The sequence below is a fragment of the Rutidosis leptorrhynchoides genome, chromosome 4 (assembly GCF_046630445.1).
Source record: "Rutidosis leptorrhynchoides isolate AG116_Rl617_1_P2 chromosome 4, CSIRO_AGI_Rlap_v1, whole genome shotgun sequence".
NCBI classification, from domain to species: Eukaryota; Viridiplantae; Streptophyta; class Magnoliopsida; order Asterales; family Asteraceae; genus Rutidosis; species Rutidosis leptorrhynchoides.
In genome coordinates, this window is record NC_092336.1 from 489,928,214 (window position 1) to 490,072,392 (window position 144,179).

Here is a 144,179-nt window from a genome sequence, read left to right on the forward strand (position 1 = left end):
ATAATAATAATAATAATACTAATCAGCTAGAAAAATAAAAAAAATCAAAAAAAATCAAAAGATAAAGAAAGAGAACTTACAAATATTTTTCTTAGGGTTTAGAGAGAATTTCTAGAGATTTTTATAAAAAAATGAAGGGAGGGGTTTTGTATTTATAGGGTAGAAATACTTGGAGAATAAGTTACTAGTTTTAATTAATTAATTTAAATAATCAACTATATTCCATATATAAAATATATGGACGATTTTTTATATAAAAATACATATTTTATAAATATAATAATTATCTTATAGAACTTTGTAGAATTTTTTTGTATTTTTATTTATTTCTTTTTTTTTGTTAATCATTTAACTGAAAATAATATATAAATATATACAAATTTTTGGATTTTATATATATTAATTAAAAAATTATATTTTTTAATCATTTAATTACTTTAGTAACCTTCATGTTTTATATTTTATAAAAATGTCACATTTTATTTTATAATATATGAATTATTAACTATAGTTATTATTACATATACTTTAATTAATTATGTTGTACAAATTTTAAATTCTTGTAATTATTAATCAAAGTTATTATATATTAATATAACTTTAATTATCATATTTGAGGTTGACTAAAAATTAATATTTGATCAACGTTGTATCTAAGCAGAGTTAATAATTATTAACTACATTATTAATAAGCAGATAGAAACCCTAGGGTATAATAGTTATTTCAAGAATGGAAAAATTAGGGTTGTCATACTCTCCCACATTCCTATACTTCGTATCGAACCATCTCCTCAACACCTTGTTTTGGTCTCTAATTAGAATCGTACCCCCTTATAATCCACGTAGTTGAATTTATTCATCTCTTTAGCCTTACAGCCCTCTATATTAATCCACAATTGTCTAGCTATAAGGGTCACAAAAACACCACCCACCGTTCCCTTTTACCTTTGTTCCCGTGTTTTTCAAATAGAAAATTGGCTGGTATGTGTGGGATGTGAACATGGGCCTTGTTGTCTATTCGGTCGGTAAGCCAAATGTCCAAAAAAGACATTTTTTCGATGCCATGATAACGGTAATTCACCGTATTAGCAACAAAGCGGGCTATGACCAGAAGTTGTATGGTCCTCAAGGTATTGGCCACGGTCTTGCCCAGGCTAAATCGCCCGATGCTAATTTGGTGCCAAACGCCGGTATAGTCAAATTGTCTATGGTCGGTGGAGGGAATTTCGTACTCACTAAGATAGGCCCAAAGGATGTCAGTACAGTTCCTAAATTCACGGTAGATCCCTAAGGCCTTAATGAATTGCAGCATGCTCATGTTTCGGGATTGTCCCGCAAGGTAGAAGTGCATGTAAGATGGGCAATCAATTGAGTCTACCTTAAAGTTGACCCTTAAGGTAGATGTGAACTCTAAGGATGGGACAATGTAAACTGGCTCATTTAGGATAAAAAGTGAGATCCAAGGGCTAAGTTCTAAACCTTTGTAATCAGCCTTAAATAGGTCTTCACACTCCTCACGCATACCCGCTTTATCCAAGAGTGACCAATTGATTTCCTTGCCGGGAAGAATTTGTGACGACCCGGAAATTTCTAACCAAATTTAAACTTAATCTTTATATGGTTTTGACACAATAAGCAAAGTTTGATAGGTTGAGTCTCAAAAATTTTGAATTGTTTTCTTGCATTCATTTACCTTCGACCATTCTCGACGATTCACGAACAATTGTGTGTAAATAAATATGTAAATATATATAGATATAATTATAAATATAAGTGTATATATATTAATTTGATTTAATAAAATATAATTTAATCATTAGAATTAAAAACATAAAATAGCATACAGAAGAATTAAGTTGCTATTAAAATTAACATATATATGTATATATGAAATATATACTTAATTATTGATTATACGTATACTGTTACATATTAAAATGTATAATATTCAATATATGTTATTATATAATAAGTAATTAAAAAGTATTACCTAAATAATAATATATAAGATTTATAAATTTAAATTTAATTACAAAGCAAAAATATAGTTGTTATAATTATTACTTACATTATTATTATGTCAATATTAGTATTATTATTATTAATATTATAATTATAAGTAATAAAATTCTAATAACTTTAAGGTTACCAAAATAAAGATTTTTTTTTTAGAAATGATTAAAGTTATATATTAGTTATGATTTAAATAAATTATCAGTATTATTATTTTCAAAAATTATGATTTTATATCATTAATATTGAAATCATTCTTATTAGTATTATTTGGATTACTAATATTATTATTATTATTAATTCTTTTATTATTATTGTTAGTATTTATATTAATTATAATGCTAATAACTGTATTATTATTATTATTAATAATATGGTCATAATTATTACTTATTAATATTAATTATAATATATAAAATAAAAATGCAAGAATATATATTTCCTATCTCTATCAAATGTTACTCTCCTGTCTGTGATACAGGTTGATTCCAATCAAAACAAAACAAAATTTGTTAGATATCAAAGTTATAAAATGTACGAATCTATTTCATGTAACTATCACACTGTATTTGATTTGCAAAATTCGTACAAATCACAATTTAATCAAAAGAACAATCCAAGAATCTGTTAGCCATCTCTATCTGTTCTTCTCAGGAAGGATTCTTTCTGTCGACCAAATTGTCACTACAATCCAATCTAAATTAATACTTGTTACAAGTATCAATCACTCAATTCCTCTATATACTTCCCTACTGCTTCTATTCAAGAATCAAAAATAGATATTAAGCGTAAATATTGTTATATGTCTCCATCTGCTTTAATTTACCTTGCTGTCTTCTTCCTGGCGAATATTTTTGTCAAAATCTCAATCTTCTTTTATTTTTGTTGATATCTCTTCGGAATGATTCTTCATGTTGACACATTTCTCCTTATATATGATATGCACATATGTTGCATTAGAGACAGAGAGAGAGAGAGAGAGAGAGAGAGAGAGAGAGAGAGAGATCACCACAAAATACGAGCGTCACTACTCAACAACCACACCTTCGGTTCTCTTGATCAACCATGACCTTTGAATACCATCGAGACCCCTTCTATTCTTCATGATCACCACCACCATCGTACCATCTAAACTCACCTTTGCTAATTACTTCAACCCAATAAACCAATAATCAAACAACCACACCACCATGAGTCACCTTATTCGACCACCCCTTCCCCGCTATTCATGTTCGCAGCTATTATTGCTGCTATTTAATTGCCATGCTGTTGAAAACACTCATGTCCATCACTAAACTTACCTTTGTTGCTGCTGCTACGCTGCTATATTATGTTTCTTTTAACTGTCAATAAACACCATATTTCTTTTCACGAACACTTCTGGTTGCAGCCTTGTGATAACTGCATTCCTTTTCTTCCAAACTCATACAGCAAACTAGATAAATAATTGGTGATATTAAAAACCTAATAAAAGCAAAGGGGAGTGCTTCTTTCTTTTTCTTTTCTGTTATAGCCGACATTACATAATCAAATTGACCCCACAACAATCAAGCTTGGATCTATCTCGTAACTATATTATATATTTTTTTTCCTGTCGACAGTCACCACAACTTGGGCTATCATGTGTCTTTAATAGTGGCTTATTGATATTGGGTTACTAGATCATTTGTTGTTGGGCTGCTTTGTCAAGCCAAACCCACGAACAACTTACTGTTATATTTTATTTGTTATTCGGTTCATATGTTAATGAAGATACATATGATAATTCACGAATAATGCATGATGATAAAGATTGTGATACTAACAATGATAATTAGTGATTTAAGTGATGATGATGGATATGATACATGAATGATGAGATGAAGGTGATGATGGTGCAGTGAATATAGCAAAAAAAAAAAATTAATTAGATGATGATGATTGTGATGCTTAAATAATAGGGTTGATGAATCAAGATATTATGAGACGATATAATATCAAGATGATAGATGATATTAGGATCCTGATAATTATGATGAATTGAATGATTTCAATGATGATGATGAACCAAAGGCCATCGTGAGTTGCTGTTACTGTACGATTGTCTGCTGCTATGCTGTTCCCTTCTATGTTAGATCGACTGAAACAAAAAAACCAGAACCCTAGCTGTTTTCCTAAACACGTAACCAGTGGACGATTCATGTAGGATTCGTTTTGGGCCACCATGTCTATCAAAATTATGTTGGGTCATAAAGATAACAAAAACGATTTCTTGGATGCCCTATCTCAATTTTTTTTACTTGGGCCGAGTTGATTTTATATAGTGGGCCGTGTTCTATATTGCTTGGGCCGTAATCATTATTGGGCTGTGACCCAATTGGGATAATGATCGAGTTGAAGCTAACAGACGAATTGGTTATATAATTCTAAGTACGGGAATAATATAGAAGGTATCGAGTAGAGGAACGGATTAGGTTGTTATAGGGTTAGCGGGACGTCGCGGGTTCAAACCCGGACTTGGGCATTTTTTTTTAGGGAATACTTCTTTGAGGTAGTTTACTTATTACTCATTATTATTATTACTCATTATTATTATTATTATTATTATTATTATTATTATAATTATAATAATAATAATAATAATAATAATAATAATTATTATTATTATTATTATTATTATTATTATTATTATTATTATTACTATTATCATTATTATTACAATTATATTATTATCATCATTATTATTTTTACTACTAGTATCATTAAAATATCTATTAAAACTATAATTATTATTAAACATACCATTATTAATAAAAATATTATTTTTGCTAAAACTATCATTTTAACTTTATCATTATTAGTAAAACAATCAATTTTTTATTTACTATTATTACTATCATTATTATTATTATTATCTTTAATCTAGTATTACTACAATTATTAATTTTGCAAAACAAAGGGTATATATATATATATATATATATATATATAAATAAAATATATTTATCACATAAAGTATACTAATATTACATAAAATTATGTTTTAACTAATATTATTGATTTTTGATATAACATTAATTAAATATTAAAGTATCATAAGGTATTATAAGTATTAATAAAATTATATATAAGAATATGTTTTAATATATAATATGAATGATATAGGTTCGTGATGTAGTGCCCCGACCAAATCCATATGGACGAGAACATTACATATGATTACATCGCGAGGTATTGACCTCTATATGATACATTTTTACAAACATTGCATTCGTTTTTAAAAGGCAATCTTTCATTTCATCGAAAGTTGACGGGTATGTATACCATTTCATAATATCCAAACTATAAATGACCTAATCTGTACTTAATAATAATCTCTAATGAACTTCAACGACTCGAATGCAATGTCTTTTGAAATATGTCACAAATGACTCCAAGTAATATCCTTAAAATGAGCTAATGCACAGCGAAAGATTTCTTTCAAACCTGAGAATAAACATGCTTTAAAGTGTCAACCAAAAGGTTGGTGAGTTCATAAGTTTATCATAAAACATTAAAATTCATCATTTTAATAGACTACAAGATTTAAATGATGCATGGTACAAATGGGCCCGAATCCTATACCCACCTATAATGTACATGCGATATCTTTTAAATACAGTACACCTTTCTCGTGTAAGAAATCATCTTTCATAAATCTTAGTAACCTTACATATATCTCGTGCACAAAAATAACATACACATAACCTGTGTATAAAATCATTCTCTCGATACATAACATTCATATCAATTGGTGGCAATTATCATGTCCATATAATTAAATTGTGGCAATTATCATGTCCACATAATTCAATGGTGGCAATTATTATGTCCACATAACTCAACAATAATTCGCAGAACTTCTGTCTGCATAATAATGCATTCGAGGAATGTTTTGCTTGCGTTATATCACGTCAAACATTTATAAAAGCATTTCATATATTCTCAGTTCAAAATATATTTCAAAAAACATTTAATAAAGCAGTTGTAAAAACAGAGCATGTATTCTAAGTCCCAAAAATGTAAAGAGTAAAAGGGAGCAAATGAACTCACCTAATGTATTTTGTAGTAAAAATACATATGACTATATTGAACAACTGAACAATGCGGGGTTGGTCTCGGATTCACGAATGAAAGGACCCGTTCATATACATTATAAACGATTCACAATAGTTGATTACATCGTGAGGTATTTGACCTCTATATGATACATTTTACAAACATTGCAATCGTTTTTAAAAGACAAACTTTCTTTACAACGAAAATTGATAGTATGCACACCATTTCATAATACATCCAACTATAATTGACTTAATAATAATCTTGATGAACTCAATGACTTGAATGCAACGTCTTTCAAAATATGCCATGAATGACTCCAAGTAATTTCCTTAAAATGAGCTAATGCACAGTGGAAGATTTCTTTAATACCTGAGTATAAACATGCTTTAAAGTGTCAACCAAAAGGTTGGTGAGTTCATAGGTTTATCATAACAATCATTTCAATATATTAATAGACCACAAGATTTCCGTTTATAAATATATGTACACTCGCAAGTGTATAAAAGTATTCTATAAGTTGTAGGCACCCGGTAACAAGCCTTAACGTTCATGTTTTACCCTCTGAAGTACACTAGATCAGGTGTGTTTAAAATAACCTTGAAGTACTAAAGCATCCCATAGTCAGGATGGGGTTTGTCAGGCCCAATAGATCTATCTTTAGGATTCGTGCCTACCGTACATAGACAAGTAGTTTAATGTTACCAAGCTAAGCGTATATTTCTGGTTTAAACCCACGTAAAATTAGTTTTAGTACTTGTGCCTATTTCGTAAAACATTTATAAAAACAGCGCATGTATTCTCAGTCCCAAAAATATATATAAAAGGGAGCAAATGAAACTCACAATACTGTATTTTGTAGTAAAAATACATATGACGTCATTGAACAAGTGCAATGTTGGCCTTGGATTCACGAACGTATCAATATTGAGATTCAATATTGCAGGAAAAGTACGTAGACGCAACGGAGATGATAAACACTAGTTTGACTCACGAGCAATACTCCCGAACCATACCCATAACCTCCATAGCTTTAACCCATAATTTCCTTAGCTCTATCCCGCTCGAAAAACAATTTCGAAATCACTCGGACAGCACTCCGTCATAATATTTTATGTATACTTATAATATCTTGAAATAATACGGAGTAAATATATATATGTAAATCGATTGAGAGAGTTTAGAGAAAATATTTTCAAGTTTCTATCAAATAATGAAACCTATTGAATTCTATTTATAATAGATTTTTGAATTATTAAAGTGAATTATTAAAGTGAATTATTAAAGTGTGAATTATTAATGTATGAATTATTAAAGTATGAATTATTAAAGTGAATTATTAAAGTATGAATTATTAAAGTGAATTATTAAAGTATGAATTATTAAAGTGAATTATTAAAGTATGAATTATTAAAGTTAAGGTAAAGTAAAAATAAAGTAAAGGTAAAGTTTAAGTATAGTAAAAGTATAAAACTATGTACGTATAATACGCGTATAAATATATATAATATTAATTTAAATCGTTATATATATTTAATAAAATAAAATATAAATATCGTTATATATATTTAATAAAATAAAATATAAATATCGTTATCTTTATCATACTGGTTAAGTAATGAGTTGTTAAAAGTGGTTCTAGATATTTATAAAAGTTATATACGTTTTAATAATAAAGTTCTTTTTAAACTGAAAACGTTTTTGTACGTTTGAAACTAAATCAAATAAATATGATAATTTTGTTTTCCAAAACTAAATATATTTAAGAAGCATTTTGTTTAAAGGTTAAAATAATGGAAATCGTTATATCATAAAACGTTTTAGAAAAGTAAAATCATATATTTTCATAATAGGTTTTAAGTTTTTAAATTACAGTCTGTTGGTGAAGCATGCGATAAAGTTCAAAAGTTAAATAAACGTATGAAATAATCTTAATGAAAAATGTCGAGTTACTTAACTTGTCGATATCCAACATCTAAGTTATTTACACTCCACGTTCTTACTTATAAATCACTTTACCATTTTCCGAATGTCGTCAAAAAGAATAGATTTCTTAAATTACAGTGGACCTTATAACATAGACCCGTAATCATATCACAATGTATCTGATAAATCAATCATTTAATATTATCTTCTAATTCCATCGATAAACATATTGAAACAAATACGTTCATGTAAAGTATTATACGTTTAATACTTTATTAATATTTTTAAGTTATAATATATATATATATATATATATATATATATATATATATATATATATATATATATATATATATATATATATATATATATATATATATATACATATATATACATATTTATTTATATATAACGGTTCGTGAATCGTCGAAATTTGGTCGAGGTTATAATGAATGTATGAACACAATTTAAAATTCTTGAGATTTAACTTAACAAACTTTGCTTATCGTGTCGGAATAATATAAAGATAAAGTTTAAATTTGGTCAAAAATTTCCGGATCGTCACAGTACCTACCCGTTAAAGAAATTTCATCCCGAAATTTGAGTAAGGTCGTCATGGTTAACCATAAAACTGTTTTCATGACGAATATGTGTTGATAAATAGAGTTTCATCATTACTGAGTAATGTAGATAAAAGGATTCGATTATGTGAAGCATACGAGGGTAGCTGTCACAACAGTTTGAGATAGAAATTTAACTTTTGACGTAGTCACGGTGGATTTCTGGAATTCAAGGGATTTAAAGAAATCTTTAAAATATGAATAAAATTTGATTCTTCGGAGATTAAGGAATAGGATCTTCTTTGATTAAATGCGATAATCTGTTTTGATTGCTCTGTCGGATATTTCATTATAAATCCACCCTCTTTATTTCCTTTATATTTTGGAGTTCCATCCTTTTGTTTTCTTTTCTCGACTTTAAGTCAGCGAATAATGGTTTAGAATTCGTAAGTATGGAGTTTCGAATGAACATGACTAATGTTCTAAGGAAGAAATTGTAATAGCACGATCTTCATTGGTTAATTACCAGAATTCAAGAGAAAAGACAGAATTATCAAGAAATTATGTTCTTGATATGTTTAGAGATTAGATAGAATGTAAGAGTCGCGGAACATGGCACATGATGACGTTATGGTCTGTGAATCACCATGTTTCATTAGAAACTCAGCATGACTTACTGTAATATAATCACGTTGATCAAGTGTCATTATATTATACTAACTCATGCTTCAGTTCCCAACACTACTTCGAAAACATTCATACTTCAAACTCAAAGATTTTAGATTTTAGAAACTAAATAGTTTCCTTTATGATATAACACTGATATCGCGAAGAGATAAATGATTTCGGACAAGAATACTTATGAAAATATCCTCAAAAATATCGAAGATATTTATGATGATATTTTTGGAATTTCTAAGATCGAAGGTTGATGAAGAAATATTTTCCGCAAGATTTTAACATGACTTCGAAGCAGGATATTCTCTAAAGATTTCATCGGATCCAGAATTACCTGGATTCTTTGAATATAGGGTTTGGTCCTTGTATTTGTCCTTGGTCTCCTTCATGGTTAGCTCAATCTGTTTTTCAGTACCAAATTTTTTATCGAGCGTTCCCAACATTCCATTCTTTATTATCAAACTTTTGACCGTTTAGACCATCTACAATTTTGTTGTTTCCTCTGCATTTAATGCTACCATATCTGGGTTATCGGTTATCAATCCGAGGTGGTTTCAAGAGAATTGTGTTTTTAAATGATTAAACGTTGATGGTAATATGGTGGAATATAAAAGGTTCCCCGGTAACAATAAAGAGCACGCATATATATATCAAAATTATGATATGGTTGTTTCGAACGAAAAGTCGAAGTTGATTTGCTAGAGCTGTGACAAAATTTGCTACTTTGAAAAGGAATTGCAAAGTGATTTTCGGTAATAACAACGCCCAGGGAGCTAGCACAGATACGTGTTAAAAGTTTACTCAGGTTCCGAGTGTTTTCAGGTGCATAACTATATGCATCGATCTTTTCTTCCGTAGATGAAGTGCGGTTAGTTTATCCTCTCGATTGAGGTGTTTTCAAGAATCATGAAAGATTTGAATGCAGATTGTAATCATCAAGATACAAATGAAGTTTAGGATGAAATCAAGTGGCAAACTTGAAGAATTGTTTAGTTTCATATGTTATAATCAAAATTTTAATTCATTTTAATTGTCCAATGTTATTAGTCCACAGTCGATAGTCCACAATTAACAGTCCAATAATTCATATATAGTTTAATATATAATATTCGAATTAATTAATACGTATCGTGACCCGTATACATGTCTCAGACTCGATCACAACTCAAAGTATATATATTATTGTAGAGTCAACCTCAACCCTGTATAGCTAACTCCAGCATTACTGCATATAGAGTGTCTATGGTTATTCCAAATAATATATATATATATATATATATATATATATATATATATATATATATATATATATATATATATATATATATATATATATATATATGCGTCGATATGATATGTCAAAACCTTGTATACGTGTCTCGATATTTAAAGTGCGTAAAAATAAATAACAGAAATTAAATGACGATAAATAAAATTGCAAGAATATAAATTGCGATAAATAAAATGTAATCAGTTAGCTAGGAACAGTTAGCTAGGAACAGTTAGCGTAGATTCTTAACAAAATTTCTCATAGTTAATTTATTTGTTTCTAACAAATTTTATTTTGTCCAATGTTTTCTTCATTATGCCACTTGTTGGATTCTGATAGGTCAAAATCCAAATATAAAATTGGATGAAAATGATTATTCTGCGGTGAACGGATACGTATATCGGTGGTTGTAAGTAGGATAGTAAATGACTGTTGAATCAGATTCGAAGAATGTACAATGTAACTTATTAATGTGAAATATAAATATTCCTCATGTATTACCTACCCGTTAAAATATTTTCACCATTAACAGTTTGTACGAAAGAATTTTTAATTACAATCTTTATGAAAAAAAAAATATATATACCTATATATTTTTTTCGGATGTAATCGTGGATTTAATGAGTCAATATGATATTAAACTCATTTGATTTACCGTTAGAACAAGAATATATAATCTCTAAAACATTAGAGATTACATAATCGCTATGTCGAATGAAAATAAATGATGTAGAACGTCATGTAGAATGATGATTATACTCGAGGTACAGAATGAGATGTCGAAGCTGGTGATGCGAATGTTGTTGTTGGTGGTACTAGTGCTGTTGGTGCTGAGGCTGGTGATGTTACTGGTGTTGGTGATACTACAGGTGCTTGCAAATTGTGTACCGTGCTCTCTAAAGTTAACACTCGAGCTCTGAGTTCTTTAACTTCTTCTACTAACCCTGGTTGGTTATCGGTGTGAGGTAAAGGTCGGATATCTTCTCTAGTTCCGTTAATGGTAGTCTCAAGACAAAGAATTCTTGCAAAAAGGGTATAAACGGTGTTGCGAACGAGTTCGCCGGTTAGCGGGTCAAGTACTCCAAGGTTAGGTGGTAGATTTGGTTCATGATATGGAGTACCTTCTTCCCTTCTCCATAGGGTGAGTATGTCAAGAACCCACCCCCATTTTCTCCAGTAATCACGGTAGTTGATTGGTTGGTGTGCTCCTGTCACGCTGTCTTCGGAGTCAGAGGAACTTGGTCGATTCGTAGAGGCCATCTTAAGCGATCACAGAAAAGATTTTTGGTATGAAGAGTTTAGTGACAGAAATTGATAGTTGGATGGTATTCTCAATGCATAATGTGCATAGATATATATAGTACCAGGATCTCTTAAATTACGGAGAAATTTACGACAGATATCAGGCAAGGTCTACAGTAACAGATACACTAAGATATGAATTTTGTCTATACACTTATTCATGCAATCAATGCTGTAAAGGTGTCTAGACTAAGAATAATGAGCAGGTAATTTCCTAAAGATGATAAGCAGATGATTTCCGACAAAAATGATAAGCGAGACTTTTGACATGCAGACACGGTCGAAGTCCGGACTCACTAATGCATCCTAACGACTATCAGTTAGACACACTAATGCAGACCTGGTTCGCTAAGACCACCGTTCTGATACCAACTGAAAGGACCCGTTCATATACATTATAAACGATTCAGAATAGTTGATTACATCTCGAGGTATTTGACCTCTATATGATACATTTTACAAACATTGCAATCGTTTTTAAAAGACAAACTTTCTTTACAATGAAAATTGACGGTATGCACACCATTTCATAATACATCCAACTATAATTGACTTAATAATAATCTTGATGAACTCAATGACTTGAATGCAACGTCTTTCAAAATATGCCATGAATGACTCCAAGTAATTTCCTTAAAATGAGCTAATGCACAGCGAAAGATTTCTTTAATACCTGAGAATAAACATGCTTTAAAGTGTCAACCAAAAGGTTGGTGAGTTCATAGGTTTATCATAACAATCATTTCAATATATTAATAGACCACAAGATTTCCGTTTATAAATATATGTACACTCGCAAGCGTATAAAAGTATTCTATAAGTTGTAGGCACCCGGTAACAAGCCTTAACGTTCATGTTTTACCCTCTGAAGTACACCAGATCAGGTGTGTTTAAAATAACCTCAAAGTACTAAAGCATCCCATAGTCAGGATGGGGTTTGTCAGGCCCAATAGATCTATCTTTAGGATTCGCGCCTACCGTACATAGACAAGTAGTTTAATGTTACCAAGCTAAGGGTATATTTCTGGTTTAAACCCACGTAGAATTAGTTTTAGTACTTGTGCCTATTTCATAAAACATTTATAAAAACAGCGCATGTATTCTCAGTCCCAAAAATATATATAAAAGGGAGCAAATGAAACTCACAATACTGTATTTTGTAGTAAAAATACATATGACATCATTGACCAAGTGCAATGTTGGCCTTGGATTCACGAACGTATCAATATTGAGATTCAATATTGCAGGAAAAGTACGTAGACGCAACGGAGATGATAAACACTAGTTTGACTCACGAGCAATACTCCCGAACCATACCCATAACCTCCATAGCTTTAACCCATAATTTCCTTAGCTCTATCTCGCTCGAAAAACAATTTCGAAATCACTCGGACAGCACTCCTTCATAATATTTTATGTATACTTATAATATCTTGAAATAATACGGAGTAAATATATATATGTAAATCGATTGAGAGAGTTTAGAGAAAATATTTTCAAGTTTCTATCAAATAATGAAACCTATTAAATTCTATTTATAATAGATTTTTGAATTATTAAAGTGAATTATTAAAGTATGAATTATTAAAGTGAATTATTAAAGTATGAATTATTAAAGTATGAATTATTAAAGTGAATTATTAAAGTATGAATTATTAAAGTGAATTATTAAAGTATGAATTATTAAAGTGAATTATTAAAGTATGAATTATTAAAGTTAAGGTAAAGTAAAAATAAAGTAAAGGTAAAGTTTAAGTATAGTAAAAGTATAAAACTATGTACGTATAATACGCGTATAAATATATATAATATTAATTTAAATCGTTATATATATTTAATAAAATAAAATATAAATATCGTTATATATATTTAATAAAATAAAATATAAATATCGTTATCTTTATCATACTGGTTAAGTAATGAGTTGTTAAAAGTGGTTCTAGATATTTATAAAAGTTATATACGTTTTAATAATAAAGTTCTTTTTAAACTGAAAACGTTTTTGTACGTTTGAAACTAAATCAAATAAATATGATACTTTTGTTTTCCAAAACTAAATATATTTAAGAAGCATTTTGTTTAAAGGTTAAAATAATGGAAATCGTTATATCATAAAACGTTTTAGAAAAGTAAAATCATATATTTTCATAATAGGTTTTAAGTTTTTAAATTACAGTCTGTTGGTGAAGCATGCGATAAAGTTCAAAGGTTAAATAAACGTATGAAATAATTTTAATGAAAAATGTCGAGTTACTTAACTTTTTGATATCCAACATCTAAGTTATTTACACTCTACGTTCTTACTTATAAATCACTTTACCATTTTCCGAATGTCGTCAAAAAGAATAGATTTCGTAAATCACATTGGACCTTATAACATAGACCCGTAATCATATCACAATGTATCTGATAAATCAATCATTTGATGTTATCTTCTAATTCCATCGATAAACATATTGAAACAAATACGTTCATGTAAAGTATTATACGTTTAATACTTTATTAATATTTTTAAGTAATAATATGTATATATATATACATATATATACATATTTATTTATATATAATGGTTCGTGAATCGTCGAAATTTGGTCGAGGTTATAATGAATGTATGAACACAATTTAAAATTCTTGAGATTTAACTTAACAAACTTTGCTTATCGTGTCGGAATAATATAAAGATAAAGTTTAAATTTGGTCAGAAATTTCTGGATCGTCACAACGAACCTATATCATTGGTATATATATTAATACATATACAGGAATTCACATAATTTCCTTCATTATTATGTGTTTGTAGTTTATATAATTTATATTAAATTCCATTTAAAAAAAATATATACATATATTATATCTTAAAGTATATGTTATATTTACTTATTTTATATATATTTAAAATGGTTAAAATCTATACATTTAGTTATATTAATATATTCATATATATATATATACAAAATTGTTTAGGGTTATATTTATAAATTAATAGTTTGTTAAATGTAAATTTTTATATATAAAGAAAAATATTAATAGGTTTATTATATATAGTTACGTGAAATAGTAATATAATTATAGTATATGTAATAAGTATATTTTAAAAGAAATATAATGATAGTTTTGATATTATTTGGTTACTAATACACATAATAATAACTTTATCAATAATGGTAATAATAATAACAATAAATATTATTTTTAATGATGCTTATGTTAATATTGATAATAATAATACTAATAACTAATAAAATGATACTAATACTAATATTTAAGGAAAATAATAATAAATTTTATTATTTTCAAACTATTGATAATAATAACAATAACGTTCCTAATTATGTTAATAATAATAATAGTTATATTTAGTAACAATCATAATAATTTTACTTTTAATTATTCTAATAAACATATTACTAGTATTAATAATAATAACAACTAATAATAACAATAATTGATAATAATAATAATAATAATAATAATAATAATAATAATAATAATAATAATAATAATACAAATAATAATAATAGTAAATATAAAGGGTTACAACCTTTGATGAGAAGTCCAAAAAAAAGAATGCTGCTGCCAGGACTCGAACCCACGACCTCTCGATAACCCGCTCACACCCTTAACCACTCCTCTGACCTCACTTATCTGATTTAATTCTTTCCTGAATCTAATTAACCTTTATATTTCGGTCTCAATTTCTCCTTCATCATAATCGTAATTATCATCATACAGTTTATGATCGTTTGTTAAGTTTCAATGGAATGGGATACTGGATCACAGATAGCAGGCCCAATTAATCAGTCCATGAAGCAATTTCTTTTAAATCATGAATGGCCCAACTGAGTCATGAAACCGATTCAAAACAGTTGGTTGGCCCAAGAAAGTTTACGGTTTATAACTCACAAAGCAATCACGCACCAACACTCTTTATTGATTATAGGGCACCCGTACAGCCTGTCATCATCATCCTCAATTTATTGTTTCACCTTTATTATCCTAATTATTTATAACCTTTTCACTCATTCTATCGATATCTCCAATAATACTGTATTTCTTCTTCTTGCTTCCTTATTACTGTTTTCAGTAGAAAAGTAACTGTAGTGATGGTGGTGGTTCTTCCGGCTGAAACAGAAAAGATAGAGAGATTGAGGGGTGGTGGTTTGATCGAAAAAGAAAAAGAGAAGAAGAGGAGAAGGCTTGGTGGCGGGTTGTTGTATATGGGTTTGTTTGTTTGTCCAACAAACAGAAAATAGTGAAAGAGATGCAGTAGATAACAAGGTTTCGATGGTGGTGAGGAACCGTACTTGGTGGTTACCGGTTTGTTGAGGAGGTGGCATTTAAAACAGCAATTATCAGGTGGTGTTTTGGGTTGTTGTTTGAAACAGAAATCAGAAACGCACAATTGTAGTAGCAACAAAAGAGAAGGGAAAACATGGCGGTTTTGGATGGTTGAAACAATAAACAAAACAATTATAAGTAGGTGATGCTTGGCTTTTGCCTGGCTGAACCAGAAACAGGAAGTACGCAGTAGCTGTAAAGATAATGAAAAGGGTTCGTGGCATTTTAAAATAGTAAACAGAAGTAGCAATGATGGTTGTATTCGACTAAAAAGAAAATAGTACATTAGAGGTGTTGGGTTAAATCACGATAGCAAGGAAAATATTGTAGGTTTGTGGGTTTTATTAAGGTCCTTTGGTTCGTAACAAAACAGATGTAGTAAACCATGGTGAGTTTACAATTGTGGATCGTAGTAGGTTGTGGCGGTGGTTTGTAGGATTACAAGTACTCCGTATGAAATGAGGGTTTGTGGTGGGTGTTTTCAAGGGTGATCGGTGACAGGCGGTTTATGGTGGTGGCGGCTGAAGTGATGGTGATAATGCAAGAGCAAGGTAGTTAGATAGATGGTTTCCTGTGTCCCATTGTTATCTATTTTATGTATGTATATCTATATATCGATAGATTAGAATTAGATAGTTTATGCTAAACCAAAAATAGTGATAAGTCACTAATCTACTTTAACTCACGGGATGGAAGTTGATTTCCTGTATCCAAGTTGTTAGTTTTTTGTCTAATTGCTACCGACATGTTCTAGGTCCCATTTTAATATAATTAAAAGCAATGTGTAATGGACTATCTATATCTATAAATATAATTATGTAATCATGAATCTATCTTAATCATTATTAATAATATAGTACTACCAAAAGAAAGAGTTAAAAACGTGTAAGATAAGAAGTATCAAAACGAATGTGATTGAAAAATAATTTGTAAACGAGAACCGTAATTAGCGGTATTGATTTTTATCACAACTAGACTCTTAGACCCCTTTTACCATTCATATTACCCTATTAAATTATTATATATATTACTTTTTCTTCTATTCTATTCTATGGAGTATACAAATTAATACATAACTATAAAGTATTTATTTTGCGTTAATTTGGTGCGAATGAATAAGAAGCAAAACGTACCAAGATTTCAGAAAACCAAAGATCTCAAAGTATCAATTTAATTTATTTGACCGCGTATTTATTGATTGCTATAATCTCACCCACTATTATCCTAGTTATGAACCAACATTATTATTTAATTATTATTATTTATTATTTATAGATTTTGTAAATAAACTATACGGGTTATTAACATATCCTACTATAACGTTTTCATTCCCTAAAACAAGAAAATAGAATTTAATCGTATCATTTAAATTTTCGGTTGATAATTTCGTCCCTGGAATCAATAAAAAAATTTAACTAACATTATAATTTTAACTCTTTTTCAGATCACCGATTATTTTTAAAATCATATAAGTTCGTATTAAATTTGCTTAATATACATTAAATGGCAATTGAGCGTTACTGTCGTTTACTAAATAAATTCAAAATCTCAGATACATATATTTAATATACTTTAGTTATATATATAAGTATGTTTTAAATAATAATTATCATAATATCATATTTCATTTTATTTTTCATAATTAATTTCAACAACAACAACATTTAATATTTCAAATTATACATCCAATTATTATTTATATATATACACACATGTCTATTTACAAATTGTTGTTCGTGAATCGTCGAGCATAGTCAAAGGGTAATTGATTACATGAATATAGATTTCAAAACTTTCGAGACTCAACGTTACAGATTTTGCTTATCGTGTCGGAACATATAAAGATTAAAGTTTAAATTTGATTGAAAATTTCCGGGTCATCACAGTACCTACCCGTTAAAGAAATTTCGTCCCCGAAATTTGATAGAGGTCGTCATGGATAACAGTAGGAATGTTTTTATGACACATATGAGTTGATAAATAGAGTTTTATCATCATTGAGTAATATGGGTAAAATCATTTGATTTTGTGAAGAGTACGAGTGAAGCTATCACCAAAGAGTGAAATGAGTAGGTATAGATTCGTCATATCTTTTGACGTAGATATGATTGATTTCCAAGTTCAAGAGATTTGGAGAAAATCTTCATAATAAGATTTGATTCTTCGGTAATCAAGGAAATTAGGATCCACTTTAAATGCGACCATCTGTTTTGATTTCTCTGCCAAATATTTTACTATAAATCTACCCTCTCCATTTCCTTATAACTCACACCTTCTATTCTTTCTTCTTCAATTCATACTTTAAAGTATTCGTCAATATGCTCCATCCAGTTCTGATTCCTGATATACTCCTAACTTTCATACCTGTTATTCTTCTTTTTCATCTACCGCCGGAGAAAGTTATTTTCCTTCTACCATTACCTTGGGGTTATAGTATTTTTCATTCTCCCGTGTCTTTATATTGCTATACGCATTGATATACAAGGTTTGAAATTTTGGGGTTGTTATCGGGCTTAATACTCTTCATTATATTTCGGAGCTTCATGCTTTCGTTTTCTCTTCCCGACTTCGAGTCAAGCGAATAATGGTCCAGAATTTCTAGATATGAAATTCGGAATGAACATAGTTAATGTTCTATGAAGGAAATCGTAATGGCACGATCTTGATTGGTCAAATTATCAGTATATCCCGGAAAAGACCGAATTATCAAGAAAATATTTTCTTGATATGTTTAGAGATTAAATAGAATATATGAGTCTGTGACATGGCACATGATGATGGTACTGTGAATCATCACATTCCATTAAAAACTCAGCATGAATTACTGTAATATAATCACGTTGATCAAGTGTCATTATATTATACTAACTCATGCTTCAGTTCCCAACACTACTTCAAAAACATTCATAATTTAAATTCAAAGATTTATAGAATATAGAAACTAAAACAGTTTCCTTTTATGATATAATACGGATAGCGCAGAGAGATAATTAATATCGAACGAGAATATTTATGAAGATATCTTCAGAAATATTGAGGATATTTACAATGAAAGATATGATAATATCTTGGAATGTTAGAACCATATTGTGATGAAGATATTCATTCACGATGATTTAGAGCGGTTAAGGAGTAAGGTATTCACTAAAAATTTCATCAGAAACAGAATCATCAGGATTCTTTAAATACAGGGTTTGGTCCTTGTATTTGTCCTTGGTCTCCTTCATGTTTGCTCGATTCATTTTTCACAACTCAGAGATCTGATTCGTAAGCTAGAGTGCTTTTCAAAATTTCAGAATGAAAGTTCATAATTCTATGAGATAAATGTTATATGTATACATATAACTGTTGATGTAGAAATGCTATGAGATTCAAAATACTGATTGCTGATTTCCTGTAATTGGTATGGCAATTCTCGTTATAAGATACGGATACGTATATGATAGGGTTTTAATGAACAAATATAATGGTTCTTCGGAGAGACTTAAGCCAATGAGTAATGAAGTTGCTGGTAAGTTTACTGCTAATGTGGTGGAATATAAACGGTTCTCCTGTAACGATGACGAAAGGTAAACTTATACATCAAGGTTATAATAAGGCTAATACGGATGAAAGTCCAAGTTGGTTTGCTGGAGCTGTGACAAAATTGGCTAATTTGGAAAAGAATTGCAATGTTATTTACGGTAATAACAATGCCAAAGGAGTTAGCACAGATATGTGGTTAACGTTTACTCAAGTTTCAAGTGTTTTCAGGTGCATAATTATATGCATAAATCTTTCCTTCCGTAGATGAGATGCAGTTGGTTCATCCTCTCGATTGAGGTGTTTTCAAGAATCATGAAAGGTTTGAACGCAGATAGTAATTGTCAAGATACAAATGAGGTTTAAGATGAAATCAAGTGGCAAACTTGAAGTATTGTTTAGTTTCATATGTTATAATCAATATTTTAATTCATTTGAATTGTCCACTGTTGGTAGTCCTCAGTTGATTAGTCCACAGTTAGCTAGGAACAGTTAGCTAGGATTTTGTTAGCGTGGGTTCTTAACAAAATTTCTCATGGTTAATTTATTTGTTTCTAACAAATTTTATTCCGTCAAATGTTTTCTTCATTATGCCACTTGTTGGATTCTGATAGATCAAAATCCAAATATGAAATTTGAATGGAAATGGTTATTCTGTGGTGAACGGATTCATATGTCTGTGGATGTAAGTAGGATAGGAAATGACTGCTGAATCAGATTTGAAGAATGTACATTGTAACTTATTAATGTGAAATCTTAAGTATTCTTCGGGTATTACCTACCCGTTAAAATATTTTCATCATTAACAGTTTGTACGAAAGAATTTTTAATCACAATCTTTATGAAAATATATATACATATATATTCTTTTTAGATGTAATCATGGATTTAATGAGTCAATATAATATTAGACTCATTTGATTTTCAATTTGAGCTAGAATAAGTAATCTCTAAAACTATTAGGAACCACATATTTTTCGCAGAATATTAATGAAGTTATGGATCAATACTTCATCGTTAATTATTTGGATCCACATATTCTTCGCAGAATATTAATGAAGTTATGGTTCAATACTTCATCGTTAATTACTGTTGGTACTACTTGGTATCTATGGTGCATATGATGTTGGTGCTCGTGGAACAGATTGTGATGTTCAGGTGTGAAATGCGGATGTTGCTGTTGGTGATGGTGGTACTGTGGATGTTGCTGGAGCTGGTAAGTTTTGCACCATATTCTCCACATTGATCACTCGAGCGCTAAGTTCGTTGACTTCTTATATTATTCCGGGATGATTGTTGGTCGGACGAGCGAATGAATAAGGTTTAGAATTTTAGATAGAATATAATCATGGTGAGATATTCGGGTAATGAGAGTGAAAACGGTGTTTCGGATTGGTTCACCGGTGAGTGCTTCAGGTTCATCACCAAGAGGGGAATGTGGTGGATGGAAAGGATCGCCTTCTTTGCGTCTCCATCGGTTAAGTCGTCTACGAACCCATCAGATGAATTGAGGATGGCTGATTGATTGATTTATTCTGGTGACGCTGCTTTCGAAGCTGGAGTGGGACTCCATATCGGAATCCGAGGGACTTGATCTAGTGGTGAGTTCCATTGCGTACGGTTAAATAAAGGATTTTTCGATATGAAATGATTTTCGGATATCGGATGATATTCTAATTACCTAGAATACCTATACATAGTACAAAAGATCCTGTAGATTACGAAAGGAATTAAGGAAATGTGTCAGATAAGATTTAATGTGATAGGATGTGTATTTGTCTCTACACCATCTATGCAATAATTACATTAAGACGTGTCGAGACTGAAAATGATAAGTAGATATTTTTCGACAAATGGGAGTAAGCAAAAAATTTTGACATGCAGACCAGGTTCAAGTCCAGACTTATTAACATAACCTAACAACTACTAGATCGAAGTCCAGACTTCACTAATGCATCCTAACAACTAACTGTTAGACACACTAATGCAGACTCACTAATGCATCCTAACAACTACCTGTTAAACACACTAATGCAGACTCACTAATGCATCCTAACAACTACCTGTTAGACATACTAATGCAGACCTGGTTCGCTAAGACCACCGCTCTGATACCACCTGTAGTGCCCCGACCAAATCCATATGGACAAGAACATTACATATGATTACATCGCGAGGTATTGACCTCTATATGATACATTTTACAAACATTGCATTCGTTTTTAAAAGGCAATCTTTCATTTCATCGAAAGTTGACAGGTATGCATACCATTTCATAATATCCAAACTATAAATGACCTAATCTATCATTTACTTAATAATAATCTCTAATGAACTTCAATGACTCGAATGCAATGTCTTTTGAAATATGTCATGAATGACTCCAAGTAATATCCTTAAAATGAGCTAATGCACAATGGAAGATTTCTTTCAAACCTGAGAATAAACATGCTTTAAAGTGTCAACCAAAAGGTTGGTGAGTTCATAAGTTTATCATAAAACATTAAAATTCATCATTTTGATAGAGCACACGATTTAAATGATGCATGGTACAAATGGGCCCGAATCCTATACCCACCTGTAATGTACATGCGATATCTTTTAAATACAGTACACCTTTCTCGTGTACGAAATCATCTTTCATAAATCTTAGTAACCGTACACATATCTCGTGCACAAAAATAACATACACATAACCTGTGTATAAAATCATTCTCTCGATACATAACATTCATATCAATTGGTGGCAATTATCGTGTCCACATAATTCAATGGTGGCAATTATCATGTCCACATAATTCAATGGTGGCAATTATTATGTCCACATAATTCAACAATAATCCGCAGAACTTCTGTCTGCATAATAATTCATTCGAGGAATGTTTTGCTTGCGTCATATCACGTCAAACATTTATAAAAGCATTTCATATATTCTCAGTTCAAAATATATTTTAAAAAAATTTAATAAAGCAGTTGTAAAAATAGCGCATGTATTCTCAGTCTCAAAAATGTAAAGAGTAAAAGGGAGCAAATGAACTCACCTAATGTATTTTGTAGTAAAAATACATATGACTATATTGAACAACTGAACAATGCAGGGTTGGTCTCGGATTCACGAACCTATATCATTGGTATATATATATTAATACATATACAGGAATTCACATAATTTCCTTCATTATTTATGTGTTTGTAGTTTATATAATTTATATTAAATTCTGTTTAAAAAAAATATATACATATATTATATCTTAAAGTATATGTTATATTTACTTATTTTATATATATTTAAAATGGTTAAAATCTATACATTTAGTTATATTAATATATTATATATATATATATATATACATAATTTTTTAGGGTTATATTTATAAATTAATAGTTGGTTAAATGTAAATTTTTATATATAAAGAAAAATATTAATAGGTTTATAATATATAGTTACATGAAATACTAATATAATTATAGTATATGTAATAAGTATATTTTAAAAGAAATATAATGATAGTTTTGATATTATTTGGTTACTAATACACATAATAATAACTTTATCAATAATGGTAATAATAATAACAATAAATATTATTTTTAATAATGCTTATGTTAATATTGATAATAATAATACTAATAACTAATAAAATGATACTAATACTAATATTTAAGGAAAATAATAATAAATTTTATTATTTTCAAACTATTGATAATAATAACAATAACGTTCCTAATTATGTTAATAATAATAATAGTTATATTTAGTAACAATCATAATAATTTTACTTTTAATTATTCTAATAAACATATTACTAGTATTAATAATAATAACAACTAATAATAACAATAATTGATAATAATAATAATAATAATAATAATAATAATAATAATAATAATAATAATACAAATAATAATAATAGTAAATATAAAGGGTTACAACCTTTGATGAGAAGTCCAGAAAAAAGAACGCTGCTGCCAGGACTCGAACCCACGACCTCTCGATAACCTGCTCACACCCTTAACCACTCCTCTGACCTCACTTATCTAATTTAATTCTTTCCTGAATCTAATTAACCTTTATATTTCGGTCTCAATTTCTCCTTCATCATAATCGTAATTATCATCATACAGTTTATGATCATTTGTTAAATTTCAACGGAATGGGAAACTGGATCACAGACAGCAGGCCCAATTAATCAGTCCATGAAGCAATTTCTTTTAAATCATGAATGGCCCAACTGAGTCATGAAACCGATCCAAAACAGTTGGTTGGCCCAAGAAGGTTTACGGTTTATAACTCACAAAGAAATTACGCACCAACACTCTTTATCGATTGTAGGGCACCCGTACAGCCTGTCATCATCATCCTTAATTTATTGTTTCACCTTTATTATCCTAATTATTTATAACCTTTTCACTCATTCTATCGATATCTCCACTAATACTGTATTTCTTCTTCTTGCTTCCTTATTACTGTTTTCAGTAGAAAATTAACTACAGTGATGGTGGCGGTTCTTCTAGCTGAAACAGAAAAGATAGAGAGATTGAGGGGTGGTGGTTTGATTGAAAAAGAAAAAGGGAAGAAGAGGAGAAGGCTTGGTGGCGGGTTGTTGTATATGGGTTTGTTTGTATGTCCAACGAACAGAAAATAGTGAAAGAGATGCAGTAGATAACAAGGTTTCGATGGTGGTGAGGAACCGTACTTGGTGGTTACCGGTTTGTTGAGGAGGTGGCATTTAAAACAGTGATTATCAGGTGGTGTTTTGGGTTGTTGTTTGAAACAGAAATCAGAAATGCACAATTGTAGTAGCAACAAAAGAGAAGGGAAAACATGGCGGTTTTGGATGGTTGAAACAATAAACAAAACAATTATAAGTAGGTGATGCTTGGCTTTTGTCGGGCTGAACCAGTAACAGGAAGTACGCAGTAGCTGTAAAGATAATGGAAAGGGTTCGTGGTGTTTTAAAATAGTAAACAGAAGTAGCAATGATGGTTGTATTCGACTAAAAAGAAAATAGTACATTAGAGGTGTTGGGTTAAATCACGATAGCAAGGAAAATATTGTAGGTTTGTGGGTTTTATTAGGGTCCTTTGGTTCGTAACAAAACAGATGTAGTAAACCATGGTGAGTTTACAATTGTGGATCGTAGTAGGTTGTGGCGGTGGTTTGTAGGATTACAAGTACTCCGTATGAAATGAGGGTTTGTGGTGGGTGTTTTCAAGGGTGATCGGTGACAGGCGGTTTATGGTGGTAGCGGCTGAAGTGATGGTGATAATACAAGAGAAAGGTAGTTAGATAGATGGTTTCCTGTGTCCCATTGTTATCTATTTTATGTATGTATATCTATATATCGATAGATTAGAATTAGATAGTTTATGCTAAACCAAAAATAGTGATAAGTCACAAATCTACTTTAACTCACGGGATGGAAGTTGATTTCCTGTATCCAAGTTGTTAGTTGTTTGCCTAATTGCTACCGACATGTTCTAGGTCCCATTTTAATATAATTAAAAGCAATGTGTAATGGACTATCTATATCTATAAATATAATTATGTAATCATGAATCTATCTTAATCATTATTAATAATATAGTACTACCAAAAGAAAGAGTTAAAAACGTGTAAGATAAGAAGTATCAAAACGAATGTAATTGAAAAATAATTTGTAAACGACAACCGTAATTAGCGGTATTGATTTTTATCACAACTAGACTCTTAGACCCTTTTACCATTCATATTACCCTATTAAATTATTATTTATATTACTTTTTCTTCTATTCTATTCTATGGAGTATACAAATTAATACATAACTATAAAGTATTTATTTTGCATTAATTTGGTGCGAATGAATAAGAAGCAAAACGTACCAAGATTTCAGAAAACCAAAGATCTCAAAGTATCAATTTAATTTATTTGACCGCGTATTTATTGATTGCTATAATCTCACCCACTATTATCCTAGTTATAAACCAACATTATTATTTAATAATTATTATTTATTATTTATAGATTTTGTAAATAAACTATACGGGTTATTAACATATCCTACTATAATGTTTTCATTCCCTAAAACAAGAAAATAGAATTTAATCGTATCATTTAAATTTTTGGTTGATAATTTCGTCCCTGGAATCAATAAAAAAAATTAACTAACATTATAATTTTAACTCTTTTTCGGATCACTGATTATTTTTAAAATCATATAAGTTCGTATTAAATTTGCTTAATATCCATTAAATGGCAATTGAGCATTACAGTAGTTTACTAAATAAATTCGAAATCTCAGATACATATATTTAATATACTTTATTTATATATATAAGTATGTTTTAAATAATAATTATCATAATATCATATTTCATTTTATTTTTCATAATTAATTTCAACAACAACAACATTTAATATTTCAAATTATACATCCAATTATTATTTATATATATACACACATGTCTATTTACAAATAGTTATTCGTGAATCATCGAGCATAGTCAAAGGGTAATTGATTACATGAATATAGATTTCAAAACTTTCGAGACTCAACGTTACAGATTTTGCTTATCGTGTCGCAACATATAAAGATTAAAGTTTAAATTTGATCGGAAATTTCCGGGTCATCACATGTGAATCCGAGGCCAACCCTGCATTGTTCAGTATCGTCGTATGCATATTTTTACTACGAAATATCGTGTTGTGAGTTCATTTGATTCCCTTTTACTCTTTACATTTTTGGGACTGAGAATACATGCGCTATTTTTACAACTACTTTATTAAATGCTTTTGAAATATATTTTTGAACTGCGAATGCATGAAATGCTTTTATAAATGTTTGACGAGATAGACACAAGCAAAACATTCCTCGAATAAATTATTATGCAGACAGAAGTTCTGTGGATTATTATTGAATTATGTGGACGTGATAATTACCACCAATTGATGAATATATTTTCCCCTGATTATTATTGCTTGGTAACCTAAGAATTAGAATCGGGTATGGCCCTAATTCACGCGAATCCTAAAGGTAGCTACCGGGTTTAACACCCCCACCCAGAATGTTCACTAGACGGAAGAGCTAGTGGGCGTGGTGTTTAGTACTTCGAAGTTTATTTATTATATAGAAGAGATGTTCTGTTTTGGGGATATTATTGATGCGCATTATATGTTAAGGTCGGTTACCAAGCCAAGTTATGAAAGTAAAGTGAATGTTATGTATCGAGAGAATGATTTTATACACAGGTTATGTGTATGATATTTTGTACACGAGATATGTGTACGGTTACTAAGATTTATGAAAAATGGTTTCGTACACGAGAAAGGTGTACTGTATTTAAAAGATGTCGCATGTACATTACAGGTGGGTATAGGATTCGGGCCCATTTGTACCATGCAGCATTTAAATCTTGTGGTCTATCAAAATGATGAATTTTATTGTTTATGATTAAACCTATGAACTCACCAACCTTTTGGTTGATACTTGAAAGCATGTTTATTCTCAGGTATGAAAGAAATCTTCCGCTGTGCATTTGCTCATTTTAAAGATATTACTTGGAGTCGTTCATGGCATATAGAGGTCAATTCATCGCGATGGTACCAGATGTTATTGTATTCGTTCAGGTGGATTTGGACGGGGTATAACAGAATTCATCCCTAAGCCTGAGTTCGAGGCCCGGTCTATAACACTCAATCATTAAAATTTATTGTAACCAAGGGTCCGATGAAAGTTTTTTTATATCATCTGGGATCATCGTCTCTTCTTCTTCTTCTTCTTCATGTTGTTCTTGAAGTGGTACTTGTTGCTTTCCCCTAACCTTTACCCCGGTTATCTTTTGTCATTTCGTTCCACTTCCAGTTACACCGTGTGTTCTTTGGGTATCCTTGGTCTACAAAACAAGACAAACAAGAAAAACATTGTGTAGAGGTATAGGTTAGCATATAAACAATTTGCATTCTAGCTTCAATCATCATCACCAAGTTGATTCCAATAATTCAAAACAAGTTTCATCATGAAAATCATGTGACTAGATTTCATACATGACTAACACAATTGCAATTAAGCATGGTAAAGCATGAAATCAAACAAGGATAATCCACATGGCACAATCTCAAATTCTTCAAAAAGTTACAACATTTAGCTCATGCAATCAAACGTCAAATCATATGTAATATCACAGGCTAATCATGCATTATCATCAACCCTTAAGCTTCACCCAGTCAAACAGGGTCAACTTGAACCAATTGCAAAAAGTCAACCCTAGTCAAAGTCTTATTCGTTCAAAATTTGGCTAAGACAAAGAGCATTAATCAAATTATCACAATTCTTCATGTTATAACATCCATAGGCTGCAAACAAGTACAACATCACTAATCACATGCTTAGATTGGTCAAACCAAGTCAAACCTTATACTTATGAACCTTAATTTGCAATTTTAATTCATAAAAGCATGAAAGATGGATTCAAAGCAAGATAATCATGGCAACCTCTCAATTAAGCATCAATAACATCAATTATCACTCCAATTTGGCTCAGAATCAAAACCCCCCAAATTGGGATGAACCCTAGAATTTCAAAGTCAAAATCGATGTAAATAATCATGCAAATCATGTTAATAAACATCAATGTAACCTAGATTCATCAATAATTTGACCATTAACATCATTAATCAAGCACAATCAACAAATCAAGCATAAAGAGAAAATTAGCAAAAATCACAAGAATCATGTTAAAGATTGAATTTAAGTGACGGATTCTTACTTTTCCCATGTTAATGATTAAAGATATGCAAGAAAATTGAAGAAATTTGAACTTTGATAGTGATTAGGGTTTTAGAAACGCAGCTATTAGAGAGAATATATTAGTTATGGGTGAAAAAGTGAAGTGTTTGGACGTGCAGAAAGTTTAAGTACACAGGTCCAGGAGCGCCGCTTTTAATTCAAAAGCGCCATTCCTGGAAAACAAAAGCGTCGCTTTTTGAGACAAAAGCGTCGCTCTTTCCTATTGTTTATTTTTGGTCCAAATCACAATCAAAAGTGTTGCTTTTGAAACAGGAGCGCCGCTTCTTAAAAGCAAAAGCGCCGCTTTTTAAAAGCAAAAGCACCGCTTCTAGATTAAAAGCGCCGCTTTTATACCTGAATGCAGTTTTTTCTTCAGTTTTAAGTCCATTTTGACTCGCTCACAAACTATATTTAGTATTTTTCCAGTTTACCCATGTGCATGAAATGCAACTACATGCAAATGCAACTAACAAAAGGAATATCATACAATCCTTTGAACTAAGGGAAACATTTTCATGGCAACCATCATCTAGCTTTAAAACTAACCAATCGTTTGTTACTTTAGCTTCATTAATTAACTCCTTGAGTTTGACTTTTTCATGTTTTGACAAGTTCGAAACTAGGCGTTTTCTCAAATGTTCATCCTTTTTGGATGAAGCCCGATGTACCCTCCCATACAATTTCCTCATGGACTTATCAATAACGTCAAATTGATCTTTGGGTTTACTTGGGGTTTTTTTGTCAATTCCCCGCCACATTTATTTGATGAACCAACTTGTTTTGTGCTTGTGATGCATTGCACACTAGCAACAATTTGTGGTGTGGTCAAGGGTGTTGATGACGATTTAACATATTTGCTTCGTATGCTCATGCATTTGCCCTTGTCTCTAAGAGTTAATTTCCCAGTTCTAAAGTCAAAGAAAGAATACGCGGTTGCCAAGAATGGCCTTTGATGTGCGAGCGGAGGTGTACGAAATACTATTATTATTATTATTATTACGAAATACGACAAAATATGATACAAGTTTTATTTATTTATTTACAAGTGGGATATACCTAAACTCTGCTACAACACTATAGGCAGTGTACCTAATCGTAGAGTAGTATAGTTTTTAGTAAGTCCGGTTCGTTCCACAGGGAGCTGGCTTATTTTACACTATATTTTTATATAACTATATTTGTACAAAATATATATAATAATATATAATAATATATAAAAGGGGGATTTACCGTTTAATGATCGGTTTATCAATTTTATATTTTTAAGCGTAAAGATAAATGACAATAATTAAAGTGCGTAAAATAAATAACGATATTTAAATGACGATATATAAAATTGCGTTAAGAAATGAAATAAAATAATTATGCTTATTTAAACTTCCGTAATCATGATGTTTGACGTTTTGATTTTAATTTATTACCCTGGGTTAATTGTCCTTTATCCTGGATTTATTTGAAACCTATCTGGTTTTTGCCCATAATAGTTCATCGGTCATAATTATAAAATGCTCATCAAATTAACCTTATACCCGAAGTCAAATATTCCAACTAATTAGGGATTTAAACTGTAACAAGGTTTTAATACTTTGTTAATAATTACACCAGGTTATCGACTGCGTGTAATCCAAGGTTTTAATACTTTGTTAACAATTACACCAATTACCCTTGTATGTATTCCACCCCTGTTTTAATGAGTCCATTGACTATTAATCCATCCCCGTCTCCAGTCAAATGAACAATTATTAGTATTTATAAATATCCCGTCCATCGTACCCGATCGAACGTATGTGGCTATTTATAAATACGTTAAATTGTAAATCTCTATATTAATCAAATATAAATTCCATTAATAGCCCATAGTCTAATTTCCACAAGTGTCGGTCTTTTGTCCAAACCCTAATTATGGTCCAAAGTCCAATAACCCCGTCTAAATAATTAGTCCAACATTACAATTACTTCGGCTCAAATAAGCATAATAATAACTTAAATACAAGATATTAATTTAAAAAGGAAGAACATAGCTTACAGTGGTTATTTATCGCGTAGCGTTACACGGACAGAACTCCGACTTTAAAACCCGTAAAATAACCTTTACATTACTCAAACTAATCTAATATAAAACTAAACTATTATATATATATATATATATATATATATATATATATATATATATATATATATATATATTACAGAGGGAGAGTAATATTGAAAGAGGTGTACTAAACTCGTCGAATTTCTGGCCAATTTATAGCACTTTTCTGTTGAGGTGTAGGCTTCAGTATTTAAGCCCAATAAATTGGCCTGGAGTTTACTTGGTGACCAAGTCAGGGTCTGGCCAACCCTAATTGTTTGGCCGTTTTTTATACGGTGTCCTAAGTCTATATATAGTCTCTCAATTGTACATGTATTGTAACACCCTCCAAATTAATAATAAAATCTCTAGTTCCAAAGTGGATGTAGGTTTCACCTAGAAACCGAACCACTATAATTCTCGTGTTCTTTTATTCTGTGTTTATATTTTTGGTTATTGCTTGTTTGTGATTACTAGTCGATTAGGGTTCTACTCTGATAGAAGGCAGGTTCTAGCCTTAACAATTGGCATCTAGAGCTTCAGGTTTAAACCCCAGCTAATCACAGCAGCCTTTTGCAGCTAGTCACACCTACTGTCGGACCCTAGCTGCTGCTATTAAGGTGCAGCCGTCACCTAGCTGTTGCTATTATAGATCCAGTCGCTGCTGCTGTTGTTGCTATTTTTTTTACAGATCAGATTGCAGGTGCTAAACCTTAGCCGCCACCAGACTCTGCTGATCAACCCTAGCTGCCACCAGACTCTGTAGATTAACCCTAGCCACCACCAAACTCTGCTGTTACAGATCCAGATCAACCCTAGCCGCCATCAGACTCTACTGTTACAAATCATATTGATGTTGTCCTCAGATCCAATTTTTTTTTTTACAATGGCAAAAGAAGGAAGGATCAAAATCGACAAGTTTGATGGGCAAGATTTTGGGTGGTGGAAGATGCAGGTTGAAGATTTGTTATGTCAGCAGGATCTAATCGATGCCTTAAATGAGAATAAACCAGAAGGAATGAAAGACGACGAGTGGAAAACACTTGACAGGAAAGCCCTAGCAGTTGTCAGACTCACGTTGACAAAAAGTGTTGCCTTTAACATTGTGAATGAAACCATGACACATGGTTTGATGAAGACCTTAGAAAATATGTATGAGAAGCCGTCTGCTTCTAACAAGGTGTTTTTGATCAGACAGTTAGTGAACACTAGGTTGAAAGAAGGTGCTTCAGTAACAAATCATGTTAATAACTTCAATAATATTATCTCTCAGTTACTGTCAGTTGATATCAAGTTCGATGATGAAGTCAAAGCTCTTCTATTATTATCTTCGTTACCTGAAAGCTGGTCAGGTTCAGTCACAGCTATCAGTGGATCCACAGAGTCCTCAAAGCTCAAGTTTGAGAGCATTTGTGATTTTATTCTTGGAGAAGATATAAGAAGAAAAAGCTCAGGAGAACCATCAGAAAACTTGCTGAGCACAGAAGAGAGGGGTAGGAGAAAAGGCAGAAATAACACCACCAGGGGCAGGTCAAAGTCAAGAAGGAGGAGTGTGTCAAGAACAAGGAATGATATTAAATGTTGGAATTGTCAGGAGACTGGGCACTTCCGAAACCAGTGCACTAAGCCAGTAACATCATCAAACCCAAAGGAAGTTAATGTTGCATTTGCAACAGATGATTATGATAATGTCCTTGTTTGCTGCATTGAGAATACAATTGATGCGTGGGTTATGGATTCAGGAGCATCGTTTCATGCTAATCCAAGTCCGCATTTGATGAAGAATCTACGAACAGGTAATCTTGGTAAAGTTCATTTGGCTAATGATCATTGTCTTGACATTACAGGGATTGGAGACTTAGAGCGGAAGACCTCTTTGGGCACTAATTGGACCTTGGAAAATGTCCGAGTTATTCCTGGCCTAAAGAAGAAACTAATCTCTGTTGGACAACTTGATGATCAAGGATATAGTGTGCTATTTGGTGAAGGTCAGTGGAAAGTAATAAATGGGAACTTAGTAATAGCCAAGGGTAAGAAGAGAGGCACTCTTTATATGGTAGAAGTTCCAGCTAATGAAGTAAATGCAGTTTCCAATTATCGTAGCTTAACCAGTCAGTAGCACCAATGTTTAGGTCACATGAGTGACAGAGGAATGAAAATGCTAGTGTCTAATTGTAAAATTCCTGGTCTAAAGAGAGTTGAATTGGACTTTTTCGAGTCATGTGTTCTAGGAAAGAAGAAGAAGGTCACCTTTGCAAAAGCAGGCAGAACTTTAAAGGCTTAGAAGTTGGAGCTAGTACACACGGATGTATTCGGGCCTACTCCTGTTTCTTCATTGGGAGGAGCACGCTATTATGTTACTTTCATCGATGATTCAACACGCAAGGTATGGGTTTACTCTCTTAAAAATAAATCTGATGTATTTAAAGCTTTTAAGAAATGGAAATCTGCTGTTGAATTATCTTGTGATTTGAAGGTAAAATGCTTGAAGTCAGATAATAGAGGAGAATACATCAACACCGAATTCGTTAACTATTGTGCTAATCATGGCATTCGGATGATCAAGACGGTTCCAGGTACTCCACAATAAAACGGAGTTGCAGAAAGAATGAATCGTACTTTAAATGAGAGAGCACGTAGCATGAGACTTAATTGTAGGCTACCAAAGACTCTATAGGCTGATGCAGTAAGCACTGCTGCTTATTTGATCAACCGTTCTCCATCAGCTCAGCTTGATTTCAAAATACCCGAAGAAGAATGGAGAGGTAAAGCAATCAGTTATGAGCATCTAAAAATCTTTGAGTGCAGTGCATATGATATTAATAAAGATGGTGACAAACTTGATGCAAAAGCAAAGAAGTACGTGTTCATTGGTTATGGGGGAGATTGCATGGGTTACAGGTGAAATGTCCCGTTCATATTGATTATAAACGTTCCATATTAATTGATTTCGTCGCGAGGTTTTGACCTCTATATGAGACGTTTTTCAAAGACTGCATTCATTTTTAAAACAACCATAACCTTTATTTTATCTATAAAGGTTTAAAAAGCATTACGTAGATTATCAAATAATGATAATCTAAAATATATCGTTTACACACGACCATTACATAATGGTTTACAATAAGAATATATTACATCAAAAATAAGTTTCTTGAATGCAATTTTTACATAATATCATACAAGCAAGAACTCCAAATCTTGTCCTTATTTTAGTATGCAACAGCGGAAGCTCTTAATAATCACCTGAGAATAAACATGCTTAAAACGACAACAAAAATGTTGGTGAGTTATAGGTTTAACCTATATATTATTAAATCATAATAATAGACCACAATATTTCATATTTCAATATACATCCCATACATAGAGATAAAATTCATTCATATGGTGAACACCTGGTAACCAACATTAACAAGATGAATATATAAGAATATCCCCATCATTCCGGGACACCCTTCGGATATGATATAAATTTCGAAGTACTAAAGCATCCGGTACTTTGGATGGGGTTTGTTAGGCCTAATAGATCTATCTTTAGGATTCGCGTCAATTAGGGTGTCTGTTCCCTAATTCTTAGATTACCAGACTTAATAAAAAGGGGCATATTCGATTTTGATAATTCAACCATAGAATGTAGTTTCACGTACTTGTGTCTATTTTGTAAATCATTTATAAAACCTGCATGTAGTTTCACGTAGCTAAAATGAATAGTTTTTACCAATTTTGTTTTGCTCGCCATTTCTTCGTTTCTAATACGTTTTGAGTGATTTAAGCGGCCACGGTTTCGTATTGAACTTGACTTTATGAAACTAAATAGAAAAGGTATAGATTTATATTCGGAAATACAAGTTACAAGTCGTTTTTGAAAGAGGTAGTCATTTCCGTCGAAAGAACGATATCTTGATGACTGTTTTGAAAAACATACTTTCACTTTGAGTTTAACCATGATTTTTGGATATGGTTTCATGTTCATAAGAAAAATCATTTTACCAGAAGTATAGCTTTTAAATCAAAGTTTTTCATAGTTTTTAATTATCCAAACCAAAATAGCCCCCGGTTGTAACTACGACGGCGTAAATCCGGTTTTATGGTGTTTATCGTGTTTCCGGGTTTTAAATCATTAAGTTAGCATATCATATAGATATAGATCATGTGTATAGTTGATTTTAAAAGTGTAGTTAGAAGGATTAACTTTATTTGCGAACAAGTTTAGAATTAACTAAACTATGTTCTAGTGATTACTAGTTTACCACTTCGAATATGATAGCTTTTTATGTATGAATCGAATGATGTTATGAACATCATTACTACCTTAATTTCCTTGGATAAACCTACTGGAAAAGAGAAAAATGGATCTAGCTTCAACGGATCCTTGGATGGCTCGAAGTTCTTGAAGCAGAATCATGACACGAAAACAAGTTCAAGTAAGATCATCACTTGAAATAAGATTGTTATAGTTATAGAAATTGAACCAAAGTTTGAATATGATTATTACCTTGTATTAGAATGATAACCTACTATAAGAAACAAAGATTTCTTAAGGTTGGATGATAACCTTACAAGATTGGAAGTGAGCTAGCAAACTTGAAAGTATTCTTGATTTTATGAAACAAGAACTTGTAGAATTTATGAAGAACACTTAGAACTTGAAGATAGAACTTGAGAGAGATCAATTAGATGAAGAAAATTGAAGAATGAAAGGGTTGTAGATGTTTTTGGTCGTTGGTGTATGGATTAGATATAAAGGATATGTAATTTTGTTTTCATGTAAATAAGTCATGAATGATTACTCATATTTTTGTAATTTTATGAGATATTTCATGCTAGTTTCCAAATGATGGTTCCTATATGTGTTAGGTGACTCACATGGGCTGCTAAGAGCTGATCATTGGAGTGTATATACCAATAGTACATACATCTAAAAGCTGTGTATTGTACGAGTATGAATACGGGTGCATACGAGTAGAATTGTTGATGAAACTGAACGAGGATGTAATTGTAAGCATTTTTGTTAAGTAGAAGTATTTTGATAAGTGTCTTGAAGACTTTCAAAAGTGTATGAATACATATTAAAACACTACATGTATATATATTTTAACTGAGTCGTTAAGTCATCGTTAGTCATTACATGTAAGTGTTGTTTTGAAACCTTTAGGTTAACGATCTTGTTAAATGTTGTTAACCCAATGTTTATAATATCAAATGAGATTTTAAATTATTATATTATCATGATATTATGATATATTAATATATCTTAATATGATATATACATTTAAATGTCGTTACAACGATAATCGTTACATATATGTCTCGTTTCGAAATCCTTAAGTTAGTAGTCTTGTTTTTACTTATGTAGTTCATTGTTAATACATTTAATGATATATTTAATTATCATATTATCATGTTATATATAATATAACAATGTATTAATATGATTCATATATATTTAGTAAGACGTGGTTATAACGATAATCCTTATATGTATCGTTTCGAGTTTCATACGTCAATAGTCTCCTTTTTAAGTATATAACTTATTGTTACAATTTTTAATGAGATACTTGATGATCATTATATCATTTTAAACATATATATTTATTCATTTATGTATCATCATGTCATATACAACTTATAGCGTTCGTGAATCATTGGTCAAACTGGGTAATCAGACGTTTACAAAATTTCCGTTTCAATTAACCAAGTCTTAACAAGTTTGATTGCTTAACATGTTGGAAATATTTAATCATGTAAATATAGTTTTCATTAAACATATAATCATAGAAAGGTTCGGAAAAGTTCGGGTCACTACAGTACCTACCCGTTAAATAAATTTCGTCCCGAAATTTTAAGCGATTGGAGGTGTTGGCTCATCTTCTGGAAATAAGTGCGGGTATGAAAGGACCCGTCCTTATCCACCTGGACAAAGTCATCAACATTTGGTTCCATTGCGATGATCGACTCCAAGTAATGTCCTTAGTATGAGCTAATGCACAGCGGAAGACTTATTTCATACCTGAGAATAACATGCTTTAAAACGTCAACATAAAGTTGGTGAGATATAGGTTTGATGCTAGCAGCGTTATAACTATGGACCACAAGATTTCATATATTTAAACATAATACACTCGCAAGTGTATGTAAAAGTAGTTGAGCACTTGGTAACCATACTTACATAATACACTCGCAAGTGTATGTAAAAGTAGTTGAGCACTTGGTAACCATACTTAACATTTAAATCATCGCAGCATATTCTTAAATAATCGCTACACCGTACCAAGTGTAGTATACAGAAACGAAGTACTGTGCAACCGTTGAAAACTGGTCGTCCAGCCCGGTTGGGGTTGTCAGGCCCGATAGATCTATCAACAGGATTCGCGTTTACATTCCATGTAAATATTAGCTACCAAGTATAAAGAAATATGCCATGGTACAACTCAACATAAAATTTATTTTTGATCACTTGTGTCCATAACGTAAATCATAAAATACATGTATTCTCATCCCAAAATATTTAGAGTTTAAAAGGGACTATATACTCACCATACTGTATTTTGTAGTAAAAATACATATAACACCATTGATCAATTATAAGGTTGGCCTCGGATTCACGAACCTATATCGTATATATATATACACATATTAACACATATAATCATAACCGAATAAATTTATGTATTATTAGTAGTGATATAAATTGTATCCTTTGTTAAAATAATTTCTTATTAAAGTAGTTTAATAATATTTATTATTTATGAAAATAATAACTTACATTAGGGTTTCTGAAATATATAGCTATATATTAATTGATATACTTATATTTAATCTTAGTTAGTATCATTTTAATAATAAAAATATAGTGATACAAAATATTAATGTTATTGTAAAAAAAATCTATTTGTAATAATACTAATAAAAATGAAAAATTATAATGATAATACTAATACTAATAATAATAATGATAATGTAATGATAATGATAATGATAATAATAATAATAATAATAATAATAATAATAATAATAATAATAATAATAATAATAATAATAATAATAATAATAATAATAATAATAATAATCATAATCATAATCATAATCATAATCATAATCATAATAATTATAATAATAAGCTACCTGATTAAGGGTTCTCAAAAAAAATGTTGCTGCACACGCCCAGGTTTGGGATCGAACCCATGACCCTCTGTTAACACAACCCACACCTAAACCAACCAGTCCACTTTACTTTTCTGTTTTATTACACATTTAAATCCTATTAACCTGTTTTCTGTTACATCTTCTTCTTCTTCGATAATGAATCAAACAGAGACTAACACCCTTATCACAACAAAGCTTTGAATCAAGTTTTAAGATTTGTAAATTAAAAGGAAAGATTTTCTAGTCGAATTATCTCAACAAATTTACAAAATAAATAAAGGTACAAAATGCTCCTGATGCCGTTCGAAGATAAAAAAAAAAATATTGATATCGAATTTTAGGACGTTTCACATAATATTTACAACATGAAAGATGTTGTAAATCCTTATTAGAAACTTTTCAAATCAACAATTATTCCAAAAACATCAATACAAATTCGAATTTCACCAAAATAACTTCGATTGACTTTTTGATATAAAACTTTGACTTCAAAATTAACCATCAATTTAATGAATTTATGCTCGAAATTTCTCAGAGAGTTTAAATAAATTAGTTCTAACATCACCACATTAATAGATTTTTAAAACTCAAACTAATTTGATTCATGGATCAATCGAGGACGCGAACAGAAGTACGTATGGGGTTCTTGCCCTTTTTTGTTTAATTTAAACAAATGAAAGAAAGTAATAAAATTTAATATCTATATTGGAAAAAATGAATGAATCTGTTTATCTGTATTATAAGTGATTCTTTAGATATAGATGGAGATGGGATCCACAAATGTCACGAGTGTAATAGAAGGGAAGAAAGAAAAAAAAATGGGATCTGATTAATAATCTGATTCGCATACATTATGTCTTTTTATTTAATTTATATTATTATTATTATTATATTTAATTAATACTAATAATTAATTTAGTAATAAAAATATCAATAATAATATTAACAGTAATAATAATAATATTAATAATAGTAATATCAAAATAATACTAATAATAAAAAAAAATTTATATTTCTATTAGTTATAATAATGATGATTTTAATAATGATAATCGAAATTTTAGTAATTATAACACATTAATCGTATCAAATTTTATATCTAAATATTTTATATAGGAATATTAATAATACATATCTTAATATTAATATTAACATTAATATTGATTTTTTTAATAACAATGAGGTAATAATATTAGTATATAACTATATTTTTAACTTGTATTATATATATTATTATTACAATTTATTGATCTTGTAATATTTAATAATTTCATGATATATATAACAGCCTATTTTGAATATTCAATATCTATTTACACATAATTTTTCGTGAATCATCAGGCATGGTCAAGTGGTAATTGATTACCTAAATATAGATTTCAATCTTTCTAGACTCAACACTACAGATTTTGCTTAGCGTGTCGGAAACATATAAAGATTAAGGTTTAAATTTGGTCGGAAATTTCCCGGTCATTACAGTACCTACCCGTTAAAGAAATTTCGTCCCCGAAATTTGATAGAGGTCGTCATGGATAACAATAGAAATGTTTTCATGTCACATATGAGGTAATAATGGAGTTTTATCATTTGAAAGATATAAATAAAATGATTCGATCATGTGAAGCGTACAAGTGAAGCTATCACAAAAGAGTGAAATGAGTAAATATATATTCGTTTCAACCGATGACGTAATTACCATTGATTTCCGGGATTTAAAGAAAATCTTACGTAATAAGATTTGGTTCTTCGGCGATCAGAATCTTCTTTGATTTAATGCGGCAATCTGTTTCGAATTCTCTGTCGGACATTTCACTATAAATCCACCTCCTTACTTTCCTTACTTCCATACCTCACATCTTTTATTCTTTCTCCTTCAATTCATACCTTAAAGTATTCTTTAAAATGCTCCATCCCGTTCTGATTCTTGTTATACTTCTAACTTTCATATCTTTCATTCTTCATTTTCATCTGCCGCCAGAAGAATCTATTCACTTCTATGATTTCCTTGGAATTATAATGTTTTTAATTCTCCCGTGTCTTTATGTTGCAATACGTATTGATATACACGGTTTGTAATTTCTGGGTGATTGTTGGGTTTTATATCTTCCTTTATACTTCGATGTTCCTGCTCCTGTCTTCGATATTCATTGTCATTCACAGTTAATGCTCTCTCCTATTTGCTGCGCTTTTTACTCTAATTTCTATTTTTTGAGCTTTATTCTTTCGTTTCCTCTTCCCGTCCTCGAGTCAAGCGAATATTGGTCCGGAATTCGTAGGTATGAAATTTGGAATGAACATAGCTGATGCTCTTAGAAAGAAATGGTAATAGCATGATTTCGACTTGTTAAATTACCAGAATATCCTGGAAAAGACCGAATCATCAAGAAATATTTTCTTGATATTTTTAGAATTTAGATAGAATGTAAGAGCCATGTAACATGGCACCTGATGATGGTACTGTGAATCATCACATTCCATTAGAAACTCAACATGACTTACTGTAATATAATGATGTTGATCAAGTGTCATTATATTATACTAATTCATGTATCAGTTCCCAACACTACTTCAAAACATTCATATTTGAATTTTTCAGAATTTAGAACTTAACACAGTTTTTTTTATGTTGTATTGCAGATATTTGAAGAGATAACTGATCTCAGATAAGATTAGGTGTGAAAGTATCTCCAAAAATATGGAGTATATGTATGATGAAAGATACGAAGATATCTCATAATATCTAAGATAAGGTGATGATGAAGAATATCATCTGGAAAGGTTTAGAATAAGGAGTAGGGTTCTTACTAACGGTTTCATTAGGCACTGAATCATTTGGATCCTTTGAAGTCAAAATTATTCTTTGTGATTTATCTACGGTTTCCTTCATAATTTCGCATAATCCGCTTTTCGATACTAAATTTTCTATTGAGTGTTTCCAATACTCCATTCTTTATCATCAACTTTTGGCCATTAAGACTATCTACAACATGCTGCTTCGTCAGCATTCTCAAGGTTAACGGATCTGGGTCATCGGTTATCAAATCGAGGTGATTTCAGAAGAATTGTGTTTTTAGATGATTAAACGCTGATGATAACATGATGGAATATGAAAGGTTCCCCGGTAACGATGAGGAAAGCCAATAGTATATATCAAAGTTATAATAACACTTTTCGAATGAAAGGTCGAAGTTGTTCTGCTGGAGCTGTGACAAAATTGGCTACTTCGAAAAGGAATCGTAAGGTTGTTTTTGCTAATAAATGATAAAGGACTCAACACGGTTACGTGTTAAACTATGAATTTGAGTTCGAGAGTTTTTCAGATGCATAAATCTTTTCTTCCGTAGATGAAGTGCGGCTGATTCATCCTTCCGATCGAGGTGTTTTCAAAAATCATGAAAGATTTGAACGCGGATTGTAATCGTCAAGATACGAATGAGGTTTAAGATGAAATTAAGTGGCAAAATTGAAGAATTATTTAGTTTCATATGTTATAATCAGTATTTTAATTTATTTTAATTGTCCAATATTATTCGTCCACAGTCGATAGTCCACATTTAACAGTCCAATAGTTCATATATAGTTTAATATATAACATTCAAATTAATTAATACGTATCGTGACCCGTGTACCGGTCTCAGTATTGATCACAACTCAAACTATATATATATTTTGGAATCAACCTCAACCTTGTATAGCTAACTCCGTCATTTGCATATAGAGTGTCTATGGTTGTTCCAAGATAAATATATAGATGGGTCAATATGATATGTCGAAACCTTGTATACGTGTCCCGTTATTTAAAGTGCGTAAAATAAATACAGAAATTAAATGACGATAAATAAAATTGCGAGAATGTAAATTGCGATAATTAAATTGCGATAAATAAAATGTAACCAGTTAGCTAGGAACGGTTAGCTAGGAACAGTTAGCGTGGATTCTTAACAATATTTCAATTAGTTAGTTCGTTTGTTTCTAACAAATTTTACTTTGTCCTATGTTTTCTTCATTATGCCACTTGTTGGATTTTGATAGGTCAAAATCCAAATATGAAATTGAACGAAAATGGATTCTGTGGTGAACGGATACGTATATCTATGGATACAAGTAGGATAGTGACTGACTGTTGAATCAGAGTCGAAGAATGTACCGTGTAACTGATTAATATTCCTCAGGTATTACCTACCCGTTAAAATATTTTCACCATTAACAGTTTATACAAAAGAATTTTAATTACAATCTTTATGAAAATATACTTGCATATATATTTTCTTCAGATGTAATCATGGATTTAATGAGTCAATAAGATATTAAACTCATTTGATTTATCGTGAATACTAGATTACATAATCTCTAAAACTTTAGAAATTACATAATCGCCATGTCGAGCGAAGATAATCGATGTAGAACGATATGTAGAATGAAGATAAAGTAGAAGAACGATGCGTAGAACGATGATTATGCTCGAGGTACAGAATGAGATATTGAGGCATGTGATATTGAAACTTGGGTTGTTGGTGGTACTGGTACCATTGGTGCTGAAGCTGGTGATGTTACTGGTATTGGTGATACTGCTAGTGCTTGAAAATTGTGTACCGTGCTCTCTAAAGTTAATACTCTAGCTCGGAGTTTTCTAACTTCTTCTACTAACCCTGGTTGGTTATCAGTGTGAGGTAAAGGTCAGATATCTTCCCTAGTTCCGTTAATGATAGTCTCAAGACGAAAAATTCTTGCAAAAAGGGTATAAACGGTGTTGCGAACGGGTTCGCCGGTTAGCGGGTCAAGTACTCCAAGGTTAGGTGGTAGATTCGGTTCATGATATAGAGTACCTTCTTCCCTTCTCCATAGGGTGAGAATGTCGCGAACCCACCCCCATTTTCTCCAGTAATCACGGTAGTTGATTGGTTGGTGTGCTCCTATCACGCTGTCTTCGGAGTCAGAGGAACTTGGTCGATTCGTAGAGGCCATCTTACGCGATCTCAGAAAAGATTTTTGGTATAAAGAGTTTAGTGACAACAATTGTTAGTTGGATGGTATTCTCAATGAATCATATGCATAGATATATATATATATATAGTACCAAATTCCCCTAAATTACGGAGAAATTTACGGAAGATATCAGGCAAAGTCTATCGTAATGGATACGCTAAGATATGATTTAGCAGATACGCTAAGATATGAGTTTTGTCTATACACTAATCATGCAGTCAATGCAGTAAGATGTGTCTAGACTAAGAATAATGAGCAGGTAATTTTCTAAAGATGATAAGTAGATGATTTCCTAAAAAATGATAAGCAAAACTTTTGACATGCAAACACGGTCGAAGTCCAGATCCACTAATGCATCTAAACAACTATCAGTTAGACACATTAATGCAAGATCTGTTTCGCTAAGACCACCGCTCTGATACCAACTGAAAGGACCCGTCCTTATCCACCTGGACAAAGTCATCAATATTTGGTTCCATTGCGATGATCGACTCCAAGTAATATCCTTAGTATGAGCTAATGCACAGCGGAAGACTTATTTCGTACCTGAGAATAACATGCTTTAAAACGTCAACATAAAGTTGGTGAGATATAGGTTTGATGCTAGCAGCGTTATAACTATGGACCACAAGATTTCATATATTTAAACATAATACACTGGCAAGTGTATGTAAAAGTAGTTGAGCACTTGGTAACCATACTTAACATTTAAATCATTGCAGCATATTCTTAAATAATTGCTACACCGTACCAAGTGTAGTATACAGAAACGAAGTACTGTGCAACCGTTGAAAACTGGTCGTCCAGCCCGGTTGGGGTTGTCAGGCCCGATAGATCTATCAACAGGATTCGCGTTTACATTCCATGTAAATATTAGCTACCAAGTATAAAGAAATATGCCATGGTACAACTCAACATAAAATTTATTTTTGATCACTTGTGTCCATAACGTAAATCATAAAATGCATGTATTCTCATCCCAAAATATTTAGAGTTTAAAAGGGACTATATACTCACCATACTGTATTTTGTAGTAAAAATACATCTAACACCATTGATCAATTATAAGGTTGGCCTCGGATTCACGAACCTATATCGTATATATATATATATATATATATATATATATATATATATATATATATATATATATATATATATATATATATATATATATATATATATATATATATATATATATATATATATATATATATATATATATATATATATAATCATAACCGAATAAATTTATGTATTATTAGTAGTGATATAAATTGTATCCTTTGTTAAAATAATTTCTTATTAAAGTAGTTTAATAATATTTATTATTTATGAAAATAATAACTTACATTAGGGTTTCTGAAATATATAGCTATATATTAATTGATATACTTATATTTAATCTTAGTTAGTATCATTTTAATAATAAAAATATAGTGATACAAAATATTAATGTTATTGTAAAAAAAATCTATTTGTAATAATACTAATATAAATGAAAAATTATAATGATAATACTAATACTAATAATAATAATGATAATGTAATGATAATGATAATGATAATAATAATAATAATAATAATAATAATAATAATAATAATAATAATAATAATAATAATAATAATAATAATAATAATAATAATAATAATAATAATAATAATAATCATCATCATCATCATAATCATAATCATAATCATAATCATAATAATTATAATAATAAGCTACCTGATTAAGGGTTCTCAAAAAAAATGTTGCTGCACACGCCCAGGTTTGGGATCGAACCCATGACCCTCTGTTAACACAACCCACACCTAAACCAACCAGTCCACTTTACTTTTCTGTTTTATTACACATTTAAATCCTATTAACATGTTTTCTGTTACATCTTCTTCTTCTTCGATAATGAATCAAACAGAGACTAACACCCTTATCACAACAAAGCTTTGAATCAAGTTTTAAGATTTGTAAATTAAAAGGAAAGATTTTCTAGTCAAATTATCTCAACAAATTTACAAAATAAATAAAGGTACAAAATGCTCCTGATGCCGTTCGAAGATAAAAAAAAAATATTGATATCGAATTTTAGGTCGTTTCACATAATATTTACAACATGAAAGATGTTGTAAATCCTTATTAGAAACTTTTCAAATCAACAATTATTCCAAAAACATCAATACAAATTCGAATTTCACCAAAATAACTTCGATTGACTTTTTGATATAAAACTTTGACTTCAAAATTAACCATCAATTTAATGAATTTATGCTCGAAATTTCTCAGAGAGTTTAAATAAATTAGTTCTAACATCACCACATTAATAGATTTTTAAAACTCAAACTAATTTGATTTATGGATCAATCGGGGACGCGAACAGAAGTACGTATGGGGTTCTTGCCCTTTTTCGTTTAATTTAAACAAATGAAAGAAAGTAATAAAATTTAAAGGGGATGATTCTCACACACACTTTTTTGATCCTCACACACCTATTTTAACCTTTTACTCTTCTAATAATACTCAATTGGTGTGTGAGGATCAAAAAAGTATGTGTGAGAATCATCCCCCAAAATTTAATATCGATATTGGAAAAAATGAATGAATCTGTTTATCTGTATTATAAGTGATCGATAGATATAGATGGATATGGGATCCACAAATGTCACGAGCGTAATAGAAGGGAAGAAAGAAAAAAAATGGGATCTGATTAATAATCTGATTCGCATACATTATGTCTTTTTATTTAATTTATATTATTATTATTATATTTAATTAATACTAATAATTAATTTAGTAATAAAAATATCAATAATAATATTAACAGTAATAATAATAATATTAATAATAGTAATATCAAAATAATACTAATAATAAAAAAAAATTATATTTCTATTAGTTATAATAATGATGATTTTAATAATGATAATCGAAATTTTAGTAATTATAACACATTAATCGTATCAAATTTTATATCTAAATATTTTATATAGGAATATTAATAATACATATCTTAATATTAATATTAACATTAATATTGATTTTTTTAATAACAATGAGGTAATAATATTAGTATATAACTATATTTTTAACTTGTATTATATATATTATTATTACAATTTATTGATCTTGTAATATTTAATAATTTCATGATATATATAACAGCCTATTTTGAATATTCAATATCTATTTACAAATAATTGTTCGTGAATCATCAGGCATGGTCAAGTGGTAATTGATTACCTAAATATAGATTTCAATCTTTCTAGACTCAACACTACAGATTTTGCTTATCGTGTCGGAAACATATAAAGATTAAGGTTTAAATTTGATCAGAAATTTCCCGGTCATTACAGGGTACTTCTTCTTCATCTGATCTTCTCGTTCCCAGGTGAACTCGGGTCCTCTACGAGCATTCCATCGAACCTTAACAATCGGTATCTTGTTTTGTTTAAGTCTCTTAACCTCACGATCCATTATTTCAACGGGTTCTTCAATGAATTGAAGTTTTTCATTGATTTGGATTTCGTCCAATGGAATAGTGAGATCTTCTTTAGTAAAACATTTCTTCAAATTCGAGACGTGGAAAGTGTTATGTACAGCCGCGAGTTGTTGAGGTAACTCAAGTCGGTAATCTACTGGTCCGACACGATCAATAATCTTGAATGGTCCAATATACCTTGGATTTAATTTCCCTCGTTTACCAAATCGAACAACACCTTTCCAAGGTGCAACCTTAAGCATGACCATCTCTCTAATTTCAAATTCTATATCTTTTCTTTTAATGTCGGCGTAGCTCTTTTGTCGACTTTGGGCGGTTTTCAACCGTTGTTGAATTTGGATGATCTTCTCAGTAGTTTCATGTATTATCTCCGGACCCGTAATCTGTCTATCCCCTATTTCACTCCAATAAATCGGAGACCTGCACTTTCTACCATAAAGTGCTTCAAACGAAGCCATCTAAATGCTTGAATGGTAGCTGTTGTTGTAGGAAAATTCTGCTAACGGTAGATGTCGATCCCAACTGTTTCCGAAATCAATAACACATGCTCGTAGCATGTCTTCAAGCGTTTGTATCGTCCTTTCACTCTGCCCATCAGTTTGTGGATGATAGGCAGTAGTCATGTCTAGACGATTTCCTAATGCTTGCTATAATGTCTGCCAGAATCTTGAAATAAATCTGCAATCCCTATCAGAGATAATAGAGATTGGTATTCCATGTCTGGAGATGACTTCCTTCAAATACAGTCGTGCTAACTTCTCCATCTTGTCATCTTCTCTTATTGGCAGGAAGTGTGCTGATTTGGTGAGACGATCAACTATTACCCAAATAGTGTCAAAACCACTTGCAGTCCTTGGCAATTTAGTGATGAAATCCATGGTAATGTTTTCCCATTTCCATTCCGGGATTTCGGGTTGTTGAAGTAGACCTGATGGTTTCTGATGCTCAGCTTTGACCTTAGAACACGTCAAACATTCTCCTACGTATTTAGCAACATCGGCTTTCATACCCGGTCACCAAAAATATTTCTTGAGATCCTTGTACATCTTCCCCGTTCCAGGATGTATTCAGTATCTGGTTTTGTGAGCTTCTCTAAGTACCATTTCTCTCATATTTCCAAATTTTGGTACCCAAATCCTTTCAGCCCTATACCGGGTTCCGTCTTCCCGAATATTAAGATGCTTCTCCGATCCTTTGGGTATTTCATCCTTTAAATTTCCCTCTTTTAAAACTCCTTGTTGTGCCTCCTTTATTTGAGTAGTAAGGTTATTATGAATCATAATATTCATAGATTTTACTCGAATGGGTTCTCTGTACTTCCTGCTCAAGGCGTCGGCTACCACATTTGCCTTCCCCGGGTGGTAACGAATCTCAAAGTCGTAATCATTCAACAATTCAATCCACCTACGCTGCCTCATATTCAGTTGTTTCTGATTAAATATGTGTTGAAGACTTTTGTGGTCGGTATATATAATACTTTTGACCCCATATAAGTAGTGCCTCCAAGTCTTTAATGCAAACACAATCGCGCCTAATTCCAAATCATGCGTCGTATAATTTTGCTCGTGAATCTTCAATTGTCTAGACACATAAGCAATTACCTTTGTTCGTTGCATTAATACACAACCGAGACCTTGCTTTGAGGCGTCACAATATATCACAAAATCATCATTCCCTTCAGGCAATGACAATATAGGTGCCGTAGTTAGCTTTTTTTTTCAATAACTGAAACGCCTTCTCTTGTTCATCCTTCCATTCAAATTTCTTCCCTTTATGCATTAATGCAGTCAAGGGTTTTGCTATTTTGGAGAAATCTTGGATGAATCTTCTGTAGTAACCAGCCAATCCTAAAAATTGACGTATATGCTTCGGAGTTTTTGGGGTTTCCCACTTTTCAAAGGTTTCGATCTTTGCCAGGTCCACCTGGATACCTTCTTTGTTCACTATGTGACCGAGGAATTGAACTTCTTCCAACCAAAATGCACACTTTGAAAACTTAGCGTACAGTTTTTCTTTCCTCCATAATTCTAGCACTTTTCTCAAATGTTCTTCGTGCTCTTGATCATTCTTTGAGTAAATAAGTATGTCATCGATGAAAACAATGAAAAACTTGTCAAGATATAGCCCACACACTCGGTTCATAAGGTCCATGAACACAACTGGTGCGTTAGTCAATGCAAATGGCATAACCATAAATTCTTAATGACCATAACGCATCCTAAAAGCAGTTTTTGGAATATCATCCTCCTTTACTCGCATTTGATGATATCCAGAACATAAATCGATCTTCGAATAAACCGACGAGCCTTGTAGTTGATCAAATAAGTCGTCAATTCTTGGCAGTGGATAACGGTTTTTGATGGTAAGTTTGTTCAACTCTCTGTAGTCAATATACAACCTAAATGTACCATCTTTCTTCTTGACAAACAAAACAAGAGCTCCCCATGGTGATGTGCTTGGTCGAATGAAACCACGTTCTAATAGTTCTTGCAGTTGGCTTTGCAGTTCTTTCATCTCGCTGGGTGCGAGTCTGTAAGGAGCACGAGCTATTGGTGCAGCTCCTGGTACAAGATCTATTTGAAATTCAACAGATCGATGTGGAGGTAGTCCCGGTAATTCTTTTGGAAATACATCGGGAAATTCTTTTGCGACAAAAACATCATTGATGCTCTTTTCTTCAGTTTGTACTTTCTCGACATGTGCTAGAACAGCATAGCAACCTTTTCTTATTAGTTTTTGTGCCTTCAAATTACTAATAAGATGTAGCTTCGTGTTGCCCTTTTCTCCGTACACCATTAAGGGTTCTCCTTCTTCTCGTACAATGCGAATTGCATTTTTATAACATACGATCTCTGCTTTCACCTTCTTCAGCCAGTCCATGCCAACTATTACATCAAAACTCCCTAACTCTACTGGTATCAAATCAATCTTAAATATTTCGCTACCCAGTTTAATTTCTCGATTCCGGCATATATAATCTGCTGAAATTAATTTACCGTTTGCTAATTCGAGTAAAAATTTACTATCCAACGGCGTCAATGGACAACTTAATTTAGCACAAAAATCTCTACTCATATAGCTTCTATCTGCACCCGAATCAAATAAAACGTAAGCAGATTTATTGTCAATAAGAAACGTACCCGTAACAAGCTCCGGGTCTTCCTGTGCCTCTGCCGCATTAATATTGAAAACTCTTCCGCGGCCTTGTCCATTCGTGTTCTCCTGGTTCGGGCAATTTCTAATAATGTGGCCCGGTTTTCCACATTTATAACAAACTACATTAGCATAACTTGCTCCACCATTACTCGTTCCGACACCATTTGTTCCTTTCGTTCTGTTAACCCCTGGTCCGTAGACCTCACACTTCACCGCGCTATGACCATTTCTTTTACACTTGTTGCAAAATTTGGTGCAGAACCCCGAGTGATACTTTTCACACCTTTGGCATAGCTGCTTCTGATTATCGTTGTTGTTGCGGTTGTTATTGTTGTTGGGATGATTGTTGTAGTTGCTGTTGTTGTTGTTGTTGTTGTTGTTGGGCCGTTTGTTGTAGTTGCGATTGATGTTGCGATTGTTGGGATAGTTGTTGAGATTATTGTTGTAATTGCTGTTGTTGTTGTATTGGTGATTCTTATCACCGTTTTCCTCCCACTTTCTTTTGACTTGCTTCACATTGGCCTCTTCAGCTACCTGTTCTTTAATTCTTTCCTCAATCTGGTTCACTAGTTTGTGAGCCATTCTACATGCCTGTTGTATGGAGGCGGGCTCGTGTGAACTTATATCTTCTTGGATTCTTTCCGGTAATCCTTTCACAAACGCGTCGATCTTATCTTCCTCATCTTCGAACTCTCCCGGACACAATAGGCACAATTCTATGAATCGTCTTTCATATGTGGTAATATCAAATCCTTGGGTTCGTAACCCTCTAAGTTCTGTCTTGAGCTTATTGACCTCGGTTCTGGGACGGTACTTCTTGTTCATCAAGTGCTTGAATGCTGACCACGGTAGTGCGTAAGCATCATCTTGTCCCACTTGCTCTAGATAGGTATTCCACCATGTTAACGCAGTACCTGTGAAGGTATGCGTAGCGTACTTCACTTTGTCCTCTTCAGTACACTTACTTATGGCAAACACCGATTCGACCTTCTCGGTCCACTGTTTCAATCCGATCGGTCCTTCGGTTCCATCAAATTTCAAAGGTTTGCAGGCAGTGAATTCTTTGTAGGTGCATCCTACACGATTTCCTGTACTTCTAGATCCAAGGTTATTGTTGGTATGTAGCACAGCCTGTACTGCGGCTATGTTTACAGCAAGAAAGGTACGAAATTCCTCTTTGCTCATATTCATGGTTTGTCGAATAGTCGGTGCCATTTCCTTCAAATAGTTAAATGAAACAAGTTAATCATACAGAATATTAAGAGTAGTCAATAGTATCTCGTAGCATAATATGAACACATTTATAAAAGCTTTTTCTTCATATTAGCGTTTTATAAGTTTAAATTCGGGTAGTACCTACCCGTTAAGTTCATACTTAGTAGCTAATATACAATTCAACTACTACAATTCTATATGAAAAACTGATTATAATAATATTTCGCGTTCAAACTTTTTCACAATATTTTACAAACTTACAATACCGCTTATTTTACATATAACATGACATATAGCACACAATAACTTTGATACAAGATAGTTGTGAAGATAATTCTAGCTAGTACACAAGTCATTCAGCAAAGGCAATAAAGACACGTAATTCATACGTCCAGAAACAAGTCATGCATTCTGGTTTTACTAGGACTACTTCCCATCCTTGGTCTTGTGGAACATAACCGTTATGACCGTTGATAAGATAGCGTGTTGTAACGTCGCCAAAGGGACGAGGGCTACGTAATGTCCAACAGTCCTGTAACAATCTAAAAACCTCATTTCTTACCCCAATTACCGACTCCGTCACTTGTGGGAACGTTTTGTTTAATAGTTGTAGCCCGATGTTCTTGTTCTCACTTTGGTGAGAAGCGAACATTACTAACCCGTAAGCATAACATGCTTCTTTATGTTGCATGTTAGCCGCTTTTTCTAAATCACGAAGTCCTATATTCAGATATATTGAGTCAAAATAATTTCTTAACCCGTTGCGTAAAATAGCATTTGGGTTCCCCGCAATATATGCGTCAAAGTAAACACATCGTAACTTATGGATTTCCCAATGTGATATCCCCCATCTTTCGAACGAAAGCCTTTTATAAACCAAGGCATTCTTGGAACATTCTTCGAATGTCTTACAAACTGATCTCGCCTTAAATAGTTGTGCCGAGGAATTCTGACCGACTCTAGACAAGATTTCATCAATCATGTCTCCGGGTAGGTCTCTTAAAATATTGGGTTGTCTATCCATTTTGTGTTTTTATACTGTAAAATAGACAAGAGTTAGATTCATAAAAAAATACTTATTAATACAAGCAATTTTTACATATATCATAAAGCATAAGCACACTATATTACATATATTACACCACACGAATACAACTATCTTATTCCGACTCGCTCGTTTCTTCTTCTTCAGTTTTGGTTCGTTTTGCCAAGTTTCTAGGGATATATGATGTTCCCCTAATACGAGCCGTCGTTTTCCACATTGGTTTAGAAAAACCTGGTGGTTTAGAGGTTCCCGGGTTATTGTCACAACTTAAGAAATACGGGTGTTGACGATACATATAAAGTTCATCGGGTTTGGAATCAAATTTCTCTATTTTTATGCCCTTTCCCTTATTGTTCTCTTTTGCCTTATTAAATTGTGTTGGAGTAATTTCTATAACATCATCGGAATCCTTGTCAAGATCCGATTCATCAGAGAATTGGTAATCCTCCCAATACTTTGCTTCCTTGGCGGAAACACCATTGACCATAATTAACTTTGGTCAATTGGTTGAGGATTTTCTTCTACTTAACCGTTTTATTATTTCCCCCACTGGTTCTATTTCTTCTTCCAGTTCTGATTCTTCTTCCGGTTCCAATTCTTCTTTCGGTTCCGACTCTTCTTCCGGTTCCTCTTCGGGAACTTGTGAATCAGTCCACGAATCATTCCAATTTATATTTGACTCTTCATTATTATTAGGTGAGTCAATGGGACTTGTTCTAGAGGTAGACATCTATCACATAATATCAAACACGTTAAGAGATTAATATATCACATAATATTCACATGTTAAAAATATATAGTTTCCAACAAAATTTGTTAAGCAATCATTTTTCAAGTAAACACGGTCGAAGTCCAGACTCACTAATGTATCCTAACAAACTCGATAAGATACACTAATGCAAAATTCTGGTTCTCTAAGACCAACGCTCGGATACCAACTGAAATGTCCCGTTCATATTGATTATAAACGTTCCATATTAATTGATTTCGTCGCAAGGTTTTGACCTCTATATGAGACGTTTTTCAAAGACTGCATTCATTTTTAAAACAACCATAACCTTTATTTTATCTATAAAGGTTTAAAAGCATTACGTAGATTATCAAATAATGATAATCTAAAATATACCGTTTACACACGACCATTACATAATGGTTTACAATAAGAATATATTACATCAAAAATAAGTTTCTTGAATGCAGTTTTTACATAATATCATACAAGCATGGACTCCAAATCTTGTCCTTATTTTAGTATGCAACAGCGGAAGCTCTTAATAATCACCTGAGAATAAACATGCTTAAAATGTCAACAAAAATGTTGGTGAGTTATAGGTTTAACCTATATATTATCAAATCATAATAATAGACCACAAGATTTCATATTTCAATATACATCCCATACATAGAGATAAAATTCATTCATATGGTGAACACCTGGTAACCGACATTAACAAGATGCATATATAAGAATATCCCCATCATTCTGGGACACCCTTCGGATATGATATAAATTTCGAAGTACTAAAGCATCCGGTACTTTGGATGGGGTTTGTTAGGCCCAATAGATCTATCTTTAGGATTCACGTCAATTAGGGTGTCTGTTCCCTAATTCTTAGATTACCAGACTTAATAAAAAGGGGCATATTCGATTTCAATAATTCAACCATAGAATATAGTTTCACGTACTTGTGTCTATTTTGTAAATCATTTATAAAACCTGCATGTATTCTCATCCCAAAAATATTAGATTTTAAAAGTGGGACTATAACTCACTTTCATAGATTTTTTACTTCGTCGGGAAGTAAGACTTGGCCACTGGTCGATTCACGAACCTATAACAAATATGTACATATATATCAAAGTATGTTCAAAATATATTTACAACACTTTTAATACATTTTGATGTTTTAAGTTTATTAAGTCAGCTGTCCTCGTTAGTAACCTACAACTAGTTGTCCACAGTTAGATGTACAGAAATAAATCGATATATATTATCTTGAATCAATCCACGACCCAGTGTATACATATCTCAGTATTGATCACAACTCAAACTATATATATTTTGGAATCAACCTCAACCCTGTATAGCTAACTCCAACATTCACATATAGAGTGTCAATGGTTGTTCCGAAATATATATAGATGTGTCGACATGATAGGTCAAAACATTGTATACGTGTCTATGGTATCTCAAGATTACATAATATACAATACAAGTTGATTAAGTTATGGTTGGAATAGATTTGTTACCAATTTTCACGTAGCTAAAATGAGTAGTTTTTACCAATTTTGTTTTGCTCGCCATTTCTTCGTTTCTAATCCGTTTTGAGTGATTTAAGCGGCCATGGTTTCGTATTGACCTTGACTTTATGAAACTAAACAGAAAAGGTATAGGTTTATAGTCAGAAATACAAGTTACAAGTCGTTTTTGAAAGAGGTAGGCATTTCCGTCGAAAGAACGACATCTTGATGACTGTTTTGAAAAACATACTTTCACTTAGAGTTTAACCATGATTTTTGGATATGGTTTCATGTTCATAAGAAAAATCATTTTCCCAGAAGTATAGCTTTTAAATCAAATTTTTTCATAGTTTTTAATTATCCAAACCAAAACAGCCCCCGGTTGTAACTAAGACGGCGTAAATCCGGTTTTATGGTGTTTATCGTGTTTCCGGGTTTTAAATCATTAAGTTAGCATATCATATAGATATAGATCATGTGTATAGTTGATTTTAAAAGTGTAGTTAGAAGGATTAACTTTATTTGCGAACAAGTTTATAATTAACTAAACTATGTTCTAGTGATTACTAGTTTACCACTTCGAATATGATAGCTTTTTATGTATGAATCGAATGATATTATGAATATCATTACTACCTTAAGTTCCTTAGATAAACCTACTGGAAAAGAGAAAAATGGATCTAGCTTCAACGGATCCTTGGATGGCTCGAAGTTCTTGAAGCAGAATCATGACACGAAAACAAGTTCAAGTAAGATCATCACTTGAAATAAGATTGTTATAGTTATAGAAATTGAACCAAAGTTTGAATATGATTATTACCTTGTATTAGAATGATAACCTACTGTAAGAAACAAAGATTTCTTGAGGTTGGATGATCACCTTACAAGATTGGAAGTGAGCTAGCAAACTTGAAAGTATTCTTGATTTTATGAAACAAGAACTTGTAGAATTTATGAAGAACACTTATAACTTGAAGATATAACTTGAGAGAGATCAATTAGATGAAGAAAATTGAAGAATGAAAGTGTTTGTAGGTGTTTTTGGTCGTTGGTGTATGGATTAGATATAAAGGATATGTAATTTTGTTTTCATGTAAATAAGTCATGAATGATTACTCACATTTTTGTAATTTTATGAGATATTTCATATTTTTGTAATTTTTGGTCGTTGGTGTATTGAAGTGTATATACCAATAGTACATACATCTAAAAGCTGTGTATTGTACGAGTACAAATACGGGTGCATACGAGTAGAATTGTTGATGAAACTGAACGAGGATGTAATTGTAAGAAATTTTTGTTAAGTAGAAGTATTTTGATAAGTGTCTTGAAGTCTTTCAAAAGTGTATGAATACATATTAAAACACTACATGTATATACATTTTAACTGAGTCGTTAAGTCATCGTTAGTCGTTACATGTAAGTGTTGTTTTGAAACTTTTAGGTTAACGATCTTGTTAAATGTTGTTAACTCAATGTTTATAATATCAAATGAGATTTTAAATTATTATATTATCATGATATTATGATATATTAATATATCTTAATATGATATATACATTTAAATGTCGTTACAACGATAATCATTACATATATGTCTCGTTTCGAAATCCTTAAGTTAGTAGTCTTGTTTTTACTTATGTAGTTCATTGTTAATACATTTAATGATATATTTAATTATCATATTATCATGTTATATATAATATAACAATGTATTAATATGATTCATATATATTTAGTAAGACGTGGTTATAAAGATAATCGTTATATGTATCGTTTCGAGTTTCATACGTCAATAGTCTCCTTTTTAAGTATATAACTTATTGTTACTATTTTTAATGAGATACTTGATGATCATTATATCATGTTAAACATATATATTTATTCATTTATGTATCATCATGTCATATACAACTTATAGCGTTCGTGAATCATTGGTCAAACTGGGTAATCAGACGTTTACAAAATTTCCGTTTCAATTAACCAAGTCTTAACAAGTTTGATTGCTTAACATGTTGGAAACATTTAATCATGTAAATATAGTTTTCATTAAACATATAATCATAGAAAGGTTCGGAAAAGTTCGGGTCACTACAACAGGTTATGGGATAACAAGGGAAAACATGTTATCAGAAGTAAACATGCCACCTTCAATGAAACAGAATTGTACAAGGATTTTAACTCAACACCAAAAGAAAAAGAATCAGTTGAATTTGAGGTTGACACAGAGACAACTAGAGAAGATGAAAGGAAAACTCCAGAGTATGAAACTAAAGTTCCAGTGGGAGTTCCTAACAGTGAAAGCTCGGAGTCTGATCACGAGCAGACTTCAGATAGTGGGAGTTCAGATTCTGATGATGAGCAGCCCCCACCACAATCTGACCAGTCCAATTGGGTCAGGAGAACTACACGAGTCACAAGACAACCAAATAGGTTTTGTCCAACAGTTAACTATCTTCTATTGATAGAAAATGGGGAACCAGAAAGTTATTCTGAGGCAATGAAGGTGAAAGATTCGTTCCAGTGGGAGCAGGTTATGAAAAGTGAGATAGAATCTTTATTGAAAAATCAAACTTGGAAGTTTACCAAGTTACCACCAGGAAAAAGGGTCTTACAGAATAAATGGGTTTTCAGAGTCAAAGATGAAGGGGATGGTTCTAAACGATACAAAGCAAGATTATTTGTCAAAGGATTTCAACAAAAGAAAGGAGTCGACTATGCTGAAATCTTTTCTCCAGTAGTGAAGATGACAACTATCAGATTGGTTCTAACTATGGTGGCAACCAATAAGTTACACTTAGAACAGTTGGATGTTAAAACGGCCTTCCTGCATGGCAACATTGAAGAAGACATTTATATGTCTCAACCAGGGGGTTTTGTGTCAAAGGAAAGGAGAATCTTGTGTGTGATCTAAAGAGAAACTTGTATGGTTTGAAACAAGCTCCCAGACAGTAGTACTTGAAATTTGATAATTTCATGGAGAAGACAGGATTCGTGAGAAGTTCTACAGATCATTGCTATTATTTGAAGAAGTTCAAGAGCTCCTATAATATATTGCTTCTTTATGTCGATGATATGTTAATTGCAGGTTCTGATATGGTTGAAATACGCAATTTGAAGAAGCAATTATCTAGAGAATTTGAAATGAAGGATCTCGGGCTAGCTAAGCAGATTCTCGGTATGAGTATATGCAGGAATAAAGATGGGTCAGTTTCTTTATCTCAAGAAAAGTATATTCGCAAGGTTCTTGAAAAGTTCAGAATGAATGGTGAGTCTGTAAAGCTAAGAAACACACCGTTGGGAAGTCATCTAAAGCTTTCTAAACATCAGTCTCCTAAAACTGAAGTAGAAAAAGCAGAAATGGCTAAGGTTCCATATGCATCCGCAGTGGGTAGTCTAATGTACGCTATGGTGTGTACAAGACCTGATATAGCACATGCAGTTGAGATGGTTAGTCGCTTTATGTCAGCTCCAGGGAAAGAACATTGGGAAGCTGTGAAGTGGATACTGCGGTATTTAAAGGGTACTCCCAAATTTGGGTTATGCTTTAAGGGCAGGGATACTACTCTCAGGGGTTATTCTGATGCAGATCTGGGCAGATGCAATAATACCTTCAAGAGTACCACCGAGTATGTATTCACTATAGGAGGAACAGCAGTGAGTTGGATGTCTAGGCTTCAAAAGAGCGTGGCTCTATCTACTACTGAAGCAGAATACATGGCCTTGACTGAAGCCAGTAAAGAACTAGTGTGGTTGAAGACATTCATGAAAGAACTGGGCAACAAACAGATAGAATTTGTCTTATATTGTGATAATGAGAGCGCAATTAAGTTAGCAAAGAATCCAGTCTATCATGCTAAGACGAAGCACATTGGCATGAAGTATCACTTTATCAGAGAACGGATAAGCAATGGAACATTTAATCTGAAGAGCATTCCAGGTTTAAAGAATCCAGCAGATATGTTCACCAAACCAGTAACGCTGGATAAGTTGAAGTTGTGCATAGCTTCAACTGGCCTTCAGGAACATTGAAGAGAAGGCAGGAACTAGAGAGAGAAGAGATGAGCTGAGTCTTGCATTGCAGAAGTATAAGAGTGAAAATTGATGATATTCGAAGCCTCCAAGTGGGAGATTGTTGAGGTGTAGCCTTCGGTATTTAAGCCCAATAAATTGGCCTGGAGTTTACTTGGTGACCAAGTCAGGGTCTGGCCAACCCTAATTGTTTGGGCCGTTTTTTATGGGGTGTCCTAAGTCTATATATAGTCTCTCAATTGTACATGTATTGTAACACCCTCCAAATTAATAATATACTCTCTAGTTCCAAAGTGGATGTAGGTTTCACCTAGAAACCGAACCACTATAATTCTCGTGTTCTTTTATTCTGTGTTTATATTTTTGGTTATTGCTTGTTTGTGATTGCAAGTCGATTAGGGTTCTACTCTGATAGAAGGCAGGTTCTAGCCTTAACACTTTTCAGAATACTGTAGCCCATGTGATCGCATGGGCTTTATGTGTTACTGCCATGCGATCGCATGGACAGGCTAGCCAGCACACTTTGTTGCTCCGCGATTGTGATATTGTTCTGTATTGTGGCTCCGCGATGGCGCGGTACTTGATTCCAGCTCATCTCTTATTTAAAACATGGGCTGCTGGTATTTTTTAATATATAATATAATATATATAATTTTATATAATTATATATATAATTATATATATATTATATTATATTATTGTGCATAGTTGACTTGAACTTTCAGCTCCGTTGAGTCGTACGTTGTTAATTGGTTTATGTCCCGGTTTCGGTTTGTCCAACGCCTTTTAGTATGCTTAGATATCTTGTACTTTGTGTTCCACTACTTGTACTCTTGTAATTTTTAGACGTTTCTCATCAATAATTTGAACCACTCAGATTGTATCTTGTACATTTGAGCTTTTTGGACGTTTGCGTCTTCAAATCTTCATTTTCTTCTTTTGTCTTCGCACTTATTTATTTAAACGAATATTACTTGAAAATAGAACAATTGCAACTGAAAACTTTACATATCGGAAGGATATTGCGCCTAAATATATGTTGATTTGGAGCACTATCAAATATCCCCACACTTGAGCGTTGCTTGTTCTCAAGCAATACTGAACTTGAAATTAAATCACACTCCACTCGAATCACTTTTTTATTCTCACACTTTATACATCAGTGATTTTGATACAGCGGTATAAACAATGATAGTAACAATGTGGTTTACAGTCCCACATGACTATGAAAATTTAGATCCTTTAAGAAAATTGAATATTTATGAAAACATTTGATCTTTTGAAAATTCAAGCTAGCTTTTACCCTAGATAAGTTTTCTGGAATAACCCTTCACCGGTGTTTGCAAAATATTTTTGTGGGTTGCGTGGGTTTCATATTTTAAAATTTTAGCTCAAAACTTGTGGTTTTGTGTCACCCACTTGCTAACCTTGTATTAGGAAAGCACACGTCCAGTATACTCGCTCCGTATATTAACTTTTGGTAAACTACCGTCCGGTTATAAAGGAAAGCGTTGAACAAGCAACTGTTAAGGCAATGTCTAATGACATGCAGATGTTCATGGTCCACAACGTGTCGGATGCAATAACTATCCTTTGTAAGAGAAATAGTAAAGATCACCCTATAATTTTTTCGGTCTGGCACAAGGTCCTGGCTTCGACCATGCTATACAACCACCATTCTTACGATTGACACCCGATTTGGTTCAGGTGACCTAATGAATTTCGGTGAATTCTTAGGATTTTACGTTCAATGGTAATGAACGCATTGAAAATAGGTTTTCAGAAAACAAATCGGTTTTAATTTGATCAAAAATATTTCTCGTTCAAGCTCGAGTTTAGATATCATCGAATTCCATGAGTTTGTAATTCTCAATCTTTAATGTCAATCTCAAGGATTGAGTAATATCAGGCTTAAAAGCTGATTGTTAATCTTTAAGGAGATTATCCTTTCTGGGGGTCTGATTCATTAGTCTTATCAAGCTAATTTGCACGGCGCCCTCCCCATTTTATGAGACAGATCCTCTCATGTTTAGGATAAGTCTGACCACTTGGCGACCCTGTTTGATGCTGAGGTCCGTGGATTCCCTGCTGATTTTAGAGATGACTTTTCTAGATTTTTCGTCAACCTACAGCTGGTCTGCACGACAACTTCCTGACCTAAATCAGGAAGCGCGTGTCTTTTTCGGAAGACTTTACTTCCTTTTAATGATGGAATTGATTCATCGTGTAGATCCATCTTTTCTTTCATCTTTATTACAATATACCAGGTAAAACGGCTAATTTAGTCCAAAACAAAAGCACCTGCAATAATCTTGTACAAAAATATGTTATATATGCTTTAAAGAACTTGGTAAATTCTTCCCACACTTAGCTTTAATTTTATCTTTCTTTGCCTTTTTATTCTCTTCTATTCCATTTTAAATGAATTTAAGCGTTTTGGGTTGTTTCTCAATTTATGTCCTTTCCGAGGTAACAATAATTTCGGTATTATCACCTAGTTTTATCGTTCATAAATACGTATAAACATGATTTTGAATTCATTTAGTTGAAAATTTTTCAAATTTTCACAAAATTTGGCAATTAAACCAAGTGTAAACCCGAGAGAATTTATAACCCTTCCCCACACTTGAGATCTTGCAATGCCCTCATTTGCAAGAAATCAGTAAAAATTTAAATTCATGAGGGTGATTAGTGTAGAAAAATGATTAAAAATACCGAGTTTGCAAACCTATTGTTTTATATCGCATTTGATATTTTACGTCTTGCCGTTAAAATTATTAGCTTTTACTGAACTTAATGCCAGTTTTTGAAAGTGCGCTGTTTTACCCTGTTTTGTACATAACATAAAATACAAACATATATATACATATTTTTGAAGTTGGGTATATCACCCCACATTCATATAATATTTTTGGCATACTTTAGGTCAATAATATTAAAAATAATGATAACAAAATTTTTCGCCCCGTCCTTGGGTAAAGCAATTTCGGTTCTATGACCTAATGTTTAACTCACGACGAATTTTCGAAATCATTTTTTTAAACTTAATGAAATACAGTAAATTTTGTTTTTAAATTCACACAAAACTTAAATTTAAAAAGCGTATTAATTTCATACAAACCTACAAAACAAAAAAAATTCATAATGGGGGGAGAAAACTATTTCTTTAGTGTCTGCTAGCGGAAAAGACCAATCGGATTCCATTCTCAGAACTACACGAGAACAGAACAACTAACTCTAGACAACATTTTCTTTTTAGAACATTTGAATCTCCCCACATTTAGGTAGTCGTGGTGTCAAAATTGTGATTAACTTCATCGTCAATTTCTCTTGAACCATAATCAACTTGCATATCTGTTACTTTTGCTTTAAGCCATTGGTCGGATTCCTGTGTAATATCCACAAATTCAACTAGTTTCGCCTTTTCTTTAGGTGACAGATTGGATATTAACCGGTTACATAACTTAAAGTTCCCCTTGGTTCTATCATCGCGAATTCGTTTAATAAGTTTCTTCATTGAACTGTTAATAACGGGGTCATTTAATTTCGTATCAACAACGGGGTTCTTTGTTATCAGGTCATCATTAGGTGTTACTTCATCTTCCCTACACTTAGGCGTTTTATTATTGCTAAGCACTACCGTTGGAGTTGGTAAAACAATATGCTTCTCATCGATCATTTTTATTGGTTCAACGGTTTTGGTTGGTGGAGATTTAGACTTTCGAATCACAAAGGTGATCGATTTTTCACCATTACTAAGTGTCACTCTACCCTCTTTTACATCAATAAACATCTCGATGGATGCTAAAAATGGTCGACCTAAAATTAGAGGAATGTTCGAGTCCTCTTCTATGTCAATGACAATAAATTCGACTAAAAAGGTTAAGTTACCCACTTGAATGAGTAGGTGGTCAACAATTCCAACTGGGTGCCTAATGGTTTGATCAAAGAGTCGAACACTCATTTTCGTTGGACTTAAATCACCTACACCTAATCTCTTATATAATGAAAGAGGCATAACACTCACACTTGCACCTAAATCTGCTAGTGCATCATACATGACACAATCACTAAGTAGACAAGGAAGAATAAATTCACCTGGATTACCCAACCTGGGTGAAAGTTTTGATGGAACTGTCTTCACCGGGTTTACTTTTACGGTTTTTGTTTCTTGCACTTTTTTATTCTTCTTCTTCTTCCTTCCAAAGGTATCATAAATTTTATTACCTATCACTTGCTCATACTCAACTCCTTTTCTTGGAAATGGGATGGGTGGTCTGTATGGTTCAACCACTGGCTTTACATACTCGGGTGGTGGTGGTGTTGGTGTAACTTCTTCATTGTTACTCACATCTAAAACCTTCCCATCTTCTGGTGCTGGTTTTTCAGAATTTGTTGAAACCATGTAAACATTTTCATTCCGAGGATTTACTTCAGTATTACTCGGTAGCTTTCCTTGTTCCCTCTCACTCATCATGCTAGCCAGAGTACCTACTTGTTTTTCTAGATTCAAAATGGAAGCTTGTTGGGTTCTAAATGACTTATCAAACCTCTCATTCGTTTAGGTTTTAGATGTAATAAATTGTGTTTGAGATTCAACTAGCTTTTGTACCATTTCTTCCAGATTTGACTTTTTCTCTTCGGTTTGTTGTGGTAGTTTATACAAGCTAGGTCTTTGTTGATTGAAAGTATTGTTTTGAGTTAGTTGGTTATTCAGACCTCGTTGGTTATACGAGTTATTGTTGGGTCTATTTGGATTGTACAGAATGTTTTGATTTCGATTAAAGTTTGACCTTGGCGGTTGATAATTATTTTGATAATTCTTTCCCGACCTTTGGTTCATGTAGGAAATATTCTCACGTTGTTCTATCGTTTGCTCAATGTGACAATCTTTCGTTAAGTGTGGTCCATCGCATTGCTCATAACTGATTCGCATTGCGTGAATATCTTTAGTGTGACACCCCGTACAAAACCATCGTGTACGGATCATCAACAACAGGATCATTACAAGGTCAAACACTATATGCTGTTTGAAAACCAGTTTTGCATTCATGAAAAGATAATTTCAAATGTTTTACAAAAGATAACGTGACACAAAAGTCATTACAAAACCATTATTCAAAATAACATAAGTTGCGAATGCAAAATATAAGTTCCATGATTGAGACATCTCTAAGTAATGCAGCGGAAATCTAACACAGCAGGTCCTTAACAGCAAGTCTATAACAGCATGACAGCAAGTCTAACAGTGAAAACAACAAACCTCTAAGCACCTGAGAAAACATGCTTAAAACGTCAACAATAATGTTGGTGAGCTATAGTTTGAGTTGTAATAGTAATGTAAGGTTGAGCACGAGATTTTAATGTTCAAAGTAGTAAGAAAAATATATGTTTAATCGTGGGCACATGGTAACTAGACTTAACGTAAATATAAATATTACCCCCTAAAAGTACACCTGGCGAGTGCGTATGTCCTCGAAGTATTAAACACCCATTAAATGCTAGCGCGACTAGCCTGAGTGGGGATGTCAAACCCTATGGATCCATATCTAAGATTCGCGTCTACCGGTTCAAAAACCAATAGTTAAACGTTACCGTGCTAAGGGGGAAGTTTATGCCGTTATATAACCCACACATATATAAAGTTTAAGTGCTCCTGTCAAATAAGTAAAACATAAAAAAGGCGCATGTAATCGCAGTCCCAGAAATAGTAAAAAGTAGTAAAAAGGGATGCTATAACTCACAGTGAAAAAGCAATACAAGTCGATACGAAAGTGTGCAAGTAGTAAGTCGGTCCGAAAGGTCGTCAACCTAAATCAAAGGTTACTAGGTCAGTAGGTTGTCTTTATAAGTTCTATTACTGCATAAAATAAGTTTAAGTGTCATCATCATCATCATCATTCATCATCATAAAAGCTAAGTAAGTTAATCAAGTATAGAGGTCAAAACAATAGGCTGACTTGGATCAGCTGCTACGACCTCTACGTAAATCGAAAAGACACGTAATCAGTGGTTATGGCTCCGTATATGAGTCCCCTAGTTTTTGACCAATTTTAAGAACCAAACTTGTCTTCGTTTGACCGTGCGACGGTTTAAGTGCGAGTAGGTCAGAAATTTCAGCACAACATTAATAGGGTGTAATGACTTTCAGAAGGCCATAAATCCTAAACCGTAACTCAGATTAAGACGAGGTCTAAACGGAAAATCATCTACTCGAACCGAACAAACTTAAAATTAACTTTCCAGTAGCTCAGGTTACTGATCAAATCCCAAAAAATAGTAAACAAGTGCTCCAGTGGGGTTCTTGTTGCTTGATGCTCATCCTTGATGTTTGAAGCTTCAAGTGTACAACTCGTTGATGGGTTAGCATCACCTTGACCAAGATTCTACCATCAACACACAATATGTTAAGACCAAGTAAGAACACAACTCATTTAGGAGTCTTAGATGGATGATGAACCAAGGTTGCATCATATCCTTAGTCTTAACACAATTACAAGTAACATTTACAACTAAAGCTACAAACTTTACATCAATCAAAAAGTATGAACATAATCTAAGTCAAATGAAGTGATGGAACCCTAAGCTAGAGAGCTTGGATCCTTTTCACACAAGTTACAAGGTTACAAATGTGATGACCCGGGAATTTCCGACCAAATTTAAACATAATCTTATATGATTCGACTCGATAAGCAAAGTCTATTAAACCGAGTCTCATTATGTTTGAACTATTTCATGATAACATTTGACCTTTAACTATTTCCGACGATTCACGAACCTTTAATTGTAACTAAGAATGTAAATATAAATAATTATATATAAAACTAATTATATTAGTATTAATGAACTATTAAGTAATTTTGTTATTATAAAAGATAACATTTAATAACTAAAGATTTTCATTTTGAATATATATAGTAAGTATATTGTATATAAATGATTCAAACATATTTTACCAACGTTATCAAAATATTAAATGTACAATGTTATACTTTGTAGTTAATTGTTTAATATACATAATTAATCATCTACTCAACATTTAAAACATGATTTTATATATATGGTAGTATACATATATACATAAATATAACTATATATATATGATTTTATACATAATTATTATATTATGTATATGTAGAAATTTATAATATATCTATGATGAAATAATGTACTATTTTAATAAATATATATAATACTTACATATATAAAATATTTATATTTTTCATAATTACACACATAAGTATAATATAATTAGTATGTAAATAAATATTATAATATATTTATATTAAAATGCATAAATATATAATATTCAGTATATGTTACAATACATATTACATAATTATTAAATATTACATAATAATAGATGATATTAATAAATTAAATTTAAATACAAATATAGTTGTTGTAGTAATGTTATTTGTATCGTCAAATATCAATATTTGTATTCATAATATCACTTTATATCATATAAAGATGAAATTGGATGTATAAATTAGATTATTATTACTAATATTATTATTATCGATAAAATATTAATATTATCATAATTAGTATGGTATTATTATTATTATTATTATTATTATCATTTTTACAATTATTATTATCATTAATATTATATTTATCATTATTATTAATTTTATTAATATTATTAGATATTAATAGTATTGTTATTATATATTATTATTATTAATTAAAAAAAATAGTAGGGATCTATATTATACGCGTGACCTCTGTATCCTTTATCTCTATTATTATTATTATTTTTGTTTCTTTCCTGCTCCCAACTCGTGAACCTGTGTTGACATTTTCTCCATTTTTTATCAACCGATCTCTATTATTACAACATGATTATGTATAATTGCAAATCAAATAAAAAGGAAATCCAATGGGATTAAAGAGCACAGCGATATTTTTTTTTTCTTCTTCTCTGCACGCTCCAATTTTTTTTTTCTCTTAATTCAATTTCGAATAAAGTTTCAAAATCTAAAAATGCAGAAAGGTTAGAAATCTTTCTTTGAATCTATCTGCAAAATCTCAACTCTCAAATCTTTATATCGATCTTGAATTTTGAAGTCAAAGTTTAGTTTAAAAAAAGTCAACAATTGTTCTTGAGACAAATTCGCATTCGTGTATATGTTTCTGATCAAATTGACGATTCCAGTAGTTTTTATACATGTTTAGAAAACTATTTCGTGTTATAAACATTATCTATAATGTTATCTATTACGAAATCAATTTTTTTTGTTTTGTTCCAAGAACCGACGCTGCAGTAGGCCTTTAGTATTTTTATTTTTTTTATTTTAGAACCCAAATTATTTTTTTTTCTGTAATGTTTTGAAGCTTTAAAGGGAACCCCGATTTTTTTTTTTTTTTTGGTTATTGATGTTTTGTTGAATCCATGAGACTTGTGGAGAAGAAGAGGAATAGAAGAAAAACAGTTTATATATAAAATTTAAATTCGATATTAGTACAGAGAATCAGAATTGGTGGGATGGTCGAGAGTGTTTGCGTGTGAGCATGTGGTCACGAGATCGAGTCCAGAGGACGGTAGTTTTTTTTTGAAACTCTTTTCATGTGAGGTAGTTTTCTTTTCTAATTTTATTATTGTTATTATATATTAATTATTATTAGTATTATTATTATTATTGTGATTGTTTTGATTGTTATTGTTATTGTTATTATTAGTATCATACTTGTTATCATATTTGAAAGTATTATAGACATTACTATTATTATTATGATAGGTATTAATAATATTATTATTAGTAATAAACTTATCATTTTAGTATTTTATCATCATTAGGATTATGATTATCATTATTATTATTATGAAGGAAATAAAAATATATTATTATCATCAATATTAGAATTTGTACCGGTTTATAAATAATAGTATCATCAGTACATTTACAATTAATAATATCATATTTATCAGTATCATCATTAATATTTACTAGTATTATTATGATTATCATTTATCATTTTATAAATATTAGAACCCTTATTATTAACATAAGTATGGTATTAGTATTAATATTATTTTAGAGTTATTATTATTAGTATCATTAACAGTTATCATTTTCATTTTTTTTGCTATTAGTATTATCATTATTAATAAAATTATTATTATTATTAGTAAATCATTATTATCTAAATTATTATTTTAACAAATAAATCTTTTGTACACTATATATATACTTATGGTATATACTAGGATTGTATTAATAATTCACATAACAAACTAATAAAATTTCATAAATACAATACTAACCACAAATATATGTATATAAATATATTAATGTCACTATTTATATAAACGTAAATCATTATAGATATATATACATAAAATAGATATATATATAAAATATAACTTAAAATATAATATAAGTATACGTTTTAAAATAAAGGTTAGAATAAATTCTACAAAACTATAATATATAAATAATACATATTAATAAATGAAATTTTGTAACTTACATTATACGTATTAATATATACACAATTGATATAGGTTCGTGAATCCGAGGCCAACCCTGCATTGTTCAATGACGTCATATGTATTTTTACTACAAAATACAGTATCGTGAGTTTCATTTGCCTTTTTACCCTTTATATTTTTGGGCTGAGAATACATGCGCAACTTTTATAACTGTTTTACGAAATTGACACAAGTACGTGAAACTACATTCTATGGTTGGATTATCGAAGTCGAATATGCCCCTTTTTATTAAGTCTGGTAATCTAAGAATTAGGGAACAGACACCCTAATTGACGCGAATCCTAAAGATAGATCTATCGGGCCCAACAAGCCCCATCCAAAGTACCGGATGTTTTAGTACTTCGAAATTTATATCATGTCCGAAGGAGGATCCCGGAATGATGGGGATATTCTTATATATGCATATTGTTAATGTCGGTTACCAGGTGTTCAATCCATATGAATGATATTTTTGTCTCTATGCATGAGACGTATGTTTATGAGAAATGGAAATCTGAAATCTTGTGGTCTATTAAAATGATGGAAACGATTGTTTAAGTTAAACTAGTGAACTCACCAACCTTTTGGTTGACACTTTAAAGCATGTTTATTCTCAGGTACGAAAGAAATCTTCCGCTGTGTATTTGCTCATTTTATAGATATTACTTGGAGTCATTCATGGCATATTTCAAAAGACGTTGCATTCGAGTCGTCGAGTTCATCAAGATTATTATCAAGTCAATTATAGTTGGATATATTATGAAATGGTATGCATGCCTGTCTACTTTCGATGTAATGAAAGTTTGTCTTTTCAAAAACGAATGCAATGTTTGTAAAATGTATCATATAGAGGTCAAGTACCTCGCGATGTAATCAACTGTTGTGAATCGTTTATAATCGATATGGACTTCGTCCGGATGGATTAGGACGGGTCTTCACAGTTGGTATCAGAGCGGTGGTCTTAGCGAACCAGGTCTTGCATTAGTGAGTCTAACTGATAGTCGTTAGAATGCATTAATGAGTCTGGACTTCGACCGTGTTTGCATGTCAAAAGTTTTGCTTATCATTTAGTATCGAAAAATTATTTGCTTATCATCCTTAAAGTCTAAGACACGTCTTACTGTCTTTATTGCATAGACAGTGTATAGTTAAATTCATATCTTAGCGTATCTGTTATTGTTACCTTTGCCTGACAGCTTCCGTAGATTCCTCCGTAGCTTATGGGATTTTAGTATTATATATGCATATGTAAATTATGTATTGCAGGGTACTAATCTACATCCTATAATCTATTTCTTATCGAAAATCCTTCATCTGATCGTACGAGATGAATCCCTCAACCAGTTCGAGTCCATCAGATTTCGATAGCTATTTCGATAGTTATTCCGACAGCTATTTCGATATGGATTTCCACTCGAGCTCCGAAAGCAGAGTAACCGGAATGAATCGATCAATTAGCCATCATCTATTCTGAATGAATTGGAGATGGGTTCGTAGTCGACTTAATCAATGGAAACGCGAAGAAGGCGATCATTTCCACTAACCAAATTCACCTCTTGACAATGAACCTAAAACGTTTACCGGCGAACCTGTTCGAGACACCATTTTCTCTCTCATTTCCAAAGTATCTCATCACGATCATATACTATCTCAGATTCTAAACCTCATTCATCCGCTCGTCCGAACCGACAATCATCCCGGTGTAATAGAAGAAGTTAACGAACTTCGCGCATAAGTTGTAGTCTTGGAAAATATGGTGCAAAACGTACCAGCTTCATCCAAATCACCGGCACCAACAGTACCACCAACAACCCAAATTTCAATATCACATGCCTCAACATCTCAATCTATACCTCGAGTATAATCATCATTCTACATGACATTCTACATCAGTTATCTTCGTTCGACATGGTGATTATGTAATCTCTAATGTTTTAGAGATTATTTATTCTAGTTCCAACTGAAAACTAAATGAGTTTAATATCATGTTAACTCATTAAATTCATGATTACATTTGAAGAAAATATATATGTATATATGTTTTCATAAAGATTGTAATTAAAAATTCTTTTGTACAAACTGTTAATAATAAAAATATTTTAACGGGTAGGTAATACCCGAGGAATATTTAAATTTCACATTAATAAGTTACACTGTATATTCTTCGAATCTGATTCAACAGTTATTCACTATCCTATTTACAACCACCGGGATACTTATCCATTCACCAAAGAATAACTATTTTCATTCAAATTCAATTTCATATTTGAATTTTGACCTATCAGAATCCAACAAGTGGCATAATGAAGAAATAATGGACACAATAAAAATTGATTAGAAACAGACTAATTAACAATATTAAATTTTATTAAGAAACCACGCTAACAAAATCCTAGCTAACTGTTCCTAGCTAACTGTTAATTCCGTATTACATTTTATTTATCGCAATTTATTTATCGCAATTTATATTCTCGCAATTTTATTTATTGTCATTTAATTTCTGTTATTTACTTTACGCACTTTATTTATCGTCATTTAATTTCTGTTATTTATTTTACGCACTTTAAATATCGGGACACGTATACAAAGTTTTGACATATCATATCGACACATCTATATATATTATTTGGAATCACCATAGACACTCTATATGCAGTAATGATCGAGTTCTCTATACAGGGTTGAGGTTGATTCTATAATAATATATATACTTTGAGTTGTGATCGAGTCTGAGACATGTACACGGGTCACGATACGTATTAATTAATTCAAATATTATATATTAAACTATATATGAATGATTGCACTGTCAACTGTGGACTATCGACTGTGGACTAATAACATTGGACAATTAAAATGAATTAAAATATTGAATATAACATATGAAACTAAACAATTCTTCAAGTTTGCCACTTGATTTCGTCTTAAACTTCATTTGTATCTTCACGATTACATTCTGCGTTCAAACCTTTCATGATTCTTGAAAACACCTCAATCGATAGGATGAATCAACCGCACTTCATCTACGGAAGGAAAGATTTATGCATATAGTTATGCACCTGAGAAACTCTCGGCAATTGAGTAAAAGTTCAACACGTAGCCGCGTCAGATCCTTTGGCATTTATTAACAAAAACAACTTTGCGATCCCTTTTCAAAATTAGCCAATTTTGTCACAGCTCCAACAAGTCAACTTTGACTTTTCGTACGAAACAACCTTATTATAACGTTTATATATACGCGTGCTCTTTTATTGTTACCAGGTAACCTTTCATATTCCATCATATTACCATCAGCGTTTAATCATCTAAAAACACAATTCTCCTGAAACCACCTCGGATTAATAACCGATGATTCAGATATCATAGCATTAAATGCAGAGGAAACAGAAAAATGGTAGATGGTCTAAACGGACAAAAGTTTGATGATAAAGAAAGGAGTGTTAGGAACGCTCGATAGAAAATTGGTTATTGAAAAACAGATTGAGTTACCCATGAAGGAGACCAAGGACAAATACAAGGACCAAATCCTATATTCAAAGGATTCAGGTAATTCTGGATCCGTTAAAATCTTTAGAGAATATCTTGCTCCGAAGTCATGTTAAAATCTTGCGGAAAATCTTTCTCCATCAACCGTCGAACTTAGAAATTCCAAAATATCATCATCAATATCTTTGATATTTCTGAGGATATTTTCATAAATATTCTCGTCCGAAATTATATACCTCTTCGTGCTTCCTGTGTATCAATATATTGGAAACATTCAATAGAAAATATAGTACCGAAAAGCAGATTATGCGAAACTATGAAGAAAGCCGTGGATAAATCACAAAGAATAAGTTTGACTTCAAAGAATCCAAATAATTCAATGTCTGCTAAAGTCTATAGTGAATAACTTGCTCCTTACTCTAAACCCTTGCAGACAATAGTTTCTATCATCCTCTGATCTTAGATATTCTGAGATATTATCGTACCTTTCATTATAAATATCCTCCATATTTCTGGAGATATTTTTATAACTATTCTTATCTGAAATCATTAATCTTTTCGTGCTATCAGTATTACATCATATAGAAACTGTTAGTTTCTATATTCTGTAAATTTTCAAGCTTAAAATATGAATGTTATTGTAGTAATGATGGGAACTGATGCATGAGTTAGTATAATATAATGACACTTGATCAACGTGATTATATTACAGTAAGTCATGCTGAGTTTCTAAATGAAACGTGATGATTCACAGATCATAACGTCATCATGTGCCATGTTACATAACTCTTTCATCCTACTTAACTCCGTAACAAATCAAGAAAATGTATTCTTGATGGTTCTATCTTCTGTGATGTTGATAAATTTGAAAATAAAATCGTGCTATCACGTTCCTTCATGCTTAGAACATTATAATCATTCGAAACTCTATATCTATAAATTCTGGACCATTATTCGCTTGACTTGAAGTCGGGAAGAGAAAACAAAAGCATAGAGCTTTGAAATATAAGGGAGAATATAAAGTCCGATAACAACACATAAATTACAAACCGTGTATATCAATGTTTATCGCAACATAAAGACACGGGAGAATTAAAAATATTATAATCCTGAGGGCGAAGTAGAAGAAAGCAGATTCCTCTGGTGGAAGTTGGAAAAGGAGAATGATTGTTGCGATAGTAAGGATGAGGACAAGGATCAGAACTGGATTAATCATTTTCAGAATCTTTTGGATGTATGAACTAAGAAAGAAAGTATAAGAATGGTGAGAATAATGGAAAGGAAGAGCTTAATTTATACTGGAAATATCAGACGTAGTAATCGGGGCAGATCACCGTATTTAATTAAAGAGATCTTAATTTCCATAAATCCCGAAGAATCAGATTTTATAGATCTTCAAGATTTTCTTTAAATCCCTTAAATTCCGGAATTCAACCAAGGCAATGTCAAAAGATAAGACGCGCCTTATTTTCTAAATTCAAACCTGACTACGTCAAAAGTTAAAAACAAATCTTTGTTTCTCATTTCATCCTTTTGTGAATAGCTTCATTCGCACTCTTCGAATAATCGAATTATTTTTATCCATATTACTCAATGATGATAAAACTCAAGTTATCAACTCATATTCGTCAGAAAAACATATTTATTGTTAGCTATGACGACCTCACTCAAATTTCGGGACGAAATTTCTTTAACGGGTAGGTACTGTGATGACCCGGGAATTTCCGACCAAATTTAAACATAATCTTATATGATTCGACTCGATAAGCAAAGTCTATTAAACCGAGTCTCATTATGTTTGAACTATTTCATGATAACATTTGACCTTTAACTATTTCCGACGATTCACGAACCTTTAATTGTAACTAAGAATGTAAATATAAATAATTATATATAAAACTAATTATATTAGTATTAATGAACTATTAAGTAATTTTGTTATTATAAAAGATAACATTTAATAACTAAAGATTTTCATTTTGAATATATATAGTAAGTATATTGTATATAAATGATTCAAACATATTTTACCAACGTTATCAAAATATTAAATGTACAATGTTATACTTTGTAGTTAATTGTTTAATATACATAATTAATCATCTACTCAACATTTAAAACATGATTTTATATATATGGTAGTATACATATATACATAAATATAACTATATATATATGATTTTATACATAATTATTATATTATGTATATGTAGAAATTTATAATATATCTATGATGAAATAATGTACTATTTTAATAAATATATATAATACTTACATATATAAAATATTTATATTTTTCATAATTACATACATAAGTATAATATAATTAGTATGTAAATAAATATTATAATATATTTATATTAAAATGCATAAATATATAATATTCAGTATATGTTACAATACATATTACATAATTATTAAATATTACATAATAATAGATGATATTAATAAATTAAATTTAAATACAAATATAGTTGTTGTAGTAATGTTATTTGTATCGTCAAATATCAATATTTGTATTCATAATATCACTTTATATCATATAAAGATGAAATTGGATGTATAAATTAGATTATTATTACTAATATTATTATTATCGATAAAATATTAATATTATCATAATTAGTATGGTATTATTATTATTATTATTATTATTATTATCATTTTTACAATTATTATTATCATTAATATTATATTTATCATTATTATTAATTTTATTAATATTATTAGATATTAATAGTATTGTTATTATATATTATTATTATTAATTAAAAAAAATAGTAGGGATCTATATTATACGCGTGACCTCTGTATCCTTTATCTCTATTATTATTATTTTTTTTGTTTCTTTCCTGCTCCCAACTCGTGAACCTGTGTTGACATTTTCTCCATTTTTTATCAACCGATCTCTATTATTACAACATGATTATGTATAATTGCAAATCAAATAAAAAGGAAATCCAATGGGATTAAAGAGCACAGCGATATTTTTTTTTTCTTCTTCTCTGCACGCTCCAATTTTTTTTTTCTCTTAATTCAATTTCGAATAAAGTTTCAAAATCTAAAAATGCAGAAAGGTTAGAAATCTTTCTTTGAATCTATCTGCAAAATCTCAACTCTCAAATCTTTATATCGATCTTGAATTTTGAAGTCAAAGTTTAGTTTAAAAAAAGTCAACAATTGTTCTTGAGACAAATTCGCATTCGTGTATATGTTTCTGATCAAATTGACGATTCCAGTAGTTTTTATACATGTTTAGAAAACTATTTCGTGTTATAAACATTATCTATAATGTTATCTATTACGAAATCAATTTTTTTTGTTTTGTTCCAAGAACCGACGCTGCAGTAGGCCTTTAGTATTTTTATTTTTTTTATTTTAGAACCCAAATTATTTTTTTTTCTGTAATGTTTTGAAGCTTTAAAGGGAACCCCGATTTTTTTTTTTTTTTTTTGGTTATTGATGTTTTGTTGAATCCATGAGACTTGTGGAGAAGAAGAGGAATAGAAGAAAAACAGTTTATATATAAAATTTAAATTCGATATTAGTACAGAGAATCAGAATTGGTGGGATGGTCGAGAGTGTTTGCGTGTGAGCATGTGGTCACGAGATCGAGTCCAGAGGACGGTAGTTTTTTTTTGAAACTCTTTTCATGTGAGGTAGTTTTCTTTTCTAATTTTATTATTGTTATTATATATTAATTATTATTAGTATTATTATTATTATTGTGATTGTTTTGATTGTTATTGTTATTGTTATTATTAGTATCATACTTGTTATCATATTTGAAAGTATTATAGACATTACTATTATTATTATGATAGGTATTAATAATATTATTATTAGTAATAAACTTATCATTTTAGTATTTTATCATCATTAGGATTATGATTATCATTATTATTATTATGAAGGAAATAAAAATATATTATTATCATCAATATTAGAATTTGTACCGGTTTATAAATAATAGTATCATCAGTACATTTACAATTAATAATATCATATTTATCAGTATCATCATTAATATTTACTAGTATTATTATGATTATCATTTATCATTTTATAAATATTAGAACCCTTATTATTAACATAAGTATGGTATTAGTATTAATATTATTTTAGAGTTATTATTATTAGTATCATTAACAGTTATCATTTTCATTTTTTTTGCTATTAGTATTATCATTATTAATAAAATTATTATTATTATTAGTAAATCATTATTATCTAAATTATTATTTTAACAAATAAATCTTTTGTACACTATATATATACTTATGGTATATACTAGGATTGTATTAATAATTCACATAACAAACTAATAAAATTTCATAAATACAATACTAACCACAAATATATGTATATAAATATATTAATGTCACTATTTATATAAACGTAAATCATTATAGATATATATACATAAAATAGATATATATATAAAATATAACTTAAAATATAATATAAGTATACGTTTTAAAATAAAGGTTAGAATAAATTCTACAAAACTATAATATATAAATAATACATATTAATAAATGAAATTTTGTAACTTACATTATACGTATTAATATATACACAATTGATATAGGTTCGTGAATCCGAGGCCAACCCTGCATTGTTCAATGACGTCATATGTATTTTTACTACAAAATACAGTATCGTGAGTTTCATTTGCCTTTTTACCCTTTATATTTTTGGGCTGAGAATACATGCGCAACTTTTATAACTGTTTTACGAAATTGACACAAGTACGTGAAACTACATTCTATGGTTGGATTATCGAAGTCGAATATGCCCCTTTTTATTAAGTCTGGTAATCTAAGAATTAGGGAACAGACACCCTAATTGACGCGAATCCTAAAGATAGATCTATCGGGCCCAACAAGCCCCATCCAAAGTACCGGATGTTTTAGTACTTCGAAATTTATATCATGTCCGAAGGAGGATCCCGGAATGATGGGGATATTCTTATATATGCATATTGTTAATGTCGGTTACCAGGTGTTCAATCCATATGAATGATATTTTTGTCTCTATGCATGAGACGTATGTTTATGAGAAATGGAAATCTGAAATCTTGTGGTCTATTAAAATGATGGAAACGATTGTTTAAGTTAAACTAATGAACTCACCAACCTTTTGGTTGACACTTTAAAGCATGTTTATTCTCAGGTACGAAAGAAATCTTCCACTGTGTATTTGCTCATTTTATAGATATTACTTGGAGTCATTCATGGCATATTTCAAAAGACGTTGCATTCGAGTCGTCGAGTTCATCAAGATTATTATCAAGTCAATTATAGTTGGATATATTATGAAATGGTATGCATGCCTGTCTACTTTCGATGTAATGAAAGTTTGTCTTTTCAAAAACGAATGCAATGTTTGTAAAATGTATCATATAGAGGTCAAGTACCTCGCGATGTAATCAACTGTTGTGAATCGTTTATAATCGATATGGACTTCGTCCGGATGGATTAGGACGGGTCTTCACAGTTGGTATCAGAGCGGTGGTCTTAGCGAACCAGGTCTTGCATTAGTGAGTCTAACTGATAGTCGTTAGAATGCATTAATGAGTCTGGACTTCGACCGTGTTTGCATGTCAAAAGTTTTGCTTATCATTTAGTATCGAAAAATTATTTGCTTATCATCCTTAAAGTCTAAGACACGTCTTACTGTCTTTATTGCATAGACAGTGTATAGTTAAATTCATATCTTAGCGTATCTGTTATTGTTACCTTTGCCTGACAGCTTCCGTAGATTCCTCCGTAGCTTATGGGATTTTAGTATTATATATGCATATGTAAATTATGTATTGCAGGGTACTAATCTACATCCTATAATCTATTTCTTATCGAAAATCCTTCATCTGATCGTACGAGGTGAATCCCTCAACCAGTTCGAGTCCATCAGATTTCGATAGCTATTTCGATAGTTATTCCGACAGCTATTTCGATATGGATTTCCACTCGAGCTCCGAAAGCAGAGTAACCGGAATGAATCGATCAATTAGCCATCATCTATTCTGAATGAATTGGAGATGGGTTCGTAGTCGACTTAATCAATGGAAACGCGAAGAAGGCGATCATTTCCACTAACCAAATTCACCTCTTGACAATGAACCTAAAACGTTTACCGGCGAACCTGTTCGAGACACCATTTTCTCTCTCATTTCCAAAGTATCTCATCACGATCATATACTATCTCAGATTCTAAACCTCATTCATCCGCTCGTCCGAACCGACAATCATCCCGGTGTAATAGAAGAAGTTAACGAACTTCGCGCATAAGTTGTAGTCTTGGAAAATATGGTGCAAAACGTACCAGCTTCATCCAAATCACCGGCACCAACAGTACCACCAACAACCCAAATTTCAATATCACATGCCTCAACATCTCAATCTATACCTCGAGTATAATCATCATTCTACATGACATTCTACATCAGTTATCTTCGTTCGACATGGTGATTATGTAATCTCTAATGTTTTAGAGATTATTTATTCTAGTTCCAACTGAAAACTAAATGAGTTTAATATCATGTTAACTCATTAAATTCATGATTACATTTGAAGAAAATATATATGTATATATGTTTTCATAAAGATTGTAATTAAAAATTCTTTTGTACAAACTGTTAATAATAAAAATATTTTAACGGGTAGGTAATACCCGAGGAATATTTAAATTTCACATTAATAAGTTACACTGTATATTCTTCGAATCTGATTCAACAGTTATTCACTATCCTATTTACAACCACCGGGATACTTATCCATTCACCAAAGAATAACTATTTTCATTCAAATTCAATTTCATATTTGAATTTTGACCTATCAGAATCCAACAAGTGGCATAATGAAGAAATAATGGACACAATAAAAATTGATTAGAAACAGACTAATTAACAATATTAAATTTTATTAAGAAACCACGCTAACAAAATCCTAGCTAACTGTTCCTAGCTAACTGTTAATTCCGTATTACATTTTATTTATCGCAATTTATTTATCGCAATTTATATTCTCGCAATTTTATTTATTGTCATTTAATTTCTGTTATTTACTTTACGCACTTTATTTATCGTCATTTAATTTCTGTTATTTATTTTACGCACTTTAAATATCGGGACACGTATACAAAGTTTTGACATATCATATCGACACATCTATATATATTATTTGGAATCACCATAGACACTCTATATGCAGTAATGATCGAGTTCTCTATACAGGGTTGAGGTTGATTCTATAATAATATATATACTTTGAGTTGTGATCGAGTCTGAGACATGTACACGGGTCACGATACGTATTAATTAATTCAAATATTATATATTAAACTATATATGAATGATTGCACTGTCAACTGTGGACTATCGACTGTGGACTAATAACATTGGACAATTAAAATGAATTAAAATATTGAATATAACATATGAAACTAAACAATTCTTCAAGTTTGCCACTTGATTTCGTCTTAAACTTCATTTGTATCTTCACGATTACATTCTGCGTTCAAACCTTTCATGATTCTTGAAAACACCTCAATCGATAGGATGAATCAACCGCACTTCATCTACGGAAGGAAAGATTTATGCATATAGTTATGCACCTGAGAAACTCTCGGCAATTGAGTAAAAGTTCAACACGTAGCCGCGTCAGATCCTTTGGCATTTATTAACAAAAACAACTTTGCGATCCCTTTTCAAAATTAGCCAATTTTGTCACAGCTCCAACAAGTCAACTTCGACTTTTCGTACGAAACAACCTTATTATAACGTTTATATATACGCGTGCTCTTTTATTGTTACCAGGTAACCTTTCATATTCCATCATATTACCATCAGCGTTTAATCATCTAAAAACACAATTCTCCTGAAACCACCTCGGATTAATAACCGATGATTCAGATATCATAGCATTAAATGCAGAGGAAACAGAAAAATGGTAGATGGTCTAAACGGACAAAAGTTTGATGATAAAGAAAGGAGTGTTAGGAACGCTCGATAGAAAATTGGGTATTGAAAAACAGATTGAGTTACCCATGAAGGAGACCAAGGACAAATACAAGGACCAAATCCTATATTCAAAGGATTCAGGTAATTCTGGATCCGTTAAAATCTTTAGAGAATATCTTGCTCCGAAGTCATGTTAAAATCTTGCGGAAAATCTTTCTCCATCAACCGTCGAACTTAGAAATTCCAAAATATCATCATCAATATCTTTGATATTTCTGAGGATATTTTCATAAATATTCTCGTCCGAAATTATATACCTCTTCGTGCTTCCTGTGTATCAATATATTGGAAACATTCAATAGAAAATATAGTACCGAAAAGCAGATTATGCGAAACTATGAAGAAAGCCATGGATAAATCACAAAGAATAAGTTTGACTTCAAAGAATCCAAATAATTCAATGTCTGCTAAAGTCTATAGTGAATAACTTGCTCCTTACTCTAAACCCTTGCAGACAATAGTTTCTATCATCCTCTGATCTTAGATATTCTGAGATATTATCGTACCTTTCATTATAAATATCCTCCATATTTCTGGAGATATTTTTATAACTATTCTTATCTGAAATCATTAATCTTTTCGTGCTATCAGTATTACATCATATAGAAACTGTTAGTTTCTATATTCTGTAAATTTTCAAGCTTAAAATATGAATGTTATTGTAGTAATGATGGGAACTGATGCATGAGTTAGTATAATATAATGACACTTGATCAACGTGATTATATTACAGTAAGTCATGCTGAGTTTCTAAATGAAACGTGATGATTCACAGATCATAACGTCATCATGTGCCATGTTACATAACTCTTTCATCCTACTTAACTCCGTAACAAATCAAGAAAATGTATTCTTGATGGTTCTATCTTCTGTGATGTTGATAAATTTGAAAATAAAATCGTGCTATCACGTTCCTTCATGCTTAGAACATTATAATCATTCGAAACTCTATATCTATAAATTCTGGACCATTATTCGCTTGACTTGAAGTCGGGAAGAGAAAACAAAAGCATAGAGCTTTGAAATATAAGGGAGAATATAAAGTCCGATAACAACACATAAATTACAAACCGTGTATATCAATGTTTATCGCAACATAAAGACACGGGAGAATTAAAAACATTATAATCCTGAGGGCGAAGTAGAAGAAAGCAGATTCCTCTGGTGCAAGTTGGAAAAGGAGAATGATTGTTGCGATAGTAAGGATGAGGACAAGGATCAGAACTGGATTAATCATTTTCAGAATCTTTTGGATGTATGAACTAAGAAAGAAAGTATAAGAATGGTGAGAATAATGGAAAGGAAGAGCTTAATTTATACTGGAAATATCAGACGTAGTAATCGGGGCAGATCACCGTATTTAATTAAAGAGATCTTAATTTCCATAAATCCCGAAGAATCAGATTTTATAGATCTTCAAGATTTTCTTTAAATCCCTTAAATTCCGGAATTCAACCAAGGCAATGTCAAAAGTTAAGACGCGCCTTATTTTCTAAATTCAAACCTGACTACGTCAAAAGTTAAAAACAAATCTTTGTTTCTCATTTCATCCTTTTGTGAATAGCTTCATTCGCACTCTTCGAATAATCGAATTATTTTTATCCATATTACTCAATGATGATAAAACTCAAGTTATCAACTCATATTCGTCAGAAAAACATATTTATTGTTAGCTATGACGACCTCACTCAAATTTCGGGACGAAATTTCTTTAACGGGTAGGTACTGTGATGACCCGGGAATTTCCGACCAAATTTAAACATAATCTTATATGATTCGACTCGATAAGCAAAGTCTATTAAACCGAGTCTCATTATGTTTGAACTATTTCATGATAACATTTGACCTTTAACTATTTCCGACGATTCACGAACCTTTAATTGTAACTAAGAATGTAAATATAAATAATTATATATAAAACTAATTATATTAGTATTAATGAACTATTAAGTAATTTTGTTATTATAAAAGATAACATTTAATAACTAAAGATTTTCATTTTGAATATATATAGTAAGTATATTGTATATAAATGATTCAAACATATTTTACCAACGTTATCAAAATATTAAATGTACAATGTTATACTTTGTAGTTAATTGTTTAATATACATAATTAATCATCTACTCAACATTTAAAACATGATTTTATATATATGGTAGTATACATATATACATAAATATAACTATATATATATGATTTTATACATAATTATTATATTATGTATATGTAGAAATTTATAATATATCTATGATGAAATAATGTACTATTTTAATAAATATATATAATACTTACATATATAAAATATTTATATTTTTCATAATTACATACATAAGTATAATATAATTAGTATGTAAATAAATATTATAATATATTTATATTAAAATGCATAAATATATAATATTCAGTATATGTTACAATACATATTACATAATTATTAAATATTACATAATAATAGATGATATTAATAAATTAAATTTAAATACAAATATAGTTGTTGTAGTAATGTTATTTGTATCGTCAAATATCAATATTTGTATTCATAATATCACTTTATATCATATAAAGATGAAATTGGATGTATAAATTAGATTATTATTACTAATATTATTATTATCGATAAAATATTAATATTATCATAATTAGTATGGTATTATTATTATTATTATTATTATTATTATCATTTTTACAATTATTATTATCATTAATATTATATTTATCATTATTATTAATTTTATTAATATTATTAGATATTAATAGTATTGTTATTATATATTATTATTATTAATTAAAAAAAATAGTAGGGATCTATATTATACGCGTGACCTCTGTATCCTTTATCTCTATTATTATTATTTTTTTTGTTTCTTTCCTGCTCCCAACTCGTGAACCTGTGTTGACATTTTCTCCATTTTTTATCAACCGATCTCTATTATTACAACATGATTATGTATAATTGCAAATCAAATAAAAAGGAAATCCAATGGGATTAAAGAGCACAGCGATATTTTTTTTTTCTTCTTCTCTGCACGCTCCAATTTTTTTTTTCTCTTAATTCAATTTCGAATAAAGTTTCAAAATCTAAAAATGCAGAAAGGTTAGAAATCTTTCTTTGAATCTATCTGCAAAATCTCAACTCTCAAATCTTTATATCGATCTTGAATTTTGAAGTCAAAGTTTAGTTTAAAAAAAGTCAACAATTGTTCTTGAGACAAATTCGCATTCGTGTATATGTTTCTGATCAAATTGACGATTCCAGTAGTTTTTATACATGTTTAGAAAACTATTTCGTGTTATAAACATTATCTATAATGTTATCTATTACGAAATCAATTTTTTTTGTTTTGTTCCAAGAACCGACGCTGCAGTAGGCCTTTAGTATTTTTTTTTTTTTTATTTTAGAACCCAAATTATTTTTTTTTCTGTAATGTTTTGAAGCTTTAAAGGGAACCCCGATTTTTTTTTTTTTTTTTGGTTATTGATGTTTTGTTGAATCCATGAGACTTGTGGAGAAGAAGAGGAATAGAAGAAAAACAGTTTATATATAAAATTTAAATTCGATATTAGTACAGAGAATCAGAATTGGTGGGATGGTCGAGAGTGTTTGCGTGTGAGCATGTGGTCACGAGATCGAGTCCAGAGGACGGTAGTTTTTTTTTGAAACTCTTTTCATGTGAGGTAGTTTTCTTTTCTAATTTTATTATTGTTATTATATATTAATTATTATTAGTATTATTATTATTATTGTGATTGTTTTGATTGTTATTGTTATTGTTATTATTAGTATCATACTTGTTATCATATTTGAAAGTATTATAGACATTACTATTATTATTATGATAGGTATTAATAATATTATTATTAGTAATAAACTTATCATTTTAGTATTTTATCATCATTAGGATTATGATTATCATTATTATTATTATGAAGGAAATAAAAATATATTATTATCATCAATATTAGAATTTGTACCGGTTTATAAATAATAGTATCATCAGTACATTTACAATTAATAATATCATATTTATCAGTATCATCATTAATATTTACTAGTATTATTATGATTATCATTTATCATTTTATAAATATTAGAACCCTTATTATTAACATAAGTATGGTATTAGTATTAATATTATTTTAGAGTTATTATTATTAGTATCATTAACAGTTATCATTTTCATTTTTTTGCTATTAGTATTATCATTATTAATAAAATTATTATTATTATTAGTAAATCATTATTATCTAAATTATTATTTTAACAAATAAATCTTTTGTACACTATATATATACTTATGGTATATACTAGGATTGTATTAATAATTCACATAACAAACTAATAAAATTTCATAAATACAATACTAACCACAAATATATGTATATAAATATATTAATGTCACTATTTATATAAACGTAAATCATTATAGATATATATACATAAAATAGATATATATATAAAATATAACTTAAAATATAATATAAGTATACGTTTTAAAATAAAGGTTAGAATAAATTCTACAAAACTATAATATATAAATAATACATATTAATAAATGAAATTTTGTAACTTACATTATACGTATTAATATATACACAATTGATATAGGTTCGTGAATCCGAGGCCAACCCTGCATTGTTCAATGACGTCATATGTATTTTTACTACAAAATACAGTATCGTGAGTTTCATTTGCCTTTTTACCCTTTATATTTTTGGGCTGAGAATACATGCGCAACTTTTATAACTGTTTTACGAAATTGACACAAGTACGTGAAACTACATTCTATGGTTGGATTATCGAAGTCGAATATGCCCCTTTTTATTAAGTCTGGTAATCTAAGAATTAGGGAACAGACACCCTAATTGACGCGAATCCTAAAGATAGATCTATCGGGCCCAACAAGCCCCATCCAAAGTACCGGATGTTTTAGTACTTCGAAATTTATATCATGTCCGAAGGAGGATCCCGGAATGATGGGGATATTCTTATATATGCATATTGTTAATGTCGGTTACCAGGTGTTCAATCCATATGAATGATATTTTTGTCTCTATGCATGGGACGTATGTTTATGAGAAATGGAAATCTGAAATCTTGTGGTCTATTAAAATGATGGAAACGATTGTTTAAGTTAAACTAATGAACTCACCAACCTTTTGGTTGACACTTTAAAGCATGTTTATTCTCAGGTACGAAAGAAATCTTCCGCTGTGTATTTGCTCATTTTATAGATATTACTTGGAGTCATTCATGGCATATTTCAAAAGACGTTGCATTCGAGTCGTCGAGTTCATCAAGATTATTATCAAGTCAATTATAGTTGGATATATTATGAAATGGTATGCATGCCTGTCTACTTTCGATGTAATGAAAGTTTGTCTTTTCAAAAACGAATGCAATGTTTGTAAAATGTATCATATAGAGGTCAAGTACCTCGCGATGTAATCAACTGTTGTGAATCATTTATAATCGATATGGACTTCGTCCGGATGGATTAGGACGGGTCTTCACAACAAAGCTAGAAAGCTTGAACCTTTGGTGTTCTTGAAGATCTTGAAGCATAAATCTTGGATCTTTAAGTTACATGAAGATAACAAACACAAGTTTGAATCTTTATAACAAAATAACAAGATCATAAGTTAGAAAACTTATATCCAACAAAAAGATATGAAGATTAAAGATAGAAAGCTTGCATCTTGGTTGTTATTGAAGATCTTGAAGCATAAAGCTTGGATCTTTAAGTTACATGAAGATTACAAACACAAGTTTTAATCTTTATATCAAAATAACTAGATTTAAAGTTAAAAGATATAGATCTACAAAGTCGGTGAAGATTCAAAGCTAGAAAGCTTGAATCTTCCATGTTCTTGAAAGATTTAAATCCATGTTTGAATCTACAAGATGTAATCAAGATCAAAAGCTAAAAAGCTAGACCCATGATGATGATGATGAATTCGTGATGATGAGAAGGAGAAGAAGAAGAAAATTCAAAATACTTACACTTTTAGAGAGAGAAAGAACTAGAGAGAATTAGAGAGTGAGTGTATGTGAATTACAAATGAAAGCAAGTGTAAAATGGATAGAATGATGCTAGTATTTATAGGTGAATGAGGGGTGAGGGTGGTGGTGGTGGCCGTGAATTAGGAGGGGGACAAGGGGGACAAAATGAAATGTCCCGTTCTTATTGATTAAAAACATTCCATATTAATTGATTTCGTTGCGAGGTTTTGACCTCTATATGAGATGTTTTTCAAAGACTGCATTCATTTTTAAAACAAACCATAACCTTTATTTCATAGATAAAGGTTTTAAAAAGCTTTACGTAGATTATCAAATAATGATAATCTAAAATATCATGTTTATACACGACCATTACATAATGGTTTACAATACAAATATGTTACAACAAAATAAGTTTCTTGAATGCAGTTTTTACACAATATCATACAAGCATGGACTCCAAATCTCGTCCTTATTTAAGTATGCTACAGCGGAAGCTCTTAATAATCACCTGAGAATAAACATGCTTAAAACGTCAACAAAAATGTTGGTGAGTTATAGGTTTAACCTATATATATCAAATCATAATAATAGACCACAAGATTTCATATTTCAATACACATCCCATACATAGAGATAAAAATCATTCATATGGTGAACACCTGGTAACCGGCATTAACAAGATGCATATATAAGAATATCCCCATCATTCCGGGACACCCTTCGGATATGATATAAATTTCGAAGTACTAAAGCATCCGGTACTTTGGATGGGGTTTGTTAGGCCCAATAGATCTATCTTTAGGATTCGCGTCAATTAGGGTGTCTGTTCCCTAATTCTTAGATTACCAGACTTAATAAAAAGGGGCATATTCGATTTCGATAATTCAACCATAGAATGTAGTTTCACGTACTTGTGTCTATTTTGTAAATCATTTATAAAACTTGCATGTATTCTCATCCCAAAAATATTAGATTTTAAAAGTGGGACTATAACTCACTTTCACAGATTTTTACTTCGTCGGGAAGTAAGACTTGGCCACTGGTTGATTCACGAACCTATAACAATATATACATATATATCAAAGTATGTTCAAAATATATTTACAACACTTGTAATATATTTTGATGTTTTAAGTTTATTAAGTCAGCTGTCCTCGTTAGTAACCTACAACTAGTTGTCCACAGTTAGATGTACAGAAATAAATTGATAAATATTATCTTGAATCAATCCACGACCCAGTGTATACGTATCTCAGTATTGATCACAACTCAAACTATATATATTTTGGAATCAACCTCAACCCTGTATAGCTAACTCCAACATTCACATATAGAGTGTCTATGGTTGTTCCGAAATATATATAGATGTGTCGACATGATAGGTTGAAACATTGTATACGTGTCTATGGTATCTCAAGATTACATAATATACAATACAAGTTGATTAAGTTATGGTTGGAATAGATTTGTTACCAATTTTCACGTAGCTAAAATGAGAAAAATTATCCAATCTTGTTTTACCCATAACTTCTTCATTTTAAATCCGTTTTGAGTGAATCAAATTGCTATGGTTTCATATTGAACTCTATTTTATGAATCTAAACAGAAAAAGTATAGGTTTATAGTCGGAAAAATAAGTTACAAGTCGTTTTTGTAAAGGTAGTCATTTCAGTCGAAAGAACGACGTCTAGATGACTATTTTAGAAAACATACTTCCACTTTGAGTTTAACTATAATTTTTGGATATAGTTTCATGTTCATAATAAAAATCATTTTCTCAGAATAACAACTTTTAAATCAAAGTTTATCATAGTTTTTAATTAACTAACCCAAAACAGCCCGCGGTGTTACTATGACGGCGTAAATCTGGTTTTACGGTGTTTTTTCGTGTTTCCAGGTTTTAAATCATTAAGTTAGCATATCATATAGATATAGAACATGTGTTTAGTTGATTTTAATATTCAAGTTAGAAGGATTAACTTTTGTTTGCGAACAAGTTTAGAATTAACTAAACTATGTTCTAGTGATTACAAGTTTAAACCTTCGAATAAGATAGCTTTATATGTATGAATCGAATGATGTTATGAACATCATTACTACCTTAAGTTCCTTGGATAAACCTACTGGAAAAGAGAAAAATGGATCTAGCTTCAACGGATCCTTGGATGGCTCGAAGTTCTTGAAGCAGAATCATGACACGAAAACAAGTTCAAGTAAGATCATCACTTGAAATAAGATTGTTGTAGTTATAGAAATTGAACCAAAGTTTGAATATGATTATTACCTTGTATTAGAATGATAACCTACTGTAAGAAACAAAGATTTCTTGAGGTTGGATGATCACCTTACAAGATTGGAAGTGAGCTAGCAAACTTGAAAGTATTCTTGATTTTATGTAACTAGAACTTGTAAAATATATGAAGAACACTTAGAACTTGAAGATAGAACTTGAGAGAGATCAATTAGATGAAGAAAATTGAAGAATGAAAGTGTTTGTAGGTGTTTTTGGTCGTTGGTGTATGGATTAGATATAAAGGATATGTAATTTTGTTTTCATGTAAATAAGTCATGAATGATTACTCATATTTTTGTAATTTTATGAGATATTTCATGCTAGTTGCCAAATGATGGTTCCCACATGTGTTAGGTGACTCACATGGGCTGCTAAGAGCTGATCATTGGAGTGTATATACCAATAGTACATACATCTAAAAGCTGTGTATTGTACGAGTACGAATACGGGTGCATACGAGTAGAATTGTTGATGAAACTGAACGAGGATGTAATTGTAAGCATTTTTGTTAAGTAGAAGTATTTTGATAAGTGTCTTGAAGTCTTTCAAAAGTGTATGAATACATATTAAAACACTACATGTATATACATTTTAACTGAGTCGTTAAGTCATCGTTAGTCGTTACATGTAAATGTTGTTTTGAAACCTTTAGGTTAACGATATTGTTGAATGTTGTTAACCCATTGTTTATTATAACAAATGAGATGTTAAATTGTTATATTATCATGATATTATGATATATAATATATCTCAGTATGATGTATATACAGTTAAATGTCGTTACAACGATAATCGTTACATATATGTCTCGTTTCGAAATCATTAAGTTAGTAGTCTTATTTTTACATATTTATTTCATTGTTAATACACTTAATAATATATTTACTTATAATTTAACATAATTAACCAAGTGTATCAATATCTTAATATTATTCATATGTACCTAGTAAGACGTTATTATAACGATAATCGTTATATATATCGTTTTCGAGTTTCTTAAATTAATAGTCTCATTTTTATGTATATAACTCATTGTTAAAATACCTAATGAGATACATACTTATAATAAAAACATGTTAACTATATATATAACCATATATATGTCATCGTATAGTTTTTACAAGTTTTAACGTTCGTGAATCACCGGTCAACTTGGGTGGTCAATTGTCTATATGAAACATATTTCAATTAATCAAGTCTTAACAAGTTTGATTGCTTAACATGTTGGAAACATTTAATCATGTAAATATTAATCTCAATTAATATATATAAACATGGAAAAGTTCGGGTCACTACAGTACCTACCCGTTAAATAAATTTCGTCCCGAAATTTTAAGCTGTTGAAGGTGTTGACGAATCTTCTGGAAATAGATGCGGGTATTTCTTCTTCATCTGATCTTCATGCTCCCAGGTGAACTCGGGTCCTCTACGATCATTCCATCGAACCTTAACAATTGGTATCTTGTTTTGCTTAAGTCTTTTAACCTCACGATCCATTATTTCGACGGGTTCTTCGATGAATTGAAGTTTTTCGTTGATTTGGATTTCATCTAACGGAATAGTGAGATCTTCTTTAGCAAAACATTTCTTTAAATTCGAGACGTGGAAAGTGTTATGTACAGCCGCGAGTTGTTGAGGTAACTCCAGTCGGTAAGCTACTGGTCCGACACGATCAATAATCTTGAATGGTCCAATATACCTTGGATTTAATTTCCCTCGTTTACCAAATCGAACAACGCCTTTCCAAGGTGCAACTTTAAGCATGACCATCTCTCCAATTTCAAATTCTATATCTTTTCTTTTAATGTCAGCGTAGCTCTTTTGTCGACTTTGGGCAGTTTTCAACCGTTGTTGAATTTGGATGATCTTCTCGGTAGTTTCTTGCATAATCTCCGGACCCTTAATCTGTCTATCCCCCACTTCACTCCAACAAATCGGAGAACTGCACTTTCTACCATAAAGTGCTTCAAACGGCGCCATCTCAATGCTTGAATGGTAGCTGTTGTTGTAGGAAAATTCTGCTAACGGTAGATGTCGATCCCAACTGTTTCCGAAATCAATAACACATGCTCGTAGCATGTCTTCAAGCGTTTGTATCGTCCTTTCACTCTGACCATCAGTTTGTGGATGATAGGCAGTACTCATGTCTAGACGAGTTCCTAATGCTTGCTGTAATGTCTGCCAGAATCTTGAAATAAATCTGCCATCCCTATCAGAGATAATAGAGATTGGTATTCCATGTCTGGAGACGACTTCCTTCAAATACAGTCGTGCTAACTTCTCCATCTTGTCATCTTCTCTTATTGGCAGGAAGTGTGCTGATTTGGTGAGACGATCAACTATTACCCAAATAGTATCAAAACCACTTGCAGTCCTTGGCAATTTAGTGATGAAATCCATGGTAATGTTTTCCCATTTCCATTCTGGGATTTCGGGTTGTTGAAGTAGACCTGATGGTTTCTGATGCTCAGCTTTGACCTTAGAACACGTCAAACATTCTCCTACGTATTTAGCAACATCGGCTTTCATACCCGGCCACCAAAAATGTTTCTTGAGATCCTTGTACATCTTTCCCGTTCCAGGATGTATTGAGTATCTGGTTTTATGAGCTTCTCTAAGTACCATTTCTCTCATATCTCCAAATTTTGGTACCCAAATCCTTTCAGCCCTATACCGGGTTCCGTCTTCCCGAATATTAAGATGCTTCTCCGATCCTTTGAGTATTTCATCCTTTAAATTTCCCTCTTTTAAAACTCCTTGTTGCGCCTCCTTTATTTGAGTAGTAAGGTTATTATGAATCATTATATTCATAGATTTTACTCGAATGGGTTCTCTGTCCTTCCTGCTCAAGGCATCGGCTACCACATTTGCCTTCCCCGGGTGGTAACGAATCTCAAAGTCGTAATCATTCAACAATTCAATCCACCTACGCTGCCTCATATTCAGTTGTTTCTGATTAAATATGTGTTGAAGACTTTTGTGGTCGGTATATATAATACTTTTGACCCCATATAAGTAGTGCCTCCAAGTCTTTAATGCAAAAACAACCGCGCCTAATTCCAAATCATGCGTCGTATAATTTTGCTCGTGAATCTTTAATTGTCTAGAGGCATAAGCAATCACCTTCGTTCGTTGCATTAATACACAACCGAGACCTTGCTTTGATGCGTCACAATAAATCACAAAATCATCATTCCCTTCAGGCAATGACAATATAGGTGCCGTAGTTAGCTTTTTCTTCAATAACTGAAACGCTTTCTCTTGTTCATCCTTCCATTCAAATTTCTTCCCTTTATGCGTTAATGCAGTCAAGGGTTTTGCTATTCTGGAAAAGTCTTGGATGAACCTTCTGTAGTAACCAGCTAGTCCTAAAAACTGGCGTATGTGTTTCAGAGTTTTCGGGGTTTCCCACTTTTCAACAGTTTCTATCTTTGCCGGATCCACCTTAATACCTTCTTTGTTCACTATGTGACCGAGGAATTGAACTTCTTCCAACCAAAATGCACACTTTGAAAACTTAGAGTACAATTTTTCCTTCCTCAATACTTCTAACACCTTTCTCAAATGTTCACCGTGTTCTTGGTCATTCTTTGAGTAAATAAGTATGTCATCAATGAAAACAATGACAAACTTGTCAAGGTATGGTCCACACACTCGGTTCATAAGGTCCATGAACACAGCTGGTGCATTAGTTAAACCAAACGGCATGACCATAAACTCGTAATGACCGTAACGTGTTCTGAAAGCAGTCTTTGGAATATCATCTTCTTTCACCCGCATTTGATGATACCCGGAACGTAAGTCAATCTTTGAATAAACAGACGAGCCTTGTAGTTGATCAAATAAGTCGTCGATTCTCGGTAGTGGGTAGCGGTTCTTGATGGTAAGTTTGTTCAACTCTCGGTAGTCGATACACAACCTGAATGTACCATCTTTCTTCTTGACAAACAAAACAGGAGCTCCCCACGGTGATGTGTTTGGTCGAATGAAACCACGCTCTAAAAGTTCTTGTAATTGGCTTTTCAGTTCTTTCATCTCGCTGGGTGCGAGTCTGTAAGGAGCACGAGCTATTGGTGCAGCTCCTGGTACAAGATCTATTTGAAATTCAACGGATCGATGTGGGGGTAATCCCGGTTGTCATAACCCGTCCTTAACCATAAGAACGTGTTAGATAACGTATGATTTCATAGCGAGGTATTGACCTCTATATGCGACATTTTTAAAAGAACAACTGCATATATTTTACATTACAAACCATAATTCTTATTTTTGATACAAGCTTTAGACAATAAAAAGATGATTATCGTTTAGCGATAATCTTAGACTTACAAACTTTACATATGATGATAACAACACGATTTCTAGCATATTTTACAATACAAATCCTCGGATATGCAGTTTTGTTTTTGACACAAATATGAGTACGCAAGATCCTGCTTAAATTCAACATGTTGCAGCGGAAGCTTCTAATTATCACCTGAGAATAGACATGCTTAAAACGTCAACATAAAGTTGGTGAGATATAGGTTTAATGCCGGCAGCGATATAAATATAGACCACAAGATTTCATATATAAACATTTTAATAAAAATATTCTAAGTGGTTGAGCACTTGGTAACCATACTTAACATTTAATCACGTCGCATATTCCCTTTATTATGAAATCTTACTACACCGTACCAAGTGTAGTCACAAAACGAAGTACTGTGCAACCGTTGAATACTGGTCGTCCAGTCCGGTTGGGGTTGTCAGGCCCGATAGATCTATCAACAGGATTCGCGTTTACAATACCGCTGTAAATAACAGTTACCAAGCTACAGGGAATTATGCCAGTGGTACAACTCAACGTAGAATATATTTTTCAGTTACTTGTGTCCATAACGTAAAACATAAAATACATGTATTCTCATCCCGAAATACTTAGAGTTTAAAAGTGGGACTATATACTCACTTTTGTCTTGAAGATATGTAATTTCGACTTGGTCTCCGATTGATATTACGAACCTATCCATATATAATATATCAATACCTTTTCTTTTTAAACAAACGTCACATATATATACTTATAATACTTTTAATACTTTTAATAATTCCTTAGTCCGTAGTTAGCAGTCCGATGTTAGTAATTCAATTTTAATGGTTTATTTTTAGGTGTTTAATAAACCCCCAATGAAATAAATAAAAACCCCCATCGTATTTGTATTGGTCGAGATTAATCTTGACCCACGGTACCGGTGTTGTCAAATGACGTGTTGCATACATAAAGTACCGGTGTTGTCAAATGACGTGTTGCGTACAATCATGGGATCTTATGATTAATCTTCTCGTATTGTTTACGGGTGATCCTGAACCATATAAAATTAAATTATGAGTACATATATATAAAATATCATGTTATTTTAAAAAGATGTGATTTATTTAATTTTCTCCAATTATTTTCGTAGCTAAACTAGTCTTAGATATCCGATCTCGTTTTGGTCATAGTTTCTTCGTTACAACTCCGTTTTCGTTGATTCAACTTGCCACTTCCTTGGATCGAGTCCCTCTTTAAGACTATGAACTGTAAATACCTTAGTTTGTATTCGAAATCATAGGTCATAGGTCAAACTTTAGTGAAACTTATGAAGTTGATCATTTTCCATCATGTAAACAACCTTAAATGATTATTTTTCTAAAAATACTTATACTTTGAGTTAAATCATGAAATTTTTATGTGTTATCATATTCATAGTAAAAATCATTTTTCCAGAAAATAAACCTCCAATTCAAAGTTTAAGATGGTTTTTAATTATCCAACCCAAAACAGCCCCCGGTTGCACTCCGACGTCGTAAATTCAGTTTTTAAGGTGTTCTTTGAAAAACCAAGTTATACCTTGTTAAATTAGCATATATTTATGATATATTATAGGTCTTGAAGTATTTTGAAAGTTAAGTTAGAAGGATCTATTTAGTTTGCAAACAAGTTTGAAAACATTCAAACTATGTTCTTGTTGTTAAAATTTTATACCATATAATAAGATAGCTATATATATATGAATCGAATAAGGTTATGAACAAAGTTACTACCTCAAGTTACTTGGACAAGATTGCTGTAAAAGAGGAGTAAAGACCTAGAACCAAAAGAGTGGTGGAGTTGGATGAAAGATTGGAAGTAAACTTGTGTTCTTGAAAGGATTCTTGAAGTGTTTTTGTAAGGTTTTTCTTATGGTGTTTAAGTGATGTTTTTATGGCTAGATCTTCATGGATACTAGCTGAATGGTTATGGAGTTTCTTAAGAGTGTGTTTTAGTTAAAGGAAATGTGTAGTAAAATGAAAATGGAATGGAGTATAAATGGTGGTGTAAAAGGTGTATAAGTTTGTAATTTTGTGAAAAAATCTTTTAGTCATGTGAAATTGTCATACTAGATAACAAAAGTAGTTACCTTATACATAAGGCATTGAACAAGGGCTGGTTGGTGGTGATTTGATGTGTATATACCAATAGTAAATACGTATAGAGGTTAGGTATGATACGAGTACATGTACTCTAGATATACGTATAGAAATCTTGTGAAAAATGGAATGAGAATTCAAATATAGCTATCTTTTGTGAATATACTTATATTGTTTTATGTATTTAAGTCCTTAAAAGTGATTAAATACATTACTTATACGATATATGTATAAACATTATAGGTCATAAGTATTTATGTCAAATAACGTTACGTATGGTTATCGTTTTGAAAACTTAGGTTAGTAGTTTCAAAATATACTTGTAACTTATTGTTATTAATACAAAATGAGGTATTAAAACATTCTTAGATCATGTTAAATATGTATATATACATATATATACATAAACGTATAATTATCATATGTTATATAGTTCGTGATATCGTCGGTCAAACTAGACGGTCAAACGTTGTGTAAAACTCTTTTCGAAGGCATAAGTCTCAACAATTTGGATTGCTTATCATGTTGGTAAGGTTTAATTTATGTAAATATTAATCTTATAAGTATAGAACGATCGAAAAAATGCGGGTCATTACAGTACCTACCCGTTAAATAAATTTCGTCCCGAAATTTTAAGATTGTACCTATTTTGCGTCATCGAGAAACAAGTGTGGATACTTTTGTTTCATCTGATCTTCCCGTTCCCAAGTAAACTCGGGACCTCTTCGAGCATTCCAACGTACCTTAACGATCGGTATGTTGCTCTGCTTGAGCTGTTTAACTTCACGGTCCATGATTTCGATTGGTTCTTCGATGAATTGTAGTTTTTCATCGACATGGATTTCTTCAAGAGGAATGGTGAGGTCTTCCTTTGCAAGACACTTCTTAAGGTTCGAGACGTGAAATGTATTATGTACTCCGGCGAGTTGTTGCGGTAACTCGAGTCGATAAACTACCGGTCCAATGCGTTCGATGATCTTGAACGGGCCTACATACCTTGGGTTTAGTTTACCCCTTTTTCCAAAACGTATTACACCTTTCCAAGGTGACACCTTTAACATAACCATGTCACCGATCTGAAACTCTAATGGTTTCCTTCGAACATCGGCGTAGCTTTTTTGGCGACTACGGGCTGTTTTCAATCTCTCCTTGATTTGTACTATCTTCTCGGTCGTTTCGTGTATGATCTCGGGACCAGTTAATTGTCGATCTCCTACTTCATTCCAACAAATAGGAGATCTACACTTCCTTCCGTACAATGCTTCGAATGGCGCAGCTTTAATGCTCGCATGATAACTATTATTATACGATAATTCTGCTAATGGTAGATATTTATCCCATCCGTTTCCAAAATCGATCACACATGCCCTGAGCATGTCTTCAAGAGTCTGAATTGTTCTTTCACTCTGCCCGTCGGTTTGCGGATGATATGCGGTGCTCATATCCAAACGAGTTCCTAGTGCCTCCTGTAGTGATTGCCAGAACTTTGAGGTAAATCTACTATCACGATCAGATATAATGGAAATAGGTATTCCATGCCTTGAAACAATTTCCTTTATATACAATCGTAATAGTTTCTCCATCCTATCCGTTTCCTTTATAGGCAAGAAATGTGCAGACTTGGTGAGACGATCAACAATCACCCAAATGGTGTCGTATCCCCAGGCAGTCTTTGGTAACTTCGTGATGAAATCCATGGTAATACCGTCCCATTTCCATTCTGGAATTTCTGGTTGTTGAAGTAACCCTGACGGCTTCTGGTGTTCTGCTTTGACTTTGGAACAAGTTAAACACTCCCCAACATATGTTGCAACGTCTGTCTTTAAATTAGGCCACCAATAATGTGTCTTAAGATCTTGGTACATCTTTCCAACTCCAGGATGTATCGAATATCTTGTCTTATATGCCTCGTTCAATATCAACTTCCTTAATCCACCCAACTTTGGTACCCAAATACGATTTGCAAAATATCGAATTCCATCTTCCCGCATAACGAGTTGCTTCTCATACTTCTTCATTATTTCATTTCCTATATTTTCTTTAGTAAGTGCTTCTCGTTGAACTTCTTTGATTTGTGAGTTGAGATTCATGCGAATTTTTATGTTCATCGCTCGTACTCGAATTGGTTCTCGTTCCTTTCTGCTTAATGCGTCAGCCACCACATTCGCTTTCCCGGGATGATAACGAATTTCACAATCATAGTCGTTTATTAACTCGACCCACCTACGTTGCCTCATGTTCAGCTGTTTCTGATCAAAAATATGTTGAAGGCTTTTATGATCAGTAAACACAGTGCATTTAACTCCATACAAGTAGTGTCTCCACATCTTCAATGCAAACACGACTGCTCCCAGTTCTAGATCATGCGTCGTATAATTCCGCTCGTGAATCTTTAATTGTCGGGATGCGTATGCAATAACTTTCTTCCGTTGCATAAGAACGCAACCAAAACCTTGTCGCGAAGCGTCACAATATATTTCAAAATCATCGTTCCCTTCTGGTAACGATAAAATAGGTGCCGTAGTCAACTTCTTTTTCAGTAATTGAAATGCACTCTCCTGCTCAGAAGTCCATTCATATTTCTTCCCTTTTTGCGTTAACGCTGTCAACGGCTTAGCTATTCGGGAAAAATCTTGAATAAACCTTCTATAATAACCGGCTAAACCCAAAAATTGGCGTATCTGCATTGGTGTCTTAGGAGTCTCCCATTTTTCAATGGCTTCAATTTTTGCTGGATCAACCTGAATTCCTTTGCTACTAACAACGTGGCCAAGAAATTGCACTTCTTTCAACCAGAAAGCACATTTAGAAAATTTAGCATATAGCTGTTCTTTTCTTAACAACTCTAATATCAACCTTAAATGCTGTTCATGCTCTTGCTCACTCTTGGAATAGATAAGAATATCATCAATAAAAATGATAACAAACTTATCTAAATATGGACTACAAACTCGATTCATGAGGTCCATGAATACAGCTGGCGCATTCGTCAATCCAAACGGCATGACCAAAAATTCGTAATGACCGTAACGTGTCCGAAAAGCAGTTTTCGGTATATCTTCTTCTTTGACACGTAATTGATGATAGCCCGATCTTAGGTCAATTTTTGAGTACACACATGATCCTTGCAGTTGATCAAATAAGTCGTCAATTCTCGGTAGTGGATACCGATTCTTGATAGTTAACTTATTTAATTCACGATAATCTATACACATCCTAAAAGATCCATCTTTCTTCTTAACAAACAAAATTGGAGCTCCCCACGGTGAAGTACTTGGTCGTATGAATCCACGGTCTAGTAATTCTTTTAACTGACTCTGAAGTTCTTTTAATTCGGAAGGTGCAAGTCTATATGGCGCACGAGCCACTGGTGCAGCTCCTGGTACTAAATCTATTTGAAATTCTACAGATCTAAATGGAGGTAATCCTGGCAACTCTTCCGGAAAAACTTCAGGATAATCTCTTGCCACAGGTACGTCGTTGATGCACTTCTCTTTTTCTTTCTTTTCGACTTTATTAACATGTGCTAGAATAGCATAACATCCCTTTTCTAAACACTTCTTGGCTTTCAAACAGCTAATGGGTTTTAACTTTGAGTTACCCTTCTCTCCATAAATCATCACCGGCATTTTATCCTTGCAAGGAATGCGAATTGCCTTCTTGGCACACACAACTTCAACTCCTACTTTGGACATCCAGTCCATGCCGACTATTACATCAAAACTTCCTAATTCTACGGGTATTAAGTCAATTTTAAATGTTTCTCCGGCTAAATTTATTTTACAATCACGGCAAATTTTATCGGCTTTAATTAGTTTACCATTAGCTAACTCAATCATGTAATTAGCATCTAGAGGTAATGATGAACAATTCAATTTAGCGTGAAAGTCTCTACACACGTAACTTCTATCAGCACCAGTATCAAATATAATAGATGCGGATAAGTTATTAATGGTAAACGTACCCGTAACAAGCTCCGGGTCTTCACACGCCTCTCTAGCATTAATAACAAATGCTCTCCCTCGTGCAGGTCCGATATTCTTCTCTGGATTCGGGCACTGGCTCTTATAATGACCCTGTTTCCCACATCCATAACAAGTAACAGTAGCCAAAGCAGTTCTATTTGCATTAGTGGCAGGAGTCTTGGTACCATTTGTATTTGTAACGAGAGCCCTACAATCTTCAGCAAGATGACCCTTTCGATTACATTTGTTGCATACCACATTACAGTAACCAGAGTGATGTTTGTGGCATCGGTTGCATAAAGGATTTTGTCCTTTATAACCAAAGCTTAAACCACTCCCCGCACCTTGCGTGATTTCTTGTTTCTTAAAAGATTGTTGTTGGTTACCTCGATCATAATTTCCATTCCACTTTCTTTTGTTACCTGATACCTTCACATCAGTATTGGATACTTTCTTATCCAAGATGACCTGATCCATTAGCTCGTTTGCCATGGTTATAGCTTCATGAATTGTCTTAGGTTTCGATGCTGTAACATTTGCCTTGACCTTTTTGGGCAAACCATCTTTGTACATTTCAATCTTCCGTTCTTCGGTTGGAACCAATTCAGGACATAGCAAAACTAATTCCATGAATCGCTGATTGTAGTTGGTGATTTCAGTACCAACAACCTTCAGGCTTCGTAATTCATCTTCTAACTTCCTAACCTCGTTCCTTGGACAATATTCGTTGATTAACATTGTTTTGAATTCTTCCCATGGAGTATCATAAGCTACATCTCCTCCTATAGCCTTCACAAAATTTTTCCACCACGTGAGTGCACTATCTTGTAAAGTGCACGATGCATACTTGGTCATGTCCTTTTCAACACAACCACTGATTTTAAACACAGTCTCCATCTTTTCTATCCACCGGGTTAAACCGATCGGTCCTTCTGTTCCACTGAATGATGAGGGCTTGCAAGCTTGAAAAGTTTTGTAAGTGCACCCCACACGAGGATTTGGGTTAACTGCAGCACCTCTTGCAGCCTCGACCCATAACATTCTGTCGTTCACTCGCTGATTGATGAGTTCCTGGATTTCTTGTTCCGTCATTCGGTTCAATCGCGCCATATTCTTCTATAAGAATGAAAAGAAAATAATTATTCACATGGAATATTATAGATGTAGTGTATATTTACAGTACATTATAGCTTATTAATAATATGAACCAGGTATTATTATAAAAGCCTTTTCTTCTTATTAGCGTTTTATAATTATATCTAGGGTAGTACCTACCCGTTAATGTCCATACTTAATAGCTTAGTACAGAATCAATTACTACCATCTAAATAATACTTAACCATGGAAAATTATTGCATTTCACACTTCACTATTTTACATATGCTTATCTTACATCGAACATTAAGCAAACCACACTAATAATATTATACAAAACATTATATGATCCCATGGTTTAATACGGCAGCGCATCGTTTGGTCTATTTTCTAGGACGTTTAGGTTCAAAGAATCGCTTAACGCTTATCCTGGCTGTCTGCCTATATTTTGGCTGTGGGGCTAAAGAACTGGATGCCGGGATAGAATGAATAGGAATAGCGGGAATAGGGGTGGTAGTGTCTAGTGGAGTTGGTGCCACATCATCCTCACTAAACTCGGGATTTGAATTTTCTAATTCATTAGCCTTTCGTTTCTTTCCTAGTTCGAACTCGTCTTTTGTAATTTCCTGTATTTCTTCCTCGGGTTCACTTTCCTCCTCGGGTTCACTTTCCTCCTCGGGTTCACTTTCCGGGTTCTCTATAGTTGGTTCATCCGGAATTTGTGAGTCTTCCCCAAAGATATCATTTTCGTCATCGGATAGGTTAATGACTGGAACACCATCTGAAGATTCTGGTTCGGAGTCGCTGAATGTGATAACAAGTTTTGAGCCCGACATCTATCACACAACAACTAACCCATTAGTACTACATAATATTTACATATAAATTTTAACCAACAATGATAAGCAATGGTTTTTAAATCAGACCCGGTCAAAGTCTAGACTTACTAATGTATCCTAACGACTTATCAGTTAGACACACTAATGCAAACCTGGTTCGCTAAGACCAGCGCTCTGATACCACATGTCATAACCCGTCCTTAACCATAAGAACGTGTTAGATAACGTATGATTTCATAGCGAGGTATTGACCTCTATATGCGACATTTTTAAAAGAACAACTGCATATATTTTACATTACAAACCATAATTCTTATTTTTGATACAAGCTTTAGACAATAAAAAGATGATTATCGTTTAGCGATAATCTTAGACTTACAAACTTTACATATGATGATAACAACACGATTTCTAGCATATTTTACAATACAAATCCTCGGATATGCAGTTTTGTTTTTGACACAAATATGAGTACGCAAGATCCTGCTTAAATTCAACATGTTGCAGCGGAAGCTTCTAATTATCACCTGAGAATAGACATGCTTAAAACGTCAACATAAAGTTGGTGAGATATAGGTTTAATGCCGGCAGCGATATAAATATAGACCACAAGATTTCATATATAAACATTTTAATAAAAATATTCTAAGTGGTTGAGCACTTGGTAACCATACTTAACATTTAATCACGTCGCATATTCCCTTTATTATGAAATCTTACTACACCGTACCAAGTGTAGTCACAAAACGAAGTACTGTGCAACCGTTGAATACTGGTCGTCCAGTCCGGTTGGGGTTGTCAGGCCCGATAGATCTATCAACAGGATTCGCGTTTACAATACCGCTGTAAATAACAGTTACCAAGCTACAGGGAATTATGCCAGTGGTACAACTCAACGTAGAATATATTTTTCAGTTACTTGTGTCCATAACGTAAAACATAAAATACATGTATTCTCATCCCGAAATACTTAGAGTTTAAAAGTGGGACTATATACTCACTTTTGTCTTGAAGATATGTAATTTCGACTTGGTCTCCGATTGATATTACGAATCTATCCATATATAATATATCAATACCTTTTCTTTTTAAACAAACGTCACATATATATATACTTATAATACTTTTAATACTTTTAATAATTCCTTAGTCCGTAGTTAGCAGTCCGATGTTAGTAATTCAATTTTAATGGTTCATTTTTAGGTGTTTAATAAACCCCCAATGAAATAAATAAAAATCCCCATCGTATTTGTATTGGTCGAGATTAATCTTGACCCACGGTACCGGTGTTGTCAAATGACGTGTTGCGTACATAAAGTACCGGTGTTGTCAAATGACGTGTTGCGTACAATCATGGGATCTTATGATTAATCTTCTCGTATTGTTTACGGGTGATCCTGAACCATATAAAATTAAATTATGAGTACATATATATAAAATATCATGTTATTTTAAAAAGATGTGATTTATTTAATTTTCTCCAATTATTTTCGTAGCTAAACTAGTCTTAGATATCCGATCTCGTTTTGGTCATAGTTTCTTCGTTACAACTCCGTTTTCGTTGATTCAACTTGCCACTTCCTTGGATCGAGTCCCTCTTTAAGACTATGAACTGTAAATACCTTAGTTTGTATTCGAAATCACAGGTCATAGGTCAAACTTTAGTGAAACTTATGAAGTTGATCATTTTCCATCATGTAAACAACCTTAAATGATTATTTTTCTAAAAACACTTATACTTTGAGTTAAATCATGAAATTTTTATGTGTTATCATATTCATAGTAAAAATCATTTTTCCAGAAAATAAACCTCCAATTCAAAGTTTAAGATGGTTTTTAATTATCCAACCCAAAACAGCCCCCGGTTGCACTCCGACGTCGTAAATTCAGTTTTTAAGGTGTTCTTTGAAAAACCAAGTTATACCTTGTTAAATTAGCATATATTTATGATATATTATAGGTCTTGAAGTATTTTGAAAGTTAAGTTAGAAGGATCTATTTAGTTTGCAAACAAGTTTGAAAACATTCAAACTATGTTCTTGTTGTTAAAATTTTATACCATATAATAAGATAGCTATATATATATGAATCGAATAAGGTTATGAATAAAGTTACTACCTCAAGTTACTTGGACAAGATTGCTGTAAAATAGGAGTAAAGACCTAGAACCAAAAGAGTGGTGGAGTTGGATGAAAGATTGGAAGTAAACTTGTGTTCTTGAAAGGATTCTTGAAGTGTTTTTGTAAGGTTTTTCTTATGGTGTTTAAGTGATGTTTTTATGGCTAGATCTTCATGGATACTAGTTGAATGGTTATGGAGTTTCTTAAGAGTGTGTTTTAGTTAAAGGAAATGTGTAGTAAAATGAAAATGGAATGGAGTATAAATGGTGGTGTAAAAGGTGTATAAATTTGTAATTTTGTGAAAAAATCTTTTAATCATGTGAAATTGTCATACTAGATAACAAAAGTAGTTACCTTATACATAAGGCATTGAACAAGGGCTGGTTGGTGATGATTTGATGTGTATATACCAATAGTAAATACGTATAGAGGTTAGGTATGATACGAGTACATGTACTCTAGATATACGTATAGAAATCTTGTGAAAAATAGAATGAGAATTCAAATATAGCTATCTTTTGTGAATATACTTATATTGTTTTATGTATTTAAGTCCTTAAAAGTGATTAAATACATTACTTATACGATATATGTATAAACATTATAGGTCATAAGTATTTATGTCAAATAACGTTACGTATGGTTATCGTTTTGAAAACTTAGGTTAGTAGTTTCAAAATATACTTGTAACTTATTGTTATTAATACAAAATGAGGTATTAAAACATTCTTAGATCATGTTAAATATGTATATATACATATATATACATAAACGTATAATTATCATATGTTATATAGTTCGTGATATCGTCGGTCAAACTAGACGGTCAAACGTTGTGTAAAACTCTTTTCGAAGGCATAAGTCTCAACAATTTGGATTGCTTATCATGTTGGTAAGGTTTAATTTATGTAAATATTAATCTTATAAGTATAGAACGATCGAAAAAATGCGGGTCATTACACCGGTAATTCTTTCGGAAATACATCGGGAAATTCTTTTGCAATGGGAACATCATTGATGCTCTTTTCTTCAGTTTGTACTTTCTCGACGTGTGCTAGAACAGCATAGCAACCTTTTCTTATTAGTTTTTGTGCCTTCAAGTTACTAATAAGATGTAGCTTCGTGTTGCCCTTTTCTCCGTACACCATTAAGGGTTTTCCTTTTTCTCGTATAATTCGAATTGCATTTTTGTAACAGACGATCTATGATTTCACTTCTTTCAACCAGTCCATACCGATTATCACATCAAAACTCCCTAACTCTACTGGTATCAAATCAATCTTAAATGTTTCGCTAACCAGTTTAATTTCTCAATTCCGACATATATTATCTGCTGAAATTAATTTACCATTTGCTAATTCGAGTAAAAATTTACTATCCAAAGGCGTCAATGGACAACTTAATTTAGCACAAAAATCTCTACTCATATAGCTTCTATCCGCACCCGAATCAAATAAAACGTAAGCAGATTTATTGTCAATAAGAAACGTACCCGTAACAAGCTCCGGGTCTTCCTGTGCCTCTGCCGCATTAATATTGAAAACTCTTCCGCGGCGTTGTCCATTCGTGTTCTCCTGGTTCGGGCAATTTCTAATAATGTGGCCCGGCTTTCCACATTTATAACAAACTACATTGGCATAACTTGCTCCGACATACTTGCTCCGCCATTACTCGTTCTGACACCATTTGTTCCTTTCGTTCTATTAACCCCTGGTCCGTAGACCTCACACTTCGCCGCGCTATGACCATTTCTTTTACACTTGTTGCAAAATTTGGTGCAGAACCCCGAGTGATACTTTTCACACCTTTGGCATAGCTGCTTCTGATTGTTGTTGTTGTTGCGGTTATTATTGTTGTTGGGATGATTGTTGTAGTTGCTGTTGCTGTTGTTGTTGTTGTTGTTGTTGTTGTTGTTGTTGTTGGGCCATTTGTTGTAGTTGCGATTGATGTTGCGGTTGTTGGGATAATTGTTGCGATTATTGTTGTAATTGCTGTTGTTGTTGTATTGGTGATTCTTATCACCGTTTTCCTCCCACTTTCTTTTGACTTGCTTCACATTGGCCTCTTCAGCAGTCTGTTCTTTAATTCTTTCTTCAATCTGGTTCACTAGTTTGTGAGCCATTCTACATGCCTGTTGTATAGAGGTGGGCTCGTGTGAACTTATATCTTCTTGGATTCTTTCCGGTAATCCTTTCACAAATGCGTCGATCTTCTCTTCCTCATCTTCGAATGCTCCCGGACACAATAGGCACAATTCTGTGAATCGTCTTTTGTACATGGTAATATCAAATCCTTGGGTTCGCAACCCTCTAAGTTCTGTCTTGAGCTTATTGACCTCGGTTCTGGGACGGTACTTCTCGTTCATCAAGTGCTTGAATGCTGACCACGGTAGTGCGTACGCATCGTCTTGTCCCACTTGCTCTAGATAGGTATTCCACCATGTTAACGCAGAACCTGTGAAGGTATGCGTAGCGTACTTCACTTTGTCCTCTTCAGTACACTTACTTATTGCAAACACCGATTCGACATTCTCGGTCCACCGTTATCAATCCGATCAGTCCTTCGGTTCCATCAAATTCCAAAGGTTTGCAGGCAGTGAATTCTTTGTAGGTGCATCCTACACGATTTCCTGTACTGCTAGATCCAAGGTTATTGTTGGTATGTAGCGCAGCCTGTACTGCGACTATGTTTGAAGCTAGAAAAGTACGGAATTCCTCTTCATTCATATTCACGGTGTGTCGAGTAGTCGGTGCCATTTCCTTCAAAATAGTCAAATGGAACAAGTTAATCATACAGAATATTAAGAGTAGTTAATAGTATTTCGTAGCATAATATGAACTCATTTATAAAAGCTTTTTCTTCATATTAGCGTTTTATAAGTTTAAATTCGGGTAGTACCTACCCGTTAAGTTCATACTTAGTAGCTAATATAAAATTCAACTACTACAATTCTATATGAAAAACTGATTATAATAATATTTCGCGTTCAAACTTTTATACAATATTTTACAAACTTACAATACCGCCTATTTTACATAAAGCATGAAATATAGCACACAATAACTTTGATACAAGATAGTTGTGAAGATAATTCTAGCTAGTACACAAGTCGTTCAGCAAAGGCAATAAAGACACGTAATTCATACGTCCAGAAACAAGTCATGCATTCTGGTTTTACTAGGACTACTTCCCATCCTTGGTCTTGTGGAACATAACCGTTATGGCCGTTGATAAGATAGCGTGTTGTAACGTCGTCAAAGGGACGAGGGTTACGTAATGTCCAACAGTCCCGTAATAATCTAAAAACCTCATTTCTTACCCCAATTACCGACTCCGTCACTTGTGGAAACGTTTTGTTTAATAGTTGTAGTCCGATGTTCTTGTTCTCACTTTGGTGAGAAGCGAACATTACTAATCCGTAAGCATAACATGCTTCTTTATGTTGCATGTTAGCCGCTTTTTCTAAATCACGAAGCCCAATATTCGGATATATTGAGTCAAAATAATTTCTTAACCCGTTGCGTAAAATAGCATTTGGGTTCCCCGCAATATATGCGTCAAAGTAAACACATCGTAACTTATGAGTTTCCCAATGTGATATCCCTCATCTTTCAAACGAAAGTCTCTTATAAACCAAGACATTCTTGGAATGTTCTTCGAATGTCTTACAAACTGATCTCGCCTTAAATAGTTGTGCCGAGGAATTCTGGCCGACTCTAGACAAGATTTCATCAATCATGTCTCCGGGTAGGTCTCTTAAAATATTGGGTTGTCTATCCATTTTGTGTTTTTAAACTGTAAAATAGACAAGAGTTAGATTCATAAAAAAAATACTTATTAATACAAGCAATTTTTACATATATCATAAAGCATAAGAACACTATATTACATATATTACACCACACGAATACAACTATCTTATTCCGACTCGCTCGTTTCTTCTTCTTCGGTTTTGGTTTGTTTTGACAAGTTTCTAGGGATATATGATGTTCCCCTAATACTAACTGTCGTTTTCCACAACGGTTTAGAAAAACCTGGTGGTTTAGAGGTTCCCGGGTCATTGTTACAACTTAAGGACTTCGGGGGTTAACGATACATATAAAGTTCATCGGGGTTGGAATTAGATTTCTCTATTTTTATGCCCTTTCCCTTATTATTTTCTTTTGCCTTTTTAAATTCAGTTGGGGTAATTTCTATAACATCATCGGAATTCTCGTCGGAATCCGATTCATCGGAGAATTGGTAATCCTCCCAATATTTTGCTTCCTTGGCGGAAACACCATTGACCATAATTAACCTTGGTCGGTTGGTTGAGGATTTTCTTTTACTTAACCGTTTTATTATTTCCCCCACCGGTTCTACTTCTTCATCTGGTTCCGATTCTTCTTCTGGTTCCGATTCTTCTTCCGGTTCCGACTCTTCTTCCGGTTCCTCTTCGGGAACTTGTGAATCAGTCCATGAATCATTCCAATTTACATTTGACTCTTCATTATTATTAGGTGAGTCAATGGAACTTGTTCTAGAGGTAGACATCTATCACATAATATCAAACGCGTTAAGAGATTAATATATCACATAATATTCACATGTTAAAAATATATAGTTTCCAACAAAATTTGTTAAGCAATCATTTTTCAAGTAAACACGGTCGAAGTCCAGACTCACTAATGCATCCTAACAAACTCGATAAAACACACTAATGCAAAATTCTGGTTCTCTAAGACCAACGCTCTGATACCAACTGAAATGTCCCGTTCTTATTGATTAAAAACGTTCCATATTAATTGATTTCGTTGCGAGGTTTTGACCTCTATATGATACGTTTTTCAAAGACTGCATTCATTTTTAAAACAAACCATAACCTTTATTTCATAGATAAAGGTTTTAAAAAGCTTTACGTAGATTATCAAATAATGATAATCTAAAATATCCTGTTTACACACGACCATTACATAATGGTTTACAATACAAATATGTTACAACAAAATAAGTTTCTTGAATGCAGTTTTTACACAATATCATACAAGCATGGACTCCAAATTTCGTCCTTATTTAAGTATGCTACAGCGGAAGCTCTTAATAATCACCTGAGAATAAACATGCTTAAAACGTCAACAAAAATGTTGGTGAGTTATAGGTTTAACCTATATATATCAAATCATAATAATAGACCACAAGATTTCATATTTCAATACACATCCCATACATAGAGATAAAAATCATTCATATGGTGAACACCTGGTAACCGACATTAACAAGATGCATATATAAGAATATCCCCATCATTCCGGGACACCCTTCGGATATGATATAAATTTCGAAGTACTAAAGCATCCGGTACTTTGGATGGGGTTTGTTAGGCCCAATAGATCTATCTTTAGGATTCACGTCAATTAGGGTGTCTGTTCCCTAATTCTTAGATTACCAGACTTAATAAAAAGGGGCATATTCGATTTCGATAATTCAACCATAGAATGTAGTTTCACGTACTTGTGTCTATTTTGTAAATCATTTATAAAACTTGCATGTATTCTCATCCCAAAAATATTAGATTTTAAAAGTGGGACTATAACTCACTTTCACAGATTTTTACTTCGTCGGGAAGTAAGACTTGGCCACTGGTTGATTCACGAACCTATAACAATATATACATATATATCAAAGTATGTTCAAAATATATTTACAACACTTTTAATATATTTTAATGTTTTAAGTTTATTAAGTCAGCTGTCCTCGTTAGTAACCTACAACTAGTTGTCCACAGTTAGATGTACAGAAATAAATTGATAAATATTATCTTGAATCAATCCACGACCCAGTGTATACGTATCTCAGTATTGATCACAACTCAAACTATATATATTTTGGAATCAACCTCAACCCTGTATAGCTAACTCCAACATTCACATATAGAGTGTCTATGGTTGTTCCGAAATATATATAGATGTGTCGACATGATAGGTCGAGACATTGTATACGTGTCTATGGTATCTCAAGATTACATAATATACAATACAAGTTGATTAAGTTATGGTTGGAATAGATTTGTTACCAATTTTCACGTAGCTAAAATGAGAAAAATTATCCAATCTTGTTTTACCCATAACTTCTTCATTTTAAATCCGTTTTGAGTGAATCAAATTGCTATGGTTTCATATTGAACTCTATTTTATGAATCTAAACAGAAAAAGTATAGGTTTATTGTCAGAAAGATAAGTTACAAGTCGTTTTTGTAAAGTTAGTCATTTCAGTCGAAAGAACGACGTCTAGATGACCATTTTAGAAAACATACTTCCACTTTGAGTTTAACCATAATTTTTGGATATAGTTTCATGTTCATAATAAAAATCATTTTCTCAGAATAACAACTTTTAAATCAAAGTTTATCATAGTTTTTAATTAACTAACCCAAAACAGCCCGCGGTGTTACTACGACGGCGTAAATCCGGTTTTACGGTGTTTTTTCGTGTTTCCAGGTTTTAAATCATTAAGTTAGCATATCATATAGATATAGAACATGTGTTTAGTTGATTTTAAAATTCAAGTTAGAAGGATTAACTTTTGTTTGCGAACAAGTTTAGAATTAACTAAACTATGTTCTAGTGATTACAAGTTTAAACCTTCGAATAAGATAGCTTTATATGTATGAATCGAATGATGTTATGAACATCATTACTACCTTAAGTTCCTTGGATAAACCTACTGGAAAAGAGAAAAATGGATCTAGCTTCAACGGATCCTTGGATGGCTCGAAGTTCTTGAAGCAGAATCATGACACGAAAACAAGTTCAAGTAAGATCATCACTTGAAATAAGATTGTTATAGTTATAGAAATTGAACCAAAGTTTGAATATGATTATTACCTTGTATTAGAATGATAACCTACTGTAAGAAACAAAGATTTCTTGAGGTTGGATGATCACCTTACAAGATTGGAAGTGAGCTAGCAAACTTGAAAGTATTCTTGATTTTATGTAACTAGAACTTGTAAAATATATGAAGAACACTTAGAACTTGAAGATAGAACTTGAGAGAGATCAATTAGATGAAGAAAATTGAAGAATGAAAGTGTTTGTAGGTGTTTTTGGTCGTTGGTGTATGGATTAGATATAAAGGATATGTAATTTTGTTTTCATGTAAATAAGTCATGAATGATTACTCATATTTTTGTAATTTTATGAGATATTTCATGCTAGTTGCCAAATGATGGTTCCCACATGTGTTAGGTGACTCACATGGGCTGCTAAGAGCTGATCATTAGAGTGTATATACCAATAGTACATACATCTAAAAGCTGTGTATTGTACGAGTACGAATACGGGTGCATACGAGTAGAATTGTTGATGAAACTGAACGAGGATGTAATTGTAAGCATTTTTGTTAAGTAGAAGTATTTTGATAAGTGTCTTGAAGTCTTTCAAAAGTTTATGAATACATATTAAAACACTACATGTATATACATTTTAACTGAGTCGTTAAGTCATCGTTAGTCGTTACATGTAAATGTTGTTTTGAAACCTTTAGGTTAACGATATTGTTGAATGTTGTTAACCCATTGTTTATTATAACAAATGAGATGTTAAATTGTTATATTATCATGATATTATGATATATAATATATCTCAGTATGATGTATATACAGTTAAATGTCGTTACAACGATAATCGTTACATATATGTCTCGTTTCGAAATCATTAAGTTAGTAGTCTTATTTTTACATATTTATTTCATTGTTAATACACTTAATAATATATTTACTTATCATTTAACATAATTAACCAAGTGTATCAATATCTTAATATGATTCATATGTACCTAGTAAGACGTTGTTATAACGATAATCGTTATATATATCGTTTTCGAGTTTCTTAAATTAATAGTCTCATTTTTATGTATATAACTCATTGTTAAAATAACTAATGAGATACATACTTATAATAAAAACATGTTAACTATATATATAACCATATATATGTCATCGTATAGTTTTTACAAGTTTTAACGTCCGTGAATCACCGGTCAACTTGGGTGGTCAATTGTCTATATGAAACATATTTCAATTAATCAAGTCTTAACAAGTTTGATTGCTTAACATGTTGGAAACATTTAATCATGTAAATATTAATCTCAATTAATATATATAAACATGGAAAAGTTCGGGTCACTACACAAAAGTTTGCTTTTTGGTTAATGGTTGTCTAAAGTTGGTGCTTATTTTAGGATCTCATGCAACATTAAGGATAATACTTGACAAAAATGCTAGCATGTTCCCTCTAATAAATGGGAATTTGTCTTACTTATTATTGGGTCACTAGTAATTAATAAGTGGGCTAAATAAATGGGCTACTAGCTAGAGTAGGGTGGGCTTAATTCCAACAAGGTAGAAAGTCCAACAAGACTAACTAGTAAGCATAATTAAATTACTACGCATAATTAAGCATCCAAAAACCCTAGTAATTATTTTTATAAAATAATAATTAATATTTCGTAGTCATAATATTCCGATTACGACAAAAGTTAAACGTGTGCGCAGTTCGCGGTTTATTCGAAACGTTAAGTGACAATAACGGTCATAAAGCATCCGGTGATCAAGTTAAGTATCCTACGTACTCTAAGGCATGTTTTAATATATAAATGAAAGTAAACCATGTATTTAAAGATTCCAGAGTATAAAGTAGCACAGTACGCACAAATACGCAGTTTCGCAAAAACACAAGGCACAAAAGCAAGTCGAAAAAAGTCAGGTCGTTACATTACCCACCTGTTAATGAAAATTTAGTCCCGAAATTTGAGGAGTGACTAAAAATGGTACCGTATTTAAATAAGAAGTAGCGTATCAAGGTTCCGTGAGACTCGTGGGCTCAGAAGTGAGATATTTACCTCGAAAGGTACTTGGGCGTATAAGAGTAAGAATAGGTATGTGACATTAATTAAGTCTCTTGTCCTAAGAGATCAACAAATTGATTTCATTTCTTGCTAACACGAATATGTCATCCGAATATATATACCCACAAAAGGAAAGATGATGTTTTTAGCCGTACATGCATCTTCAATAAGTTGAATGCATGAAATACATCATGAATGTTACTAAACTCATCTAAAACATTGAGCACTTATGTTGCAATACAAAGCTGACAGGTAGAATGGAAAACATGGTGATCATAACCATGCGATTTGATGTCTGGATAGTGTTTGCCACGGATTTTGTGCTAATCCCTTAATTTCGGAAGGAGACCATAGGTATGAAGAACCCGATATTTAAGAACGTTTCATTTTACTAAATGAACTGAAATTTTAGCTGAAAGTGACTAATCGGACTTATATGCAATGCAAGCCATATTTATAGTGTCTTCAGGACGGCCTGAACGAACAATGAAGGATATCGCCCAGTTTACTATACTGCAGGTGAACTTATCCTTAGATGGAATGGAAGCACAGTTCCATAATGTAACTTTATCCTTTCAGTTACATGTTGAAGTTAGGGTTAACATCAACTAGAACAACATATAGTTGCAACCAACGAAGGAAGGAATGTGTAGAGTATCCATATCCGTGTTACAGACGTTTTAAGCAGTCCCTTCTAAGAGGATAACAAGATTCATAGATTCTTAAAGTATTTTATACTACATTTCCGAGAGAAAATCGCACGAAAGGTGTGGTCCTTGAACGAGAGTGAACTCTCCGAGCGGTTCGTCCTGAATTTTTCCTTATACTTAAGGAGATGCGGAGATGAGAAGATATGTGAACCCTAGGTCATAAACAAAGATTTTCTCCGAGTGAAAAGAATTTCAAAAATGATTCTTGTACCTCAACATACTGGTTCATAGAGATGATGTTTACGAGAGTGTTGCGATTAGCCGGGATATATTGAGAGTAGAAACCCGCCTAATGCATTTCCTACGATAGGGTGACCACTGAGTGTACCTCAAAAAACTGATTTATCGACCCGCATTTTTGCCATGTCTAACCTTAAAAGGAACATTTTACGAGCGCAGAGACTTCCTAACAAATTTTGTAAATCTGCCATCCAAAGTGGCTCAAGAGTTTTTAACAAAGATCTTGATGGTCAGTTTCATCCCTAACGGAGGGCGAGAAGAAGTGTGATCCATACATGGTGTAGTTTAATACTAAAAACCTTTAATAAAATCAACCGAGAAAGTTTTGAAAACCTTTAAACGTTTGATGTGACAACATAAACGGAACGAAGTTCCTAGTAAATTTATGAGTATGTACAACACGTACCATTTTGCACAAAACTATTTGACTTAAATAATCCAATAAAGGAGCGATTTTTAAATAATTTGAAGGTATAACTTAGTATGTACTAACCAAAATAAGTAAGGATAAATTTATACATATATGATTTTATAACTCGCATAAGTGACAGAAAAGTTTTTAAAACTTTCATTTGTCCATAAATCTCGTGAGGACTGCACAAATAAACGTGTAAAAATTTTGATAAACATAGTTTTTCGTATTTCAGAGGTTAAGAGTTGAAAAAGGTCGAGTGAAAAATCTTTGAATCATCGGTTGACATGTTACTAGGTAATTAAAACTGTAGTTTTGATGATTATCCGGACTTAAGTCTTTGGCCCAAAAATTTTCACGTGCGACGCCGTTACTAAAAAAGTGAGGTATGAAGGATAGAGTATGAGGATGAGAAGTTAATCGCTTCTTGACTTTGCAAGATGCCAAATAGGTTATGACTAATATTAAAGTCGGAATGCTGATGGTGTTAATATCACTAAACGAGAATCCCTTGGAATAAGTCAGGACTTAGAGTAATGTAAGAAAGAGCATCATTCCAACAGGCGTGGCAAATAAGATCCTTGGGGTAACGTGATAATTTTGAATGGTTTAAGTGTTGATGGATGCCCTGAAGGCTCTGCATGACGTGGTAGTAAGTGCCTTCATCACATACACACACATGAATCTCTCGATTTCGACGGTTGTAAAGTCTTCATGATGATTTGAATAAGCAACGAAAAAATTTTATACAACAAGCAACAAAAATTTTATAAAATTCGTTTAAGGTGACAATGTAAGAAAAGAAACGAAGTTCTTAGTAATCTAGGGTTATGTACAACCCGTACCATTCAAAGTAAAATATCTTTTAAATAAAATATTTGGTTTGTAAATGCGAAAGTAAAATTTTATATGTATTTGTCAAAATAAGTAATCATTTACTTTGTTTTATATAACATATACGATTTCAAAATTTTGCACGAATGGCAAATAAAAATAAAATTTACTTTTATGAAACTTTGAGAGGATCGTACCGTAAAATAGTATGTAAAAAGTTTTTGGCAAACAAAATTTTCATATTTCGGAGGTTACAAGTTGGAAAAGGATGGATGAGGATTGAGTAAAAGATTTTGAAAATTTCGGGTGATCTTTGAGGTAATAAAAACCATTGAGTTTAAAAGTGGTTGATGACTATTGGTAGGACATAAGTCTTTCGACCAAAAATACTTAAGTGTAAAGTTGTTGCTTATAAGTGAGTTACAAAAGGGAGAGTATGAGGATGGGAATTAACTACCAATTGATTTTGGAAATCTCGAACGGGTATTACTAATATCGACGTAAGAAGGGTGATGGTGTGATTATCATCGATTAAGAATTCTTTCGGGATAAGTTAGGATTTAGAGTCGCGTAAGAATGAGCATCAGATAAGATTCTTGGGTAGTCCTTAATATAGAATTTGAATCGCTGGAGTGACGGGGTACAATTTCCTTTATGTATCGTCGTGCAAGTTTATCCATTGCATCAGCTTCTTTCATGGCTAGAAAGTGAGCAGATTTGGTGAGGCGGTCAACGATAACCCAGATAGTATCATAACTGCCTATTGTTTTCGGTAACTTTGGGATGAAATCCATCGTCATCCCTTCCCATTTCCATTGTGGGATTCCGGTTTGTTGAAGTAACCCAGATGGCTTTTGGCTCACCATTCTCGTGAGATATATGAATAATCTTCTCATAAATAACTTATGCTTTCATCCTTGAAAACTAGTCTATTCCAACTATTTCATCAAAGCTTCCTAACTTGATGAGTATTAGGTTAATCCTAAAGTCCATTCCAACTTTTATATCAAACTTCCTAACTTGATGAGTATTAGGTTAATCTTAAGGTCCATTCCAACTAAGTCTTATTATACTATCGCGAAAAATTCTATCAACCTTCTCAAATAACATTTATTTGTGCATAGGTAAATAATCCTTTCCACTAATACATTAAAATTTCCAAGTTTTGTTGGCATGAGGTCATCTCCAAATGACCCACCTGTTAATTTTAAGGTACTACCTTAAATTATTCCTTTATCTCTGCCAGCTTACCATTAGCTTGTCTTATAGAATACTTAACTCTTATGGTTATTAATGGCTTATTAGTTATAACACTAAAGTTCTTAGATATAAGGTTTCTATCGCTCTAGTATTAAACAACTTCGAGACAATAACCGTTGTGAAGAAATACACCCTAACTAAAATCAGGATCTATGCGAGTCTCTATAACTGGGTTAATGATTGCTTTAACGTAGGTAAGTCCAAAGTTTTTCCCATTTGAGAACTGTTCCCTTAAGTGTCCAGGGTGCCTATATCCATAACATATTGTCGGGTTATCATTTCTGCAATCAAGGTCCTCCTTGTACAATATCTGGGCTACATGGTTATTCTTTCCCTACCTCTAACAAACCATAATGCATATACTCGAGTGGTTCCTGCCAAAATTTTCTTTGAATCACTTCATATTCCTTATATAGTAACATGGGAACTTCTGCATGATTTACTTCAATATAATCACGCTGGCCTGGCGTCATTATATTGTACTAAATCGTATGTTCATTCCAATATCACTCCATATGGTCAATGTAACATGATCACTTCAAGTTCTACTCAATTTCATCTAACGGTGCTTTATCTATGCTATCTCAAAACAAAATCTACATATTTAGTCTCACGGTTTCTCAGTACAGGTGCGTAGGTTCCGTAGGTTATGCATCAATGCCTAAATGTCTCGAAATTTCTTCAAAATGTTCGGGTTCAGGTAATGTCGTTAGGTTCCTTTCTAGAAATTCAATCTGGGTCTCGCGTCGAGTTGTACGTGTAGCAAGTAGTAATACAATATGTTTTGAGGCGACTCCCAAGTCTTTGGGTATGGCTGAGCATCAGTGGAAAACACTATGACCTAGTGAAAAGAGATGTCCTTCCGTCTTCTCTAATGCCTAAGAGTGTTAGGGACCTAAGTCCTGAAGTGTCGTTAGATCGTCGAGTAGTGGTGAAGAATGAAAGAGATAAGTGACTGTCATGAAAACGTACGGGATACGGGTCAACTTGCGGGAACTGAACAACCTTCTGATGTTCATACGCTGTACGTGGCTAATTAGAGTGAGCTCGGGGTGCGGTTACTCTGAAAAGTCCTCACATATCTCCTCCTTCGAGGATCAACTTCAGCGGGCGTGTAATCCGAGGGGTACTCGTCCTAGATTGCGTGAAGTAACGTTTCGATCTCTGGAACGGTGGGATGGTAGTAACAGGTGGATTACAATACTAATCCTTAGGGTTAGACGAGTGGGAAGGTAGTTCAGAAAAACATCTAAACTGGGAAGGATAAGTTCTCCAAGTCGGTACAGCGAAAAGCAGACGGGTAGCAAGCACATAATCAGGCATAGTAACTACAGCAGCCTAGAGCGTCTACAATAGTACATAGCACGGCAGTAATAGCAGTATTAAGCAGAAGTAACATGCAATCAGCAGATAGTAGCATGCAGTAGCGAGAATAAGCAAAGCATACAGCGAGTTTACATAGCATTAAAAGGAAACGGTAGCATGCAGCAAGTTCATACGGTAGTATAAGTAAGCAGTAACATGCAGTAATATCACATAGCAGTAAAAGTAATCAGTAGCATGCAGTAAGTTTCGCAGAAACAAGTAAACTAGCAAGTTGTAGATTAGTCCTATTAGTGAATCCTACTTGGTCCGATCTAGACTCACTAATGCAACCTAATTCCCTACAACCAATGCTCTGATACCAAATGTGACACCCCGTACAAAACCATCGTGTACGAATCATCAACAACAGGATCATTACAAGGTCAAACACTATATGCTGTTTGAAAACCAGTTTTGCATTCATGAAAAGATAATTTCAAATGTTTTAAAAAAGATAACGTGACACAAAAGTCGTTACAAAACCATTATTCAAAATAACATAAGTTGCGAATGCAAAATATAAGTTCCATGATTGAGACATCTCTAAGTAATGCAGCGGAAATCTAACACAGCAGGTCCTTAACAGCAAGTCTATAATAGCATGACAGCAAGTCTAACAGCGGAAGCAACAAACCTCTAAGCACCTGAGAAAACATGCTTAAAACGTCAACAATAATGTTGGTGAGCTATAGTTTAAGTTGTAACAGTAATGTAAGGTTGAGCACGAGATTTCAATGTTCAAAGTAGTAAGAAAAATATATGTTTAATCGTGGGCACATGGTAACTAGACTTAACATAAATATAAATATTACCCCCTAAAAGTACACCTGGCGAGTGCGTATGTCCTTGAAGTATTAAACACCCGTTAAATGCTAGCGTGACTAGCCCGAGTGGGGATGTCAAACCCTATGGATCCATATCTAAGATTCGCATCTACCGGTTCAAAAAACCAATAGTTAAACGTTACCGTGCTAAGGGGAAAGTTTATGCCGTTATATAACCCACACATATATAAAGTTTAAGTACTCGTGTCAAATAAGTAAAACATAAAAAGGCGCATGTAATCTCAGTCCCAAAAATAGTAAAAAGTAGTAAAAAGGGATGCTATAACTCACGGTGAATAAGCAATACAAGTCGATACGAAAGTATGCAAGTAGTAAGTCAGTCCGAAAGGTCGTCAACCTAAATCAAAGGTTACTAGGTCAGTAGGTTGTCTTTATAAGTTCTATTAGTGCATAAAATAAGTTTAAGTGTCATCATCATCATCATTCATCGTCATAAAAGCTAAGTAAGTTAATCAAGTATAGAGGTCAAAACAATAGGCTGACTTGGATCAGCTGCTACGACCTCTACGTAAATCGAAAAGATGCGTAATCAGTGGCTATGGCTCCATATATGAGTTCCCTAGTGGCTGACAAATTTCCAGAACCAAAATCATCTTCGTTTGACCGTGGTGACGGTTTAAGTGCGAGTAGGTCAGAAATTTCAGCACAACGTTAATAGGGTGTAATGACTTTCGGAAGTCCATAAATCCTAAACCGTAACTCAGATTAAGACGAGGTCTAAACGGAAAATCATCTACTCGAACCGAAATAACTTAAAATTAACTTTTTAGTAGCTCAGGTTACTGATCAGATCCCAAAAAACAGTAAACAAGTGCTCCGGTGGGGTACTTGGTGCTTGATGCTCATCACGGTTCTCATCCTTGATGCTTGAAGCTTTAAGTGTACAACTCGTTGATGGGTTAGCATCACCTTGACCAAGATTCTACCATCAACACACAATATGTTAAGACCAAGTAAGAACACAACTTATTTAGGAGTCTTAGATGGATGATGAACCAAGGTTGCATCATATCCTTAGTCTTAACACAATTACAAGTTACATTTACAACTAAAGCTACAAACTTTACATCAATCAAACAAGTATGAACATAATCTAAGTCAAATGAAGTGATGGAACCCTAAACTAGAGAGCTTGGATCCTTTTCACACAAGTTACAAGGTTACAGAGCTAGAAAGCTTGAACCTTTGGTGTTCTTGAAGATCTTGAAGCATAAAACTTGGATCTTTAAGTTACATGAAGATAACAAACACAAGTTTGGATCTTTATAACAAAATAACAAGATCATAAGTTAGAAAACTTAGATCCAACAAAAATATATGAAGATTCAAGCTAGAAAGCTTGCATCTGGGTTGTTCTTGAAGATCTTGAAGCATAAAGCTTGGATCTTTAAGTTACATGAAGATTACAAACACAAGTTTTAATCTTTATATCAAAATTACTAGATTTAAAGTTAAAAGATATAGATCTACAAAGTGGGTGAAGATTCATGAAAGGGCCCGTCCTAATCCACCTGGACGAAGTCATCAACATTTGGTCCCATTGCGATGATCGGCTCCAAGTAATGTCCTTATATTGAGCAAATGCACAGCGGAAGACTTAATTCGTATCTGAGAATAAACATGCTTTAAAGTGTCAACCAAAAGGTTGGTGAGTTCATAGGTTTATCATAACAATCATTTGAATATGTTAATAGACCACAAGATTTCATAATCATAAACATAATACACTCGCAAGTGTATGTAAAGCATTCTAAGTGGTTGAGCACTTGGTAACCATACTTAACATTTAATCAACGTCGCATATTCCCTCTATTATGAAATCTCACTACACCGTACCAAGTGTAGTCACCAAAACGAAGTACTGTGTAACCGTTGAATACTGGTCGTCCAGTCCGGTTGGAGTTGTCAGGCCCGATAGATCTATCAACAGGATTCGCATTTACAATACCCATGTAAATAGTAGTTACCAAGCTACAGGGAAATATGTCAGTGGTACAACTCAACGTAGAATATATTTTTAAGTACTTGTGTCTATTTTGTAAACATTTATAAAAGCAGCGCATGTATTCTCAGCCCAAAAATATATATTGCAAAAGCAATTAAAAAGGGAGCAAATGAAACTCACTTTTGCCTTGAAGGTATTTAATTTGACTTGGTCTCCGATAGATATCACGAACCTAACCATATATATAATATATCAACATATTTTCTTTTTAAGTAATCGTTACATATATATATACTTTTAATACTTTTAATATTTTCTTAGTCCGTAGTTAGCAGTCCGATGTTAGAGGTCCACAATTAGTTGCTTAAATAAAATAAATAAAGAACCCATCGTATTCGTATTGATCAGAATTAATCTCGACCCATGGTACCATGTTGTCAAATGACGTGTTGCGTACATAAAGTACCGTGTTGTCAAATGACGTGTTGCGTACAATCATGAGGTCTTATGATTAATCTTCTCGTGTTGTTTACGGGTGGTCCTAAAATATATAAAATCAAATCATAAGTAATTATATATAAAATATCATATTAATTAGAAAAGATATGATTAATTTACTTTTTCTCCAAATATTTTCGTAGCTAAACTAGCTTCGGATGCCCAATCTTGTTTTAGTCGTAGTTTCTTCATTACAACTCCGTTTTTGTTGGTTCAACTTGTCACTTCCTTGGATCGAGTCAAATTTTAAGAATATGAACTGAAAATACCTTAGTTTGTATTCGAAATCATAGGTTATAGGTCAAACTTTGGTGAAACTTATGAAAGTGATCATTTTCCATCATAAAAACAACATTTAATGATCATTTTTCTAAAAATACTTACACTTTGAGTTAAACCATGAAATTTTTATGTGTTAACATATTCATAAGAAATATCATTTTTCCAGAACATGAACTTCCAATTCAAAGTTCAAGATGGTTTTTAATTATCCAACCCAAAACAGCCCCCGGTTGCACTCCGACGACGTAGATTCAGTTTTAAGATGTTCTTTGTAAAACCAAGTTATATCTTGTTAGGTTAGCATATCATTATGATATATTACAGGTCTTGAAGTGTTTTAAAAGTCAAGTTAGAAGGATCTATTTAGTTTGCGAACAAGTTTGAAATCATTCAAACTATGTTCTTGTTGTTAAAATTTTATACCACAAAATAAGATAGCTATATGAATATGAATTGAATAAGATTATGAACAAGGTTACTACCTCAAGTTACTTGGAAAAAGTTACTGCAAAAGATAAGAAATAATCTTGGAATCAAAGAGTGGTGGAGTTAGATCAAAAGGTTGGAAGTAAACTTCTTCAAATGGGTGGTTATTTTGATATGTTCTTGAAAGAGTTTTCTTATGGTGTTTAAGGCTTGTAATTGAAGCTAAATGATGGGGAAAATGCTTGGAGATGATCAAGTATGAAGTTAGGAGTATTTTGAGAGAGAAATGAGGGTGTAGGTATGAGAAAATGGAGTGAAGAAATGGTGTTCATTTATAAAAACGTTTTTAGTTTATAAAGAAAGAAAAGGATTCCTAATTTTGTTTTCTTACTAATAATTCATACTACTTGACAAATCCTAGTTACCTCATATCTAGGGCAGTAATAATATTGATTAGGATGTTGATTTGATGTGTATATACCAATAGTAAATACGTATAGAAGCTGGGTATGATACGGGTACATATACCCTAGATATACGTATAGAAATCTTGAGGAAACGGAACGAGAATTCAAATATAGCTATCTTTTGTGAATATACTTATATTGTTTTATGTATTTAAGTCCTTAAAAGTGATTAAATACATTATATATACGATACATGTATAAGCATTATAGATTATAAGTATATATATCAAAGAATGTTACGTATAGTTATCGTTTTGAAAACTTAAGTTAGTAGTTTCAAAATATACTTATAACTCATTGTCATTAGTACACAATGAGATGTTAAACCATCCTTAGATCATGTTAAATATATATAAATAAATATATATACACAAACGTATAATTATCATATGTTATATAGTTCGTGATATCATTGGTCATATTGGACGGTCAAACGTTGTGTAAAACTCTTTTCAAAAACACAAGTCTCAACAATTTGGATTGCTTATCATGTTGGTATGGTTTAATTTATGTAAATATTAATCTCATAAGTATAATTTGGTCGGAAAATTCCGGGTCATTACAGTACCTACCCGTTAAAGAAATTTCGTCCCCGAAATTTGATAGAGGTTGTTATGGATAACAATAAGAAGGTTTTCACGACAAATATAAGGTGATAATGGAGTTTTATCATCATTGAGTAATGTAGATAAAACGATTCGATTATGCGAAGAATATAAATGAGACTATCGTAAAAGAGTGAGATGAGTAAAATATATTCGTCTTAACCGATGACGTATTTATGATTGATTTCCTGGATTTAAGGGATTTAAAGAGAATCTTACGTAATAAGATTTGGTTCTTTGGTGATTAAGGAAATCAGGATCTTCTTTGATTATATGCAATAATCTGTTTCGATTGCTCTGTCGGATATTTCACTATAAATTCACCCCTTCGTTTCCTTATTTTTCACGACTCACACCTTCTATTCTTTCTCCCTTGATTCTTACTTTAAAGCATTCATCAATATGCTCCATCCAGTCCTGATTCTTGATATACTCCTAATTTTTATATCTGTCATTCTTCTTTTTCATCTACCACCAGAAGAATCTATTTACTTCTACTATACTCTTGTGTTTATAGTGTTTCTAATTCTCCCGTGTCTCTATATTGCTATCTGCATCGATATATACGGTTTGTAATTTCGGGGTTACTATCGGAGTTTATATTCTTCATTATTTTTCAGAGCTTCATGCTTTCGTTTTCTCTTCCCGACTTCGAGTCAAGCGAGTAATGGTCCGGAATTCGTAGATATGAAATTCAGAATGAACATAGCTAATGCTCTAAGAAGAAAATGGTAATAGAACGAATTTGATTTGTTAAATTACCAGAATACCCTGGAGAAGACCGAGTCATCCAGAAAAATATTCTCTTGATATGTTTAGAGATTAGATAGAAACTAGTTCAAAACATTAATGAAATAAAGTAAATTTTTGTTTTTAAAATCATTCAAAACATAAATTTAAAAAGCATATTAATTTTATATAAAACCTACTAAATAAAAAGATTCAGAATGGAGGGAGAAAACTAGTTCTTTAGTGTCTGCTAGCGGAAAAGACCAATCGGATTCCATTCTCGGAACTACACGAGAACAGAACAACTAACTCTCGACAACATTTTCCTTTTAGAACATTTGAATCTCCCCACACTTAGGTAGCTGTGGTGTCGAAATTGTGATTAGCTTCATCGTCAATTTCTCTTGGTCCATAATCAACTTGCATATCTGTGACTTTTTCTTTAAGCCATTGGTCGGATTCATGTGTTATATTCACAATTTCAACTAGCTTTGCCTTTTCTTTAGGCGACAGATTGGATACTAATCGGTTACATAACTTAAAGTTCCCCTTGGTTCTAGCATCGCGAATCCGTTTAATAAGTTTCTTCATTGAACTATTAATAACGGAATCATTTAATTTCGTATCAACAACGGGGTTCTTTGTTATCATGTCATCATTAGGTGTTACTTCATTTTCCCCACACTTAGGCGTTTCATTATTGTTAAGCAATACCGTTGGAGTTGGTAAAACCACATGGTTCTTACCAATTGTTTTTACTGGTTCAACGGTTTTGGCTGGTGGAGATTTAGACTTTCGAATCATAAAGGTGATCGATTTGTCACCACTTTTAAGTGTCATTCTTCCATTTCCTACATCAAATAACGCCCCGGTGGACGCAAAGAATGGTCGACCTAAAATTAGAGGAATGTTTAGGTCCTCTTCTATGTCAATGACAATAAATTCGACTAGAAAGGTTAAATTGCCTACTTGAACGGGTAGGTTGTCAGCAATTCCAACTGGGTGCTTAATGGTTTGATCAAAGAGTCGAACACTCATATCCGTTGGATTTAACTTACCTACTCCTAATCTCTTATATAAGGAAAGAGGCATAACACTCACACTTGCACCTAAATCTGCTAATGCATCATACATGACACAATCACTAAGTAGACAAGGAACAATAAATTCACCCGGATCACCTACCCTAGGTGGAGGTTTTGGTGGAACTGTATTCACCGGGTTTACTTCTACGGCTTTTGTTTCTTGTACTTTCTTATTCTTTTTCTTCTTCTTCTTTCCAGAAGTATCACAATCTTTATTACTTATTACTTGCTCATACTCAACTCCTTTTCTTAGAAACGGGATGGGTGGTTTGTATGGTGTCACCACTGGCTTTACATACTCGGGTGGTGGTGGTGGTGGTGTAACTTCTTCATTGTTACTCACATCTAAAATCTTCCCATCTTCTGGTGTTGGTTTTTCAGAATTTGTTGACACCATATTAACATTCTCTTTCCGAGGATTTACTTCAGTATTACTCGGTAGCTTTCCTTGTTCCCTCTCACTCATCATGCTAGCAAGAGTACCTACGTGTTTTTCTAGATTCAAAATGGAAGCTTGTTGAGTTCTTAATGACTGATCAAACCTCTCGTTCGTTTGGGTTTGAGTTTCAATAAATTGTGTTTGAGATTCAACTAGCTTGAATACCACGTCTTCCATATTTGACTTTTTCTCTTCGGTTTGTTGTTGTGGTTTATATAAGCCAGGTCTTTGTTGATTGAAAGTGTTGTTTTGAGTTAGTTGGTTATTCGGACCTTGTTGGTTATACCAGTTATTTTCGGGTCCTTTTGGATTGTAAAGAATGTTTTGATTTCGATTGAAGTTTAGCTTTGGCGGTTGATAATTATTTTGATAATTATTTCCCGGCCTTTGGTTCATATAGAAAACATTCTCTCGTTGTTCCATGGTTGGTTCAATGTGACAATATTTCAATAAGTGTGGTCCACCGCATAGCTCACAACTGATTCGTATTGCGTGAATATCTTTATTCATCTTTTCCATTCTTCTTTCGAAAGCATCTATTTTTGCGGAAACGGAATCAAAGTCATGGCTAGAATCGGCTCTAGCCGCTTTAGATGATCGAAAGATATCTTTTTCTTGGTGCCACTCATGAGAGTGGGATGCTGTGTTATCAATGATCTTGTAAGCTTCAGTTGCGGTTTTCTTCATAATGGAACCACCAGCTGTTATGTCGATGTCTTTTCGTGTAGCAACATTGACACCTTGGTAGAATATTTGTACTATTTGGTAAGTGTCTAAACCGTGTTGAGGACATCCTCTCAACATCCTTCCGAATCTTGTCCACGCCTCATATAATGTTTCATTTGGCTTTTGCGCGAACGTAACAATTTCTCCTTGAAGTCTCACAGCTTTGGATGCCGGAAAGAATTGTTTAAGAAATTTTTCAACTAAAACATCCCATGTGTCAATCGCCCCTTCAGGTAACGATTCTAACCAATCTTTGGCTTCTCCCTTTAAAGTCCAGGGAAACAACATGAGATAGATCTGCTCATCTTCCACTTCTCGGATTTTGAATAGTGTACAAATTCTTTTAAACGTACGAAGGTGTTCGTTTGGATCTTCATTCGGCGCACCACTATATTGGCACTGATTAGTTACCATGTGTAGAATTTGTCCTTTGATTTCATAATCTGGAGCATTAACTTCTGGCTTAATAATGGCGTGACCTTGGCCCGTGCGTGTGGCTCTCATTCGATCTTCCATACTTAGAGGTTCCGTTACTTCCATAATTGAATTTGTTGAATACGAATCACTAGAGGATTCTGATTGTGGCTCAGGAGGAATAATTAGTGGTTCAGGATCTTGGAATTGTCCTTGAATATGCTCCGGGTTCTTAATTGTGAAGTCGGGTTCAAAAGATGGATTATCGGAAATTTGAGTTGGAGTTCTTGTTCGACTAGATGACGATTCTAAAGAAAAATCAACGGCGACAATATTTGCTAGATGTCTTGATCGAGTTACAGGTGGTGAACGTATGAAAGGTGGTGAACGTTTTACTCGGTGCATTCACAGAATATCCTATTAGTTATAAAAATAATAAAAACTTATATAAGTTGTCCAATTAATAGACTTTTTCTGATTTTGTCCACGTTTCGAATAGCCAAAAGATGCAGCAGAGGGGCAGGATTCGTTTGGTCTCAATATAATTGAGGACTGTTTGGCTCCAACAACCCGGTCCACGTACAAATCCAACTATTACTACGAACCAGAAAAATGTCAACGTCTATTAACTTAACTGCTTAAATAATTTCTCTTTCCGTTTAAGAAATATTAGATTAGATGTAGATAAAATTCTATGTCCTATAACTAGAATGACGAGAAATAAGGAAGAAATAGATTGCGCGTCGAAAAGTGTCGAAAAACGAAAAAGGCAAAGAGTGGCTTATAAGACTTTAAAAACACGCGATTAATCCAACCTTATAACTATCACTATCTTAAAATTAAAACTACAAATAGAGATTACTAATTGGAATTGTAATTGATACATAGGTAAAAGGCATCGAAAAATAAAAATAAGAAAATAACTATGGCAAAACTAAACTTAATACTAAAAGTTGCGACTATAGTCTAAAAATCTAAAGGTAATAAAACTAAAAAACATTTTTTTTTTATAGACAAAATCTTAAAAAAATATTTTTTTTTTTTTTAAGTTTTTTTGTTTTTTTTTTTTACGTTTTTTTTTTTTTTTTGGTTTTTTTTTTTTATATTTTTACAAATATAAATTAAAAATATAGTGTTTTAGCAGGTCCCCGGCAGCGGCGCCAAAAATACTTGATGTCGTAGGGGGTGTATACAAAATAGTATTATTTTTAGTGCGAAATACTATTAAATATGCTACAATTTTACACAAGTTATTTATTTATTTATCGAGTGGATATACTTAAACCTTGCTACAACACTTATAGGCAGTGTACCTAATCGTATTATAGTATAGTTTTTAGTAAGTCCGGTTCGTTCCACAGGGAGCTCGTGAAGTATAACACTATATTTATTGTACACACAATAATTGTAAAAATACAAATATATATATATAAGTAATATTATTATTATAAAGGGGGGTTTTTACCGTTTAATGACCGGTTTGTCGATTTTAAAACTAGTCGCAGTTAAAACCAAATGTAAAGTATTAAAAATAAATACAAGACTTAAATTAAAGCATAAAGTAAATAACGATAATGAAATTGCGAATAATAAAAGTGCGATAAAATAAACTTGCGATAATTAAAAAGTACGATAATTAAAAGTGCAATTAAATACAATAACAATAAAAATGCGAATATTAGAAGTGCAATTAAATATAAAATAAAGGAAATAAAAGAATTATGCTTATTTAAACTTCCGTAATCATGATGTTTGACGTGTTGATTTTAGTTTTATGCCCATGGGTTAATTGTCCTTTGTCCTGGATTATTTAATATGTCCGTCTGGTTTTTGTCCATAACAGTCCATCAGTCATAAATATAAAGTGCGAGTGTCCTCGTCAAATTTTAATTATACCCGAAGTTAAATATTCCAACTAATTGGGGATTTAAACTGTAACAAGATTTTAATACTTTGTTTAATAATTACACCAGGTTGTCGACTGAGTGTAACCCAAGGTTTTAATATTTTGTTATCAATTATACCAAGTGTCCTTTGTACATAATTTTACCCCTGTTTTAATTATTCTAGTGGCTATTAATCCATTCCCGTGTCCGGTTAAATGAACGATTATTCGTACATATAAATACCCCGCCCATCGTGTCCGATCGAGTGTAAATGGTTATTTATAGGGACGCCCAATTGTAAATCTTTATATTAAAATTAACAAACTATCATTTAGTTAAACAAATATAAAGCCCATTAATAGCCCATAGTCTAATTTCCACAAGTGTCGTTCTTTTGTCCAAACCCCAATTATGGTACAAAGCCCAATTACCCAATTTTAGTAATTAGCCCAACATCATGATTACTTCGGATTAAATAAGCATAATAATAACTTAGCTACGAGAAAGGTTGAACATAACTTACAATGATTAAAAATAGCGTAGCGTTACACGGACAGAATTTCGACTTACACACTCAAACGATCTCTATCATAAATCTTATTATTATCATAATTTAAAGTTAAAATTAAGATTATTGTTATATCTTATTAAGTTAACATTATGATAGAGATATAGAATATAGATATTGATAATTGATATTGATAATAGATAGATAGATCGATATATATATCGAAATATGATAGAAAAAAGGTCTCCCTATATCGATCGAATTACATAGCCTTTTATAGGCAAATTATAAATTTGAATTTTCATTTATGACCCCTGAACTATGCTCAATTAACAACTTTTTATTATTTAATATTATTCTTATTATGAATTATTTAAATATTATATTTTATTCTTGTGCATAGTTGACTCGTAATTTTTACACCGTTGCGTCGAGCGTTGAGAGTTGACTCATGTCCCTGTTTCGGATTTTCGAACGTCCTTGCGTACAATTTAATATCTTGTACTTTGCGTTTTGTAACTTGTACTCTTGTCATTTTTAGACGTTCTTCATCAATAATTTGAACCTTTTTAATTGTATCTTGTACATTTGAGCATTTTGGACCTTTTTGTCTTCAAATCTTCGTTTTCGCCTTTTGTCTTCGCACTTATTAAATATAAACGAATATTACTTGAAAATGGAACAATTGCAACTAAAATCTTATCTTTCTTGGGGGATTTTGCTATGAAATATATGTTCCTTTTTAGCCTTATCAATATCCCCACACTTGAGCGTTGCTTGTCCTCAAGCAATACAGTCTTGAAATAATATAATACATCACACAAATCACTTCTTTATTCTTCACACTTTGTACATCAGTGATTTTGATAGAGCGGTATAAACAATGATAGTAACGATATGGTTAAAGGTGGGTGTGTCATCCACAGTTGCCTTGGGTTTAGGACAACGACACTTGCAATCAAATAGCCGATTTACTTTCGGTTTCCAAAGCAAAGTGCACATTTGAAAGGCGGTTTACAGTCCCACATGACTATGAAAATGTAGATCCTTAAGGAAATTAGATCTTTATGAAAACATTTGATCTTTTGAAAATTCAAGCTAGGCTTTACTCTAGACAAGTTTTCTGATTTGATCCATCATCGGTGTTGCAAAATATATTTGTGGATCAATATTTTGGTTAAAAACTTTTAGGTTCGTGTAATCCACTGCTATCCCGGTATCGGAAAGCACACATCCAGTTTACTTGTTCCGTATATTACCTTTCGGTAAACTACCGTCCGGTTGTAAAGGAAAGCGATGAACAAGAAACTGTTAAGGAAATGTCCTGTGACATGCAGATGATTATGGTCTTATTAACGTGTCGGATGCTAGAACTATCCTTGGTAGGAGCGATAGTAAAGATCATCCTATAATTTTTCGGTCTGGCACAAGGTCCTGTCTCCGACCATGCTATGCAACCACCGTTCTTACGGTTGACACCCGATTTGGTTCAGGTGACCTAATGAATTCTAGGTGAATTTCTAGGATTTTACGTTCAATGGTAATGAACGCATTGAAAATGGTTTTTCAGAAAACAAATCGGTTTGTATTTTTGATCAAAATATTTTCTCGTTCAAGCTCGAGTTTAGATATCATCGAATTCCATGAGTTTGAATTCTCAATCTTTAAGGTCAATCTCTAGGATTGAGTATTATCAGTCTTAAAAGCTGATTTTTAATCTTTAAGGAGATTATCCTTTTCTGGGGATCTGATTCATTAGTCTTATCAAGCTAATTTGCACGGTGCCTCCCCATTGTACGAGATAAATCCTTCTCATGGTTAGGATAAATCTGACCACTTGGCGACCCTGTTTGATGCTGAGGTCCGTGGATTTCCTGCTGATTTTAGAGATGACTTTTCTAGATTTTTCGTCAACCTACAGCTGGTCTGGACGACAACTTCATGACCTAAATCAAGAAGCGCGTGTCTTTTTCGGAAGACTTTACTTCCTTTTAATGATGGAATTGATTCATCGTGTAGATCCATCTTTCTTTCAAATGTATTACAGTAAACCGGGTAAAACTGATTAGTATCGTCCAAAGCAAAAGTACCTGCAATAATCTTGTACAAAAATATGTGATATATGTTTTAAATTGAATAACTTGGTACATTCTTCCCACACTTAGTTTCTTTCTTTGCCTTTTTATTTTCTTCTATTTCATTTTAAATGAATTCAAGCATTTTAGGGTGTTTCTCAATTTATGTCCTTTTCGAGGTAACGATAATTTCGGTATTATCACCTAGTTTTCATCGTTCATAAATATGTATAAACATGATTTTGAGTTCATTTAATTGAAAATTTTTCAAATTTTCACAAAATTTGGCAAATAAACTAAGTGTAAACCCGAGAGAATTTATAACCCTTCCCCACACTTGAGATCATGCAATGCCCTCATTTGCATGAAATCAGACTATAATTATAAATTCATGAGGGTGACTAGTGTAGAAAAGTGATTAAAAATACCCAGTTTGTAAGCATATTATTTTACATCACATTTGATATTTTGCGCCTTGTCATCAAAATTAGTAGCTTTTTGTTGAACTTAATGACAGTCTTTGAAAGTGCGCTGTTTTACCCTGTTGTGTACATAACATAAAATACAAACATATATACATATTTTTGAAGTTTGGTATATAACCCCACGTTCAAAAATTAATATAATATTTTTTTGCATACTTTAGATCAATAAAATTAAATGATAACAAAATTTGTTGCCCCGCCCTCGGGTAAAGCAATTTCGGCTCAACGACCTAGTCTTTAACTCACGACGAATTTTAGAAATCATTTTTTAAACTTAATGAAATAAAGTAAATTTTTGTTTTTAAAATCATTCAAAACATAAATTTAAAAAGCATATTAATTTTATATAAAACCTACTAAATAAAAAGATTCAGAATGGAGGGAGAAAACTAGTTCTTTAGTGTCTGCTAGCGGAAAAGACCAATCGGATTCCATTCTCGGAACTACACGAGAACAGAACAACTAACTCTCGACAACATTTTCCTTTTGGAACATTTGAATCTCCCCACACTTAGGTAGCTGTGGTGTCGAAATTGTGATTAGCTTCATCGTCAATTTCTCTTGGTCCATAATCAACTTGCATATCTGTGACTTTTTCTTTAAGCCATTGGTCGAATTCATGTGTTATATCCACAATTTCAACTAGCTTTGCCTTTTCTTTAGGCGACAGATTGGATACTAATCGGTTACATAACTTAAAGTTCCCCTTGGTTCTAGCATAGCGAATCCATTTAATAAGTTTCTTCATTGAACTATTAATAACGGAATCATTTGATTTCGTATCAACAACGGGGTTCTTTGTTATCATGTCATCATTAGGTGTTACTTCATTTTCCCCACACTTAGGCGTTTCATTATTGTTAAGCACTACCGTTGGAGTTGGTAAAACTACATGGTTCTTACCAATTGTTTTTACTGGTTCAACGGTTTTGGCTGGTGGAGATTTAGACTTTCGAATCATAAAGGTGATCGATTTGTCACCACTTTTAAGTGTCATTCTTCCATTTCCTACATCAAATAACGCCCCGGTGGACGCAAAGAATGGTCGACCTAAAATTAGAGGAATGTTTAGGTCCTCTTCTATGTCAATGACAATAAATTCGACTAGAAAGGTTAAATTGCCTACTTGAACGGGTAGGTTGTCAGCAATTCCAACTGGGTGCTTAATGGTTTGATCAAAGAGTCGAACACTCATATCTGTTGGATTTAACTTACCTACTCCTAATCTCTTATATAAGGAAAGAGGCATAACACTCACACTTGCACCTAAATCTGCTAATGCATCATACATGACACAATCACTAAGTAGACAAGGAACAATAAATTCACCCGGATCACCTACCCTAGGTGGAGGTTTTGGTGGAACTGTATTCACCGGGTTTACTTCTACGGCTTTTGTTTCTTGTACTTTCTTATTCTTTTTCTTCTTCTTCTTTCCAGAAGTATCACAATCTTTATTACTTATTACTTGCTCATACTCAACTCCTTTTCTTGGAAACGGGATGGGTGGTTTGTATGGTGTCACCACTGGCTTTACATACTCGGGTGGTGGTGGTGGTGGTGTAACTTCTTCATTGTTACTCACATCTAAAATCTTCCCATCTTCTGGTGCTGGTTTTTCAGAATTTGTTGACACCATATTAACATTCTCTTTCCGAGGATTTACTTCAGTATTACTCGGTAGCTTTCCTTGTTCCCTCTCACTCATCATGCTAGCAAGAGTACCTACGTGTTTTTCTAGATTCAAAATGGAAGCTTGTTGAGTTCTTAATGACTGATCAAACCTCTCGTTCATTTGAGTTTGAGTTTCAATAAATTGTGTTTGAGATTCAACTAGCTTGAATACCACGTCTTCCATATTTGACTTTTTCTCTTCGGTTTGTTGTTGTGGTTTATATAAGCCAGGTCTTTGTTGATTGAAAGTGTTGTTTTGAGTTGGTTGGTTATTCGGACCTTGTTGGTTATACCAGTTATTTTCGGGTCCTTTTGGATTGTAAAGAATGTTTTGATTTCGATTGAAGTTTAGCTTTGGCGGTTGATAATTATTTTGATAATTATTTCCCGGCCTTTGGTTCATATAGAAAACATTCTCTCGTTGTTCCATGGTTGGTTCAATGTGACAATATTTCAATAAGTGTGGTCCACCGCATAGCTCACAACTGATTCGTATTGCGTGAATATCTTTATTCATCTTTTCCATTCTTCTTTCGAAAGCATCTATTTTTGCGGAAACGGAATCAAAGTCATGGCTAGAATCGGCTCTAGCCGCTTTAGATGATCGAAAGATATCTTTTTCTTGGTGCCACTCATGAGAGTGGGATGCTGTGTTATCAATGATCTTGTAAGCTTCAGTTGCGGTTTTCTTCATAATGGAACCACCAGCTGTTATGTCGATGTCTTTTCGTGTAGCAACATTGACACCTTGGTAGAATATTTGTACTATTTGGTAAGTGTCTAAACCGTGTTGAGGACATCCTCTCAACATCCTTCCGAATCTTGTCCACGCCTCATATAATGTTTCATTTGGCTTTTGCACGAACGTAACAATTACTCCTTGAAGTCTCACGGCTTTGGATGCCGGAAAGAATTGTTTAAGAAATTTTTCAACTAAAACATCCCATGTGTCAATCGCCCCTTCAGGTAACGATTCTAACCAATCTTTGGCTTCTCCCTTTAAAGTCCAGGGAAACAACATGAGATAGATCTGCTCATCTTCCACTTCTCGGATTTTGAATAGTGTACAAATTCTTTTTAACGTACGAAGGTGTTCGTTTGGATCTTCATTCGGCGCACCACTATATTGGCACTGATTAGTTACCATGTGTAGAATTTGTCCTTTGATTTCATAATCTGGAGCATTAACTTCTGGCTTAATAATGGCGTGACCTTGGCCCGTGCGTGTGGCTCTCATTCGATCTTCCATACTTAGAGGTTCCGTTACTTCCATAATTGAATTTGTTGAATACGAATCACTAGAGGATTCTGATTGTGGCTCAGGAGGAATAATTAGTGGTTCAGGATCTTGGAATTGTCCTTGAATATGCTCCGGGTTCTTAATTGTGAAGTCGGGTTCAAAAGATGGATTATCGGAAATTTGAGTTGGAGTTCTTGTTCGACTAGATGACGATTCTAAAGAAAAATCAACGGCGACAATATTTGCTAGATGTCTTGATCGAGTTACAGGTGGTGAACGTATGAAAGGTGGTGAACGTTTTGCTCGGTGCATTCACAGAATATCCTATTAGTTATAAAAATAATAAAAACTTATATAAGTTGTCCAATTAATAGACTTTTTCTGATTTTGCTCACGTTTCGAATAGCCAAAAGATGCAGCAGAGGGGCAGGATTCGTTTGGTCTCAATATAATTGAGGACTGTTTGGCTCCAACAACCCGGTCCACGTACAAATCCAACTATTACTACGAACCAGAAAAATGTCAACGTCTATTAACTTAACCGCTTAAATAATTTCTCTTTCCGTTTAAGAAATATTAGATTAGATGTAGATAAAATTCTATGTCCTATAACTAGAATGACGAGAAATAAGGAAGAAATAGATTGCGCGTCGAAAAGTGTCGAAAAACGAAAAAGGCAAAGAGTGGCTTATAAGACTTTAAAAACACGCGATTAATCCAACCTTATAACTATCACTATCTTAAAATTAAAACTACAAATAGAGATTACTAATTGGAATTGTAATTGATACATAGGTAAAAGGCATCGAAAAATAAAAATAAGAAAATAACTATGGCAAAACTAAACTTAATACTAAAAGTTGCGACTATAGTCTAAAAATCTAAAGGTAATAAGACTAAAAAACATTTTTTTTTATAGACAAAATCTTAAAAAAATATATTTTTTTTTTACGTTTTTTTGTTTTTTTTTTACGTTTTTTTTTTTTTACGCTTTTTTTTTTTTTTTTTTTGGTTTTTTTTTTATATTTTTACAAATATAAATTAAAAATATAGTGTTTTAGCAGGTCCCCGGCAGCGGCGCCAAAAATACTTGATGTCGTAGGGGGTGTATACAAAATAGTATTATTTTTAGTGCGAAATACTATTAAATATGCTACAATTTTACACAAGTTATTTATTTATTTATCGAGTGGATATACTTAAACCTTGCTACAACACTTATAGGCAGTGTACCTAATCGTATTATAGTATAGTTTTTAGTAAGTCTGGTTCGTTCCACAGGGAGCTCGTGAAGTATAACACTATATTTTTTTTACACACAATAATTGTAAAAATACAAATATATATATATAAGTAATATTATTATTATAAAGGGGGGTTTTTACCGTTTAATAACCGGTTTTTCGATTTTAAAACTTTAGTCGCAGTTAAAACCAAATGTAAAGTATTAAAAATAAATACAAGACTTAAATTAAAGCATAAAGTAAATAACGATAATGAAATTGCGAATAATAAAAGTGCGATAAAATAAACTTGCGATAATTAAAAAGTACGATAATTAAAAGTGCAATTAAATACAATAACAATAAAAATGCGAATATTAGAAGTGCAATTAAATATAAAATAAAGGAAATAAAAGAATTATGCTTATTTAAACTTCCGTAATCATGATGTTTGACGTGTTGATTTTAGTTTTATGCCCATGGGTTAATTGTCCTTTGTCCTGGATTATTTAATATGTCCGTCTGGTTTTTGTCCATAACAGTCCATCAGTCATAAATATAAAGTGCGAGTGTCCTCGTCAAATTTTAATTATACCCGAAGTTAAATATTCCAACTAATTGGGGATTTAAACTGTAACAAGATTTTAATACTTTGTTTAATAATTACACCAGGTTGTCGACTGAGTGTAACCCAAGGTTTTAATATTTTGTTATCAATTATACCAAGTGTCCTTTGTACATAATTTCACCCCTGTTTTAATTATTCTAGTGGCTATTAATCCATTCCCGTGTCCGGTTAAATGAACGATTATTCGTACATATAAATACCCCGCCCATCGTGTCCGATCGAGTGTAAATGGTTATTTATAGGGACGCCCAATTGTAAATCTTTATATTAAAATTAACAAACTATCATTTAGTTAAACAAATATAAAGCCCATTAATAGCCCATAGTCTAATTTCCACAAGTGTCGTTCTTTTGTCCAAACCCCAATTATGGTACAAAGCCCAATTACCCAATTTTAGTAATTAGCCCAACATCATGATTACTTCGGATTAAATAAGCATAATAATAACTTAGCTACGAGAAAGGTTGAACATAACTTACAATGATTAAAAATAGCGTAGCGTTACACGGACAGAATTTCGACTTACACACTCAAACGATCTCTATCATAAATCTTATTATTATCATAATTTAAAGTTAAAATTAAGATTATTGTTATATCTTATTAAGTTAACATTATGATAGAGATATAGAATATAGATATTGATAATTGATATTGATAATAGATAGATAGATCGATATATATATCGAAATATGATAGAAAAAAGGTCTCCCTATATCGATCCAATTACATAGCCTTTTATAGGCAAATTATAAATTTGAATTTTCATTTATGACCCCTGAACTATGCTCAATTAACAACTTTTTATTATTTAATATTATTCTTATTATGAATTATTTAAATATTATATTTTATTCTTGTGCATAGTTGACTCGTAATTTTTACACCGTTGCGTCGAGCATTGAGAGTTGACTCATGTCCCGGTTTCGGATTTTCGAACGTCCTTGCGTACAATTTAATATCTTGTACTTTGCGTTTTGTAACTTGTACTCTTGTCATTTTTAGACGTTCTTCATCAATAATTTGAACCTTTTTAATTGTATCTTGTACATTTGAGCATTTTGGACCTTTTTGTCTTCAAATCTTCGTTTTCGCCTTTTGTCTTCGCACTTATTAAATATAAACGAATATTACTTGAAAATGGAACAATTGCAACTAAAATCTTATCTTTCTTGGGGGATTTTGCTATGAAATATATGTTCCTTTTTAGCCTTATCAATTACCTACCCGTTAAAAAAAATTTCACCATTAATATTTTGTACAAAAGAACTTTTAATTACAATCTTTATGAAAACATATATACATATATATATTCTTCAGATGAAATCATGAATTTAATGAGTTAATATGATATTAATCTCATTTGCTTTTCGGTTTGAGCTAGAATAAGAAATCTCTAAACCTTTTTGAAACCACATATTCTTCGCAGAATATCAATGAAGTTATGGATCAATACTTCATCATTCATTATTGTTGGTACTCCTTGGTATCTATGGTGCGTATGATGTTGATGTTTGTGGGACAGATTATGATGTCGAGACGTGTGATGCGGATGTTGTTAGTTAGTGGTGATGATGGTATTGTTGATGTTATTGATGGTGGTGCTGATTATGCTGCTGCTGGTGTTTGCAACCTTCACACCATGTTCTCCAAAGCCGTCACGCGAGCGCGAAGTTCGTTAACTTCTGCTAGTACACCGGGATGATTGGCGGTTGGAGCGAGCGAATGAACAAGATTTGTAATATGGGATAGTATATAATCGTGACGAAATACTCTAGAAATGAGAGAGAAAATGGTGTTTCGAATAGGTTCGCCGGTAAGTGCTTCAGGTTCATCGCCAAGAGGGCAATTTGGTGGATGGAATAGATCACCTTCTTCTTGTCTCCAGTGATTTAGTATATTACGAACCCATCCCTAATTCATCCAGAATAGATGATGGGAAATTGGTTGATCCATTCCGGTGACGCTGCTTTCGGAGCCCGAATGGAAATCCATATCGGCATAACTGTCGGAATATGAAGAATTCAAACTATATGCGGAATCCATCTTGTATAATAGGGAAAATGAATTTTTGGTATGGAATAGATTATAGGAGTTAGATTTGGTACTCTTCAATACATAATTTACATATGTATATATAATACCAAAATCCTGTAAATTACGGAGAATCTTTGAAAAGATATCAGTCAAAGTTCGTAATAACAGATATGCTAAGATAAGAATTCGTCTATACACTATCAATGCAGTAAAACGTGTCTAGACTTATGAATGATAAGCAGGTAATTTCCAAAGGATGATAAGCAGATGATTTCCGACTAGAAATGATAAGCAAAACTTTTGACATGTAGACACGGTCGAAGTCCAGACTCATTAATGCATCCTAACAACTACTAGTTAGACACACTAATGCAAGATCTGGTTCGCTACGACCACTGCTCTGATACCAACTGAAAGGACCCGTCCTAATCCACCTGGACGAAGTCATCAACATTTGGTCCCATTGCGATGATCGGCTCAAAGTAATGTCCTTATATTGAGCAAATGCACAGCGGAAGACTTAATTCGTATCTGAGAATAAACATGCTTTAAAGTGTCAACCAAAAGGTTGGTGAGTTCATAGGTTTATCATAACAATCATTTCAATATGTTAATAGACCACAAGATTTCATAATCATAAACATAATACACTCGCAAGTGTATGTAAAGCATTCTAAGTGGTTGAGCACTTGGTAACCATACTTAACATTTAATCAACGTCGCATATTCCCTTTATTATGAAATCTCACTACACCGTACCAAGTGTAGTCACCAAAACGAAGTACTGTGCAACCGTTGAATACTGGTCGTCCAGTCCGGTTGGGGTTGTCAGGCCCGATAGATCTATCAACAGGATTCGCGTTTACAATACCCATGTAAATAGTAGTTACCAAGCTACAGGGAAATATGCTAGTGGTACAACTCAACGTAGAATATATTTTTAAGTACTTGTGTCTATTTTGTAAACATTTATAAAAGCAGCGCATGTATTCTCAGCCCAAAAATATATATTGCAAAAGCAATTAAAAAGGGAGCAAATGAAACTCACTTTTGCCTTGAAGGTATTTAATTCGACTTGGTCTCTGATAGATATCACGAACCTAACCATATATATAATATATCAACATATTTTCTTTTTAAGTAATCGTTACATATATATATATATATATATATATATATATATATATATATATATATATATATATATATATATATATACTTTTAATACTTTTAATATTTTCTTAGTCCGTAGTTAGCAGTCCGATGTTAGAGGTCCACAATTAGTTGCTTAAATAAAATAAATAAAGACCCCATCGTATTCGTATTGATCAGAATTAATCTCGACCCATGGTACCATGTTGTCAAATGACGTGTTGCGTACATAAAGTACCGTGTTGTCAAATGACGTGTTGCGTACAATCATGAGGTCTTATGATTAATCTTCTCGTGTTGTTTACAGGTGGTCCTGAAATATATAAAATCAAATCATAAGTAATTATATATAAAATATCATATTAATTAGAAAAGATATGATTAATTTACTTTTTCTCCAAATATTTTCGTAGCTAAACTAGCTTCGGATACCCAATCTTGTTTTAGTCGTAGTTTCTTCATTACAACTCCGTTTTTGTTGGTTCAACTTGCCACTTCCTTGGATCGAGTCAAATTTTAAGAATATGAACTGAAAATACCTTAGTTTATATTCGAAATCATAGGTTATAGGTCAAACTTTGGTGAAACTTATGAAAGTGATCATTTTCCATCATAAAAACAACATTTAATGATCATTTTTCTAAAAATACTTACACTTTGAGTTAAACAATGAAATTTTTATGTGTTAACATATTCATAAGAAATATCATTTTTCCAGAACATGAACTTCCAATTCAAAGTTCAAGATGGTTTTTAATTATCCAACCCAAAACAGCCCCCGGTTGCACTCCGACGACGTAGATTTAGTTTTTAAGATGTTCTTTGTAAAACCAAGTTATATCTTGTTAGGTTAGCATATCATTATGATATATTACAGGTCTTGAAGTGTTTTAAAAGTCAAGTTAGAAGGATCTATTTAGTTTGCGAACAAGTTTGAAATCATTCAAACTATGTTCTTGTTGTTAAAATTTTATACCACAAAATAAGATAGCTATATGAATATGAATTGAATAAGATTATGAACAAGGTTACTACCTCAAGTTACTTGGACAAAGTTACTACAAAAGATAAGAAATAATCTTGGAATCAAAGAGTGGTGGAGTTAGATCAAAAGGTTGGAAGTAAACTTCTTCAAATGGGTGGTTATTTTGATATGTTCTTGAAAGAGTTTTCTTATGGTGTTTAAGGCTTGTAATTGAAGCTAAATGATGGGGAAAATGCTTGGAGATGATCAAGTATGAAGTTAGGAGTATTTTGAGAGAGAAATGAGGGTGTAGGTATGAGAAAATGGAGTGAAGAAATGGTGTTCATTTATAAAAACGTTTTTAGTTTATAAAGAAAGAAAAGGATTCCTAATTTTGTTTTCTTACTAATAATTCATACTACTTGACAAATCCTAGTTACCTCATATCTAGGGTAGTAATAATATTGATTAGGATGTTGACTTGATGTGTATATACTGTAGTGACCCGAACTTTTCCATGTTTATATATCTTAATTGAGATTGATATTTACATGATTAAATGTTTCCAACATGTTAAGCAATCAAACTTGTTAAGACTTGATTAATTGAAATAGGTTTCATATAGACAATTGACCACCCAAGTTGACCGGTGATTCACGAACGTTAAAACTTGTAAAAACTATATGATGACATATATATGGTTATATATATAGTTAACATGATATTATGATAAGTAAACATATCATTAAGTATATTAACAATGAACTACATATGTAAAAACAAGACTACTAACTTAATGATTTTGAAACGAGACATATATGTAACGATTATCGTTGTAACGACATTTAATGTATATATATCATATTAATAGATATTAGTACATCATAATATCATGATAATATAATAATTTAAAATCTCTTTTGATATTATAAACATTGGGTTAACAACATTTAACAAGATCGTTAACCTAAAGGTTTCAAAACAACATTTACATGTAACGACTAACAATGACTTAACGACTCAGTTAAAATGTATATACATGTAGTGTTTTAATATGTATTCATACACTTTTTAAAGACTTCAAGACACTTATCAAAATACTTCTACTTAACAAAAATGCTTACAATTACATCCTCGTTCAGTTTCATCAACAATTCTACTCGTATGCACCCGTATTCGTATTCGTACAATACACAGCTTTTAGATGTATGTACTATTGGTATATACACTCCAATGATCAGCTCTTAGCAGCCCATGTGAGTCACCTAACACATGTGGGAACCATCATTTGGCAACTAGCATGAAATATCTCATAAAATTACAAAAATATGAGTAATCATTCATGACTTATTTACATGAAAACAAAATTACATATCCTTTATATCTAATCCATACACCAACGACCAAAAACACCTACAAACACTTTCATTCTTCAATTTTCTTCATCTAATTGATCTCTCTCAAGTTCTATCTTCAAGTTCTAAGTGTTCTTCATAAATTCCAAAAGTTCTAGTTTCATAAAATCAAGAATACTTTCAAGTTTGCTAGCTCACTTCCAATCTTGTAAGGTGATCATCAAACCTCAAGAAATCTTTGTTTCTTACAGTAGGTTATCATTCTAATACAAGGTAATAATCATATTCAAACTTTGGTTCAATTTCTATAACTATAACAATCTTATTTCAAGTGATGATCTTACTTGAACTTGTTTTCGTGTCATGATTCTGCTTCAAGAACTTCGAGCCATCCAAGGATCCATTGAAGCTAGATCCATTTTTCTCTTTTCCAGTAGGTTTATCCAAGGAAATTAAGGTAGTAATGATGTTCATAACATCATTCGATTCATACATATAAAGCTATCTTATTCGAAGGTTTAAACTTGTAATCACTAGAACATAGTTTAGTTAATTCTAAACTTGTTCGCAAACAAAAGTTAATCCTTCTAACTTGACTTTTAAAATCAACTAAACACATGTTCTATATCTATATGATATGCTAACTTAATGATTTAAAACCTGGAAACACGAAAAACACCGTAAAACCGGATTTACGCCGTCGTAGTAACACCGCGGGCTGTTTTGGGTTAGTTAATTAAAAACTATGATAAACTTTGATTTAAAAGTTTTTATTCTGAGAAAATGATTTTTATTATGAACATGAAACTATATCCAAAAATTATGGTTAAACTCAAAGTGGAAGTATGTTTTCTAAAATGGTCATCTAGACGTCGTTCTTTCGACTGAAATGACTACCTTTACAAAAACGACTTGTAACTTATTTTTCCGACTATAAACCTATACTTTTTCTGTTTAGATTCATAAAATAGAGTTCCATATGAAACCATAGCAATTTGATTCACTCAAAATAGATTTAAAATGAAGAAGTTATGGGTAAAACAAGATTGGATAATTTTTCTCATTTTAGCTACGTGAAAATTGGTAACAAATCTATTCCAACCATAACTTAATCAACTTGTATTGTATATTATGTAATCTTGAGATACCATAGACACGTATACAATGTTTCAACCTATCATGTCGACACATCTATATATATTTCGGAACAACCATAGACACTCTATATGTGAATGTTGGAGTTAGCTATACAGGGTTGAGGTTGATTCCAAAATATATATAGTTTGAGTTGTGATCAATACTGAGATACGTATACACTGGGTCATGGATTGATTCAAGATAATATTTATCGATTTATTTCTGTACATCTAACTGTGGACAACTAGTTGTAGGTTACTAACGAGGACAGCTGACTTAATAAACTTAAAACATCAAAATATAGTAAAAGTGTTGTAAATATATTTTGAACATACTTTGATATATATGTATATATTGTTATAGGTTCGTGAATCAACCAGTGGCCAAGTCTTACTTCCCGATGAAGTAAAAATCTGTGAAAGTGAGTTATAGTCCCACTTTTAAAATCTAATATTTTTGGGATGAGAATACATGCAGGTTTTATAAATGATTTACAAAATAGACACAAGTACGTGAAACTACATTCTATGGTTGAATTATCAAAATCGAATATGCCCCTTTTTATTAAGTCTGGTAATCTAAGAATTAGGGAACAGACACCCTAATTGACGCGAATCCTAAAGATAGATCTATTGGGCCTAACAAACCCCATCCAAAGTACCGGATGCTTTAGTACTTCGAAATTTATATCATATCCGAAGGGTGTCCCGGAATGATGGGGATATTCTTATATATGCATCTTGTTATTGTCGGTTACCAGGTGTTCACCATATGAATGATTTTTATCTCTATGTATGGGATGTGTATTGAAATATGAAATCTTGTGGTCTATTGTTACGATTTGATATATATAGGTTAAACCTATAACTCACCAACATTTTTGTTGACGTTTAAAGCATGTTTATTCTCAGGTGAATATTAAGAGCTTCCGCTGTTGCATACTAAAATAAGGACAAGATTTGGAGTCCATGTTTGTATGATATTGTGTAAAAACTGCATTCAAGAAACTGATATCGATGTAACATATTTGTATTGTAAACCATTATGTAATGGTCGTGTGTAAACAGGATATTTTAGATTATCATTATTTGATAATCTACGTAAAGCTTTTTAAACCTTTATTTATGAAATAAAGGTTATGGTTTGTTTTAAAAATGAATGCAGTCTTTGAAAAACGTCTCATATAGAGGTCAAAACCTCGCAACGAAATCAATTAATATGGAACGTTTTTAATCAATAAGAACGGGACATTTCAGTTGGTATCCGAGCGTTGGTCTTAGAGAACCAGAATTTTGCATTAGTGTGTCTTATCGAGTTTGTTAGGATGCATTAGTGAGTCTGGACTTCGACCGTATTTACTTGAAAAATGATTGCTTAACAAATTTTGTTGGAAACTATATATTTTTAACATGTGAATATTATGTGATATATTAATCTCTTAACGCGTTTGATATTATGTGATAGATGTCTACCTCTAGAACAAGTCCAATTGACTCACCTAATAATAATGAAGAGTCAAATGTAAATTGGAATGATTCGTGGACTGATTCACAAGTTCCCGAAGAGGAACCGGAAGAAGAGTCGGAACCGGAAGAAGAATCGGAACCGGAAGAAGAATCGGAACCAGATGAAGAAATAGAACCGGTGGGGGAAATAATAAAACGGTTAAGTAAAAGAAAATCCTCAACCAACCGACCAAAGTTAATTATGGTCGATGGTGTTTCCGCCAAGGAAGCAAAATATTGGGAGGATTACCAATTCTCCGATGAATCGGATTCCGACGAGAATTCCGATGATGTTATAGAAATTACCCCAACTGAATTTAAAAAGGCAAAAGAAAATAATAAGGGAAAGGGCATAAAAATAGAGAAATCTAATTCCAACCCCGATGAACTTTATATGTATCGTCAACCCCCGAAGTCCTTAAGTTGTAACAATGACCCGGGAACCTCTAAACCACCAGGTTTTTCTAAACCAATGTGGACAACGACGGCTCGTATTAGGGGAACATCATATATCCCTAGAAACTTGGCAAAACGAACCAAAATCGAAGAAGAAGAAACGAGCGAGTCGGAATAAGATAGTTGTATTCGTGTGGTGTAATATATGTAATATAGTGTTCTTATGCTTTATGATATATGTAAAAATTGCTTGTATTAATAAGTATTTTTTTTATGAATCTAACTCTTGTCTATTTTACAGTTTAAAAACACAAAATGGATAGACAACCCAATATTTTAAGAGACCTACCCGGAGACATGATTGATGAAATCTTGTCTAGAGTCGGCCAGAATTCTTCGGCACAACTATTTAAGGCGAGATCAGTTTGTAAGACATTCGAAGAACGTTCCAAGAATACCTTGGTTTATAAAAGGCTTTCGTTCGAAAGATGGGGGATATCACATTGGGAAACCCATAAGTTACGATGTGTTTACTTTGACGCATATATTGCGGGGAACCCAAATGCTATTTTACGAAACGGGTTAAGAAATTATTTTGACTCAATATATCCGAATATTGGACTTCGTGATTTAGAAAAAGCGGCTAACATGCAACATAAAGAAGCATGTTATGCTTACGTGTTAGTAATGTTCGCTTCTCACCAAAGTGAGAACAAGAACATCGGGCTACAACTATTAAACAAAACGTTTCCACAAGTGACGGAGTCGGTAATTGGGGTAAGAAATGAGGTTTTTAGATTGTTACGGGACTGTTGGACATTACGTAACCCTCGTCCCTTTGATGATGTTACAACACGCTGTCTTATCAACGGCCATAACAGTTATGTTCCACAAGACCAAGGATGGGAAGTAATCCTAGTAAAACCAGAATGCATGACTTGTTTCTGGACGTATGAATTACGTGTCTTTATTGCCTTTGCTGAACGACTTGTGTACTAGCTAGAATTATCTTCACAACCATCTTGTATCAAATTTATTGTGTGCTATATTTCATGCTATATTTAAAATAAGCGGTATTGTAAGTTTGTAAAATATTGTGTAAAAGTTTGAACGCGAAATATTATTATAATCAGTTTTTCATATAGAATTGTAGTAGTTGAATTGTATATTAGCTATTAAGTATGAACTTAACGGGTAGGTACTACCCGCATTTAAACTTATAAAACGCTAATATGAAGAAAAAGCTTTTATAAATGAGTTCATATTATGCTACGAAATACTATTAACTACTCTTAATATTCTGTATGATTAACTTGTTCCATTTGACTATTTTGAAAGAAATGGCACCGACTACTCGACACACCGTGAATATGAATGAAGAGGAATTTCGTACTTTTCTAGCTTCAAACATAGCCGCAGTACAGGCTGCGCTACATACCAACAATAACCTTGGATCTAGCAGTACAGGAAATCGTGTAGGATGCACCTACAAAGAATTCACTGCCTGCAAACCTTTGGAATTTGATGGAACCGAAGGACCGATCGGATTGAAACGGTGGACCGAGAAGGTTGAATCGGTGTTTGCCATAAGTAAGTGTACTGAAGAGGACAAAGTGAAGTACGCTACGCATACCTTCACAGGTTCTGCGTTAACATGGTGGAATACCTATCTAGAGCAAGTGGGACAAGACGATGCGTACGCACTACCGTGGTCAGCATTCAAGCACTTGATGAACGAGAAGTACCGTCCCAGAACCGAGGTCAATAAGCTCAAGACAGAACTTAGAGGGTTACGAACCCAAGGATTTGATATTACCACGTACGAAAGACGATTCACAGAATTGTGCCTATTGTGTCCGGGAGCATTCGAAGATGAGGAAGAGAAGATCGACGCGTTTGTGAAAGGATTACCGGAAAGAATCCAAGAAGATATAAGTTCACACGAGCCCGCCTCCATACAACAGGCATGTAGAATGGCTCACAAACTAGTGAACCAGATTGAAGAAAGAATTAAAGAACAGACTGCTGAAGAGGCCAATGTGAAGCAAGTCAAAAGAAAGTGGGAGGAAAACGGTGATAAGAATCACCAATACAACAACAACAGCAATTACAACAATAATCGCAACAATTATCCCAACAATCGCAACATCAATCGCAACTAC